The sequence below is a fragment of the Mytilus galloprovincialis genome, chromosome 6 (assembly GCF_965363235.1).
Source record: "Mytilus galloprovincialis chromosome 6, xbMytGall1.hap1.1, whole genome shotgun sequence".
Taxonomy (NCBI): domain Eukaryota; kingdom Metazoa; phylum Mollusca; class Bivalvia; order Mytilida; family Mytilidae; genus Mytilus; species Mytilus galloprovincialis.
This window is the reverse complement of record NC_134843.1, coordinates 57,961,170-58,105,348: the sequence shown is the minus strand read 5'-3', so window position 1 is coordinate 58,105,348 and position 144,179 is coordinate 57,961,170. Positions and strand designations below refer to the sequence as shown.

Below are 144,179 nucleotides of genomic sequence, written 5' to 3'. Positions count from 1 at the left end.
TTCCGAAGATTTTTTGAACTCGATATAAGTCGCTTTTGTAACCAAAAAAACCACATAATTTTCTTAAAATATAGAAGCACCTCCAACGGCCAAGATAAAACATTCTTTGATTTATATATCTGATATATTTTATGTACATGTATCCAACTTGCAAATACACATATATGATATTTGCTAGATGTTACATGTATTCATTGTTGACGGAATGTACCTATTCTGGGTAAAAGTCACAAAATAAATATATAAGCAATAGGCATCACTGGAAAGTGTTAAACTCAATAGGTAGCACACTCATCATCTTTACGTAATTTTGTATTTTTTCTTCTGATAGTAACAGTCCCAGTACATAAAGCAAATACTAGTGTAAGTCCATTGCATTGACAATGTACAAAATGGCCACAATGCAGGTCATCCCGAAGGAAAAACTTATCTTGATATTTTGATTGCTGGCTAGTTTATTGACTGCTGTATAGAACACTGCCACAGAAACGGTTAGTAATCCACCTGAAAATAAAATGAATAACTCTTTTTTTTAGTAGGCCTGTGACTCATATCTACAAATAAACAACAAGAACTGTCTGGCGGGCAAACCTCATGAAATCATCCTTAAGGATGTTATTTTATTTTGTACACTGATACATGTATTGTATAGAAGCGAGCAAAAAAATGAACTTTTGTTTATGAGTGAAGGCAGTGATAATAAGGATATGTTTATGAAATATATTTCAAAAATACCAGATATAATAACATGTTTGTTGTAATATATCTGTTGAAGCCCTTGGATATTTTTAATGTGTGTTGTCCTGCCGGGAGGGATAGATTCTATTATGCTTTTGTGACATCACTAATTATAATGGACTCACAAAGAGTAACTTTGGCTCGTCATCTGATGAAGTTATTAAGCCGCTTGTTTTGATCAAATTTGTTACGTTACACTGATTAACTAGTGAAACAATAGTTACGAATTCTCTTTGTTGAAAATTGATTTAGAATATTTAAGTTTTGTAAATCTTAAACATCAATTCATATACTTATTTTACAAAGATCAACTTTCAGGAAAATGACAGTTGTTATCCATACCTTTGATGTAGTTTGAACTTTTGGTTTTTCGGTTTATTATAAACATTGGTTATCAGGGACTTTCCTTTTGAAATTTTCCTTGGAGTGTGGTATTTCTGTAGTTTATCTTTTCTCTATGAAAGTATGCCAACTTTTAAACTGAAAATTTTAGAAACATACTTTCACCAAGTATCGATTTTAGATAATGAAAAGCAATTTTCATTTTCTTATGAACCAAATACCATTATGTACCCTAAAAAAAATCATATCAAATCACCTGTAATAAAACATCCAATCACGATAAAACCATGAGAGCAACCTCCAATCCCTGTTCGTCTGCAAAGGAACCATAGAAATAATGCAGTTACAATCACAGAAGATACAAGTCCAAGCGTGGCAAACGCTCTTGTTGCTATCCAGAAATCTTAAAGTGATGCAAAGAAAAATAAGTTACATATATTCTTATAATATCTCGGGGGAAGCTCCCGAACGAATTTATTTTGTTTTATAGTAAAAGGATATGATGATTTGGATTACATGCTGGTGTCAGCTGGTAAAATTCTGGAACGTCAACTTTGCCTATTTTGACATTATAAAAGTGGGTTTTTTTCTGACGAAATAGCAGGTCCTATCAAAGTTCTGGTTGAAAAGCAGTGTTTACCTAGTTACCTACGCTCACATTGATGACAGGGACCGTTATAAACTTGTAGTGAGATGAGTTTCATTTGCTCCGTGTTGAAGGCTCACAGTAACTTTGAGATGAATAGCAACAATAAAAGCGCTATTCCTTTGCTTGTTGTGTGTATTTCTTGTACATGTAATGAATTTTTGTCATGGATGAATATCAAATATCCTTTTCTTATCATGCATGAACATAGTATACATAGGAATAAAAAAAAAACATAGGACATTCCTAACGTCAATATTAATGACATAGCAGCGTTTAGTTTTCCTTCAAACAGAATTTTAAATTATGCATCTTGTTTTGATCTTAAATTCAATTAAGAAAATATCATACAGTAGTCTTACCTATGAGTGTATTAAGTTCATCAGGCCAGGCATGCCAATCAGTGTTGGATATTAACATGGATATCCAACCTAAATCAATACAACCGTTACCTCCGATACACCACTGCCAAAGTCCTATGTACTGATTAAAATTCACCGAAGGAACGTAAAAATCAGCTTGAAAATTTTCAGTAAACGACAATGATTTTTCTGGTATATGAACTGTTATCCAAAATGGAGTAGACACTCCCATGATAAGCGAAAATATTGCAACTATAGTTGACACTAAAAGAAATTTGTTGAGAACATTCAGTGACTTCCAACTCTCAATGCACGCCATTTTGAAGGTTTTTAGTATGGAAATCGTAATGTCCCACGTCGAATAAAGTACAAATGTTCTATATAAAAATAAAACAAATCATCAGTCTTCATTCAATACATTATTTCTCAATTTTCTATATGAAGATTGAAAATTTCCATTGAATTACGTATACTTGTCTTAATGATAAACTGTATATCATTATGTCGCCGATGTGTTTTTTCTGTACTGTTAAAATGCACGAAAAAGGATATAATTTTTAAACTACAAGTAATTTACCACAGTTACATTGTTTATCCCTTAGGCTATTACACAATATGTTGGTTTTCAAATGAAACTTATTGAACCCAAATAAATATATATTTTGTTTGAAATACCATTAACATGTTCATTTCCATTCTCAATTTTATAGCTTAATTCAATAATTCTGCTAAATAAAAGAAGTCCATCAAAGAAGAATATTTCGAGCCTTAAGTTACCTTATCGAACATTTATTCAATTAAGTTCACATAACTAGTTTGACCCATACACGGATATTAGGCACGACCATATCAAGTAGGGCATCATTCCGTTTTAGAGGAACCGAACTGGGTTAGTTTATCTACATTTATATAGAGTGACATATAAAGGATACGACCGTTGATCTGTGTAATACACTCTATATGATGATTTGAATTTAGCGAAAATTCGGATACTATTAGTAACACAGTGTTCAATTGTCCTAATACGACAATTTATCGAGTCAATAAAATTCATATCGGGTGAGGCGAAGCCAAACCCGATATGAATTTCATTGACCCGATAAATTCCGTATTAGGACAATTGAACATTGTGTAACGAATTTATCCTGATTTTGTTATATTACATATCATAATATTTTTTAAAAAAATACAATATTAGGACAATATCAACCTAACATATTTTAGATATTTAATCTAAAACTGTGAAAAATTCAAAATATTAGGACTTACATATACTTGATGCTTTTGTTGTCTATTAATCATGCTTTTCTTTGTCTAATATGGTCTCCTTTTTGTTTGTATTGTAGTCCTGTAATAGTATGTTGTCATTTCAATGTTATATTTAACTTTGTCATTAAAGTGCGAGGTTTGGCATGCCATAAAACCAGGTTCAACCCACCACTTTTATTCCCCTTTAAAAGTGTCCTGTACCAAGTCAGGAAGATGGCCATTGTTATAATATTGTTCGTTTCTGTGTGTGTTGCATTTTAACGTTGAGTCGTTTGTGTTTTCTCTTATTTTTTAGATAAGACGTGGCACGGTACTTATCTATCCCAAATTCTTGTATTTGGTTTTGATGTTATATTTGTTATTCTCGTGGTGTTTTGTCTGTTGCTTGGTCTGTTTCTGTGTGTGTTGCGTTTCGGTGTTGTGTCGTTGTTCTCCTCTTATATTTAATGCGTTTCCCTCGGTTTTAGTTTGTTACCCCGATTTTGTTTTTTGTCCATGGATTTGTGAGTTTTGAACAGCGGTATACTACTGTTGCCTTTACATGTATATAATCAACTCAAATTTTCTTTTTTTTTTATTAGGTCAATGTTATAAGGGAGATAATTCCAATTGACGTAATAAATAAGGGAGATATTTTCAATTGACGTAATAAAAAATTGTACTGAAATTTATTAGGACAATATCAGCCAATCAAATTGCGAGAAATTACTTTAAATCAGGATAATATAAAACATCTCATTAGACGTGTTAGAAAAGTCGACATTACTGCTGGCGCTCGAGTGGGATGAAAAATGAATACTATATGATGTGGGGACCATCTCAATAAGTACAAATACTAAATAATTGTGTTGCATTGTACTTGTTTGGGCGTATTTGGTACTGTTGAAATAAATCTTAAACAATTGTACTTGTTAAAGTACTCAGGAGAAGATCAAATTTATTTTTTAAGAACCAGTAAAGGTTAAATAATTACATTTTTAGATAAATTATTATAAATACGCTTGTGAATAATTTATCTTGTTTTAACATCTTGTAAAAATAAGGTTAAAGGGTGTACAGCCGTATATATATATATCAGAAAGCCATAAAGGGACACACTAAAAAAATAATCCGTGATCTCAGACTGATAATCCGTGATCTCGGATTGGTAATCCGTACCTGAATAACTATAACTACAACATTTCAATCACTTTTTCTATAAGAAAACATTGCATTTACTGAAAGCTAGCTCAGAGTCAACAACAACTAATAAATAAATGAATGTCCCCTTATACATTCGGAAACCGGCGAGTACTCTGAGTTGGTACTTTGTGTCTCTTTTATTTAGTATGTAAATCGTTATATCCCACGTCGGATGAAGTACAAATGTTCAATATTAAAATAAAACAAATTATCAGTCTTCATTCAAGACAGTATATCTCAATTTTATTTGATATCCTTGTTAACACTCTCGACTCGTCATAGTTTGACAATTTTTTTCTTAACTTGGCATAAACTTAACCCTTATGGAAATTCAGAGCTCAATTTATTTTCAAGTTCAATTGTCCACCAATGGCTACACCATATAAGAGACATCAATTAAGACGGCAAACGCCGAGGGAAAAAAGGGATTATACAAATTTTGAATACAATAAAGTGTGCGAGTGTCGATGCAATAAGACGGTAAGAGACAGTGAGAGTCGTTTGGAACTTTATAGAGACAGCAAAGGAACGAACTAAAACAAATATTTCAATTATGGGCTGGACTTTTCGGGAGACATTAAACAAATGCTACCCAGCCATATAATGGATATAGGAAGATGTGGTATGAGTTCCAATGAGACAACCCTCCATCAAAATAACAATTTAAAAAAAAGTTAACCATTATAGGTCAAAGTACGGCCTTCAACACGGAGCCTTGACTCACATCGAACAACAAGATATAAAGGGCCCAAAAATTACTAGTGTAAAACCATTCAAACGGGAAAACCAACGGTCTAATCTATGTTTAAGGAAGTAAACAATAAAATCTCAAATTTGTATTTTAAAATAAATCATCGAGCATTCATCTTATGTAAAAGGGGGTTCGTGTTTTCCAAATAGTTTTTTTTTAATTCTTATATTTTCTAAATCGTATCAGAATGAAAGCAAAACCATAGTTTGTTTCGATTGGGAGTTCATCCATTTTTCCTTTATTTTTTGCAAGAATTTGTTGAATCTGAGAATGAAATAAATTTGCTTTATTATTTTATTACATTTTGCATAATTAGAATTACATGTATGGTTATAATTATCTTCAATTTACAAATTTACAACGTAGTTGATTTTAAAATTCACATTTAATGATAAATTGTTGTTCTCTAACGATGCTCAATTGATCATGTCTTGCATACTATAAATAATGTATTCCAGTGGCCATACCTGCAGGTAATAAAAAAACGGTAGAGTATTTATAATTTTAGAGATGACCCCAACATCAAATTGTATTCATCTTCATTCCAACACGAGCGACAACAGTAGTATCGACTTTTCTAAAACGTCTATCAATACACTTTACAGGATTTTTTTTTTTTTTTTGTTTGATGGGCGAATTTTCATAATGGCTTATGCAGGGTTGGATTATGCAGGGTGCCAGCAGATGCTAACGCCACTAAAAAAACATGCGTGTAAATCGCCCGAGCGTTTACATAAAGTTTGAAGAACAAAATAACTTAATCCGAATGAAATTTAAAGAACTAATTAAAGAGCCTTGTACTTCGTCAATCACTTGTAAATAAAGAAAAAAGACAAAGTGACGATTTGCTTTTAAATCAAAAGATATCATTCTTTTTTTAGGGTATTTTTTGTCATTTAAATTCTCCCTCGCACTGCTCGCCAGAATTTAAAGTATTTAATCTCTAAATTCAATAGGATATAAACAAGACAAACACAGATATAGGATTAGTTGCTCACAGTAACATCTTATTTGCTCTTGCGAAACAATATTTTATTTTACTTTATTGTACATTTTTCTTCGATTGAAACAATATATAAATACATGACATATGACATTGCTCCTCTTTCGCATCGTTTCTTTCCCCCCGGCTAATACCTCTAACGCCTGTACGTACAATAAACACAGCAGCAACTGCATATATACCTATGTGACCAACTTCAATTCGACGTAACTGCGAACACCTTCGATACTAATACATTTAAATGCCAAACTTTATATAGAACCATTTAACCCCACCCGTAAAAACCGCCAAAACTTTCCTCGTGCCTTATGCACCTCACATCAAATGTATAAATAGTACATTCTGTTACAAAACCAGTATCTGTAATCTGTAATAATTACTACAAATAGCAAACGGGAAAATCCCTATTTCAAACGTAATAAAATACATATAGCTCCGCAAATGTTTCGAACCTTATATTATATAAATCAAAGAGCTCACTTATATTCGGTTTTGAGCGTTCCTGATGGAGTTAAATCCAGAAAAGTGCTTCTGACGCAAGAAATTAAAAACGGGTAGTTTTCATATATTATATAATATATTTGTTAAATTTAAAATTTTTTTTTTTTGCATAGTCTGAATCTACTGTGAATTTTGCTCAGTTTACTATTGTTCAAAGCAATTCCTTATCTGCTGAGATACGATGTGACTTGAATTTTACGTACCAGTTTAATGTTTATTTTTACGTTTCAATCGACCATCTATTGAAAATTTTGTCGATGCGGTCAAATAATTTTGTACTAAAAGTGTGCCTAAGGTATCAAAACTACTGAAATTTTGTTACATGTCAATATATTGAATAATATGAGGACATGCTGGGACTCTTAATGTGTGCAGAAATTTTTTTGTAGTCATGTGTTTTAATGATGCTTTTATTTTGTATAATCTATCCTGAAATTAAAATATTGCTGATTGTATCTACATAGATCAAGGACGTATAACTAATATCTAATATACGGCCTTGCATAGATATACCAAAATCGTTTTTTTTTTTAATTTATAGATTGGAAGATCACAGCAACGTTTTATGCGTACTTTATTTTCAAATATTTGTATTTAATCCTGTTTATATAACGAAAGTATTAATTCTACTTTATTTTCGATGTTTATACTACGAAACAAAGATAATTTTTCATTGTACTAATGAACTCAAAATCGTTCAAATTTTTTTTGTCGTGTTTTGAAATCCCGGACCTGCGCAGAAATGTACAATGTACTTCCTTTTTCCGGTCTCGTTTGTATGAAACTTTGAGTAAAATATATATTTATCAGTCTAGAATAAAATAGGAAGGAACGCGCAATACCAATTTCATTTTTAATAATTCCTAGATATGAAAAAACGTTACCTGATGATAGCGTTTCTTTAAAATTGAGAATGGAAATGGGGAATGTGTCAGAGAGACAACAACCCGACCAAATAAAAAACAACAGCAGAGGGTCACCAACAGGTCTTCAATGTAGCGAGAAATTCCCGCACCCGGAGGCGTCCTTCAGCTGGCCCCTAAACAAATATATACTAGTCCAGTGATAATGAACGCCATACTAATTTCCAAATTGTACACAAGAAACTAAAATTAAAATAATACAAGACTAACAAAGGCCAGAGGCTCCTGACTTGGGACAGGCGCAAAAATGCGGCGGGGTTAAACATGTTTGTGAGATCTCAACCCTCCCCCTATACCTCTAACCAATGTAGTAAAGTAAACGCATTTCTTTGTTTACATTGCATATGACGTCATAATTTAAATAACGTCACAACTAAAATCCCTAAAAACAGAACCAAAATCGGAAACGTTACGGTATTTCCGTTTCTTTCTTTGAACAAATATTTAAGTTACAAAAAAATAATTCATACAGACTTCGTCCCCATTTACAGGTATTGCCTGCCTCATATTATCTAATATATACGGCCTTGCATAGATATTCATAATAAAGTGCAAATATGGTTGAATTTGATAGGTATTGGAATATATATTCAGTGCCCTTTTATCATTGTAACCGAGATCGTTTTTTTAATTTATAGATTGGAAGATCACAGCAACGTTTTATGCGTACTTTATTTTCAAAGATATTAAAAATATTTTTTAAAAATCAATGTAGAGCGGTCCTGGTTACAAGTTAACTTAGTGTTGAGCAGACCAGTCAAAAGTTAACTTGGGAACAGGTCTGGTTTCAATCGGATTTGCCAAAGCAAAATTTAACTTATGTTAACTTTATGGCAGGACTGGTTTCGAAGTTAACTTATGTTAACTTCACGGCAGGACTAGTTTCGAAGTTAACTTCTGTTAACTTATGACAGGACTGGTTCGAAGTTAACTTATATCAACAGCGGACCTGTTTCCAAGATAACTTATTGGCAGACAAAAAAAAGTCATAGGACCAAGTCCGCTTATAAAGTTAACTAGATTTTGGTCCTAGGACTGGTCAGAGCAGTCCTAAATCCGGTCACAGGTTAACTTTGACTAGCCCAAATGACTGGTTATCAAGTTAACTTGCTGTACAGTTTAGGACTGCACCCATCTGTAGGACATGTGTTCATTAACAATATTTGAGATTATAAAAGGTGAGTAAATTAGACAAGAGAAACAAATGAATAGAACGACAACACAGAAATTGATACTTGATTTTTATAAACGTTTTTACGTCTCTATTAAGTTTGATTTTTTGTCGATTAGTTATTTACCCTACATCTTCTTTTAAACACACTTTAAGCTTCTGTTTTCGATATTTTTCTCTTACATTAACCAATGAATAAATTTTACATATAAAAAACAAATTAGACTCTTGAAGAGAAGTGAAATATACCGGAGGGATATTCAATCTTATCAGTTGATGACGTATAAGATTACATCTAATGCCTATCAATCTATAGTTACAGTAGCGAAATACAACCTTACTAGGCTAATCGAATTTATAAATGCAGCTATTTCTGAACCAACTCATAAAATGTAAATTTAGGATTGCCTTTCAATTAAATTTGCTAACAAATTCTTTGCAAAAAAGGGCATCCACTTTATATAAAAATAGTAGGAAAATATAAATGTAGGAGTTCTCAAACAAACTCCATCGATATGCTTGTATGCACAGTGGGAAGCCCAAATAAATGACAAATATTGCAAGATATTCTCGATTCAAATTGTTATATTTCCATAAAAAAAAATGTTCAAGCCAACATTTGACCCTTGATGTATACATATAGATGCTATGTTTCATTAATGGAGATAAACTTCATAGCATGCTTTCTCATATACATGTACATGTATATCAATTTCCTTAATTCCATTTTTTGGTTTCAACTTGTTCTAATCAGAAGAAAAGTGTAATTAATGATGATGAATATGAATCGGGATTTTTAATGAACTGTTCAAAATTTATAGCAACTTTTTACACACATGATCTACTGAGATTAATGTTGATATCAAAACTCTCAAAGTGTCAAGACAAGAATAGTGTGTATGTATAAATATTGCGTATCAACGTTAGGTCTATATCTGCTCACATTAAATAAAAGACAGGAAGACATATTTACAAAAATTATTATTCAGTTAAACTAGTGATATTTTTTTCAATAAGCAATTTAGGTTGTCTCAATAATTGCGCATGCTCACATCAATTGTATAAGTGGGTATTCAAATAATGGCCGTTTGAATTTTATGTTGTGAGTCGTTAAGAAAAAAAGATGAAATTTGTTGCACATCAATCAATTTTAGTGGTTTTCCTCAACTTTAACAGAATGTATCAGGAGCTGGTTGACCAATATGGAATACAAAACAAAGTCATGTATTAAAGAAAACGGCTGATATTTGCAATTATCGTTGCCCAAATCTCGTCCTCTTCTCCTCGAATGTGACCACTGAATAGACTAATTACCAAATGAGTATTTGTATTATATGCGCGTCACGACGGATGCCACTTTTTGATCATAATCTGCTCAACCTTTCAGAGTACCTAAGATCACCCTTTGTTGTGGGGTTAGTGTTGTTAAGTCTTCATTGTCCTATATATAATGTGTTTTGAAGACTTTTTTTTCTTTGGTGGTTTTTCTTTTATTTTCATTTTCCAATGGCATTGTCAGACCGTTCTACTATGGATTATTCCGCCTCTCTTTTATTTAATTCTTGTCTACAAATCAAGACTAGAATCGTTTACTTTTCTGCATTGGCTAGAGGTATAGGGGGAGGGTTGAGATCTCACAAACATGTTTAACCCCGCCGCATTTTTCGCCTGTCCCAAGTCAGGAGCCTCTGGCCTTTGTTAGTCGTGTTTTATTTTAACTTTTAGTTTCTTGTTTACAATTTGGAGTTTAGTATGGCGTTCATTATTACTGAACTAGTATATATTTGTTTAGGGGCCAGCTGAAGGACACCTCCGGGTGAGGGAATTTCTCGTTACATAGAAGCCCGTTGGTGACTTTCTGCTGTTGTCTGCTCTATGGTCGGGTTGTTGTCTCTTTGGCACATTCCCCATTTCTATTCTCAATTTTAGAAACACAGATCCTCTACTTTTGTTGAAGATTACAGTATGGAGACCTGTTTTTGTTTGCGATTTTGGTGAGGGGGCTGGTGATATAGCATTGACATAAATAATTGTACAGGATATAAGCGTTTCCCTATGACAGTGAGTCAAATAAAGAATCAATTAAGACTTGTACGCTCGAAAGATGTTTGCAATGCAACAAATATAAACCAAATGTCCGTTTTACTCATTTTTTTCAATACTAAAGGTATCGATTTAATTGTTAAGTTGATGTTCTTTTTGTATGTTATTTTAGAGGAAAATGATACAAAACAATTTGGTTTGAAAGAATAACAGGGATTTGTAAACTTAAATCAATAAATATTCACTAGAGTCAAACGCGTTTTAAATGTAAACATGTTCAACATAGATGAGTTATGATTTGAATAACTCGGATATTTTCCCACCATTTCATCTGAAGAAACCAATATTTTAGTACTATGGAAACATATTTAATAGGACCCAAACGGTATAGGTTGAACACATGGCAATGATATTAGAGTAGCAAAATCGTAAGACAATATCATATAACCATTATTATCAATATACATGTATATGTTAAATTGTATCACGCAATGTTGTGATTAACATTTATTTTCAAAATATTATTCTTAAACTACATTTATCAACTGTTCAAGATTTACCACAACTAAAGAGCAATCATGATTTTTTTCCTTATGATTTTTGGAATTGTTGTCACCAGTACTGTTAACGCACATCTTAAAGAAAACAGTGAGTATATATTTATAGAAATAAGCTAAGTATTGTTTTGCACTGCGCTGGATAATATAGATAACCTTGTACATGTGTACCGACTTATAGGCTCTAGTGCTTTATATGACAAAGGGTATGATATATTGAACATTTGAATATTATAAACTGACTTAGTTAATGCTTCCAAATATCCTGTTGTCACAAAAATAAGAAAATGTGGTATAATTGCCAATTATTAAAATTTCAACCAGAGACCAAATGACGTAGAAGTCATCGTACGGCCTTCAACAATAAGCAAATCCCATACTGTAAAACAAGCTGTAAAAGACCCTCCATGACAAATGTAAATGATTAATAAACCGTGACTGTGCATTACCTGCGTGTAAACCAAGCCGCTCATTTTGGACCTGACAAATGGCACATTAGATTCAAAGCACAAGGCCGTGTTTACATTGACCTAAACTTGGTGTTGTTTTAGTGTAACTCACACGTAAACTAAACACAGTTACGTTCCCATTGATAAAACTCGATGTTTAAATCAAGTTTTATCTACATGTAGTCGTTAGTCAATGTAGGCCTTGTGTAGGTAAAGTGTACACGAAACTAGGCATTTAGAACATTAATATTACCATGTTTATTTAAGGAAGAAACGATATTTTAATAAAACTGATATTTATAACAATTATTAATAAAGTTTTTTACAGAAATATTTGAATAAAAATTCACTTAATATAAAAAAAAAAGCTTTGCGTAGCTTTTTTAACCCCTTATCAAGACTCAATACCTTATCATTGCAAAACACATAATTCATTTGAAAAGGTTTTCTGAATCGACTGGACGTACACAGAAATATTTGCCACTGGTCTTTACTCACACAACGATTCACTCATAAAAAAGTGTTAGGTAAATGTGTTGTTTGTCTAGTATCTCAGATCCGTGAAAATACACTTTAAAATAAAAACAAATTAACACAACATTACCCCTCCCTTTGCCAAACACTCATAAGAGAAGAAATACAATTCGAAACAAACTGAAAAGATAGAAATGTAGTGATCCTTAACATCTCAATCCTTTTTCTTCGTCTGTAAGAACGCTGTTGCAGCCTACATTTTCTAATGCGTAATCGAGACATCTTTAGTACCTTTAAACTACTGCCAATCAGCAAAATGGCTTTCATAAAGGTGCAGCAACTTAACTTCAAAGTTTCATAAAGGAAAAACCACTCAACTTCAAAAAGGGGGGTGGGATATTTTTTTTGTGAGTCAGAATTTAATCGTTTTTTTTTTAATGCTGGAAATTGAATATTTTTTGTCAATATTTAACACTATAATGTATGGGGAAACTCTGGATTCAGAATATTTTTCTATCATCTATATGACCAGAATATTTCTAATTTTTTTTTATCAAATTGGGGATCAGAATATTTTTCAAGGAAAAATCCATCCCCCCTTTTTGAAGTCAAATGATCGTTTCCGAAATGCTAGAAAAGTTGTCCGAAAAAATTGCATTCGGTTCTACGTAACGAACATTTAAATGACATATAGTTTACAAGTGTGAACAAATCTTATGTACAGGTAACTAAAAAAGGTGTATAGATGTGAACAAATTTAATGTGAAACTAGTATACATTACACTAAACTAATTGCAAACATGTTTACTGTACATGGCGTTTGGTGTGAACACGGCCTTAGTCTCACAGTAATTAGGTCATATACAGTTTTAAGTTATACCTTGTTGCACACGTACGGTAAACTAAGGCCGTGTTCACACCAAACGCCGTGTATAGTAAACATGTTTACAATTAGTTTTTTGTAATGGACACTGGTTTCACATTAAATTTGTTCACATCTTTACACCTTGTTTAACTACCTGTACATATTAAGATTTGATCACACTTGTAAACTATATGTCATTTAAATGTTCATTACGTAGAACCGAATTCAAAGTTTTCAGACATCTTTTCTAGCAGTAAGGGAACGACCATTTGACTTCAAAAAGGGGGATGGAGATATTCCGATCCCTAATTGGATAAAGAGATGGATAGAGATGGTTCTGAATCAAGAGTTTCCCCATACATTATAGTGTTAAATATTGAAAGAGAAAAATTTCGCGTGAAAAAAAATCTACCTCAGATAAAAAAAAAGTACACCCCCCCCCCCCTTTTTATGAAGTTAAGTGGTTGCTCCTTTATGAAAGCCATTTTGATGATTTGCAGAAGTTCAAATATACTTAAGATGTCTCGATTTCGCATTAGAAAAGGTAGGCTGCTGCAGCGCGCTTACAGACAAAAAAAAGGATTGAGCTATTAGGGATCACTACATTTGTATCTTTTCTGTTTGTTTCAAATGCTATTTCTTCTCCAAGCTAGGAGTCTTTGGCAAAGGGAGAGGTAAATGTTTTTTTTATATTTTAAGTGTAATTTAACGGATCAAAGATACTAGAAAAACTTGCCTCACACTTTTTTTTAGTAATGCATTTATGCGTGAATCGTTGTTTGAGTAAAGACCAGTAGTGAATATTTCTGTGTACGTCAAGTCGATTCGGGAAGACCTTACCAAATGAATTAGGCAGCAACTATTTTATTTTGGGGGTGGGGCGTGGGGGGGGGGCTATGTTTTATTTAATGACAAATGTTTTGGTGACAGGTCGAAAACAATGTTTTCCTTTCAATTTTAGCATTACATATAGTGGCAGCTGAGGGTGTAACACACATTTTTTTTCAGGGTCAAAAACATTTTTTTTCCCTCCAAAAACTGGAAACAAACTTTTTTTTGACAAATACATAGCTCCTATTCCCCTCCCCCCGCCCGAAAATCTAATGATAGCTGCCTTATGGGTTCGGCAATGGTGCTGCTTTGAGTCTTGATCAGGGGTTAATAAAGGACGTTAATTTTTTTTAAACAAATAAACATATAAATGTTAGACAACAATTTCTGTAAAGAACTTTGTTAATAATTGTTAAAACTATCAATTTTATTCAAAAATAGTTTCCTCCTTAAATATAAACACAGTTAAACTAATGTCCTAAATGCCTAGTTTTGTGTACACTTAACCTACACAAGGCCTACATTGACTATCGACTGTGTGTAGACAAAACATGATTTAAACTACATGTTTTATCAATGGGGACGCAATTGTGTTTAGTGTACGTGTGAGTTACACTAACACAAAACCGAATTTAGGTCAATGTGAACACGGCCTATGATTATAACAAAACAATAATGAGTTGACGAATAGAAGTAGTCACAATAGCTAAAACCGTTAGTATAATTGACAACTTTCTTTGTTCTCGTACTGAATATGCCTGAACTAGTAGCCACTTAACGTTAAGCATGCAACATTTAATACATGCCCTTTATATTAGCCTTATAACAAGTTGTAAGTGTCCTTCATACATGGTTCACTCGTCTCTTTTATCAAAATTTCTGTTGACATTATTCAGCCAGTTTTTTTAGATACGTAATGTTTGGTAGAGTATCACTTGTACTCCCTTTTTCAAAATTCTATGTCTGAAACCGCCTTCCTTGAAAAATACTGTTATGAGGAGAGACATCATGGGAAATACAATCTTTTAATATAGTCATGTATATATTATGATAAATATATATTTTGTATTTTGCGAAGAACAAATCATTCTACCTGGAAGTAATTTTGACTCGGTTCTGTCGTCTGTATTTTAAAGTTACCTGTTCTAACTTATGAAATGAGTAAAACATGATACATGTATGTTAACAGCTGCACCCAAGAAGGCAGCTATATATTTCTAGTCAAGAAACGTCATACATGTAGGTCTATGGTTGTTGTTTTAAGATTCGTTATTCTATATAAACTATAATGTTTCATAGTTTTTGCCCTGTAAATATCTTTTTTTACATTTTTTTGTTGTCGAGTCTAATTGACGTACACCCAAATCTCATTTCATCTACTTTTACGGTTCCGAAGACAAAATACCCACTTTTCCGACGTCCTTTTCCCTAAGGGATGACTGAATAAATACCCAGCCTTGTCATGTCGGAATGTTGACATTAAATCTGATGTCTTTTGTAAAAAGCGTGCTTCGCTCTTCCCACGTGTAAAAACCCTTGCAATAACTAGCTGAATGCCCTAGCTGGGTGATATAGTGCAATGCAAATTCCCCTGTATGGTGATTATACCTGTATAGATGGATAATCCTTCTTTAGAGGGATAACATTATCCCTCTATAGAGGGGTATTTCAGTTTACACTGGATTTTAAGCAAATTAGGACAGAATGGCATTTTCTAGTTATATTGGCTATAATCTCTAGCATTATATGCATCAACATATGGACTTTTCTAAAAATTGGGATGACCAGTTTTCTGCTAAAGTGACAAAACTTGCAATTTATTGTATACCTATCTGAACACCTGAACAACAACAAAAGGAATAGTTGACCTTTAAATTTCATGTTAAATCTAACAATAGAAATTATGTTAAGGGAGGCATAAGTGAGTGAAATTTACCTGATCATCACAGCTCTCAATCATGGTGAACAATAGATTGTATATTTAGTCAGATAAGCAACAAACTGGGCATGTGCAAATTTAATTAAGTACATCAATTAGTGCATCAACTGTTGTAGGTTACTGCCATAATAAGTAGAAAATGCCATTCTGCCCTATTTTGATTTAAATCAAGTCTAAACAAAAATACCCCTCTATAAGGATTCATCTTTACAGGTATAATCATCATATAGAGGGTTTGTTCCCAACCTGTTAAAACATACCCTTATTTTCTAGTGGCAGTCCAAATTATTCAACCCTCATCACGTGCTCATTCTGAACATCAGTGAAGTATTTTGCTACTGGAATTTAAACTACAAAGCTATCAATTACACGTGTTTTGTATATTTCAAAGGATACGTAGAAAACGAAATATAGCAGTTCAAGTTTTCCATCCGTCATACTCGTTCTGAACATGCGTGAAGTATTTGCTACTGGGTTTTAATCAAACAACTATCAATCAATCAATCTGACGCATTTTTATATATTACAAAAGGGTACGTGTAAAAAAATAATCAAGTTGAACGCAAAGACATATAAAGCATAAACAATACTTTTAGAAAAAACGTGTGAATTAGTCAAGATCATATGCTACATTGGTGTAGGAATGTTACTCAAAAGCGTATTCATGATTAGTTCACTCTTACTTATCTTCATTTGGCAAAACCTTTGTCTAGCCGTTTAGACCTTTTTTTATTCGAACATCACTGATGAGTCTTTTGGAGACACCCCTTTTTTGTTCATTTTTTTTTTATCTCGGTATCTATGCTCAGTTCGTTAATACGGCTTACCTAACTAATAAATTTATATGCCTACATGTGCCTACACTTTTAAAATTATTTTCAACCATAGTTAACTAGAATATATAACTATGGTCATATAAACTTCTCTGATCCGGAAGTTAAAAAAAATGCTTAAAAGATCGGTCAACAAGATGTAATGGCGTACAAATGCCATCTTGTTGCATCTAAAAAAATTCAAAACTCTAAGAGGGGTCTTTTGATAGTAGGTTCTACTGCAAACGTCTGCAACTGCTCAACATGACTTTTTGTCCTCATTTTCCAGCTCCGTAGAAATCAAATGTCCCGAGGGTATATCTTTAAACATGCACTGTTTGGTCGTTTTGAGGATTCTTAAGTGTCTTACATAAAAAATATTGACGTTGATACTTGCGTTTTAAGGTCACCTTGCGGTCTCCAACAATTAGCAAAATCCAAACTGAAAGCGATCATACTAGATTGAATTTTGAAACCATACTATGATTTTCTGATGTACACACTTAGACTTGTAGTTGGTTATTGACAATTAAAAAGCAATTATTAAACATGATATCTATTATAATTATTTAATGATTTAGGTGAATACTTCCAAAAACATCCCAGAGATTGCACCGACATAGATGTCAAGCAAGGAAATGGTGTCTATAAAATTTACCCAGAAGGCTCAGCTGACGGATTTAACGTATATTGTGAAATGAAGACGGAAAGTGTGAATGGTGGATGGACGGTAAGCTGTAAATAATTAAGATCTTAAGTTTCCTCTATAGTCATGATAGTGGGAAATATCTTGTTTTTTTTCTAATGTTTTTTTTTCTTTTTATTCCCACATGGTCTTCCCTCGTTTCTGTTGAAGTTGTCATGACCAAGTTTTTATCATTAATAGACCTCACCATGAGGTATTACCAGATGAGGCTTCATAGGATTTCATCATTCCTTTATGAAAGAGGGTCGAAAGATACCAGAGGGAAAGTCAAACTCATAAATAGAAAATAGACTGACAAAGCCATGGCTAAAAATGAAAAGGACAAACAGACAAACAATTAATAGTACACATGACACAACATAGAAAACTAAAGAATAAACAACACGAACCCCACCAAAAACTAGGGGTGATCTCAGGTGCTCCGGGAGGTAAGCAGATCCTGCTCCACATGTGGCACCAGTCGAGTTGCTTAGGTTATAACAAATCCGGTAAATAGTCTTATTCGGTAGGTCACATTCATGAAAGGGAAGGGAATTGCAGCTACAACGTAAGGAACATATCCAATATCATTTGTGAAACGGTTATTCCATAACAGTCAACCAACTCATGATGGCGTCCGTGAAATTTACGAAGAGATGATTTCGACTTTACTATTTGGAACTGTTGATTTAATAGTTTCCTTGTGAGCAACAACCCTCTATCAAGAAAAACATGATAGGAAATGCAAGCACGGGAATATCGTAAAAATTGGGAGATGTATACACCGTATGCAGGTGCTGCTGGAATGTTGCTACTTAGAAATGAAAAGTTTACAATTGGAAAGCTGAAATCATCTCTTTTGTCGTAAAGTTTTGTTTTCAATCGACCCTCATTGTCAATTGCTAGATGTCACTCAAGATATGAGACCGATTTAACTGTATCTGTTGTATCCTTTATCTCTAGTTCAATGGGATAGATGCATTGAACATAGTCACCAAATTTTAAATTATTTAACGAAAGAGCATCCTCTATATAGCGGAAAGTAGAGTTAAAGGATATTGTTAACTTCTTATTTTTCTTCCTAAGAAGTTCCAGTTTGAAGTCAGCCTCATAATAATAAAGAAACAAGTCGACAAGAAGAGGGGCACAATTTGTTCCCATTGGAATGCCGATAGTATGTTGAAAAACACGTCCTCCGAACGTAACAAATATGTTGTCAATCAAGAAATCAAGCATCTTGATAATGTCAGTTTCAGAGAATTTTTTGTTTAAATCAGAGTGATCCTTTACAAAGTAGGATTTATCCCTTCCCAAGACAAGATACTCTCTTGTTGTTTTCTGAAGATATCATGACCTTATTTGGACAAATTTAAAGTTAAATGCCTTTGAAACAAATTTCTATTATTTGCATAAATTATATCTAATTATTTCTAATACCGCAATCCCGCACTACGATCTGTGAAAACAATGCACATTTTTATGATCGTAGTACGGTCGTGTAGATCGCAGTAAGGTCGTATCACGGTCGCGTGGAGGTCTTCAAGATCGTGATGAGCGTGGCCAACTTTTAACATCTTCAAAACAATCGTAGTGCAGTCGTAGCGAAATCAGGTCGTAGTAGAAACGTAGTGAGAGCGTACTAAGTTCGTAGTAAAATCGCAAAAGTCGCTGTACCATCGTAGAGAAAGCGTATCGAAAGCGTGATTCTATTTGGAGAAACTGATCGCACAGCGACGTTATTACGACCTCACTACGACCACAACGTTCTCACCGTGACACAACGACGCTTCCACTACGACTATACTACGTTGTTCACGACCATGGTACGATTCTAGCACGCCCTTGCCATCCTAATCACGCTCTTTTTACGACCTGACTACGTTCATACTACGACCATTATTCTCATCGTCATTTTCACATAAAATATATTAAATCTCTCGATGTTTTGTTTGTCTGTATGTAATTAGGACTTCTTGACCATTTTCTAAAGGCTCAACCATGCCTCTCGTTTTTATATAGATTATACCGTTGGATTTCTCATTTGAATGGTTTTACACTAGTAATTTTAGGGGCCCTTTATAGCTTGCTGTTCGGTGTGAGCCAAGGCTCTATGCTGAAGGCCTCACCTTGGCCTATAATGGTTTACCTTTGTAAATTGTTACTTGGATGGAGAGTTGTTTCATTGGCACTCATACAAGATCTTCCTATACTAGTATCAATTGACACATCTATATCATCTCTGCTATCATTCACTAAAATGTCGTCATTTGAGCTTATGCACCAGCAATAGTTTGTAATTTAGGTTGGATAGGTCTGACCGAAATCTCTGCTTGGTCAGAATTCGTTACTATCAGAGCTCCCTCTGCCTCTACATCGACCCCTACCACCACGCGCACGTGTTCTAGTAGATTTTGATAGCATGACTGTATTTTTTCTGAGAAATCGACGTATTACATGTAATCAGAAATAGAAGGAACGGAACTATATTTATATGGAACACGATGTTGACGGTATTGCTGATACCGTAATAAGATAGCGGTATGAACGTATTATAATCGTGGTAGGAACGTGTTGTAATCGCAGTAGAAGCGTGGTGATATCGTGTTGCAATCGGATACCTCTTGGTATGGTCATAGTGAGAACATGATGAGCGTAGACAGATCTTGATAAGCGAAGTGGGGTCGCAGAACAGGCGCGTGTGAACGTGGTACAATCGTAGCGGGATCGTTGTAGAAGCGTAATGATGACGTAGTAGCATCGTGAAAGCAACGAATATGTACATTTTCATGCTGCTCATACCGCGACCTCACCAAGATCTGAATTTATTTTAGATCGCGTTGAGCGTGATGCGATCGTGGTCTAGTGATACTAGGGCTTTAAGAATGGTTATTGATAGAAACTATCTGACAAATGACAATATATACAGAAAAAGATGGTTATATCAATAAACATTAGCCATTTGTTTTTTCTCTAATTTTTGTGCTATTTTCACATTTCCTGACCGGTGTGAGAAAAATATTTCTTCTCGCTAGTAAACAAATTCTGTTCTCGGCAAATTTAATTGTGACGTTCTTGTTTTCTTCTGACTTTTCTTATTGTGACGTCATGAGAAAAGGCGACCATGCCTGATGACGTCTTATCAAAAGAACACAACTTTCCTCAAATCTAAAACCCATTAGAGAAACATGTTCCACCACTGTAACTCGTGTATTACGATATTTCTCCACTCTTAACAGTTAAATTTTAATTATTTAAAAAGCTCGTCAAGCCTCGCGCTTTAAATATTAAAATTTCTCTGTCTCGAGTGGAGAAATATCGTAATGCACTTGTTGCAGTTGTGGACACTATATGCAATCAATCATTTCCTATGAAATAGTATAATTCACAATTTTTGAAAATTATTTTTGAGAACCAGAATCTATATCCATGATAGAGACATGCATGACATTCAACATATATCTATAATCTCTGACCATGGGTTCAAATGATAGATCGCATGAACGTAATACGACCTTTCATTTGTACCCAAGGTTAAAGGTCACGAAGTGCAAACAAATAAATGAAAATGTTCATGATGATTTGAAAATTCAATCTTCTAAGATGGTAAGGTTGTCGCATGTCAAATGAAAGTCCATACAGCGTATGATATATAATTTTCCCCTGAAAAGGGATTACTGTGTTCATTGAGTGTAATTATAGATTAAATGTTGTAGAAGATAAGGTTATGAATGAAAGGATGCAATGTGTATATTTCAAAAATCAGATTAATGAGCCCAAAAATGATTCGAATGGAGTGTTAAGTACACACAATCAAACTTCATAGATAGCGGTAATATCGCATATCAAATTATCGGTAATCAAGTCTAAACCATAAATGTCATACTTCCGATCGCAAAAGTTGAGATGGATAGGGTCATTAAGTGAGAAATGCCTTTTTTTTTAAATAAGAGTGTCACATATCAATGAAAGGTCATAAAGACTTTTCTGGGAAAGCCCTTTTAATTGATTTTACCAATTATCTCTGTATTAAATTTAATACAAACAGTCTATGTGTGAAACTGGATGAATAGTTACACATTTGTTCACATAGAGAATAAAAATTAATGTTTTCGACCTGAACACATTTATTATTCAGTTTTTTATTACATGATATTGAAAGTATATATCGATCAACTTTTATACACTAAATTGAATCGTGCTTAGTCTAGTTATCAGGAGTATCAAGTCCGAGTTGATAACTAGACAAAATAAGGAACAGTCAAGAGTTCAAAAATGTTTCATATCTCGAAAATTAATCTATATGTAACATAAATATATGGTTTTTTTTTTTGCAATTGTCTTGAATTTTTGTACTTACCGTTAATTAGAAAAACAATCAAATGGAAAAAACAAATTACTATAAGTCTAAATTAATCAAGTCTTTACAGTTTTTTCTATACTGTTTGCATGTTTTTGATTTATATATTAGGTGTTTCAAAGGAGATTATATGGTAAAGTCGATTTTTACAGAGGTTGGAAAGACTATAAAAGAGGATTTGGAAGTCTGCAGAATGAGTTTTGGCTAGGTATGAATTATTCTTTTCTTAGAAATAGAATATTTATATTTTTTATCATTACATCTATATATAACGTTGGCAAAACTGTAAGATGCTCTTGCTTTGATATGTATGTAATATTTGACACTGGATCAGATACCCTAACCACCTCAATTTCTTATACCTTACATATGTGTTTTTCTTCTCTTATAACAGCAATCAACCTAATGTTCCGTTTTTATATTTTGATATAATTGGTTTTATTTTTTACCGTAATTACAGAAAAACTTTAATAACCAGTAACTTCCATTCAAACAAGGTATTGGTAAGAGCTTGTTTTGTCTTCCTTCTATGGATCATTGTTTCAAAATTTCATCATATTTTCCAGGTTCGATATGTTGCACTTTAATTTTCGCTCAATTATTTCAAGTAAATTTTGTGTGTATGTTTGCTCTTGATTTAAAGAAATCTGTGCCTGAGCCATTGTCTTACAGTATGTCAGTTGCGTACATTTTGTAGTACATGGACACTGCTCATTTAATATCAAAATAAAGGCTAGATTTAACCTCAAACTCATTGAGTGTTACTGTTGTAGGCTTTTTTAACAGAAATTCTTAATAAAAATAAAAATGAATGCATTTATTTTACAAATTTAATCACTGAATCTGTTAAAAAAAATCTTAATTATTTCAGGGATTTTGTAAAATCTATTGTCAAAATCAGGGAATTTATAAAATCACTAATTGAAAATTCAGTGGTTTTACAAAATCCCGGATTTTACAAATTCCCTGTAACATATATATTAATAAGAATATACAACTCGTCTAAACATCAACCCAACAATGTTGGATCTGTAAATTCGCTATCGCAATTTTTTTTGTTCTTCCCTCACCGGGATTCGAATCCATGCTACTGAGATATTTTGACACCAAATCGCCTGCACTGTAGCCGTCCCGCTGGACCACACGACCACCAACTCAGCCTATAGAGGGATAGACAATCAAATCACCAACAAGACAATATTTGCAAATACTTAGAAATTTCTTAATTGACATCTTTTAGCAGTAACTACCATTAAATGACGTTTTTCTTTATTTTCTAACTTCCATTATTATTTAATCTTGAAAATAAGGGTTTTAAAAAAACACCACGTGTAAAAACTAAACGTATCACACGGTATAGCTTATAACTGACTTATATAAACCCTGAAAACAAAATTTCCGAAATCCTTATCATGCAATTTGTCTATTATATCACAGGTACTTAATCAATAAATGCAAAAACCTACATCAGAGATGAAGGTTCAGTAGAACATGCTGCATGTATCTCCCTCTTAAAAGTTAAAAAAAAAAACTCGGACAACGCATTTGAAGTTGTTTCCTCTTGATTGTCTTTTTTGCTTTGTGTCATCATGCAATTGTTGACTTTTATATTAAACATTATAGTAAATAGAGAAAGACTTAAAACAGCTAACAAATATTAGCTAGACAAGATCTTCAGTTTGTCAAACATATGAAATCGGCAGTTCAACTTGACTCAATGTCGGAGTTATTGTCCTTGCAACGTTTACCCCTTATTCAAGTGTTATCAGTGAACGCTTCAATAGATATATAAAATTTATAGGCAGTATGAGTACAATGATCGAAATGTATACTCGAATATTAAAATTAGTTATTTTAAAACTAACAAATGCGTCAATCAACGCCTTATAAATGTAATTGCTCTTAGACAGTTTTTACCTCAATCAAGTTTTGAGATTGTGGCTATTATTTTGAAAGCTGTATGAAATATAAACCGGGAACGAAAAAAAATATTCATACAAGTAAAACTATATCTACAACAAGGTATTCATAACTGAATTTGTGAATCGACTCTTTATAGGAGTTGCCGTCCATAAATTATAAGTCTGACTATTTAAGCTTTTAGGGATTTCATAGGAAAAAATACTTATGGAGAGAAACAAACTGTATACAGCAAAGACATATCAGCAAGACCTGAAAGAATTTGTTAATCAACTCCTTTATCACATAGCACAAATGCATATATTAGAGAGTTTAATGTAAAAAAAACTTTATTAATTTCGTGTGGTGAATGCTTAATATTTCGCAAAATAGCTTATTGTCAAATGTTATCATTAATATTTCAATCTTTTCTGAAACGTATTTTTGTAACATTTTATTGCATTAAATCTATTACACACTCAGCATACTTTTATCTAAATACTTTACTTTTCAGGCAATGACAGACTCAATATTCTGACGTCACATGGCAAATTCGAACTGTTGATAACCATGCAGGATTTTTCCAATCAAAACCGGTATGCTATGTATGATAACTTTAAAGTAGGCGATGAGGAATCTAAATACAAGCTGACACTTAGTAGTTATAGCGGTAATGCAGGTATGTTTAGCTTCTTACACCAATGTACTATTATGCAATACTTTTAAATTTACACAAGTAAAAACTTTGTGATTTGTTAAAGGGAAAATTCGCAAAAAAATAAAAATTTGATATTATGTTCATCCTAAATAAATAAGCATATTCTCAAAATATTAAAGCTTTATTCGTCTAGATAAGTGAGTTATTAGATTTTAAAAATCGACTCTAAATTCTCGGCAAGACGCCATCTTGAAAACTAATGACCACGGATATCTAATTACCACAAAGTTCTAGTACACGGCATGACATGTCCGTTAATCAGTGTTAATATGACTTGTCAAGCTGACGGATTTTCTACCCAACCAAGTAATGGAAGCCGAAGAAGTCTACATAGTTTCCAAGATCATCAAATCAAGTAATGTTTCACTAAGATTGATAAGAATATTTAAAAAAAAATACTTTTCAAGACATCTTATTTTTTTAAGAGGGTTAAATATTCAACGTACAATGCTGAGGTCAGGTTAAAAAGCTGTAAATGACATAAGATCGTAAAATGGTTTTAGCTCGTCATTACATTTACATTTTTGGCACCGAGATACAGTATCAAGTATTATATAGGAATTATGATATAATATTGTTAAAGTAGTCTCAATAAAGTGAAAAAAAAGTCCGGAGATACGTATTATAAACTGAGATTTATCTCTTATGTAAAAGTTTTTTTAAATGCTTTTTTCTAACGTGTATTTTTAACTTATTTTGGGTTTTTACCTAACTTGACCCACGTTCAAAAACTTGTCTTCTTGTAATCAGCATGGCTTAATACCGGTAATTACCGGGGTATTGTAAATGTGACATATTCGGGTATTCTAACGGTCGACTTCCTGGCAGGCTTGTTTAATCTAATACACAATGAACAAGGTCAATGGATCACGTGCGTGATCGCGAGTGAACCAGGTGTGCACAGGTAAAATTTATAAAATATACCATACCAATATAAAACTGTCCGTGATATACGGCCTGTGTACAAAATTTTACATAATTTAAGAGTGGTTGTTAGAATACGTATAGATTATCCCAATGTTATCTAATTTCAATTTTACTTTTATTTATATTTCAGCACCTATTCTTCCGTTTTTATATATAATTGTTGGTCCCGTTATTTCTTATAAGTAATTCGTCCTGTTTATATCTTCACATATGTGACTTCATTTTCACTCTAGAAAACAGTGCTATATTTCAAAATGAATGCCGTTTTTTAATAATTGTTCATTCATTTTACATGTGAAATAAGAATATCAATTAGTAAACTTCGGACTATACAAATGCAGAATATACTGTGCAAGTTTGCTTTCGTCTAACGAGAACTGAAAATAAACTGTCATAAAAAAAAACAAGCACGCTCACATCAAAATAAAAAAAAATATGTGAGTAAAAGTTTACTGGAACAGCAAAATTAACAACCTTTGATCGCGAGTGTATTGGTAATAAATTTATGTATTTTTATAGTATAGCTCTTCCATAATCCAAATGATATCAGATCATCTATATTTTTCATAAGATTAACCCTTCCGACCTCACTTAAATGAGACTATGTGTTATAGTAGTCTCAGCTAACATATAATGCCAAACGCTAGAAGTAAAAATGTAATAAAGGTACACCTTTCATTTGCTTATAGCTTTCAAATGTCTAAATGTAAGTGTTCCCGTACATTTTTTTGCCTATTTAAGACAATTAAAATACTTTTGTAAAACTAGTTCTATTTTCCCTTTTTAAAAAACATAAATAAATCATAATAGTGTATATCATTTTATTCCGAAAACAAATTTTTAATTTCCATACTTTAACCGGTTCATTTTTTAGTTTAGTAACTTGTTTGAATTCAAATAAAATAATAGCACCAAATATTATTAAACAATTCCACTGCGATTCACTTGTATTTGTCAACACCTTGAAAATAAATTTTAAAATGTGTGTATTAAACACGACCTCCTGTCTTATAATCCACTGATCCGAATAGACAGTCACACCTGGCACGGTGTGCCCTACAGGCCAAGCTAATTATCAATCTTCAAATAACATTTTACCTTCCCAAGTATTGTCGGAGAATAATACACACATCGCATAAACCTAGTAATAGCGTAGATAGTAAAAGGTCAATAAGCGTAAACCTATATATTGTCTTAACAGTTTAAAGTTATATACTTTAATTTATTCACTTTATCAGTATGATATGGCATATATTAAAACAAAATAATAATAATAAAAATTTCTTGTGCTGTCTACAAAAATAAATCGAAATATATACGGGAAATATAGAAAAATTATCTCATGAATGTGTACAACTGCACGTCTGTGCGTTTTATTTTCTTATTATCGGATGGTTATTAGATATAGCATTAGTCATCGGCGCGTTTACGATTACGTTAAAATATGTTGAAAAACCAAGACTTTTAATGATTGTATTTTAAATCCCGGCATGCAAAAACCAGGAGAAAACGTCACGACCTACAGGAAGTAGTTAATATTTTTTCATTAATTATTGAATTTCTTCTTTATTACTGCATATATAGCGATACAACTTTGTGAATATATATAGTATGTCATAATGAACATATTTAAACCCTAAGTAAAAAATCGCGAATTTTCCCTTTAATGCTTCTTTTGTAATATAAAGGGTTTACAGTCAAATTATCCTCAAATTAAACTAAACATTTGTTAATGTTGATGTACTTGAATGGCTATAAGTTTTTCGATGACACGTATACATAGATTTTCTTTCCTACAAATTTTCCGAAATAAACGGCTTTGGAATTTTGTTTTCCAGTATGAATTGACCTATATCCAAACACCCTTCGATAGAATTTCGACAATCACACATGACGTATTCGGGACAAAAACATGATGAAAGAAAAATAAACAAACGAGCATGGAAGTCGAATAGTTGTTACTCTTTTTTATTTCTGTTATCTATCTTTTCTTTGTCTTTGTTGATATACTTTTGTGGAGCTATTGCTGCTCATCTTGCCAGTTTGGTACAAATCAGCAGATATATTTCATTTTCTTTTTCCCTTCTAAGTTGTCGTTTGACTTTTCGAAGTTTTTCATCTTTTTACCAGATTTTGCTATTCTCTCTTATACGTATGATTTGTGATTGTCCATTTGAAATCTTTTCTGAGTTGCTTGTTTATAAATTGTTATTTGGATGGAGAGTTGTCTCATTGGCACTCACACCACATCTTTCTATGTCTATATAACACAATTTAACATATATTTTGGTTTGTCCAAACCCTACTCAAGGTTGAGATAGTGGGTAGGCAGGTGTAGGTATTTTTTTTTTTTTTTTTTTAAAGAAATTGAAGTATCGGATGTTTATTAGTCTTCATGCCTATCTGATTAAAAAAATACTTCTTCAAATCAGGACAATAAAAGAATTTGAGTAGGCAGCTTTTTTCTGGGTAGGTAGGGTTTGGGCAAACAAACCTATTCTTTTTTATGGCCTCGCATACTGCTATAAGTAGAAACTTGTATCGTTTAAAAAGCAGCAAGCAAACTGACATTTTGTGCTGGATTATTCACTTTCTAATTCACAAGGTAAAAGTCCACAGCACGACATGTCACACTCTCTGGACTCATTGTTTTGACTATGAGCCGAACATTTGCTTCAACTTCTATAAACCTCTTGCTTTTCGCAGAACCAAACAAACACTAATTCCCTAATCTGGTTTTACAAACCACGATCGTTAATTTTTTTAACTAGTTTGCTTTCTGTTGCTTTATTATAGTAGATTCTTTCACAAACCATGGAGGAAGCAAATTCACGACAAAAGACCAGGATAATGATGTCAATTCCGGAAATTGTGCCGAAACATACAAAGGAGCCTGGTGGTATGCAAATTGCCATGCCTCGAATCTGAATGGACTTTATCTATTCGGAAAACATTCTACACATGCAAATGGAGTGAATTGGTATAAGTTTAAGGGTCATTATTACTCACTGAAAACCACAGCAATGATGATAAGAAGAATGAAATAAAAATCATATTTTCGTTTTGTCTGCATAAGATTTTTAATAAAAAAAAAAATAGTCCAACAGATTCTTCTTTTATGTATTGTGTCTCGTTCTCTACATCTATTTGGCTTTTTGAACATCTTCTAAAGAAAACTTTTCACGAGATTTGAGTTTATCAGAACTTTTTTTGTTGTTGAACAGAAATATTTTATGCTGTAATTTGTTATAACAAATAATTACAAATTCATAGCAGGCACCAAAACGTATCAACTCAATCTCATAATAAGTGCATATGTACACATAGTCGCTGCCGCTTAGACCATTTGAATACTTCCAATTTATATCTATACAAAACATAATGTTATTTCCATTCTAATCTATCACATTTGAGATACTGTATCAATAATCAGTGATGATTTCGCTTTACTAAGCTTCAATGGAAATATGCGTAGATACAGGTACTCATAATACATGTATGCATCGTGTAAAATTGACATAAAAAGTAAAATCACAAAAATACTGAACTCCTAACGGAAAGTCCCTTATCAAATTAATTGGGCTATTTTTTTTTGTGTTTTTTTTGTAATACAGCTCTTTAACTGTTTTTTGGTTCTTATCTTCATTGGCTTTCAAATATTCGGCTATGAGCGTTCCTGTTGAAGGTAAATCCTGAAAATACGCTTCGAATGTATTAAATTTTTTTAACTTGTTGTTTTCATTTTTATAACAATCACAATACTTTTATCAAAGTACAACTTTTCAACAAGATTAAAAATTAAATTAAAAGAAAGAAAAGTCAAACAAATAGCTTATTGGTCGTTACCATCAGCACAGACGCTTGAAGCACATGAAAAATAAGTGAGATGATAAAGCTATGAACATTTGTTTATATGTATATTTCATGCGTTCCCTATTTTTCAAACTTTGTAATAAATGTTATTAAATTGCTTGGTGTATTAACTGTTTTCTTTCAACCTTTTGTAACTTTTTATTTGATCACAGTTTTTCTTCATATTTGCACTATTCAGTTACCAAAGTATCATAGTTAAGATCACGCTATACAGAAAAGCAGTTTGTCAATCGATTACGGGAACACAATTACTACCCGGTACATAGCGGTACATTTCTGAAATCTGGATAAAAAGATTTTGTCTTTTTCATTTTTTTAAGCCATGGCGTTGTCAGTTTATTTTCAATCTACATGTATGAGGTTGACTGTCCCTCTGGTATCATTCGTCCCTCATTTGTCTTATATTCAATGTTTTGTTTTGTGTTCTGTTGTTTGTCTTATCGTCGTTATTCGGGGGGGGGGGGGTGGTTACGGCATTTTCATTTTTTTCATTTGACTGATGAGTTTGAATGACCCTTTGATATATTTCGCCTCTCTATTTCAAAACCGTAGAAAGATGTTTGTATAATCTAATTTTTGTTTTAAAAAATGCATATTGTGTACTCCGAAGAACTATAGGCGAACACTACAATATCATAAACAATATGCAAAATGCAAACATTATCAAACATTATTAAGAATAAAAACTTTATTTTTTTTATTTTTTGTTAGTATTTTTTCACATTTTTGTCATGTCAGGGCTTTATACTGCTGCTTATAACATATGGGATTTGCTCATTGATGCTGGCCTCTGCTGAATACATGTAGATGTCACATTGACAATCAAAGCACACCTTTTTATTTTGCACACAAACCTGTCATGAACTATAATTATTAATTATGTTTCCGGTTTTCTTGACATACATTGTGACTTGTTGTCGTACTTACTTTACAAGTGAAAACTGTCTCAGTTATATAAGAAAAGTAATGCATTCATAAATTTTTCATATTCAAAACACATTGATATTATATTCGAAAAATATCGCATTCATAAATTATTATAAAATATAGCAGTATCATTGAATTATTGGTGATTTTGTTTAGAAAACAAGTGTATAATGAAAATTGTATTCCATTACTTTTGCTACGTGATATTAATTGCATGTGAACATCTACAAATGATAAATCGTGCATTTTTCTTTCTTTTAATCAACATATCGGTTTTGTCGTAATACTACAACATACTAATACTTGCTACTATATTACACAATTTATGAAAGTTATACAGGCAGACGTTTGTCATGTTCAATATTAACCTGTTTTATGAAGAATAGTCTACAATTAACCAGAGATCTTCCCTTCTTCATGAAAATATAAATAAAGGTGTATTTACTGTCTTCTGATTCGTTAAAAGTATTAATTTTATTTTCAATGTTGTCTATTTTTATGGCGACATGCCCACTTTTACCGGAACCAATTTTTTATTGATTCGACAATTCTTTCACTTGATACAATGGTGGCAATTTTTGATAAAAAAAATATTTATAATAATTGACAAGAAGTTGGTTCACTCACTCATAATGCTGGCCCGTAAACTATATTCAAATATCCAATTGTTTCAGTTTAAATATATTTACACCAATTGTGTCATTAGAGATATACTTTTGACGTCATAAATGTATGTGAATTTCATTTGAACCTGGGTATTTTTGGGTCAATTTTGGCATCATTTTTGACAGTTTTCCCAAAAATAAAAAGTGTCGCCACATCTCACGCACAAATAGGCTTGCTATTCATATGAAATCATAGAAAATGGCCATAAGGATGACAAATTTCTGGAAAATTTAATATAAACTAATATAAAATCTATTCCTATTTCAGGCTAGTACATTTATAAATATGAAGCAGTTCTACAATTACTTTAAAAAAAATAACACAATTATTAATTTTACATACATATTTTATCAATTTTACATACACATAAGATTTACTCAAACAGTTGAAGTTTAAAATAAACACCTTTCCAGTGCCGTTTATTTGAGGTTAATGGCGCTACTCCTTTAAAAGGGACGGAAAAATTGGTCCGAGAAAAAGACCAACAAAGAAGTTGTTGCCATCAAGTTAATACATGATGGAAACAATCAATTTTAAGTTCAATGAAAAACGATAAATGAACAATAAAAATCATACTAGTTGATTCTTTCAAAAGCATCAAAAGGAATACGTATTGTTGTGGATTTGTTGAAATTTAAGTTGACTTTAGATGGATTTGGCTATTTTTAGGTGCTTTTTGGTAATAAAGCACTTCAAAAGTTTCGGGTCTTATAAATCCTTGGCTTTTAAATATTCGGCTTTGAGAGTTCCTGATGAAGGTAAATCCAGAAAAGCGCTTCGGAAACGTGAAATTTGTAACGTCCTTTTTCAATTTTTGAAGAAAGTTAGAGCCGTAACGATTTAAATAGGATTGCAGATTCTTCAATATCAGAATAATCATCTGTGACAGAGAATATGAGTCGAACGACATAGGTCTACATAAAGAGGATGATTAGAAAATTAACCAGAAGGAGTGCCTAGCCATACACGCGATGAAAATAAATCGACGTATTGGTGCTAAACGTGCAGTTAACACAAACATTCAATACGTAAGTCCTGTGATCGAGTCCATCCGGGATGAAGGTCTTAGAAATTCTGGACTACTACTGAAAACTTAGGATACATGGGATAGAGACACACATTTTTTCCATGCATCATGCCACCTACGAACCCCTCAAACAGTTATTGCAAGGGTTATTAACGTGCAGAAAGCGCGGCACTTCTTAACACGAGGCATTGGATTTAACGTCTAAACTCTTACCGACGTGGGTCCGTATTTGTGCATCACACACAACCAAACGGACGTCCCACTTCGGCGGGGTTTTACTGCCGATCGGGGAAGTCTGAAGTGACCATATTTATACTGCCTTGTCAACCCTGGGTTAGGAAAGTCGAAAGGCCGTCATGCTCCGTATTCCAGCAAACAAAGATTGCCATAAGTCGAGACTTAACTTTGATTATCCAACTTACAATCAACCGTTTCAGAGGCAGTCATTTCGCATCAGCGTCAAACAGGCTGAGCCGTGTCATTTGGACATGTATTCTCATGGTAAACAGTTGGGCATTTGTAGAAAAAATACCTCATCAAATCAGGATCCGTTCTTGTAGGATCGTCATGAATCCCGATCAGAAGTACGAAATCCTTAGATACCTCGAGATATGTTAGGAATGAGTACATTTTGACTGATTTTCATAGAAACTGTTATGAAAGGGAAAATAGATCTCAATCTGAATAATATATTTTCTAAGCTCGAATTAATGTTTTATATATAGTTCATAGTGACACGCCATGTATACATTGTATGTGTACAAGGAAGTTGAAAGATCTATGTAACATTTTTGGAATACATTTTAATTGGCACAAGTTCCTTTGTTATAGGCGTACTTAATAGTAGATGTTTTACTGTACTGTCAGGAAATGCTAATAATCCAAATAGTGTTCGGTCTATTTCATGAATAGTGTATGTTCGTGTAAGAGACGACTAGGAACATATTGATAAAAGTGAAAGAAATTAAAATTGTAAATTACATCATTGTTCCAAAACACGAAACATTAATTACTATGAATAGTAATTGAAAAACAAAAATATTTATTATATATTTATATAAAATTTAGATAAAAAATATTTAAAAAAAAAGATTATTAATAAATTAATGTTAGTCTTCAAGGGTGAATACGCCAGAATATTTACAAGTAGTTAGATAGTTAGACTATAGGATGGACACTTTTAGTGATAAGATTATAAAAAAAATATAAGTTTGTTCAAAATCAAATTCGATTTTCATCTCGCATCGTGTCGAATTTGCTAAACATAGCATGTATGCAATAGAATCATTCGTGTAAGTCATCACAGATTGTCATTGAATACTGCATTTTTTACCTGTAAAAAAAGCAGAGCATGTAGTTAAATATTTAAAGAAAAGTATTCTGAATTCGTATACTAAATTCCACATGTGGAGCAGGATCTGCCGAGCACCTGAGATCACCTGAGATCACCTGAGATCCTTTTTGGTGTGGTTCGTGTTGCTCAGTCTTTGGTTTTCTATGCTGTGTCATGTTTACTATTATTTGTCTGTTTGGTTTTTGTTTCATTTTTAGACATGGCTTTGCCAGTTTGTTTTCGTTCTATGAATTTCTGGTATCTTTTGCCCCTCTTTTCCAAAATACAAATTTACAAGAAGAGAGAGAGAGAGAGAGAGAGAGAGAGAGAGAGAGAGAGAGAGAGAGATAAAAAGAAACAATCAGTTGTCTCTCCAAAAGAGTTAAATGTCAGTGGTCTACAGCAGGTACATCGTAAAAAAAAACAACCCAGTATAACAAACCAAAATGCCTATTTCACTATATCAAATTAATAATAACTTGCAGAGTCTATAATTTCTTTGTACCAAGCGGCATATAAATGTCACAACAAATATAAAAAATAAAATACGTATAGCTTTTGATAAAGAAGTATATAAATGATCTAGCAATAATAAACTATAAATTGTCAATTCTCTTCGTGAACACATCTGTAGGCTGTACCTAGTGTATGAATATTCAATATCGTTTTAATAACTAAAATCAGATATTTGAATTAAATAAATGGTTAATAGTTATGAAAGGTACCAGAATTATAATTAAATACGTCAGACACGTGTTTCTTGTACATAAAGGCAACAGAAGTATACCGCTGTTCAAAACTCATAAATCCATGGACAAAAAACAAAATCGGGGTAAACAAACTAAAACCGAGGGAAACGCATTAAATATAAGAGGAGAATTACATGCGACTCGTCAGTAATGCTCAGATAAAAATAGTTATTTAGCCAACAAGAACATAGTTGAAAAGCACTGAGGACCCAAATTTCCATAAAAGTTGTATCAAATACGGCTTAAGTAATTTATGCCTTGAATAAGAAAATCCTTAGTATTTGGAAAAAAAAAATTTTTGTAAAATTTTGTCTAATGTTTAGTTTATGCGGAAAAAAAATAAATGGTTTAAACTAGTTTTTCAAGGACAATAACTCCTGTGGGGATCATTTGTCTATTTCCTTGATGTTTGACTTGACTGATTTATATAAAAAAAAATCTGATGATTGTTACTATTGGTAAAGAGATTCTATATGTTTTTTTCCCTAAAATAATACAAACATGAATAATAGTCATCAAAGGTACCAGGCTTATAATTTAAAACGCCAGATGCGCGTTTCGTCTACATAAGACTCATCAGTGACGCTCAGGTTAAAAAAAGTTATAAGGCTAAACAAAAACAAAGTTTGATAGCATTGAGGACCAAAAGTTCCAAAACTTTTTGCCAGATACGGCTAATGTAATATATGCCTGGGATAAGAAAATCATTAATATTTCGAAAATTTCATATTGTAGTAAAAAGAGTTTTAAAATGGCTATACATTGATATTCATGTCAACACCAATGTGCTGAGTACTGGGCTGGTGATACCCTCGGGGACTTGAGATATCAGCCAAGAACCGTAGTTCACTTCTTTGTTTTATGTTAGCAACAACGACCATGTCCGTTGATGGATCTCAATCCTGGGTAAAATTTAAAACTAGTTTCAGGTTTAATATTGGTCAAGTAAGCTAAAATTACTACGGACTGGAGTATATTTTCCCTTTAAAAAAATAAAGGCATATTAAGGTAACAATATGAAACAAATAAGAGTTAACTTGATTAAACAAATGGTCAAATAACTTGTCATTAGAACATAAAAAAAAATTCTGAAGGCATTGAAGTAAAACAATAAACTCATATTTCCCTAAATCAAAATACATAGACGCAATGGAACTGATACCGTATTCATAGCATATCAAACATATTTCTTCATTCGAACATTATTGTTTCTATTATCAATAATTCAATTGTTTTTATGTATCATAAGTATATTACGTCGTGAAACGACAGAACATGGCTGAATACACGTGCCTACGTCCTAAGTTATTTTAGAACACATAGATTTTCATGGCTTTTACAGCACACACTTTATATTCTTACAATATCTGAGATGTTATCAAGGACGTCACAATAAATGATGAAAAGTTATTAAGTCTACTTTTTTTTTAAAAGAGGGACAATCAAACTCATAAATCGACAAAAACTGACAACGCCATGGCTAAAAATGAAGAAGACTAACAGACAAACAAACGTTCACATGACACAAAATAGAAAAACTAAATAATAAATAACACGAACCCCATCAAAACAAGGGGTGATCTCAAGTGCGCCTGAAGGGAAAGCAAATCCTGCTCTACATGTGGCACCCGTCATTATATAACATATCCGGTAAATAGTCTAATTCGGTAGGTCACATTAATGAAAGGGAAGGGGATTGTAGTTACGACGTAAGGAACATATCCGAAATCATTTGTGAAACGGTTATTCCATAACGGTCAACCAACTCTTTATGGCGTCCGTAAAATTTACGAAAGGATGATTTCAACTTCACCATTTGGAACTCTTTAATAGCTTCCCTGTGAGCATCAACCCTCTATCAAGAAAATCATGATAAGAAATGCAAGCACGGGAATATCGTATCAATTGGGAGATATGTACCCTGTATGCAGGTGCTGCTGGAATGTTGCTACTTAGAAGTGGAAAGTTCACAACTGGAAAGCTGAAATCATCTCTTTTGGCGTTAAGTTTTGTTTTAAACCGACCCTGATTGTCAATATCTAGATGTAAGTCAAGATATGAGGCCGACTTAACTGTATCTGTTGTATCCTTTATCTCTAGTTCGATGGGATAGATGCGTTCAAAATAGTCAACAAATTTTATAGCGAAAAGTAGAGTTAAAGGATATTGGCAAGCGTGAAACTGTTTATTAGAGACGGAAAGGACCAGTAATAGAACGACAAACAGACCGAAAAATGTTCACATTGTGGCTGCGGCTGATATTTTTTACGATATCAATGTGTAGAAACCAGAATCTTCCTTATAATATATAACCAACAGCAAAGGAAAACGTTTACTTTAGATTAATGTATTTAGCGTTGCCAGTATCAATATTGTACTGTATTCTTATTTGTGTATTGGCAGAAGCAAAAGAAATCCTACACGTATCAAGAAATCAGACATTTATGCCTCATTTAAACTGAATTTAACTCTGGTATATATGATGAGTCTATTATCAATAAACATGATGATATACAATCAAATTCAACTTACTTGATTTCTTTGTTTTTCTTGACCAGCTGAACTCTTCTACATCTATTGGCATAGGTTTTATTTCTACAAAGATAAAAAATTCAAATACCACGAGTTAGAATTTTATAAATATTTAATAAAAACAAAGAGTCAAAACGCATACGTTAAGATAAAAAGAATATAGACATGATGACGTGTTGGGAAATGTCAAAAATATAAGAAAAAAGAACAAAAAAGCAATCTACAGCCTCAAATTAGTAGAAATATATCCTATTTTGTTACAACGATAAGTTCGTCCGTAATATGACAGTTGTTGTCCATTTGTTGATGTGTTTATTCATTTGATTTTAACATTTGATTAGAAACTTTCTGTTTTGAATTTTCCTCGAAGTTCAGTATTTTTCTGATTTTACTTTCTAGTACATAAAATAGTCACTCAGAAATAAATCTTTGGTTACTTTTCTTTTGTAATCGAGAACCCAATGCGGTCATTAAATCTTAACGGGTTAGACGTGTCTGCATAGGTCGCGAAACAATCAGATCAAGTAATGGTTTTAATTTGGAGTAACAAGGTGAAATATTAAAAATATTCTTTTTGTCATAAAATCCGTCACATTTCTACATTGAAATAACACATTTAGTATATTTGATGCGTTTTCTGTATGAATATAACTTAATAAGCCTATACAGAAAGTGGTTCCATTCTATCTATCTGACTGCAGAATATAGCATGTTCACATATTTGATTCACTTGCTATGTGTTCATGAAGTAAAAGATAAAATAATTATATTCAAATTTTCCACTCGACAACAAATTATAATCATTGAATAAAGACTTATGTAAAAACGAGTCATACATATTCAGTTGTGTAATCAAAGGTACGAATTGTCACATTTCGTCAATGCAGAAATATTGGGTAAAATCGGAAATAAGCTATTGTGGTATTTTCCCGTTTCATTTTATGTCTTTTTATTTAATATGAAACCATATTAAAACGGTGGTACACCTTCGTATTCTGTGCGGTTTTGATGTTTTGTGCAGAACACAGGTAAAAAGAAGGTCGATGAAAATAAAAGTTGTCCGTTGACACAATTGTTATCCGTTGGGAGTCCGTTGATATACTGACCAAATGAAACGGACGTGTAAATAATGTATAACGGACACACACCGAATATGCAACGTACGAGAAACGAAAACGTACCGGACAAAACGGATGTCGAACGAACATTCAACCGACGAGTATCGCATAAAATGGACACCTAACGGAAGCGTACCGGATAAAACGGATGAACAAGATATACGGAAAAATTAAAGGCGACAATAATAATACATGTAAATCGCATAAAAATTCAAAATGTTTCTTTGTAACTGGTTTTGGTTTGTTCTTCAAAATGCCGCCAAAGGACAGTGTCTGGCCTGAATAAAATCTGTTTGATAGTGAAAACGTTCCCTTACTCTAAGACCAATGATGAATAATTAAGAATTAATGAACCTCAAGAAATCTGACATACCAATAATTGGCATCCCGACGCGAAATTTTCACATTCACATTCGTTCAACATCCGTTTTATCCGTTTTACGTCCAGTAGAAGTCTGTTGTTGAATTTGTCTACCAGACCTCCAACGGATGTATAACGGACAAGTAACGGATACAAAACGGACACGAAACGAGTACAAACGGACGCCTACCGGAAGTTCAACGGCCAATTCATCCGTTGGACGTCCGTTCAAAGTTTTGAACATGCTTAAACTTTTCTACCGGACAGAACGGACGTTGACGGATGAAACGTACGTTAAACGGACATGAAACGGATATGAACGGACGTCTAACGGACATGAACGGATTGAAAAAAAAAATCCGTTAGGCATTAGTTCGAGCTATCCGTAAAGGTGTGACCGAGGCTTGACAATCAAAGGCAGTCTATGAAAACCTTGGTTGATTATGTTTCCAACTTACCGAGCTTTTTTCTTCTACTTCACTCAATAATTATTATCCAGAAATAAATTGAAAATTTTGCGGTTTCAAGCACTATTATATCTGGTTAGATAAGACACTTTAGTGCGAATAAATTAATCAAAAGTTCTAGAAATGGCAAAATTGGTGAACAATTTACATACGCATGTAGTATCATTTTCAATATATGTTTTGTTTTAAGGAAACAAACAAACTGAATCTCTGGTGATGTTAATCAAGAACTTGAATGAAACACTTCTGACAAATGGTCCAGATTACGACAAGACACGAATTGATTGCAACATAATACGGGTCAAGATTGTGATCTTTTTTGCTCAAATAATCCTCCACCACGCATGTAAAAACTCAAATTTAATGCTGCTCTGCAATCGATAATTCTAATAAATAATTCCATCATAAATTGCCAATATTAGTAACTTGGAAATATCTAAAAGCAATTTGAAAAGTCGTTACAAGTTTAGTAAATCAATCCATGTGTGATTTCGATCATACTGCTCACATTTAACTTGTGAAGATGAATGTAACTCAGCGTATCGGTCTGTATTCCAAAGCAATTTTTGAAGGTTCATATTTCGCATTTATACCGACCTGACATGTGGAAGTTACTATAAGACACATTTTCATCCTAATTATTGATTTTCTGAGTATTTTTTCTTGTCAGTTATCTCTTTTAGTGAAATCCATGCCTTACTCATTACTGATTTTTTAATGATATCATGTTATTGACATTGATATTTGCAAGCTTATAGATAAACTTTTGTAATCAAAAATGAGAATGAAGTTTCATATTCATTTCGGAAATTCCTTGCTTAAACTTTTATCTTCTTGTAGCAAGGAACATAATTATATAAAATTTCGTTTTGTAACATTTTGACAGAATCTTGTTTTTTAATTATTATAAAGCTTTTTTGTACGAACTGTAATGTTTTCAACTTTAATCATTTTTTAATGAAAATTTATTACTAAAATTTAGATAATTAAATATTTTTTCAGGAAATTCAACTCATAATAAAAAAATCAAATTCAATATTTCCTGGTTTCAACATTTTAAACAAACTGCAAATTTCTTGTTTAGTTATAATCATAACCACATGAAAGAAAAAGACACTAAAGGTCACACGCTACCATTTGATACATGTAAGTACAGTCACATGTCAAATACCAGGAATGGATATGTGGTAAAATGTATGTTTTGAGTTATCAAGAACACAGTACTCTAAGACATAAACCTCAATCCTATTTTCAATTTTGCAGATATACGAAAACTTTGAATTATTCTTCCTACGCTTATTATTTTATAATGCCTTTATTACTTGTTGTCTCTCATTATTTCATGAAACGGTTACTTAGAAAAGAATCTCTCTGTTGCCAACAACAATCACACTAAAGACGAAATTTTTCGTTGACAGCATATTTGTTGAGTTTGTTGGATTAATATTTCTACAAATAGTAGGTATTCAATGTGTACCATATTTATATTCCTATGTGCGAACTTGTTTTTTGTACTCTTGTGGAGCTGCATACAACAATCACATGTCTATAACTTCATACAGGAACTTCTAAGGAAGAAAGATAAGAAGCAATATCCTTTAACTCTACTTTCCGCTATATAGAGGATGTTCTTTCACTAAATATTTCAAAATTTGGTGACTTTGTCGAATGCATCTATCCCATTGAACTATAGATAAAGGATACAACAGATACAGTTAAGTCGGTTTCATATCTTGACTTACATCTAGAATTGACAATGAGGATCGATTGAAAACAAAACTTTACGACAAAAGAGATGATTTCAGCTTTCCAATTGTGAACTAAGTAGCAGCATTCCATCAGCACCTGCATACGGCGTATATATCTCCGATTTCATACGATATTCCCGTGCTTGCATTTCCCATCAATGATCTATCCAATTAGTAGACATTTAATTAAAAATTTTGGTTTCTTGGACATTTGTATCCATTATACATATATACTTATTTTTTTTTTTGTTGCAAACGTGACACACTGGTGGAAAAGATGTTCATCGGAAATAATTCATTTTTATTCAGTTTAAACATATTTTTTTGTTCGAAAGGACAAATGGATCACACACAAGTTTTACAACTTAGTAACATCTTCCCCAAATTAAGTTTTCATGATCTAAAATAAACGGCAAGTGTATTCATTTAATTTTAAAAACAAATCATTGGTTATCGCTTCATAAAAATTTGAACAAAATCACAAGCAAAATGTCCATTAAAAAAGAAGTTAGTTGGTGTACTAGTTCTCAGGCTAAAATCACTCGAAAGTTCGCTATTTGACATAGTGAAATATAAAACATCATGTTAACAACGTCATTACCTCCTCTAAAACGCACACTTTATTTTTTGTAAAAAATTGATTTGAAAATGTATCGCTGAAATAACTGAAGATAATTAGAGTTAAATGACAGTATGCAACAAGAATGTGTCCATAGTACACGGATGTCCCGCTCGCACTATCATTTGCAATATTCAGTGGACCGTGAAATTGAGGTCAAAACTTTAATTTGGCATTAAAATTAGAAAGATCATATCATATGGATCATGTTTGCTAAGTTTCAAGTTGATTGGACTCCGAGATTGGTTGGACAATCCTTTCAATGTAATTGATTAAATTACAATTACTTTGTCATTTGTACGATTAAATTAAATTAATGATTACATTGGCAAAGTAATCATGATTACATCTGATTACAATGAATTTAAAAAAAAATAATAAAAAATTGAATGATGTGAATGAATTAACATTTAATATAACTATAATAGTTCTTTTTAGAAAGAATAAATTCAATTTTGTTTTATATATTTTAAAATGATATCTTCAAACTTCGTAATAGTAAAAGTTCAATGATAAGTTAATATTGATATTAAAAGACCTCCGAACAAAAAGGGGTGTTCAGATCCCCGAGCCCGAAGGGCGAGGGGATTTGAAGAGCCCTTTTTGTGAGGAGGTCTTTTAATGTCAATATTAACTTAATCATTGAACTTTTACTGACTTACAAACCGTCAAAAATTTAAGAAAAGTACATAAAAAGCACTTGCAGAAACCTAATTCCCCTGAACTGGACGAGTCTAAATATGTTAAACTGAAATGATAGTTAAACAGTACTCAGACTGATATGTACAATTAACAGTTACCAAATTGACATGAAAACGGACCGATTTAATGGAATTACATCATGTAATAATTTATTTATGCTAAAAAAAAATTAGCATCGAAATAACACCAAATGATAGTTTTACAAAATTAGGAGTTAAATTTATATTTGTTTAGCCAACTTTCAAAATAACGATTTCTTATTTAATAAATCAGGCAATCAAACCCCTCATACAGACCTCATTTATAACTGACCAATGAATATTATGCCCAACAACTTCATGCTATATATACTTGATGTTTTTGATCTGTCAGTAATCATGAAATAGAATCGTAAAGATCAGAACTTAGAAAACAGTAAGTAAACTCTTCCAACCATTAGCTTTTTAAACAGCTTGTTAAAGAACTTCTAATCGGACAGTCCTAGATGCATAAGGTCCTTCACAATATTGTTTCTGATTTGGTAGTTTTCCTACATTAAGATAGATGCGAATGCAAAATAAATAGTTTTTTCTATTCAGTCCAATTAATTAATAGATCTTGCTTTATTTGTGTTTTTTTTTAAATAAGAACTATGCATGCAAACTTCAATGAATAAAACCGTATTAAACTAGGTTTCACTGTTCCGATCAAAACGTTTTGGGTGAGATATATTCGCAAGTTCAATATATTATATGAAAACAAACACTTTCATTTAGTCGTCCATTATTCCCTTTTCATGTCTAAATGAAGAAAAAACACCTGAAAAAACTTTTATCTTTCTTAGTTTTATCCTTGCCTGAAAAAAAAAATCATGTTATAAATCGTCTTTAAACATTAGATAAGAACAATAGTAAAAAAAATATTTAAAACTTTTGAATAAGCAGTCAGTTATGTGATAAACTGAAGACACCCCCCCCCCCCCCCCCCAAAAAAAAAAAAAAACAAAACAAAACAAAACAACATAAAAATTTAAATGGAAATTGTAATTATAGCATTTTACAAGATCGGTCTTTGTGTGCTAAGTACTGTAACAGGGAAATTAATTAAATTGATTGATTGTTGTTTGCTTTACGTCCAGTAGCAAATATTTCATGCCTGTTAATGACTACAACACATAAATTTTAAATACAATAGGTAGGTCGTACAAAAGGAGGTCGAAAGTGAGGTTGGACGTGAAACTTTAAAATACCACTAGAAAATGAGGGTATATTGAATAAGGACAGAAATTAAGACTTGAAACAGCAGGCAATATTTGGACCACTCAAATAATAGGTGCAAGAATTTTTAATTTGATCCATAAAATCTACCCTGAAGTCGATCATCCATGTTTACGTGTAGTTTACAATATCATTTCACGCATCCAATGTAGGTTAGATACTTTTAGCTCGGTTTAGTAACTGTGAGAATTCTATGAAACTGTATTGTGTATTGTACTTTAGTTTTTTGGTATGATATTCTGTACTACCGATCAATACCGCTCTCCTGGTTGGTCTCGTGTAGGGGCGTTCGCCTCGAGAGCGGGAGGTCATTAAATTTGTTCGAATCCCGAACTGGTCAAAAAAAGACGTTTAACACGTGGCATCATAGAGTAAGAGCACAGACTGGCCGGCTCAAGAGTCGGAAATGTGTCCGGGTCGGTTGACTTTTCTTCCTGCGAACTAATATCTTGTGAACTTACACGATAAAAAAAAAACCGACTCAGCTTGTCAGTCTAGTAAAAAACGGGGTTAATACTCTTATCATATTTACACGTAATCGTCCTGAATATTAATTTTATTCGCCGCTGGTCGTCATCCATTATCATTATTTATTTTACCGTTTTATTATACAGTGAAGTGTTTTTATTTTACTCGTATAACGTGCTATATTAAAACTTCTTAAATTTCCACCAATCAAAATTAAAAAATGGCAAACACTTGTGATTGTTGGGATTATTATCTTTGACGGTAAATATTATTAAATCAAATGTGCCTTTTCGGATATAATATTTGACGGAAAATATTATTGAATTAACACCGTATAACTATTATTTAGTCATGGGTCGGTTTTGAGCCTATTATTCTGTATACGGAATGTTCTTAGTAACTATAAAAAAACGACCGAATGTTGACTCTGTGTCTTTGGGTTGCTGTCGCATTAATGTATAACTTTATTTCCTTTTATTCAAAACCAAGATTCGCTTGGGTATAGAAATATTGACATCTCTAGACCTCTCCGTCCCACAGTATACCCTTGCTAAATGGGTGCGTTCGTTTGGCTTATTGGTTATATAAATACGCAGTTTGTCCGATCAAAATATAATAGGAATATATATCAGATGCCTGGTGCAGTGAGAATTCCTCGCTATCTTTACCTTAAAAAAACATTAGAGGGAAAGTCGATCTACGCACGAGTTGAATGATTGAAATGTGTAAACAATAAGAAAGGTCAGCTTAATCTTTTCAAATAAGTCGCATGGCTGATTTTCACAACATTTGTTTGTGACTTTTGCTAGAACAATAGAAGATGAAAATTTTTTATAACAAAACCGATCAGCAAGACAATATAAAAAAAAAATAAAACGCTCAAAATAAGTTGAATCGTTTTTATAAATTGTTGTCATTCTTTTTTCATCATCCTTTTTTTTTTGTTGTTGCTTTTATGACAACTATCATGATACCAGAAATAAATAAACTTGAAACAGTAAATGTTGTCACCTAGACGAGAGAGCCGTCATTGTACGCTTCAATATATGAGTTATTGCCACTCAATGAAGATTGTTTTTCTGTTCTAGTCCCTCCACTATTAGTTTTGCTGGACATAATACAATGTAACCCCTGATGTGTACTACGACAACGTTTTTTTTTAATATTAAAAAAAAAGATTAAATGCAAAGAGAAAAATGATGGAAGAAATGCTAAGATTTACGCATAAAATTTCAAATGTAAATAAAAATGAAATATATAAAAATTGGAAAACTTTGAAACTATAATCAACTGAGGACAAATGATTATAAATCACTAAATGAAGCTGATTAATTTATTGCTCCATTGTGTCCAGTGGCAAATATGTCATGCATATTCACGACTAGATTCAAAGTTGATCAATTTGAAGCAAATGTTTTCAAATTTAGAGTGGCACTTTTTACAATAAGGCAGAGCGTTCGCTAGAGGTAACACGAATGCCGTAATAGAATAGATTTGAACCATAATGATCGAACTCGTAAGTTGAGCCCTCCTTCCCTCTTTTTTCTCCACGATAGACGAATGCCATATACAAAACGTCATGAATTTACAATCAATAACCGCCACTATAAGTAAATGAGATATGGACTTTTTATAAATTAATTCCTACCGAGCCAACATCTCCCGGTTCGGGACAGGTTATTTATTTCCACAAAATACCGCCTGATTATTGATCGGAGATATTTAAAGCTTCGGTCACACCTTACCGGATAGCACGAACGGACGCCAAACGGATGAAAATAAAAGTTGTCCGTTGACAAGTTAGCCGTTGGGAGTCCGTTGATGTACTGACCGAATAAAAAGGACGTGTAACGAATACATAACGGACACACACCGGATATGCAACGTACGAGAAACGGACACGTACCGTACAGAACGGATGTCGAACGTACATCCAACGGACGAGTAGCGCATAAAACGGACACCTAACGGAAGCGTACCGGATAAAACGGATGAACAAGATATACGGAAAAATCAAAAGCGACAATAACAATATATGTAAATCGCGCAAATATTCAAAATGTTTATCCGTTGGACGTCCGTTCAAAGTTTTGAACATGCTCAAAATTTTCCACCGGACAGAACGGACGTTGACGGATAAAACGTACGCTTAACGGACATGCAACGGATATGGACGGAAGTCTAACGGATAAGAACGGACGTCTAACGGACATGAACGGATTGAAAAAAAGTCATCCGTTAGGCGTCCGTTCGAGCTATCCGGTAAGGTGTGACCGAGGCTAAAGCAAACAAAAGCACTTTGAATCAAACAAATTCTTGAAATTGTAAATTAAGGTATTTTACTGGGTGTTTTTTTTCCCAATCCTATTTCGGACCCCCTGATTTTAAGAGGGCGTATCTAATTAGTCATGCCCGATTAACTTTAATTGAATTGAACCTCAACTTAAAGACCTACATCGGGTAAATAAGTTCGAGGTACAATAAGTAGACAATAGAAATCCTTTGTGAAATAAGATCGTCCCAGGTATCTTAGAAAATAAATGTGCGTTGAATAACAATGAAAAATGCACGACCAGGTTTGTAAATCTATTTAATAAACCACAAAAGTTCACTATAGACATACACATACATGAACATTGTGTCACCCATTACACTTTATCATCATTGATCTCTGAATTATTTTGATTTCAATTAGGCTTTATAAAGAGTTTGCTGTTTGTCTTCTGACCTCTTCTAGACTTTATATGTATTTCAAGGTGCAGTTTTCAATAGTAAAAATATGGATATATCAGATAAGAATTATGTAAAAATTTAATAGAATTCTTTAAACAAATTGTAAACAAAATACAAGTACTATAAGTCAATGCATTTTACATGTCCGGTCCAAGTACATGTACATACATAAATTTGCTTATTTTAAACAAGATATTTGTCCAACTTTTAATTTAGTTAATTTAGTTTGTGCTAATTAGATAAATGCTCACATGTCTGATTAATCTTTTATTATATATATTGTCCTACAGCTATACTCAATTGGAAATTGCAATAAAAACAAACCTTAATTGGTTCTTACCTGTTATTAATTCAAAGTTGACAATAATCACAATATTAACAAAAGATTACAATTCAGTGTTAAAGAAAAATATAATATTGCTTAATTACAATGTATTACAGTTTGTTTTTTTTTTTTATCAAAAATATATATGTACATCTTTAAATTGTGAATATATGTACAATTATTTTAAAAATAAGAATAACAAAAAGGTTCATTTATTGACATTAAACACAGTTCAAGGTATTTTCATTGTAATCAGAATGTGATCAAAATGTAATCAGGATTACAGGGCATTTTGAAAAGTAATTGATTAAATTAAATTACATGTAATCAGATTTTTGGCTGATTAATGATTACATTGATTACTTGAAAAATTGTAATCAATTACAGCTGATTAGCGATTACAATTACAATTACCCCAAGTCTGATTGGACTTCAACTTCATCAAATATTACCTGACTAAAAACGTTAACCTGAACTATCATTTGCTATGTTCAGTGGACCGTGAAATTGGGATCAAAACTTTAATTTAGCATTAAAATTAGAAAGATCATATCATGGGGAACATATGTACTAAGTTAAAGTTGATTGGACTTCAATTTAATCAAAAACTACCTTAAGCAAAAACTTTAACCTGAAGCGGGACGAACGGACGAACGAACAAACGAACGGACGGACGGACGGACGGACGGACACACAGACAAGAAAAAATAATGCCCCTGTACTATCGTAGGTGGGGCATAATACAATTAAGAATAGAAATAGGGAATGTGTCGAAGAAACAACAACCCGACCAATCAGCTGAAAACGGCCGACAGCCACCAATGGGTTTCCAACACAGCGGGAAAATCCCGCACCCAAAGGCGGTCTTCAGCTGGTCCCTAAACAAAATCTGTATTAGTTCAATGCAAATAGACATCACACTTAACTCAAAAAGATTACATGAACTAAAATCAAATAAAAAACACGAAATAAGGCCAGACCTGACTTGGGACTGACGCACAATTGCGACGGGATTAAGCATGTTTTTTTTAGATCTCAACCCTCCCTTTATACCTCTAGCCAATGTAGAATAAACAAATACACAGTAATACGCACAGTTTATAAGATGTCCGAAAAGGTAAATTAAGAAACTAAGCAAAATAACAATGATACATAAATTACCATGGGACTACTAGCAGGTGCTGACAGGCCAACTCCAGGCCTCGATTTAATTGATTGAAAGATAATGTCTTCAAAATCAAGCACAACCCCTCCCTTTAGGAGTTTAGAATCATACCATAATAAAATGTACGAGAAGAACATATTGTTCATGATTTGTCCACATTTAGGGAAACACCTTGTAGGTTAAATTTGAAAGTTAAATAACTTTTAATTTACCTGTTGTCTTAAGTTTTCGGCCAAATTCTTTTACAAACATGATGATTTTAACCTTCCCGTTTCATAAAATGTAAAATTTCAAGCCTTTTCCCTTTAGAATTACACAATGTTTTGGTAAATATCTGCTAAAGAAAGTTTTGAAAGACACATTTGTTTTAGATCCATAACGAAAAGAGGCTGGATTATTGTATATTTTCAATTTTGAACTAAGATAAGTTATTTAATCAAAAGGCCCAAAGTCACGTGGTGGAAATTTTATAAATAAAATACTCTTGATTTTGTCATATGCGGTGGTCCGTTTTTCGTGTTCTCTTTGTGTCAGTTCTTTATTTTAAAATTTATATATATACCATTTAGACTTTCAAATGACCAACTATTTTTATATTTAATTGGAGAGAAACAGAGCAATTAAATAGAAAAAGGTTTGATAGATACATATTATTATATCTTAATTTTCAAGTTTTGAAGGAAAACATGAGTTATCAGAAAAAAAAAGAGAAAATGGAATCCACATCTTTATTGAATGCTTGCATCTCATGTGTCTCAGTGTCTCAGCACGGAATTTACCAAAACTTTGATATCTCCTTCATATTTTGATTGTTCCCTTAATTCTTATGACGATTTCAACTATCATATTGTGATGCATGTGGTGCATACATTAAAGGAGACATTACCCATGTGGACGTACTCGCTTTTGAAGATCCTACATTTCACTCCGTTTTATACCTTGAATTGTATCTTCTTAATGAACATCAGTTTAATACTTTTGCCTCTCTTTTTTTCAAATTGTAGGTTTTTTTCCTGTCGCACTTTTATTGATTAATGAACCCTCAACTTCTTTTTGAAATCGTTTACCCCCCCCCCCTTTTTTTTTATTATTGCGACATTTTTTTTATCACATTTTACGAGTACGAGGAATATTATCCAATAACACAATGTAATTTCGCAAAATTTCATAGTTTCGTTGTATTTACTAACAGCTGGAAGGAAGTTATTGTAATGTCAGTTTTTAATATGATTCAAATAAATTATGATTTCTTTCTTTCTTGAAACATATCATAAATCGATGGAAAAAAGATTCCATCATTTTTTGGAGACGTTGACGAATTGTCACTAAAATCCGGTCATCTGTCTTATCACCCTCATAAATCTGAAATAAGTGTAAACTTCCTTACCACATAAAAGTAGAGATTGTTTCATTTGGTGTAAAATCTATACATTCTATCCAAAGTCTGAGACACACTTTTGTAGATAATGGCTCTAGAAACAACATATTATAAAATCAACTCTCCCGGGGTATTCATGAAGAAGCTTATTTCAATTGAAAGGGAGAATTTTTTGTAAAATTTTGCAGACACAGTTAAAATTATGATTGATTACATAATTGTTATACAATAATAACATTGCATTTACTTGAAAGAGTAATCTGTTTTATTACATCTTCTGACATCAGACTCGGACTTCTCTTGAACTGAATTTTGATGTGCGTATTGTTATGCGTTTACTTTTCTACATTAGCTAGAGGTATAGGGGGAGGGTTGAGATCTCACAAACATGTTTAACCCCGCCGCATTTTTGCGCCTGTCCCAAGTCAGGAGCCTCTGGCCTTTGTTAGTCTTGTATTATTTTAATTTTAGTTTCTTGTGTACAATTTGGAAATAAGTATGACGTTCATTATCACTGAACTAGTATATATATATTTGTCTAGGGGCCAGTTGAAGGACGCCTCCGGGTGCGGGAATTTCTCGCTACATTGAAGACCTGTTGGTGACCTTCTGCTGTTGTTTTTTTCTATGGTCGGGTTGTTGTCTCTTTGGCACATTCCCCATTTCCATTCTCAATTTTATGTTAACTATCCATAAATACCATTTTTTTAAATTTTCAAGCATTATGAAGAAAGTTACAGCATTTTAAAACTAGGGAATTGGAGGTATAAAATATTTAATTGTGCTACCTTAACCTAGCACCTTTTTAAGTGATAATAATGATCAAGCAGCCATCTTTTTGGTGAAGATTCGTCATGTAGTATAGTACATTAAACATGTATATATATATAAAAAAAACTTTATTGCACTTTCAAAATTTATTCGATTGCGAAGACTAGTTTACAATATAGATCGTAAATTTAAACATAAAATGTATTTGTAATTAAACATTTAGACCTCCAGTTGAACAGTTATTTCTTTTGTTTTGATTGATCAACCAATTGGTGTAGTATGTCCATATATAGGAAGATTTTCTTTCCTGTTTTATATGAGACTAGACTAGACATCTGCATATCTGTAAGTGGAACCTCAACCTCATAATGATTATAGTAAATAGTTATCAAGGGTACCAGGTTTATAATTTAATACATAATTGATCATTTCAGAGCTTGAAAAAAACAACTTATCAAACATCAGTATAAGCATATTTTGACGCTAACAAAAAATGTTTTGATTTAAAGGAGCTTAAAACTAATTATGCAAAACTGAGCTCAAAAAGAGACACTGTATTCATTAATGATTTAGTCTTGTAAGATTTATTTAGAGACAAAAAAAAAGTCATACACAAGGAAGGCCTGTATTGACTTCCACTGGCTTGGTCATAATCTTAAATTAACTGTTTACAAACTATGATATTTTTGTAAAACTAATCTCTACTCCTGAAATAGATTACCATAGCTGTATTTGGCAAAATTTTCAAAAATTGGGTTGTACATGTAAACGCTATTCCTCACTGTACTTTATTTTGTAATTTTAAATCTTTCGATTTGAGCGTTACTAATGAGTCTTTTGAAAACTTTACGCATTTATGGCGTACAAACTTTTAAACTTTTAGCTATGATGAATTGATAAAAACCAATCAAAACGATATAGTTGTGTGACATGAATTCAATCCTTAAGCTAACATTTTCATTTTAATGATTCGGAAATATTTTGCTTTCATTACTTTTGAAATATGTCCTAAGCTTAAAAATCGCATTGAACATAACCGCCTGAAAAGATTCGGAATTTTAAAGTACTCATAATCATCTGCAGTTTAGTGTTCCATTAAACATCTATATTAAAGAAAGATACTGACTTTTTTTTATAAATGAGACCTTTAAAATAAGGATTATAATTTTACCAAGATTCAACTGTTTTTACGATTCAAAACTGCTTTTTGTTATGAAATTGGCTGACAACAAATAATACCCATTTAAAAGGTATACACTAGACATTTTTTTTAACTCTTTTAGATTAAACTACTTTTTTTTAATTCTTCATTTTGACTCTTTTGTATGTCTTTAAATATTGAGTCAGTAAACATTTTACATCATTGTTAAAATTTTAATTCAACCCTCTACCGTTCAACTGCTTTTTCATTGTTTTTTTGTGTAACGTTACGTTATTTTAAAACAGAATAAACAGTTAACATGTATGTACTAAGGTTATATGATTTCAGTTATCGTGGGTTTTATTACAGCTGCAAAATTCATCTGATTAGATGCCAACCCCTTTTTTAGTCGGCATATTTATAAATTGATTTTACTTTTAAAATTAATGATATTGAATGCGGAATTAAAATTTCAGTACAATTCTGCCACGTGAAATATGTATTAAATATATTTGTCAGTGACCGTTGACAATGTCTGTTATTAGGAAACAAAAATGCAAACACGCAAAAAATCTAATTATTTCTAACCAGATTGCTAAGGCATGACACATGTCTAACAGTGGTTTCCTCTCAAATTACTTAAAACGGGGAAACATCTCACTTGAATTCACGGGCATCAGTGGACGAATATTCTAAATAATTAATCTACCTCAATTACCTACCTGCATACATTGAGGTCGTGAGTTAAAACCGTGCTCGGTGTAGGTGCGTTTGACTTCAATATCTTATTTGACTAAATTGATAGTTACCCAGTCGACGGTCTTTTGTTCGCTACGAAGACTCCAGCTATCTCTTATAAATTTATCAAAATCATATATTAATTGTACCCCACATATGGAGTTTTATCTAAATGGCTGAATCGCTGAACTGGGAAAGCTAAGGCAGTTTTATATTGATTTTTATTATTCAATCGTCTTTGTTTGCTTATTTTAACTGCTTCTTATTTTTGCCCTGTGTATTATAGTTTGATAGTAAATTGCCAAAAAATAAACTTATGAAGTAAATAGACGTTTTCAATTCAGGGCAATATAAGTATTCGATTGACAGTTATTGAATTAATATGTATATCATCATTGTTGTTGTTTGTTTTTTTATAATGGTCAAACTAGCGTAAAACATAATTAGTTAAAGGCTAAAACCTTTTTTTTTTAAATTGACGATTTTGATAATGTTGAAATTTGCTGATAATTTTGCTCTTCATATTAAGGTTTCCTTTTTTCTGTCCATTAATGTTTTCAAGAAAATAGTGAAAAACGTGTGGATTTCGAAAATTTAGCAATTCAATGGTAACAAAACATTGAAAACAACACGCTTAATCATTTCTTGCGTCCGAAGCCCTTTTCTGGATTTACCTTCATCAGGAACGCTCAAAGCCAAACATTTGAAATCCGAAGATGTATAAGTACCGCAACCGTTGAAGAGCTATATGTCAAAAATACCTAAAATAAATAGCCGTATTACCTCTACTCCATGACTAAATATAACTAAAACATAACTATAAATTTGCCGACAGCCCGTCGAACGTGAAAGACGTCGTATTTAATTTGTATCTCAAATAATTTCCAGCAGTCCACATTTTACAAATATTAAAACATATATACGATATTTCAAATATCAGTGTATCCATAGTGTATTCGCTTAAATTTTTGAATGTTACCCTTCATAGATAGTCAAGGCCGTCCAGGAAAAACCAACAATCGTTCACATGATATATGAATATGAATGGAAACCTGCACCCGTGCCAATGCTCGAGCCTATCTCAGGATAAAAGTGGCGGACCCCACTTTTAATTCGCAAATACATATACAAATAGAATTTTAGAAAAAAACAACTTTAATTGCAATCAGCAATTAAAAAAAAAGGTGCTTACTATGGCTAGAAAGTGAAGCGCTTGAAAAACACCAATATATCGTAACACAAAATGCGACTTCTGATTGGTCAATTTTGTCATGCCTTATGAATATTTATGAAAACGTAACGACAATACAGTATTTTCCCGCTTTACTATACGAACCGCGGGAAAATACAAATATTCATAAGCAACTTTGGTTGAGAGAGTTGAAACCTTAGTTTCTTAATAATTTCAAAATTTATAAACGGACAATTTTAGTAAAGATTGTTATAAAATCATGTCAGTACCGAGGTACTGACTACTGAGCTGATGCTACCCTCGGCGACTGATAGTTCACCAGCAGAGGTATCGACCCGCGGGAAAATACAAATATTCATAATCAACTTTGGTTGAGAGAGTTGAAATTTTAGTTTCTTAATAATATCAAAATTTATAAACGGACAATTTTAGTAAAGATTGTTATAAAATCATGTCAGTACCGAGGTACTGACTACTGAGCTGATGCTACCCTCGGCGACTGATAGTTAACCAGCAGAGGTATCGACCCAGTGATGTAAAAAATTGAAAACAACACGTTTGATAATTTTTTGCGTCAGAAGTGATTAACAAGTGCTTTTAGAATTTCATTGACAGTTTCGGTGATGTTGACTTTTTTTAAGACAATAGAACTACTGCAATTTATCTCTATACATTAAAATTTTCTTATAAAAGCCACAAATATCGCTATAAAAGCAAAAACTAGAAGTGGAAAAGCAATAACTCAATTCAAAGGTTTATCGACAGCTTCGGGAATATTGAGATATTTGCTTATATTTAGTTACTGATTACTTTTTCTTGCAGGAAATAGAGTAAAGTTATTTGTAAAATTGTTAAAAGACAAACGAGCTGTAAGTCAGAAAATAGAAACTGTCGAAAAGCAGACCTTTCTGTATGTCTAGCTTATCACTGGTCATAAGCAGGCTTTTCAGTGGACTGGAACAGTAATAAAAAGTAACATAGGTATGATCTGCCACAGAAACAGCATAACTTGTTTGTCTGCTAATAAATATATTAAGTTAACTTTAAAAGCACGTAAATGTCTAATCAAAGTCATTTTTGTAGCGGCCATAAAAGATTTCATCTTTAAATAAAAAGTGTGTAACCTTGCTCATTAGATTTGCCGCAATTATTAGTATCTATAATTAGAAAATCAAATGCTACTGTTTAGACGACGTTGTCACATCAAATTATGTGTTCTTGTATTCCAACAGCTTCAGAAAAAAACATATCGAGGACATTCGAATTGCATTTATCAATTGATAAGTTTAGACACGATTTTTTAACGTTTGAAAAATCCAACTTACGTTCGTCCAACAAGCTTCAAACAATAAGTGGGTTTATTGTTTATAAAGCAATATATATATAATTATTATAATTGTTGTGTTTAAGAAATTAGAATAAGACATGTAGATGATTTATAATGTGATCTTCATACATACAATTTTAATTATAGATTTGAACTCATAAACAAATACAAAAACAAATAAAGATATTAATGGAGTACAAAAAATCTTCCGTATTGGTGTTTGTTTACTGTTTTTTTTTTTAACTTTAATAATAAGAATAGTTATTCGTTTAGAAGACATTTAGATATATAGAAGTAAAAAGATGAGATTTTGTTTAACAATTTCTTGAAGGAATAAGTTAACTATGAGAATAGAAATATTTATACATTTAGATTTTTGTTAATTGATACTTTATCTATACATTAATTATAAATTATTTATTTTAATCTCGTATCATAATAAAATTAACGGTATCAATTTTCTTGCACCAGATGCGCATTTCGACAATACATGTCTCTTCAGTGATGCTCGTGGCCAAAATATTTGAAATCCAAAGCTTATATAAAAGATGAAGAGCTATAATCCAAAAGGTTCAAAAAGTATAGCCAAATCCGTGAAAGGAATCAGAGCTTTGCATGAGGGAGATACATTCCTTAATTTATAATAATTTCTATCATTTTGTAACAGCAAATTTTAATAACACAAAAAAAATCCGTATTTTCATGCCAGTACCAAAGTACTGGCTACTGGGCTGGTGATACCCTCGGGGACTAATAGTCCACCAGCAGAGGCATCGACCCAGTGATAGTAATAAAATTAACGGTATCAATTTTCTTGCACCAGATGCGCATTGTTGTTGCAGAGCCTCGCCAAACTAACTGAACATTTCTCTACATTAAAGCAAGATTACTATATCAAATATAGTAAAGGATTGGTAATCAGTTCGATTTTGTTCATGTATGTGTTTAATTAGCAGTAATCTTTCATTTGTTCATATTTGTAAATAGAGAAAACCGTCCAGAACTACGCTAACTGAGCAACCTTCCTTCTCCTAATTCGATAGTAGTGTGAAGTACAATGTATTGACTATTTATCAATGAACTCTATGCATTTGTTCAATGTTTGCATAATACTTTCTGTTTTATGATTTGTTCACCTTGCTAAAAAAAAAGCATTTCCCTGAGTAAATCTATATTTTAATTTCACTGTTTGATTTAAAAAGCTATTGTGCGTAATTTCTTGTATTTAACTATAAATTTTCCCTCTGGTATGTGTGTGCTATAAATGTTTTTAGATGCAATGGCTATACATACTTTTCTAATGTTTGTTTTTTTTTATTTCGTACTATTACTTTATTATTCAACAGTTTACTGGAACAGGATTTTCTTAAGGTCAAACTACAGGTAAGCTCCATTTACAGTATCCCTTACGTAAAAAAAAATCTTTTTTTGTATACAAAACAACTAAACGTTTGAGAAACGTGAACATTAATCGTGTGATAACACAAAGTGGTGTTTGTGTAGTGTGGTCTTATTACCTTCTACTGACTCTTTATTTTCTGGTTCTTTCCATTTTCGTGGTAAGTATTGGGAAGCAGATGAAAGCGTTGTTGGTTCTAAAAAAAAATCAAATTGAAATTACCTAGATCATAGAAAAAAATCCGAACATGGATCGGAGTCACAATATTTCCGTTGACACTTTCAACAATATCAATTGATTACAAGTACAATGCTTGTAATAGAAATTTACTGTCGACAAAAGATGAAAGATATATGGAATTTTGAAATAACCCAACTCAGATCATTCATACAAACTCTAATATAAGCAAAATGTATATATAACCTTGAAACTATAATAACAGTCTGCATTGCTGTCTTCATATCAATGTATTGGAATTATAGGACCAATTGTCTTTTTCTTTACCGTTAATCCTCACTTCCTCTTGTGAAGTTTTCTTTTGTCAATTGATTGCATCGATTTCATTACATAAATGGCATTTCATCAACTAATCATTACATAAATGACATTTCTTAAACTAATCATTACATAAATGACATTTCTTAAACTAATCATTACATAAATGACATTACTTAAACTCATCATTGCATAAGTGACGTTCCATTAACTGATCAAACTATTCAATGATTCCTCCCCAAGTATACAGATTTTTTGTGGAATAAAGAGGCTTCCAAATTGCTGAATCGTTTAACTGGCAAAACTAGCGCAGTTTATATTTGTTTTAAACTTCAATTTAATCGGATATGTTAACTCATTTTAACTCTTGTTTATATTTTGATTTATGTATTATAGTTTACTGGAAAATTGTCAAATTCGTTTGAATAGATATAGGAAGAAGTGGTGTGAGTGCCAATGAGACAACTCTCCATCTAAATAACAAATTAAAAAAAAGGAAGCTTATATACATTGTCAATTAAAACTATATCAGGATTCGGTTTACAGTTTTCTTTACTGAATCGGTATGGATATCATCTCATTTTAAAAATACATTTTTTTTAGATATTTACACTCCATGATATAATTGTTAAAACAACAATATAGCCAAAAAATGATGAAACATCATTTAAGAGCTTTAACTCATTCAGAAGTCAATTGACAATTTTGATGATGTTGAAATATGCAGATAATTTTTATCTTCATATAAAGGTTTCATTTTTTTCTGTCTGTTGATGTTTCAAGAAATCTTTAAAATACGTATGAATTTAGAAAATTATGTTATCTAATGGTAACAAGTCCTTTTAGAATTCCATTGACCGTTTCTGTCATATAAAAAAGAAGATGTGGAATGATTGCAAATAATGCAACCTTCAACAAGGGGACAACTTTTACAAAAATTAACAACCATATGTCAATAACGAGAAAACTTATTAGAAGACTTTGAGGTATTGACAATAGTAACTATTGCAATTGCTCTATACATATAAATTGTTTCCTACTATAGCCCAAAATACCGATATGAAAGGCAAAACCAGAAGTGGAAAACAATAACTCCATTCATATGTTTATTGACAACTTCGGGCATATTGAGTTATTACTAAGTATAAAGTTAATTTTCGCTTATCTTTTTCACAGTTTTTCTCTTTTTTTGTATGGTTTTCAAGTAGCAATTGTTAAAATATTAACATAACCTGTCTTAGGTTTTGGTTTCACTGCTGTTAAAGCAGAACAATAGAAAAAAGCTATTAGTTAAATAGGGACACGATACATTCAATTTCATACAACGAAATTAATCTGACAATGGAATTGCTAATTTAAAAAGGAAAATGATTTGTAACATTGATCAAATACAAACGAGTTTTTAAACACAACAGTTCTAGTTACTGGTCAAAGCATGTTCACATTCTAGTGTAAAGCAGACTTGTCCAAAGCACTCGCCAAACGCAGACTTTTCAACAGGACTGGAGAAGTACTAAACAAGTTGAAAACTTATGTGACCCCACACAAACATAATATATTGTTTGTCTGCTATAAACATATACGGAAATTTTGAAAGTAGTCTTAAAGTGTGATAAAATGTGTCTTTTGTAAATGGCAAAATGGGTAAGAAATACTTGCCCTTGCTTATTCATATTTGCCTCCGATATACATTTGAAGTATTTAAATAATAATGTTTTATGAAGTTGCCTGACACAATCTGTAATGTGTTTTCGTATTTTCGACACCTTAAAAACACTTGTCGAGGATTGAATATTCGAAATACAAAGTTAATCAATAAATAATGTAATACATGTCGTGTTTGTGTAATGTCGTCTATATTACCTCTTAATAACCGTTCGAAATTTGGTGTATCTGTCCATGTTTTTGTGTGTGTATGTGGTGAACTATCCTTAGATGAATCGTCCTCGATTTCTCCTAAAAGTAATTGAAAATAAAATGAGCTAGGTCAGAGAAATACAGACAAGTCACATATAAAATACCAAATGTTATACGATTGACAATGTAAAGCAGTATAATTAATTTATTATTGTTTTTTATAGTGTAGGAGAACCGATAATATGGAGCTAATAGAAAGAAGCAGACTTATAGAAAATAAATTGTAAGTTTTGTTCTGATCACACCTCATTTTTTTATATCTATAGATATTGGATTCTGAACAATTTTCCGATATTCATGATAATTAAAACAAAATATTGGAGGGGACATGGGTCAAATTTTGAATACGATCACAGATTTGGGAAAGACATGAAGACGTTATTCAATAAATTACTTGACTTTAGAGGTCTAGGGTCAGAGGTCATGTTCTAAGGTACATAACAATGTACTAAATAGCAAAACCCTAGGTCAACGTGTTTAACCCGTATGTCAAACGTCAAGGTCAAATTGAGAAATTTATGTTTTCTTTACATGACTTGATGTATTTCAAAATATGTTTTGTGTGACTGATTTAAAGTTTATTGTGTGTAATTTGTTGTATTATACGATCAACATTTGTTTGTATTGTTTTCTAATTTTGACTTTGACTTGTTTTCTAATATTGACTTTTTGATTTGGTACTATTATCATATTATTCAACATTCCATTTGAAGAGGATTTTCCTTAACTCAAATTACAGGTAATTCCATTTACAGTATTCCTAATGTAAAAAGATAACGTTCCTCCAAATGAAATATTCTTTACCTCTATACAAAAATATCAAATGTATTAAAACATGAACACGCCAATTAATTATGTGATAAATTAAAGTGGTGTTTGTGTAGTCTGGTTCTATTACCTTCTAAGGGATTGAGTTCTGGTGTAGATCCTTTCCATTGTCTTGGTAGATATAGGGAAGCAGATGAAGACGTTGCTTGTTCTAAAAATGATTAAAAATAAATTAAGCTAGATATCAGAAAAAATCAGAATATCACTGGGGTAAATGTGATATCCGTAACTTACATGTGTGTATGTTTCTTCGGTATATAATTTAAGTATTACTTAATTTTAAACTGAAATACTTAACAAATACATTTATGATATGCCTGATATACGTAATAGGAAATATTGATATCCGTAACTGATTTTTATTTACACTATTCATTCATGTTTGAAATGAAATAAATGTCTCCAGTTATCAATATTGTAATAAATCTGAATCTAAATTTTTCTTGGTAGTCTTTATAAATATTATGTGAACATATAATGATCAGACTACCAGTTCTGTATACCTACATATGGTCAGCAGCATGCATGCATCGTGACCTATAGGAAGGAAATTGGGTAGCTTATTGCAGATAGAATACAGTTGGCAATCAAGACACGCATATAGCTTATAACGAAAAAAAGCAGGTTCTATTGACTTAGTTCTTCTGTTGGTTTGTTGTTGTTACTAAAAGGAGGTGCAAAATTACTGCATGTTAGTCAGTACAAAATTTTAAAAAAATCACTTTTAATTCTTGATTTTCGATTTTGATTTGTCAAAACGAAAAACCAATCAACGCAAATATACAAGGACAGAGCAAACTCAAAAAATTAACCCCTTAAACGGTTGCGCTTCATAACATGGAATGCCGAAATATCTGGGCAAAATAGTCAATTTTTCATTTACGGTAATCACAAGCCTGTTCTATTAACTGATCTAAAAACAGACCCGTACACATGTACAGATAAACTGACATATGTATGGTCTTCCACAGATAAAATTCAATTAATTGTCTGCTCCAATAATACTAAGGTTTTTTTTAAGTCAAAATGTCTGCTGAAATTAAGCTTTTTTACATGCTATGAACGTATGTCGTATTTAACCTTATTATGTATAAGATACAATACAAAGGTAACAAAGAAACAAACCGGTAACAACCGCTGCCGGATAGTTTTTCTGCACGAGTAGTCAGGTCAAGGTCCAAGTCGCTAGCCGAGGACCTTGACCTGGCTACAAGTGCAGAATAACTATACAGCAGGTTGTTTCCGACCTGTTTTTTTTTTTTTTTTTTTTTTTTGTTACTTTTGTTTTGTTTCTGACTTGTACGACGTTCCATGGAAGAAGTATTACATTTGACAAGACTGAACATTTGAGAAACTTAAATGGCCTCAAATTAATAAATGTAAGTTATAGTATAAACACATTTTTTTTTCATTTCCCTTCAACGGAGTTGTTTTTCTAGAAAAAAAATCAGGAATCTAATAATTTGATAAAAACAAAAGAACCATTTCAAGTATAAGATGAATGTTATCACGTTTGAGACTTTTTTAAAATGCAACTTCGTTAAAAAGTAATTTATTAAAGAAATATTTTAGTGGTAAGTAAGATAACGTTTAATTGTTATGGGTGATACGGAAAGCGGGAGGGGGCCTAAATTGATTTGAAATAAACAGGCTGTGATCTTCATCTTGATGAAAAAATGCAGGATGTCCCATTTTATTTCCCCATTCCCCCTTTAAACATTTCGTGAAAATCGCACGTTTGCTGCCAAATACATGAATTTAATATTCAGTGGTGCCGGGGGTTGGGATCCCATCGTTTGGACGATCAATGCATTTGAATGTGGACAAATAGTTGGAACCCTCTTTTTTGCTGGGTTGGGTAACCTCTTTCTTGAGATGACTGGATCTACCCCTGATAGATTTGAATTCAACTTATAATTAAATTTAATAACAATATAAATGTATCAAAAGAATGAATTTTCTACTTCATTAGTGAGTGAAATGTTATAAAAAAAAAAGGATTTTGTTCTGCTTAATATTGTATATATTAAGAAAAAAATAAAAACTTAAACAAATAAAATCATGCTCGGTCTCTGCAAGTGTTGATCGCGATTAATTAAACACGTGTTACTATATGACCAATCGCAACCAACCGTCCAAGATTGAGGACATAACTGTTGAATGATTTTCTTCAAGAGTTGCTGCTTATTTAAGAATGGAATGGTCGTTACATTAAAAGTCATCGAAAACAAAGACTGTGTAAAACATGCAAAGTCATCGAAGATGAATTTCATTTTATTCTCAATTGCAAGGTAAACGAAAATATAAGATAAAATCTATATACTGATATACAATTAAAATATGCACACTTTATTCATTTCCCTAGCTGATGAACAAACATTTAAGAATTGAATGCTTCTTTTTGTAACTTTATTGAGGTGTAAAAGCGTTGACCAAGGTACATTTTGTGTGAAGCGCGGAAGCGCTTCATTCTAAAAATGTGCGCACGGTCAACGATTTTACAACCCTATGAAGTTACAAAAAGAAGCATTCAATACTTATAATTACTTTTTTTAGCTATGATCATGAAAACACGACTTTTTATAAATGTTTTATTTAATTCACCTGTGCACTTTATTGTGGGACCACGTGTTATCATAAACGAAAAGTTTTATTGAGTAATGCAATTGCTTAAGAAATAACACGTGATGTGCAGTTAGCCAATCAGAATAAAGTATTATAATGAAACATACATCTAATGTAATTATTTGGACATGTCTTGCACGAACACTTTTTATTCATAGGATCAATCGTGCATTGATGAGTTGATAGGGATTTTATCTTTTGATGAGATTTGATTTTTATTTACATATTTCCTGTCTTTTTAATTGAAATATAAACGTCACATTTTTTCACTTCCAGCATTATCCAAAATTACTATTTATGTCCATGCTCCATAAAAAGGGGAGGGGTATGTACTTTTCTGAATATATTAACTATTTCCCGTTACAACACCATCACTCCACTATATATATATATATATATATATATATATATTTTAGATTAGCACTATTGTATATACGGTATTCGAAATATCAGGAATCATGCAGATCATTATTTTGTTATCTGCTTGTCCATAGTAATTTTTTCTCATAAAATTTGGGATCAAAATATCTTTTTCTATTAGGAGAAAAACATACCCCCCCCCCCCCCCCCTCCTCCCCTTTTGAAGTTAAATGTACGAATCTCTTAGTATATTCATAGGAATAGTATTTAACTGGAAATGTTTTTAAAAAAAATATTGATGATAACGTAAATATTTTATTAAAAAAAATAAACAGGAAATATGTCGATGACCCAAAAAGTTCAAATCTAATTGAAGGTTAAAGTGTCCGTGTACTCATTGTTCATGCACGAAATTCTATTCATAAAAGTGTCCGTGTAACAACTAAAATGAGTCCGTGTATCGTCTAAAAAGAGTCCGTGTAACACCCGTTAATGTACTGTTTTTCTATAGCTCTGCGGGGGGCAAAGTCGTACAAATATTAACTGACTATAATCAGGATAATATACATTTCAAGCCAGTAGATACAATCTAACTGTAGCCCGTCTTAAATCTTGTTTTTGTCTTGTACTCCAACAGTTTCTTTTTACACATGTCAAGAAATTTGAAGTTCGAATTGTAAATCATTATTATGTATTAAAGCGATGCGTGAGTGTTATTGTATATTTTACCTTGTAATGACTTTTTGATTTCAGGCCATTTTTCTATTAAATAAGAAAAAGAACTAGACTTGTTAATGGTATCTGCTGTAGCTTTAGATGATGTGATGAGTTCATATGGAACATTCCATCCTCCTAGTAAATAAGATGAAACATACAATGTACGTGAATTTCAAATTATATCAGCAGACAGATGAATGTTATGGTCTCATTTACCTTCTGGTGACTTTCTGAGTTCTGGTGTTTGTTCATTCCATTATTGGTCAATACGAATACTTTATTCAACCAGTGATCGGCACATAAAAGGCATTGTACATAGAATGATTACAAAACGACATAGGTTAAAAGAAAATAGGCTTCAAACACATAGCAACAGATCAGGCTAATATTTTTCACAAATAATAGAACAATAATTGAACATAAGTTGTGATAGAAAAAACTCCTTAGTTGGTTTCGAAGTCATAATCTGGTCGTTGAAACTTAAAAAATAACACTACAATATCAAAACCAGAGCAATTTCAAGTCTAAAGAAGAGATTAAATATTAAGTAAAATATTAAAGTTATGAAATCAAAGTTCATATATAGCAAATCTTATGAATATATATTTATATAATAATAATTTTTCTTGTAAAATTGTCCATTGTTATCTCTAGATAAATTATTTGATTGATGGAACAGTTTCCATTTTCTTTATGGTTGATTTGTTTACTTCCTCTTGCTAACTTTTTTTTTAAATTGTTATTTGGATGGAGAGTTGTCTCATTGGCACTCACACCTCATCTTCCTATATCTATAACATTTGACAGTGGATTTCAGTTCATGTGTTTCAGTGAATATAATGTCAGCATTACATAAAAAATTATTAGAGGCATGTCAAAAATTTCTAACTCCCGCTACTTAAACAAGTTAAATGGATCCAAAATATGGAGAATTCTTTTATAGAAGAAATATTCTACCGTCAAAAAATGTATGAATAAGAAATCTCTAAATCGGTCACCTTCTGAAACTATTAAACATATTTTTCGCATCATTTTTTGTAATCGAATTTTTTCACGGTAGGTATAGTGTCCGGCTAGGATCGTGGTTTTTAGAGTGATTTGATCGGTCTTTTTCGAGTGTGACCACTTTTTTTTCGAGTGAACATGATCAAAAATGTAAACAAACAGACTTCCTTTCTAACAAAACGTGATATAGAAGCTTGAGTTTGATATACAAGGTTATACATGGTATGATAGCATTTGAGATATAAAGATAGTATCATTCAGACATTGATTTTCGTTTAAAAAGTTAAATTTAGCCTTAAAATGCTTTTATTCCAAAATACCGAATAAAGCCATTTTCTTACACATACCAATGCAAATGTCGACGGAAATGCAAACATGGAATCTATATATCCTTAGATATACATACACTTTACAAAAACTATTGTTATTGCATTGAAAACGACATTTTGACCCCAATTCAGTTGTTCATGTCCGGGTTTTTTCGAGAGCAGTCCGGGCTTTTTCGAGTGTGTCCATTTTTTATCGAGTGATTATACACATTTCTTATAGCTAAAAATGGTATGTGTTTACGTTTAAAAACTATAAAATAAAGGTTCAAATTAATTACTTTCAAGGCACATGGTGTGTCAACACTTGCATGTTATCATGAAACAAGTATCGTTCACTTTTCGTGGAAAGACCTTTTGTTTTTCTTCTGATTATTGTTTTTTCTTCTGCCGTCTGAGATGCTTTTTTGTCTTACAACATATGGAATGGATTTTTGGCCAATGATGTTGTACAGCAATGGGGGTTTCAAAACTCACCCTGTGTGACTGAACACTTATTCTGATAGAAATTATTCCCCTGCATCCCCTTTTTCTTGTTATCGCTATATCTCTAAAACCGTAAAAGATTTTAACAAACTGTTTTCACCAAATTATTTGTCTACTCTTAAGAATAATTTGGTGAATTTTGACTGGAGTGATCGGAGGACATCTTATGGGAGTTATTTCCCTTTGAACATTTAAGATAGACGATATGTTTGATCAATTCATACGTTATAAGTCGGATAGGTCTACAGTCTTTTGATATGAAATCCTTTGTCATTTTGAAGGAAATTGAGGTCAAGGTCAAAGGTTAAGGTCATTTTATCAATTTCAAATTTTGCTTGTTATCGTTATTCAAAAGAAACTGTTACAGAAATGATATAATGTGTTTTTCAAATAACTGTTTACAATAAGGCGCTACTTCAACCTATTTAAGTCGAAGATTTTTGGTTAACCCTTATAGAAGTTTTCTCCCCTTATGTATTTGAAATCAGTATTTCTCCACAACCGTATTGAGGTCAAGGTCAAAGGTCAATTTGACGTTCTAGATTTTTACCGTTGCTAAAAATTCTTTCTAGTTCATTATAAAAGAATTAAGTCTACTGCATAAACTTATTAACCTTATTTTTTTTTATATCAGTTTGATTTACCACATTACATCAACACGGAGCGACTTTTTCTAACATCGTTTTTTTTTAAATTTCATTCTTATTATCGAGGTGGAAAGACCTTCAATTGTCTGAAGAATTGGTTTTTAATTTGTATATATTCTTTTTCTCACATCTTATAAATTGCATGTACAGTATATATCCGTGATGTCAAAAATCTAATGTGAGTGTTCCGGACCATTTAAGTATTTGGACCTCATGGGATAACTATTACTGAACAGCAAAATGTCGACTTGGAAGATAACTTCCAAAAATGTCTTCATAAACTGTTAAACAAGAGTTCAACTGTTTTACTAACTGACAAAAAAAGTCGATATGATAAAGAGTCTAATAATTGGTACTAGAGACGGGCAGAAAACAGATACCCTAAACTGAAGACAATTAATTGAAAGACAATGTATTTCAACTTATAACTTGTGCTGTTTAGGGTTGCCTTTGAACTATAAAATTAATACATTTCATGTTATAGATATGTTTATTGTATTATAGTGTTATTTCTAATGTATGCCTATATGGTTCCAAATTAGGTTTCACCTTGGACAGTTATTTTTTTCGCCACCTCTTTTGCCAAAACAATATATTTTTTGTAAATTTGTTACTTTTTTCGCCACCTCTTTCGCCAAAACAATATATCTTTCGTAACTTTATTACTTTTTCGCCAAGTAACATAAATATATCTTTCTTTTAAAATTATCTTTTTTTTTCTACCCCAACCAACCCCTAAACAGTTAGTTTTCCCGTTTGAATGGTATTGAACGATTTATTTTGGAGGCCCTTCATAGTTTGCTGTTCGGTGTGAGCCAAGGCCCCGTGTTGAAAATCGTACCTTGGCCTATAATGGTTTACTTTTATAAATTGTTATTTTGATGGAGAGTTGTCTAATCGGCACAAATACCATATCTTCTTATATCTATCATATGGTCCGACCATACACGTACAGTTTGACCATATGTGTATACGCCTATGGTCGTGACCATATGCGTATGGTCCTAATACTCATATGGTCCGGAACATAAGCATAGACAATTCGAATTGAGACGTACATACATATATTGTATAAGATGAGATGTATGCTCTTAAAAGAGTATACATCTTAGATATTTCATTATCTATTTGTCTTGTATCTTGTATTATTTAATATTTCATTTTTTAAGAAATGGAAATCGAAAATTACTATATGCTACAACTGTGAGGAGGGTTCTGATTATGTAAATATAATAATTGGTCATACAACAACTAAACACCATGATAACTTCCTTTCAATAATAGAAAAGTGTCTAAAAAGTGGAAAATATGAATATTAATCAAGACATTACAATGTTGTTCCTGGTGTCGTTCGAAGCACTGGACAATCTATCTGGTTATAGCATATAATATACATATTTTGTATTTGTCTATCATTGCTAAAATATCATATTTAGACTAATGAACTATTCATTTCATTGTTGATTTTATCTGAAATTTTATTCAAATTTTGTGTTCAATGGCAATACAAATAGGGTGGATTAAGTGTGTGGTTTTTTTATATGTTTTTTTTTATTAATAGGTTTCTTTTATTAATCTCCGGAGTTCACCACAAGAAATGTTATTAACTGTAAAATCAAAAGTAGCATGAAATGAAGTTAAAATGAGTATGAGTTCACTGCATAATGTTCTAGACACCGTTTTGTTAAGGATCAAGTTATTTCTAAATGAACACTGGAAAGTAGTTGTGTAACGCTCTCCAAACAGAATATTTGCATTAAATTGAAAAAAGATTCATTTTGATATGTAATTTTATGACTTATTGGGAATATATGATATTGTCCTTCACGTAATTACATTTATAAACACCAAAAAAGTGTATAATACCTTCAAATTTTCTATAAACAACCCGGACCATTTGTCTAAACACCTTGACGAATTCACAGTTGCTCTCGAAAAAAAAACCTTACAATAATAAACACTGATTTGTTTTACTTAAAAACAAGGAAATTGAGCTTCTTTATTGATCGAAACATATATAGTATTCAATATCAGATGGGTAGTAATTTTAAAAACTGTTATAATTACAAAATATCCGTTAATTGAACTCATCGCATGTTTTATCACTCGAAAGAGCCCGAACAACACTCGAAAAAAATGGACCAAATCACTCGAAAAACGATCCTAGCCTATCCTTGCTGAAAACAGGATCGAAGATGAACAATCAGTAGCCAAAATCTGTTACAATGTATGTTACGATGATAAAATGAAATTAATACGCATTAAACACGCATAGGTATTTGAAATTCAATAAATTGTGAGTTGATAGTTAAATACAAATACGTTTGTGGACATTGGAATCTTAATTGATAAATGATGATTTATCTTCCCTTCAATTTTTTTTTCTATTTAACAGCAACAGTTGAGAATGTATAATTTTGTACCAAAAATTGACAAGTTGATGAAATAACCTAAGACTCTTAACAAGAGTGGCGAAGTATATTGAAAGAAAATTCAAACCCAAAATGGAAAAAAAAGACGAAGCCATTACATTTACTAAAATATACCAAAAGACAAACACAGTTATACAAAAAACAACATTAAAACTGTACTGATATTCTCAGGCATAGAATACATTGGATTACAATTGTCCGAATGTGGATTTGATGCAATATCATTGATGCCGTTTATGATAGAATACACATGGTAAGATATACCACTGTTTCACAAACTATTGCTGGGAAAACAGTTAAGGTTTTTTATTGCTCCTCGTTCTACTTATCAGTTAAAAGACAATGATTCCGAGTAGTACAAGAAGTAAGATACAGAATTTAGTTCATTTTATATTGAAAAATACTTGCAATACCTAAACTTATACAACTTGCAGCAATACTGGCCGTACTCCCACATGACGAATCAACAGATCGTAAGCTGCGAGTACTGTTGGCCCTAGTTACTGATCTTGTTCCCAATGCTGAAAAAAAATATTAGAATATTTTCATTTTTATATTATAAAGGAATAGTTAATATGAAATACATATATCATAAATGGCAGTAAACAGTAGTGTAGTAGAAAATCAGCACTTATGATCGTAGTAAAAATAGAAGTATTAAGAAGTGCTGTATTTTGAATAATACTTAGCAAAATTGGAAGAAGTGGGAAAAGCTGTTGTAGTTGTAGCAGTGATAGTAGTTGTAGTAGAAGAAGTGGTAATATTATTTGTAAATTAAAACAAGCCATCAGGTTTATAGAAAGATAGTTCATTCAATAGCTTGTTATTGTTTTATAAAATATCCGGTGAAAAACTGAGAAAAAAATAAGAAATAAAATGGCGTGAAAATTTTATTTAATAAAACTTAAATTGTCTTCTATAAAAAGTTTCGGGTTTTAGCATGTTGCTGGTGTCATTCTTAACGCTCTTTTCGGTGGTGATTAAGATAATTGAGCACATTGAAAACAAAACCTGGTGTATTAAAAATGCATGTAGTACTGTATTTGTCCAAAAAGTTCTAAAAAAGTCAATCCTCAAAGTTTATCGATTCGATTCCCACAATGAAATAAATTGCATTGTTAGATTCAAAAGTATTTACTATCTCTGATAGCTGTAAATCTACATATGAAACTTATATACGGTTGGGAGCCAATTTTCTCGACATGTTCGACATGTTCGACATGAACAGCTCTGATAACTAGATACATCTTTATATAGGTATGTAAACAGAATCGCCCAATATTTGCCGTAAGCGTTTTCACAACTTTATAACAAGAATGGCCGTTCGGAATGGTCCTCTTGCAAATAAGACATGATACAGTACATCATTGACCGTAATGCGTTAATTTATTCATGTACCAGGGATAGTTGCTGTCTCGTCAAACAAGAATATTTCGCAGTGATTTGGATTTTCGTCTCCAAGTCAAGGTCAGAAGTTTAATGGCTGGTGGTTAATGCTGACATATCTTTAGCAAATCAAGGTTTAAGTCATCATGTTGCATAAACTAGGGTAATTTTTTCACAGGAAATCTATATAGAAATAAGAATATATGGTATGAGTGACATTGCGACAACTGTCCATCCAAGTCACAATGTGTAAAAAGTTAAAAATTATAGACGAAAGAACGACTTTCAACACGGAGTCTTGGCTCTAACTAAACAGCAAGCTATTAAGGGCCTCAAAATGACTAGTGTAAAACAATTCAAAAAGGCACACATAGTCTATTTATAATTTTATTTCTTTTCGTACTTAAGTATACGGGTTTTACTTCTGCAGCTGCAGTTTCTTTGCACATGTAGAAGGCTGAAGTTGGTCGTAAGCGCGGTGTTTACCGTACTGCACGAAGTGTCCTTTTAAATAGGGCGCACATCTCCGATTAAGTGGAAGTTGTGTTTATTACAAGTTTTCTAGGTCATCAAACGGTTATTTTTCTTTTTCTGATTTTCTGCATACAGTCTATGGTTCATATTATTATTAAGCTTTTATACGATAGAACTGTGTTCCATCGTTGACCTGAAACGGGAAGTCTACGGTCAATCATTGTATGTTACTACAGGCAGTCTACGTTCAAACATGTATACAGAACGTTTAGGCTCAATCGTTGTGTCTTTATACTCCGTAAGTTTTTGGGTTTTTTACCGTTGTTTCTCGCTTTAAGGATCAGGGCATGTTATTTAAATATTTATTTTCTTTGGTATCTTCTACCTTAGCATGCATCATTTGTTCGGAAGACTTTCGAGAGTCTGCTAACTTATGCATGTTATGTTTATTTGTTCTCTGGTAACTTAAGTTTAGATGACATAGCTTGTGTCAGAGTAAGAATATAGTTGCTAATATTTTTAGATAAAGAATTTCGCTTCGGTCAGACTAATGGGAATCGGAATTACGGGTGCATATGACTTTATACTGTTCATCCTAATTATCTTCAGAAAACTGAATTACTCATCTGTCAAACAGCACAGATATATAATATGCATGTTTCATAAGCAGTATCTGGAGCATGTTGGGAGATACATGTTTCTAGACCTAGAATTTCCAAGTATTCATAAGTTTCTAGATCGTGAAACTCTTTGAAATTTTGTTCATTCGTTCCCCAGGTTTAATGTTGTATTCGAGGATTTTTTCTCCGTTCTAGTCTTGTGATATAACATGATGTTGATATACTTACTGATAATATTTTACATGGTTATACACATTGGTTTGCGTCTATTTCACCAGTATTTGTGTTCAAATATGCTTTTGTTTTCAATCGTGGCAAGGTCGATTTACGAAAGACAAACTAGAAAGGCTATAGTTACTAGAAAAAAAACATTGTTAATTGATATCCAGATTCAGTTGCGGAATTTATAAAAACAATCATGAATATGCAAACAAAATCAATAAATTATATTAAAAAAATGGTAGTAGAAGTTTTCTATTACTTTTCAGACTCCGAATAAGGATACGATTACATATTCAGAATTTTACAAGAAAATATATCATTTATTTTTTAATAATCCTGAAATTGAGGTAAAACATACGTACATGTATCATATATATTTATGAATTTTGTAAATATATATGAATTGAAATGGGATCGGATGATATTGTACACTTCTGTTCAACCATAAAATCTCTATCAAATGGTTGAGCGAAAAAACAGATTACTGGCATTCGGTGAGTGTTTGTCAAAATGAAATTGAGTTAATCATTACGTAACGTATTTATTAGTATATATAACTGTTAATCTTCGTTAATGTTAATAACAGGTTGTGTTTTCTAATTTATATGTCCCATATTTATGGACATTATGTTTTCTGGAATGTGCGTCTGTTCATCCGTTTATCTGTTCGTCGTCCGTTATTCCGTCCGTCTGTCCCGCTTCAGGTTAAAGTTTTTTGTCAAGGTAGTTTTTGATGGAGTTCTATCCACTACAAAATTAGTGCATATGATATGATAATGGAAGATCTTTCAAATCTTAATTTTGATTTTAATGCCAAATAAGAGTGTTTACCCTTAATTCATGGTCCACTGAACATAGAAAATGATAGTGCGATTGAGTTATCCGTGTACTATGAACACATTCTTGTTTTTAAGTTATATAACTTTATTTAGCTGAATATGTAATACAGTATGCCAGGTTGAGATTGTCTTGAATTGGTTGTGATATTCTGGAACAATGTTGAGATTTTTTGTTGAATAACATTTCCAACTAGCTTGTGGTCAATCGGCAAAAAAAACCGTCAACATTTGTGGATCTTTTGTATAGTTGTTGTTTTGTCATTAGTTTTGAATGATCGAGTCTTTTTGCTCTATTATTACAGATGATAGAATGCAGTTGTTTTTAATGCATAGAAAGCGTGATGGAAAGTTTAGAGCTGAAGAACTGAAGTTGTTAAGTAAGAGCTATAGAAATAAAGGTATGACATGTATAACGTTGTGGGTATTAAATACACCTGCAGAGTTATTAAAAAGTTTTGTTTCGCAATTCGCACCGGTAAATTTTTCAACATGATAAGAAAGTTGGTGTGCAATTAAATTTAATCTTAGATAGATGAAGAGTAACTTCTAAAAGGGATTAATATGAATGCTTTTCGAATGTTTTATACTGATTTTTCTGTTTGACAGTTCTTGTATAAAAGTATAAAATCTGTAATGATATTAGGTCAAGAAATTAAAACTATTGAAGAGTGTTTATTAAGTTAACACAAATTTCTAATCGCTCAAACTTTTCAATTCAATTTTGTTAACATTTTTATAAAATGCCTGTGGCTTTTTTTTTACTCATAGAAAGATACATGTAACTGCCAATGCTTTTAAAACGATGTCACTCAAATTTATTAAATTCACTTCAATGTTTACACCAAAAACAGATTGTATTTTACAATCTCACTTATTGTAGATTAAATCTATAGAAGATGATGTTTCTTTTCGTATACATATGCATACATGACACAACCGTAAACCTTATTTGTAAGTAAACAAGGCAGAACTTCGAATTCATCTTTGAAAATTAAGACTCACAGCGCTGGACCAATTTGTAAACGCATAGCGCTTGACTTAACATCTTCAACACTAGAATTTTATCCGGTCAAAAAGACTTTTGAACACTCTTTACAGGCACGCAGCTCCTTATTTGATAACACGCAGTTGCAAGCACATCGGTATGCTGAGAATATTTTGCCTTCAAAGACCACATGATAAAGAAACTGGTGTCGCGTTTGTTATCATCTGAAAATCGTTGTTTTCCTTTCTCGTGTTGTATGAGATATAACAAACGAACAAATGCGGCAGGACTGTTTGAGATATATGAGAGTGACATGGCATGTGACTTGCTTGACTTAATCCACTTCGTCCCAAGGAGAGGGAGGGCATAGGGCGACTACAGTTTCTCTCCATTTCTTCCTGTCCATGGCTATTCGTTTTGCTTCTTTCTATGTCTTTCCAATTTTACTCAGCTCGGTTGTTAATCCCCTGCGCCAGGTGTTTTGGTTTTTTTTTGCCTCCCCTTTTTCGATGTCCTTGGGGGTTTCAACTAGGGCTTGCTAGGTGATGTTTGTGTATTTTTTTCTGACAATATGCCCGATCCACTTCCACTTTCTTGTTCTTTTTGTCTGAGTTGTTTGCTTTTATTTAGTTCTTTTTTATAACTCGTTGTTGGATATTTTGTCTGGCTATCTGATGTTGACGATGTTTCTCAAACACTTATTGACAAAAGTTTGTATTGATTTTGTTGATGCAACTGTTTCTCTCGAGGTTTCTGATCCGTATAAGAGTACAAATTTGACGTTGGTGGTAAATATCCTTAACGTTGTGCTAGTTCTTAAAACATTACTCCTCCAAACAGGTTTGATAATGGAAAATACCTGTTGTGCTTTCTTTTTTCTTGCGAATATGTCTTCGTCTGTGCCTCCTGATGTACTAACAATACTCCCAAGGTAGGTGAATTGTTGTACATCTTCAACAGTAAAGTCGTCATTCTTAAGACAGTCTTGCTGGTTTGTATTTAGCCTCATTGATTTTATAGTTTTCTGTGCGTTGATGTAGAAGTCTGTTTGTTTTGCTACTGTTTCAAGACTTTGGGTCTGATGTTGTGCATTTTGAAAACGATGGAATAGAGTACAAATGTCATCGGCAAATTCAAGGTCTTCAAGACGTGTTGTGAGAGACCATCCAATTTCTTTCGGATCTTTGTAGGCTGATTTACCAACCCCGTCAACTACTATTGGGAAAAGGAGAGAAGAGAGAATACAGCCTTGACGTATCCCAGTTGTAACAGGGAATGATTCGGTCATAGTTCCACCATGTATAACTTGGCAAGAAAATTTGTTGTATAGCAGTTTTATCATTCTGATGATCTTTTGTGGAATTCCATAGCCTAGTCATGTAATTTAGACGAATTCATTTAGGATGTCGTTCGATGTCGATAAAGCTGGTGTGTTACACCTCCCGATCAGATGCCTACTTCGATATGTGTGAAACACTTAATGCTTTGAGCCCAGTGCTGATGTTCTGTAGATACTATTTGAGTATCATGTTGATAGTACTGGTAACAAGTGCTACGGCGGAGAAATCGTTCCGTGTACTATGTCGGTTGAAAACATATGCACGATAACCGCACAAAACGTCATAGGAGAAAAAACACAAATATTTGTTTTTTTAAATTGTTTGATTCAAGAGGAAGATCTAAAAATTATTTCTTGTTGTAACATTTTTTTTTTATTTACCTTTATAAAATGAATTCTGTGAATATTTTTACATTAATTGTCTATGTAGCACCTTTTTGTTACAAATAAAAATGAATGAATGTATCTCGTGCAAAACGCTATGATTCATTGTTCAGCTCTGGGTATACTTTTTCTTTTTTTTAATAGGTCTTCATATTCTAATAAGCTTTGGATTTTAAAACATTTTAGCCTAAATCATTACTTAATAGACATTGCTTGTCGAAATAAAAATGCGCATTTGTGCAGAAAAATCAGTGCAGTTGATGTATTAACCCTCTGCTTCTTTTGTTCAGACATCTTTGTCAATATCATGGAATTTTATGCGAATGTCATACAAGTGAGAGGTTGAGCTAGCTTGAAAATAGGTTTAATCCACAATTTTCTACATTAGAAAATACCTGTATAAAGTCAGAAATATGACAGTTGTTATCCATTCGTTTGATGTGTCTGAACGTTTGAATATGCTATTAGATTACTGACTTTCCGTTTCGAATTTCCTCGAAGATCGGTATTTTGGGTTTTTAATAGACCTAGTAAATTTACATGTCTTCTCCTAATTTTCATTCTTAACCATTTATTTTATTGTCTGTCATTTAGAACATATGTACATTCACAGGTTATAATTTTAACATCTGGAATTAAAAAGTTTACCTGACGCTTTGTCATTTAATGATGTATGTGGTCTTGAATTAGAGTATAAGACATCATCTACAGGTAAACTTGAATTAGAACCTGACCTTCTTGAAGGACTGAGATAAGAAGTTTCATCGTCGGAATGCTGATGCTGAAAAAAATATTGATTAATACATGTTGATAATCAAATAAACTTAATATTTATTTGATAATAATCTTTAGCATTCTTCAAAAATGCCTTTAAAGAGGCTCGAGGGTACAAAAATTTCAATTTTTTTTTCTCATTATAAATTGGATTTTTTACACTATCAATTGGTACTTTATGGTTTACAACTCGATTCTTTTTGACCCAAGATGACTTTTAAAATGTTTAATATTATTGGAAAAGCTCTAAATTATCTCCGTGAGAGCAAAAATGCCACTTTTTTGCATCAAGATTGAAACATCTTTTTGAACTCATTTTATTATTTTCAAATAAGCTCTACTAAAACTAAACAATTGGAAATGTAGACGTTTTCTGTAAAAGAAAAATTTATTTCGATATTACCCTTATTTCTCCTGTTGGTTCAACAGAAAAAAAAGTACCTTCACAAAAATGAATGCTTGTTTCAGAGGCAGAATGGGCATAACTCTCTTTAAAATTATTGTTTGGCACTGATTTTTTAATTCTTCAAGTACATTGTACGTTGATAATATTAAACTGTGACATAAATTACATTAAACCAATCTGGCAAGTATTATACACATTATAGCGTTCATAAGGCAATTTTCCATATAAATTGATATAACTGATATTTCCAAGGGGAATAAAATCCTTTTAAAAAATATTGAACGGCATTGATTATTGATTTCTTCACGGACATTGATAATATTAACCATAATATAAATTTGATAAAAATCTTGCAAGTATGTTCACATGAGGGCGTTCATACGACAATTTGACATATAACTTATACGTCTAGGGGACATAACTCTTTTAAAATTAATTGATTGGTACTGGGGACAGAAGGGGGAAAATCCTTTTAAAAGTATTGATCGGCATTAATTATTGATTTCTTCACGGACATTGATGATATTAACCATAATATAAATTTTATAAAAACCTTGCAAGTATTGTACAAATAAGGGCGTTCATAAAACTTATATGTCTAAAGAATATTACTATTTAAAAGTAATTGATCGGCAATGATTTTCAGATTCGTCCAAATCGTTGCAAATATTATTAATAATACATGTTTTCCAAATGATTAACAGGGGCGATAAACTCACAAAAAAAGTCCGAAAATATTTGTGAGTAAGAGCCCTAGTCTACACATCAATAACTTCTAGAAAAAAAATGTGTTAAACCATTATAATTCTTTGGCCAAACATTCAGGATTTTTGTTTGTTTGATGGCTACTATATTAACCATCAAGAGCACGACATGCCGTAATAAAAGAATAAGCCGCTATCTTGACTTTCAAAAAATCATAAATATCCGATAAATGCAATAGAATATAATCTTAAATAACACCTACCTTTAAAAACTTCATTTAATTAGATATTCTTCGAATTTGAAGCGTACAAGTAACTGAATAAGTTTTCGCTTGAAAGTGTTCATTCGTATGACGTCGTGTTTGACAATGACGTAAATGCGCCATATCATTCATGAAATTTCCAAGAATTTTAAAGATTTAAATTTTTATACATTTTCATAGCTTAAATGCATAATTTCTTTCCTTTCATATACATGATATATGCATTAAAATATAAACAACTGTTATGTGTTTTGTTCTTCAATCTCAATTTGCTGAAAATCCCGAGATCCATGCATGCATGTGTAATGCCCATGAATTGATCAAGGTGAAGGTTATGAAAGAAATTTCGGAAACATAGTTTATCGAAGTGTAAACCAAGGGGGAAAATTATAGTTGACCAAAAATTATAATTGACCAATCCGTTTCAAGTATTTATCGATATGCAAATCATATAAGAATTATAAACTTATGATTTCAGTTTCATAAAATCCTGACAAGAAGTGTACATATGAGAGCGCTTACAATGCACTTCTCCATATCATAAAATAAAATTGAGAAAGGAAATGGGGAATGTGTCTAAGCGACAACAACCGAAGGCCACCAATGAGTCTTCAATGTAGCGAGAAACTCCCGCACCCGTAGGCGTCCTTCAGCTGTCCATGCATGTTTTCAAGGGGCAAAACTCTATATGAAATAAATGATCGGCGGATTTGCCAACTCGTCCAAGATATTGCTTACTAGTATATACTCTATGATTTACGTTATATACAAATCTGGCAACTATTGTACAAGTAAGAGCTCTAATGATGCAATCATAAATATTGTTAATAGTTTCAAAGCCATAACTCTTTAAAAAATAAATTGTTCGATACTGATGTTTGAACTTGTTCAAAACATATAATATTAGTTTCATTAAAATCTGGCAAAACTTGTACTTGTGAGAGCGCTAACAAGAACGAACGGAGAGACGCAAAGACGTTAAAATGGATGGACGGACTATATACCTGTGTGTACATGTCCCCGTAACACGTGATGCGGGGAGAAATGAATGGTACATACTACGCGATATTTAGTAGGATATTATTGAAGCCTCGATTACACATAAAGTTTTTTTTTCCCCGTTCTTGAAAGAACTGTTCCCGATTACACTTCCCGCATTCAGTGGGATGAAGATCCTGTGATTCAAAGCAGGAAAATTGTTAAAGCATTCATTTTATCAGGACAACTATCAAGTATTGCTTAAGTATCTACCAAATTATCCTGTTTTCGGTCCCTTTCTAATCCGATTTGTCTTTTACATGATGAAAAAAGTATATACCAGTAACAAACTGACAATAGCTGTTAAATGTGTAACAGCTACTACATTTAAATAGCTGTCATGACAGCGACCTGATTTTCGATAATTAGATTGAATAGAAAGCAGACAATGACAGTACAGTAAACCGACTAAGGACATTGATTGTTTCTATATTGACTGATACAGAACAATATGTCACAACATAGTCACCTATGAAATCAGACTAGACAAGACAGGCTTTCGGTTTGTCATGACAGTACGTGCGTTGTGAACAAAGGCTCCGTCTTGAAGGCCGTACTTGGACCTATAGTTGTCTACTTTTTCTTTTCACACGTGGTGACTTTGATGGAGAGTTGTCTCATTAGCCCTCATAACACATCTTCTTCTTTCTATCTATGACTCATGTCAGCGTTGTAGACTGTAAATTACAGCTAAATACACATTATCACCACTGTAGTAAAATTGTAATTTATTGTGAACACATTCAAAGGTAACTTGTAGTATATAGTTATCAAAGGTACCAGGATTATAATTTAGTACGCCAGACGCGCGTTTCGTCTACATAAGACTCATCAGTGACGCTCATATCAAAATATATGTAAAGCCAAACAAGTACAAAGTTGAAGAGTATTAAGGATTCAAAATTCCAAAAATTTGTGCCAAATCCGGCTAAGGTAATCTATGCCTGGGATAAGAAAATCCTTAGTTTTTCGAAAAATTCAAAGTTTTGTAAACAGGAGATTTATAAAAAAAAATACCACATTATTGATATTTATGTCAACACCGAAGTATAAAAATATTCAAGAATACATGAATTGAATATGAACTTTGAAGAATATTAAAAATTGTGTTTTCAGCCGATATTAAATCGCTGACAAAAACATATAACATCTTTAGGTTAAGAAAACTAGCCATGCATTTTTACATGTATGTATAAATGTTACAATAAACGTACTAGGAGACATGAAAAACATAGATGTCCTAACAAACAACTTATGTACATGTAGCAGGATCTTCCAATTGCTATTCAAAACTTTTTTTTCTACAATTATAATAACATCAATTTGATAAGCAATCACAGCTGGGCTTCAAAGTTGCAGTGGACTACATATTCAAGAGGTGTCATATCATGAATAAAAAAAACCCAGACCTTTTAGAGTACATATGATTTAAGACTCTCTCATCCTGTATTAAAACATTTAACTTTTCTACACTTACAAACAGTATTAACCATTCAAAATTAAAAAGACGAAATGAAAGATATTGTTAAGCTATTTTTCATCAATATGAATGGCTAACATAGAAACAAGTATCTTGAATGAGGAAGGGATAATTAGTACTTTTTAAAAAATCACTCTGATTCAAACAAAAATTCTATTAATCTGACATCATCAAGTTACTAGATTTCTTAATTGACAACAAATATTCTACGCTTGGAGCAGCAACAGATTGTCGGCATTCCAATGAGAACCAATTGTGCCCCTCTTCTGACGACTAGTTTCTTTATTATTATGAGGCTGGCTTCATACAAGAACTTCTTAGGAAGAAAGTCAAAAACTAAGCAATATCCTTTAACTTTACTTTCCGCTATATAGATGATGTCCTTTTACTATATATATATATAGCTAGATAATTCAACATTTGGTGACTATGTTGAACACATCTATCCCATCGAACTAGAGATAAAGGATACAACAGATACAGTTACAGTGGAGATCACTTCTAACCTCTCATTAAATCTATCAGAATCTGTCAGGAGAACTATTTTAGGACAGTACGTAGAACTGTCAGCCTGACACCTTTTAGTCAGTTCTAGCTAGAACAGTTCTAACCTAGAACCGATTTGGTCAGTTCTACCTAGAACTGATTTGGACAGTTTTACCTAGAACTGATTTGGTCAGTTCTACCCAGAACTGATTTGGACAGTTCTACCTAGAACTGTTTCTGACAGTTCTACCCTAGAACAGTTTTAGACAGTTCTACCTAGAACTGACCAAATCTTTTGTCAGTTCTACTTCTACAGTTCTGCGGTTAGAATTGATTACAAATTCTACGGCTAGAATTGATTTATAAATCCTACGGCCAAAATTGATTTATAAATTCTACGGCTAGAATTGATTTATAAGTTTTAAGAACTCTTTGTCTAAATATAAAGTCTTCGGCAAAATAGCGATTAATATTATAAAGAGTTTTGCTATTTTGCCGGTTTTATTTCAGATTTTTCGTCGGCAAGAGAACATGTTTAACCCCACCATATTCTGCTTATATGTGACTGTTCCAAGTCAGGAGCCTGTTATTCAGTGATTTTCTTTTGTTAATGTGTTACATAAATTATTTGTTTTTCTTTCATTTTTTGAACCAAATTAGGCCGTTAGTATTGGAGGGGGGGGGATTATTATTTCAATTGTTTTACATTTGTCATTACGGGAGTCAGGATGGCTCGTTTTACATAACAAAATTATCTGACCCCAATGTAATACCTTGTTTCCCAATCCACCAGAGGCGGATCCAGCAATTTTAAAAAGGGGGGTTCCCAACCCAGGAAAAAGGAGGGGTCCAACTATATGTCCTCATTCAAATGCATTGATCGTCCAAAAAAGGGGTGTCCAACCCCGATCCCCCCTCTGAATCCGCCAATGATCCACTATTATAGATAAATATGTTTTTAAATTAAACTTAAACTGACCATATTTGATTTCATCATATAAATCTATATACATTTAGCTGCACACTGCAGGAATCCAGTTATATTTTTAGGCAAGGATACCAATTATATTGGAAAACATTAATGATTTCAAATTTTTTTTTGCACTCAATTTAGTACTAGCATGTCCTCCTTTTATTCAAAATATTGAATCGTAAACAAATGTGATATCTGTTTACATGTAGTTTTCATACCTCGGACGGACCTGTTAAACAAAAATCTTTTGACCGCATCAATCTTAACTGACCTTATTTGCTCTTTCTTTCTGCAAATCTATATAGCTGCACAGTAATTCAGTTATAGTTTTAGGTCAAGAGGGACTGTAATATACAAGTTACAGCAATATTGGAAAACAATGACCTTAAAATTTTGTTCGCATCAATTTATAGTGCCAGCATGTCCTCTTTTTATTCAAAGTATTGAATCGTAAACAATCTTTTGACCGCATCAACCAAAACTGACCATAATTGCTTTTTTTTTATGCAAGTCTATATAGCTGCACAGTACTTCAGTTATAATTTTAGGTCAAGAGGGACTGTAGTATATAAATAAATGCAATATTGGAAATCAAGAACCACAAAAAAAAATCGCATCGATTAAGAGTGCCAGCATTTCCTATTTTTATTCAAAATATTGCATCAGAAACAAATATCAGTAGTTTTCATACCTCAGACTGACTCATGTAACAAAATTATTTGTCTGCATCAATCAAAACTGACCATATTTGACAGCATCAACCAAAACTGACCATATATGACTGCATGCATCAGCCAAAACTGACCATATTTGCTCTTTTTTATGTAACTCTTATAGTCGCATAGTAAATCTGTAATATTTTTATGTAAGGATGGATTGTATAATACAAATGATAGAAATATTGGAACACAATGCTACCTAATTTCATTTGCATCAATTTAGAGTGTCAGCGTGTCCTCTTTTTATTCAAAATATTGCATCATAAACAAACATCAGTAGTTTTCATACCTAAAGACTGACTGGTATAACAAAATTATTTGTCCGCATCAACCAAAACTGATCATATGTGACAGCATTAACCAAAACTGACCATATTTACACTTTATTATGTAAATCTTAATATATTATAGATACTTATATAGATGCATAGTAAATCACTTATAAAATTGAGAAAGGAAATGGGGAATGTGTCAAAGCGACTACAACCGATTATGATGGATTGTATAATTCATATGACAGCATGTCCTCTTTTTATTCAAAATATTGAATTGTTGACAAATTTCAGTAGTTTGGATATATCAGACTGAGTCGTTTTAATAACAAAATTATTTGAACTCATCAACCAAAACTGAACATATATACACTTTATCATGTAAATATACATGTATATGGCCTCATTGTAAACCAATAATATTTCTATGTCAGGACAGATATTGTATGATAAAGATGACACCACATTTTGTCCACATCAATTCAGAGCACCATTATTTCCTCTCTGTATCGATAATTATTATTATTTTAAAAGGAATTACTGTAATATTTTTTTCTGTCTATGAAGAAATAACATAAAAAATTTGGTGCACACTGAAAAACGCGTGTAGCAGTTTTTTTAACAGTGTGCACCACATTTTTTATGTTATTTCGAATAGACAGAAAAAAATATTACAGTCATTTCATATAATTTTCAATGCTCTTCAACTTCATACTTTATTTGGACTTTTTAACTTTTTTGGATTCGAGCGTGACTGATGAGTCTTTTTCTTACGAAACATGCGTCTGGCGTATATACTAAATTTAGTCCTGGTATCTATGAGTTTATTTAATTCTAAATTCCATTTTAAACCGTAGCAAGCCATGAAAAAATGTTGATGACGTCACGGTCACATGCCTAACTTATGTATATGGGCTGATAACAAAATAACGTCAGCCAATCAGAAGACGTGTTACATCCAAAATTAAATTATTAAATAATTAACCAATACAAAAGTGACTTTTTAAGTCAGTAGTTCATGATGTTGTTTTTTTTTAAACAAAACTATTTAACGGCATCATCCAACACTCACATGACTGATAAATATACTTTATTTTAAAATGGAAAGTCCATGTATGAGAAGTTCTCTTCTTTGAATAGTATACTGTTAATATAATTTGAAGAAGAAAATGATAGGTTTTGTTTGTAGCCTAACGTCCAGTGGCAAATGTTTCATTCATGTTCAGATCGAGTATATTTTTCTGACGTTCCAGACTCCCAGATATTATTTATAATCGTTATGGATAAGTTTGGCTACGAGATAATGCAAATGTATATAGTTTGTTTACGTTTAACAACACTTTTTTCATTAATATCCCATAATTCATCCACTGTACAATTTTCGTTTGAACATTTGTCAAAACCGAATCTTGAATCATGAATGTAAATCCAAGGCATACAACATAAATTAAAATTAAAATTCCATGAATTAAATGCAGAGTTATATTTAGGAAGAGACTGTTAAAAACGGGGAACGAAATAACGTAAACAATGATGTTTCATATGCAATCTTATAAAAATATTTCTCCAACGAGTTGGATAACCTTCTATCCACTTCGATATTTGTACATGTAACATTTGATCAGTAATAAGTATTGAAAAATCTACTATTATATATAGTTAAGTAATTGGAACTGATTTTTTTCTTCTAAATTCTAAAGTTCCCTTACTGCAGTGACGTCATTTAGAACTATTCTACAGTCCTGACTGATTTAGTCAGTTCTGCTGACAGTTCTACAGTTAGAACTGATTTGGACAGTTCTACCTAGAACAGTTTTAGACAGTTTTACCCTAGAACTGATCCTCACAGTTCTACCTAGAACTGATTTAGTCAGTTCTACCTAGAACTGATTCTGACAGTTCTACTTAGAACAGTTCTAGGGTAGAACTGTTCTAGGTAGAACTGTTCTAGGTAGAACTGTTCTATGACAGGTTAGAAAAGTTCTATGAAAGATTATTCTGACAGTTCTAATGAGAGGTTAGAAGTGATCTCCACTGTAAGTCGGTCTAATATCTTGACTTACATCTAGAAATTGACAATGAGAGTTGGTTGAAAACAAAATTTGACGACAAAAGCGATGATTTCAGCTTCCCAATTGTGAATTTTCCATTTCTAAGTAGCATCATTCGAGCAGCACTTGCATACGGGGTACAATGTATATGTTTCCCAATAAATACGACATTCCCGTGCTTGTAAGTCTTATCATGATTTTTTCTTGATAGAGGGTTGCTGCTCACAAGGAAGCTATTAAACCAAGAGTTCAAAATGGTGAAGTTAAAATCATCCCGTCGTAAGTTTCGTTCGTTGACTGTTATGGAATAACCGTTCACAGATTATATTTTTTTTCATTTTTAGACATAGCGTTGTTAGTTTTTTTTTTCGATTTATGAGTTTGACTGTCCCTCTGGTGTCTTTTGTCTCTCTGTCACTGTTAAGTATTCCTCATATCTTGACTAACATCTCAAAATTGACTAAGAAAACGACAAAAGAGGTGATTGAAGCCTCCGTATTGTAAATAAAACTTTCTATTTATTAAGATGCCAGAAGCGCCTTGATATGGGGTATTTATCTATCAGTAGTCGATATTTTAGGGCTTAAATTACCTATTTTGATTTCATTAATAGAGAATGGCTCCTCACAAGAAAGTTATTTAACAAAAATTAAAAATCATCCAATACCATGTTCCCAATGTTGTCTTCACATAAAAGAGATTGATTTATATAATATGGTCTACTTTTCGTATTTTAATTTATGATGGTAGTGTGTGTGTGCATTTTTTTTTTTTTTTTTTTTTTTTTAAATATTGTTTAAACTAAATCGCATCTTATCTCTAATAGTTTGAATAACCAGTGACAAATTTTAGGATATAATATTAGTATGCAGATCAAAGAGGCGAAGAATATGGATTTAAAAATTATGTAAATGTTTGGTCGCTTTTATACATCTGCTGTTGGACTATTCGTCTCATCACCTGAGTAGTCCGTACTTTGGTAGCAACATGATTGATACCATATCATTTTTAAATTGACTTTAAGTAAATTGAAAAATTATAAGAAACTTAACTCCCTCAGGCCAAAATATTCTACGTTGGATTAGTTTTTATCTAAGTCCTGTTTCTGTCATATATCGACGTAATGTTTAAGTTACCTAGTACCATACATCCTTGGCTTTTAGATATTCGAATATGATTTTTTATGATTAAGATGATGCAAGAAGAGTGATTCGGCGCATCAAATTTTAAATTATTGTTTTTTATATCCTTGTCTATTTTTACGCATTAATATTCACAAACGTCATCTAGGTCTTCTTAATTCAACGCTTGATTTTTCAAACCTAATTTTTCTATGTGTACTTCAATCCTATTAATTACATCAATGCAGTAGTATATACAGATCCTACGAGACACTAAACATTCTTTACAAAAAGGCCAGATACGATAAAATGGGTACATTGCCGGTAGTACTATGTTAATATCTGCAGTTACCACAATGTACTAATAGCGGATTTTCTTTCTATCGGTAAAATCAAATGTTGTTTAAAAAATGTATGTGCTGTCTATCTATGTTGTAAAGTTACACTACTGTTTCAGGTTAGAGCAAAGGTTGGCGCCTGTTAAAAACTTAAACCAACTGCATTTACTTGCACCAGTCCTAAGTCAGGATTCTGTTGTTTAATGGTTGTGTGTTCATACGTGTTACTCGTTTTTCATATATATAAGACCGTTGGTTTTCTTGTTCGAATTGTTTAACACAAGTCATTCAAGCTGCAATGCAATGCTCGACTGATACCAATGTTTTAGTAGGGATTTAGTATGTCTAGTATATAATATATCTAGCGGACGCGTATTTGTTCGTCACAAAGTTCTATGGGGTTCATGAACCGGCCATTTGATGGACTTGTCTATATAGTTCTATCGTTATCATTCATTAGTCCAGTCAAACTAATTTCTAACCTAAAGCATTAAGCCCGAAATATACATAGAAAAAAGTCCTAGAAAATCTTGCAACAGGAAAAATCAAATTTTGCATTTTTAATTTATTATGGAAATTAACATTGGAAAGGGAGATAACTCCGCAAAAATGTGTTGGTTTTTTTTTGTTGAATTATACATCTAAAATATGATACTTTAAAGGGTTTATAAGTTCATATTTGACTTTATTATATAATCCCCTGTGTATGTAATGTACAAAACCAAAGTGTTGTTGGTATTTTCTCAATTTTTTTTGGCATATTTTTCATTAAAGGAATTGCAAATTTACGGCTTTGTGACCATTTTGAATAAATACTGTGAATATTTGGTATTGTTTATCTCAGTAAATTATATTTTTCAGCATCTATCTTGTTTAAAGAAACTATAAACCACGAAAAGATGAATATATGCTTAATTAGTTTTACTTAATTTGAGATTCTTTACCTTGACATGCTGAAAAATATAATAAATGGCCATCTAATGAATTATGAAATATAGGATGTAGCTTGATAAAAGATGTGAAATCAACTTGATAATTAAAAAGTCTTTCATCTGATAATTTTATTTAAAACCAACTAAACTGTGCATATAAAATATTGAAGACGTCAAAACATATTAACAGTTCAACTGTTTGCTGCCTCAAATATTATTCATACTAGAATACACCCACGGGGTCGTAACTAATTCCAAGTACCTACGCCTTATTTTTAGCCAGGAATTTATATTTCCATTTTGTCGTCTGATAATAACATGCTAATTATAAGGTGCACATTTTTGTCTGCCTTCAAAAAATCTTTCTATTTGAACCTGTCAAATATTGGAAATATCAATAATGAGGAAAACAAACGGGTCTTAAATTGTGTATTTGTTATACCGGCGTCTTACATCAGCTTATAGCACCGACATACGCCGTGCGTTGTTAAAACCATATACACTGCCAATACGCTTGTAGATTTTGACGCATTAGCAATCATATCTGTATCATGTGCTCAACGAGCTTTATACGTGTTTAGGGCGCACGAGAAGCGTACATAAGCTCATATAGTTAATCGGTTGTTAAAGTATCGTATTGTGGCGTATGTCTGACGTGAAGCGTACACAAGTGCATAGCGTTTATCGGGTGTTCAGGTTACGTATGTTGGCGAATGTCTCGCGTTCATCTAATGTAGATAAAATGCAAACTACGAAGAAAAAACGTCCCTTGAACGTGTTTGGGATGCGTCCGGTCGTACCCTGGACGATTATCCATGCTTAAGGCGTGGCTGGGACATGTAATTATGGGGTGTTTCATTGAATTACAATGTAGTACAAACTTTTATTGAGGAGCTATCTGAAGCCCATCTCCGGGTATGGTATGTTCTTGTAAATTTACGGGCATATATGCCACTATGTAAACATCTTTTTGAATGTAAGAATACGTTTTTGATACGCCACGGGTGCGTTTTATACGTTAACGGAGCGCTAAAACTACACCAAGCGTATGTTACGACCACGCCCCGCATATGCCAAACTAATCTGCAGCGTTTTCAAACGCGCTTGTTATGTATGTACAACATGCGTGTAGCAAAAAGGTATACGCTTGAAAACGCTAGAGCTAGATGAAATGTTTTATGATGCATACAAATTTTTTGAAGTTTAAGCGTTCACCAAGCGTCTACCTTTGCATATTAACGTACCTTAAACTTATGCAACCTGCGTCTTACGATTGCGTAGCGTACCTCTTGCGTGCACATAACGTATACGGACTAAGTCTATTTTCTCTGTACGTCTAGTGCACGTCAGTCTATACCCCAATGTGTGACTCCGGTATTTTTCGACATTCACCATTGTCCTATATTAGTTATATATTAAGTTAAATTCTTTAATTTGTCGTATTAAAGTCATGTCTTTTTTTTTAAACTGGATTTGTAATACTCTTATTGTCATCAGAATAGGTCATTATGATCATACGGTGTACAGTTCTTGTCTGCTTTTAAAATCTGGCTGTTAAAATCCGTCCTGTTTGGTATTTAAAAGTGTCAATCTCTGTATATTGACAAAGGTCGGGTGTGATTATGACCCGTGTATAGAGCAAATCCCAAATACACCGTGTAATGGTGTACCTGATAGAGGCAAAACAAACAAATAAGGTAGCAGGTAACATATACAATCGGTAGTGTATTCGATCCGGAACTTATTAATTATTGGTACTATTAATAATGTAGAAAACAAAAGATCCTATAATGGTGTAATTCTTAATCAACACTATTGTCAATTATTACATGTAATTATATAATACATTGTCTACAGTTGAATTATTTGATTTGTCGTTTTTACGTCATGACGGTTAACAAAATAGCCTTCGTATTTTAGTATTATACATGTTAATTTTCTATAAATTTACTTCGAAACACTTAGGTTTTTCTAAACATTTTACCCCAGGCCTGGATTTTCCTTGTAGTATATTAATAATTGATTATTAACTCATCATAGATACCAGGACTAAATTTTGTATATACGCCAGACGCGCGTTTCGTAAACAAAAGACTCATCGGTGACGCTCGAATCCAAAAAAAGTTAAAAAGGCCAAATAAAGTACGAAGTTGTATTTTGCGTCCATTCTAACTTTTAAGTTTTTAATGTTTTTTTAACTTCGTTTTTGAATTCGTTCCGATTGACTTGAGTGCCACTTATGTGTTTGGTGTAGACCAAAAGCGCATTTTACGTATAAATTATATGCATGATATCTATGATAGAGGTTATAATGAAAAATACCGCTTTAAGAATAAATCACTATAACTTACAGGTTGAAATCTATTGTCATCGTCAATGCTTTCGTCAAATTTGAAAACTGTAAATGAAAATTAAAAATTAAAAGAGGTTTGATATCATAAATAAACTTTTGGAGAAAAAATACATAAAAGATGATTTCATGACATAACATGAACAAATAATAACTGATAAAATAGTAATGCTTGAGTCTCTCTTTCCTTTCTTATTCATTACAAGTTTATACCTTTCACATCTGTTTTGTCGGTTATTTATATTTCACTGAATATTACTGTTATTGATAAGTGTTTTTCTGTTGTTACAGCACAGTTACCTTCATTTGTATAGTTGAATGATGCGAAAACAATCAACTATAAACGTTCAATCGGTAAATGTTTGCAAATTGAAAGAAATCTGACCAAAATGTTGGTATACCAATGAATTAAAGATAGTTATCGAGCTTCCAAATCCATCAAAATAATTTCGGAACCCAGTTTAAAATTCATTGTGGGGAGGGGGATTTCTTCTGCAAATTTATCAATGAACACTTTTAAACATCGCTTTACCTCTGTGAAAGGATTTGAATTGCAGTTATAATTACACCTTATGTAAGAATCCTGGGTTTTGATTGGTTGATAGCCAGTGTATTTTTCACCAATTCACTGTTATCAAACGAATATCGTTCATTTTTTTAACCCTGCCGGGGTATTTGCCAAAATGATTTGCCTTTTTTACCCTCTCTGCCGTGGTATTTGCCAAAAATACTCTATCCGACTGGACGCTTGTAACGTCACGATCATCAATGCGTTTTAGAACATTAATATTCGGTGTAATTAACCAGATATATTATGTTCTTGAGGGGTATTTGCGAAAAATACCACCAGTCTTGAGAATGAATTTCCCTCGCCTTACGGCTCGTGAAATTTAACATTCTCTCGACTGGTATTTTTCGCAAATACCCCTCCTTAACATGATATATCTGTTTAAAATTCATAACGAGAGATGTAACTTATTATCAAATTGAAAGTCGTATATCAATGTTGCGGAAAATTGACAAATTCCCAAACAGGATCATTTTATGAATAATATTAATCTTAAAAAATAAATTATTCGACAGGACTGTGGTAACGACAAATATTTTAAAATTTACAAATGTATGATATCAATTTCACTCTTCGTTTAATAGATTCGTTATGAACAGCAATCCGTTATCTAGACAATCATGTTAGGGAATACAATTTCTGGAACTTCGTATCAACTGTAAGATATAGTTACTCCGTTTACAGATGTTGCTGGCATGTTGCTGCTTAGAACAATGTTCAAAATTGGGAGATTTTAATCATTTCTGTTGTAATAAAATTCTATGTTCAACTGATCCTCATTGTCAATCTCTATATGTAAGTCAAGATATGAGACAGTGAGATATATGCGTTCAACACAGTCTTTGTTATTTGTTAAGACCACATCCTCTACTAGTATACAGCGTTTATTTGAATCTTTAATCAATGGAAAGAAAAAACCTTTCTTTTTTATTAAAAAAGAGCTACAATATCGAACAACAGTATGAAGCTTTAAGTATTTGATGGTAGCACAATAAAGCTTTTATGTGACATCGGAAAAAATGTCTTTATTCTAACTACTAAAGAACCATAAATATGGAATGATAAATAATTAAAAGTCGTCTGCTCTTACCGAAGATGTATTTCGCGATTCTGCTTAGGATATTTTTGGTTAAAGGTGGCACGGTAGTATTTCCTGGCCCATAAGGGATAATGATAGCCTTTTTAGAATTTTCACCACTTTCTAACACTGCAAAAAATTCTACATTCACAGTTAACTGAAGTACTTTCATTTTACTATTCAGAAATGAATTTGAATATGTATCATGACCGTTTACTTTTTTTTGCTATTTTTAAAAACCTAAGGCCACTAGTACGTTTAGGTATTTTATGGTGCAGTGAATACAAAATTCTCAAAAATTCTCAAAAATTCATTTTCATCTGTATGTAAAATTATTTCATATTTTTCTACACCTGATTCATCCCTCAGTTTGGAAAAGTATGTTCAGTTGATACTGTATTTTTTGTCCAATCACACTGTTTAGATACATTTACCTAAGTAGGGTACACAAAAGAGCAACCTAAATTCTGGAATGCAAATACTACCGTGCCACCTAAATGACTCCTAATGTTGACGCCTCTGTACGAATTCATGACTTTAAAGTCTTTGTATGTCATGTTTACCAATCCCACGACTAGTTATAGGTTTTTATCGTGTATACTAGAACTCCTAGCGATGTATTTAGCCTGCGTTTTTCGGTCTGGCGCACTTGAAACAATTGAGCCCATTTTAAACTTTTTTGAAATAATATGCCAGGCATAAATATTGCTGTTAGTGTCGAAAATTTAAGAAATCCAACTGATATGTGTAAAGTATAGCTCGAAGCTTATGATCTGAAGGTTTAGTCACTGAGGGTTTGCATTTAGGTCAAAATATTAAACGAACAAATTGATTAACGTATCAACATAAATGACATACTACGTTTGCGCTCTAATCCCTCTGGTCCCATCTGTTCATCACACTCGTAACTATTGATTTGAAAACCTTTATCTGCTTGTGGTATACTTATCTGAGTCCCCTTGTCCTCACATAAAACAAAGGAATGTTTTATATCGACTGAAATAAATAAAATAAACATCAAAAGATCGTTCGTGTACAACAAAGTTTTTGACCTAACCTAAATATGAATAAAAGAAGAATTAAATGCATGGTTAACACATATATGCGCTCCTGTGATAGGACATTATATTATTTTCTTTTTACAACATGTTATACATGTAGTTATAAATATGCTCGAAACTGGATGCATTTTTTAAGCAAAACAAATTGTACGTTGATTTATATAGTTGCTGCCTCTCGAAGCAAAACCTATTTTGGAACAGCCATACTTAATGACATGTTTCAATTTTGATATAATTCAATATTCACATTTTATACATACATGTAATGTTAAATTATTAGGAAGGTTTCTATGGTCATAAGCCTGGATGATTTCAAGTGGTTCACGTAATAAAATAGCAACTTACCTTCATCATGTTCTAGTATGTGTAAAGTAGCTTTCAGTTGGCATTCTCTTTCCGTATCGATATTGCAAACGTCCATCATTCTTGTCATGAACATTTTTATTGCATTTTCATATTTAACCTTGTCATGAAGAATTCCATACGGAACAGCTGTTAGTATAATCAGAGATCCCTGACGGACGAACTTTGTCTTAATGTCTTGTTTATTTGACATCCTTTCATAGTCCTTTATTCTTTGAGCCACATCTTTATCATTCCAATCTCTTGGTGTTTTAATATTCATCAACACTGCTGACTCCTTAGCTGTAACATGTTCAATAAAACACAAAGGTAACATAAAGTTATATATGTATACATGTATATATTTATATGAATAAATAACACATACACGTTGTATAAACTTGGGGGTTATCATATTTTAGATAATACTCTATCTCTTTCTTATTATTAAGAAGTTACGCAATAATTCTATTGTTTTAAATACTTCCAAAATGGGTAAAGTCTTGTTTATACATACAGTATAATAGCAGCATTTAGTACAATGTATATGTAAATTTGAAATAACTGTATATATGAATTGTAAGATAATCACTACGTTCTTGCGTTAAAAGGAGTAGGTCCGGTAAGGGCTGGTTTTGGCCTCAAATATCAGGTTCATCTAACGAAAGATTTTGAAGATTTTTTAAACACTTAAACTTCAATATAATGAATGAACATGAATGCGGCCACTTAATGTAAGACGGAAACCGTCTGAAATTTAACTAAAATGCTAAAATTGTGAAAATTTCAGTTATTTAGCATGACTTAATGATGCTAGTACCCGATATATGTGCATTGTATTGTCAAAAACAGCCCATATTTATGTAGCATAAGCATTCTACTTTCCAGTAAATAGCTAAAAGATTACATTTTCACAATTTTGTAAAACTGCTATATTGTTGGGCTAAAAAGGGGTCTTACTGAACCTTCTCCTTTGAATATCCATAGCTGCAAATGTTCGGATTAGTATTTCAAATCAATGTTTTATAAATTAGGTTCCGATATACTGTGAGGTCTACTCACACGAGATCAATTTCTATTAATAAAAAAAAGGAAATATGGTCAACGTTCCCTTCCCTCCCAGGGAAAGCTGCAACATTTTGTTCGATCAAAACATGCGAATGTAACCTGTTGTCTGATTTTGATACCATTGGACATATTACGTTCGTGTCAGAGGAGTGAGCATTAAAAGAAAATCCATAGATGATGAAAGATTAAACATTTTTTTCCGACAACGTTAAACCGTTGCCTTTTCTCAATTGATCATATTTTGACAAAACATATTGTTTGTAACAGGAACACTTTAACTATATGATATAATTACCCATTTTGTCTGATGGATCCTTTTGACCAGGATCGTCGTATTTCACATCAACTTGTACATTATTAATGAAAAATTGCAGTATTACCTCTGAAACCCATAAAAATGCAAATATTTTAGAAAATTCAAATGTTTTAAAATAATTGTTCAAATATTGGAATTGTTTTGTATGAAAACAGTCACACCATAGAATTTGAATTTTCATGATACATGTATTTCAAATATCCTCATATGCAATTTCTGCATATTTTTTTCTTTTTAATGTCAATCATACAGGTATGTAGAGCATCTTTGTCGCTTCCGGGGTGAATGAAGGCTTTTAAAATTTTTAAATAACAGCTTTTGTGTATAAAGGGATTTATTTAGCAAACTTAACATTCGGTTTATAAAATCTCAAATTATAAGTGTTAAATTTGTCATTTTTTTTTTTAATTTTGGCGTCAGCACATTTTTCAAATTTAACATCATGCATGTACCACTATGACATCTCATGCGTGTGTGTAAATATCAGATTTGTGCATGCCATTTTTCATATCATATGTATTATCGGTCCAAGGTTCAATATCAGACCGAGGGCAGAAGGCTGGTAATATATGTGATATGAAAATAAAATCTTGTCATTTGTTATCATATGCTTCAATTATGGATATAACTAACAGTTTTATATATTGATCGATGAAGTGGTTCTCAAGCAGAAGTTCCAAAAGTCCACATTTTACGGACGTCAGACGCCAAATGTAGAACATCTGATATAAAATATTTCTATCAACTAAGGAGAAAAACAGCAGAATGATATATTTTCATATTAACGAGAAAAAAATAAAAAAAACATAATAAACACTGTTTGGAAAAGTAAATAATTTTCAAAGTAACTTTCTAAATTATTCTGGAAACATTTAAACACGCATTTATTGTACATATCATTTGATTTTTGTTTTGTTTTTGTTTGTGGGGAATTATCATAAGAATTCTTCCTGGATCCAAAATATTTGTTTTGAACCTGCTTTATAATGAACTTTTACTGAAAACTTACCATTGCGGTTTTTTTCTCCGAAATAAGTGGAGTATCGCCGTAATACCATGCTAAACGTTAAGAAATGTGATAATTTTTTCATGTCAGCGCGCTAAACACCGATTTTTTAGAAATAAAGAAATCACGTAAATTTAATGCTTTTCTCATACTGCAAAAATACAAGTTCTTTATTCTAAGTATATGATAATGTAAATATAGTATCAATAAATAAAACATTTGAGAGCTATATTCACAGGCACTTGTCGCAGAATTTGTTTTCCTGCCCCCATTATATAACACAAGGTACATAACTTGCATTTTTGAAATTCACCCGGTTGCGAAATTCCTTAAATGCCGATTTCTCGGATGTCAACCTCAGTAATACTCGTTTTTCCGTAACATTAAATTGATGTGTATAACACTCCTCCCTATGTTGTCGGAATCATCCGTAGCTAGCCTACCCAAATATGTCAACCGTAATTATTTCGTCTATTTAGTGATATTTATCATTTTTTGTATCATTCAACTGCTTGAGTGCAGATGATATTAATATTCGATCATTTATTGGACCACACTACATTCTATATATATATCTTGATGAAGCTTGATTTGGGATTTTTGGAAGAAATTTTGCTCGACTCGCTGTAGATGTCGTCTGACATTATACTAGATTTTTCTCAAACTATCGAACTGATAATATCAAAACTTGAGTTATGCTTGTAAAAGCAATTATTACAAATAAAAAAAAAGTCAGATTCAGTTTATTCAATAAAAAAGCGTTCTTCATATAATGAACGTACTTCAGTTAAATGTAAGTATGTTCTAAGTCAGTACTAGAAAGTAATGAAATATTTTTAAAAAGGCTACCAGTATCCATATGGCTCAGGAAATACTTACGTTCTACCTTCAAGATATATGACAACTTTGCATACAAATAATAAGATAACAATAATACCGAAATCAGATGAAAATTCATAGCGGAAAGTTCCTTAGCAAATGACAAAATCAAAAGCTCAAACACATCAAACAAATAACAACTGTCATATTCCTGACTGTGTCTTAAAGTCCTGAATTTAATCTTAGATGCATGATTTTTTATTAGTTGTTAGTGGCTTTGAATTTGATGTCAGTAACTGCGAGTACTCTCTGATCTGTTCTTTGTGTCGTTTTGTTGTTGGAACGTACAAGTACCCATATTTGCATTTTCATCCAACTGATGAGTGGTGCCTTTTTCAACTGAATTTTATATTTCGTTCCTATATCGTACTGTTATACTACTATTCTTCTGATCGCATTAGGTTGCACGGCTATGAGATACAAAATGTCAAAGAGAAAAATATTTTTTATAGGAAGAAGGACAAAGTTACCCTTGACAACAAAAAAGTAGACATAATATATACGGTAAGAGTTTTAATAATTATTCATGGACACCTTTTTTGCAATTTTTGGCTGTTGTTTATATCAATTATAGGGTACGATTTGTTACTCATTTCGACATCTATTGAATACTTTTGGGGATCTTCTCTTACAGACATGTTGCTTAAGAAAATTATAACGGGAAAGAACAACCAACAGCTAGAGTTAGGGACTTCAGAAATAAATAGTGTTCGAATAAAATATTATTATTTTAATATAATTTCAAGTATTTATGATTATATAATATGTCGTTTGCTGTTTTTGCTGTACACACCTTTTTTAGAACAAATCTTTAGTATTTGCTATACTTATAGAAAGTTCATATATATATATATATATATTCGTGTACTATAACTGTAAATTAGACCAATTTTTCAAATTTTCTGTTCTTTTTCTCTGTATCAGATTTATTTTGGTACATGTAAACATTTAGTTACAAAATCAATTATCAGACATAAAACACGAAACCCTCTCAACAATTGGAAATCGTTAGAAACAACTTTCCAAAACTTACCATAAGATTCCCTCATCTTGATAAATTCTTCGTTTGTTTTTTCCTGTTGAACTTCCATTTTTTCTTTAAAAAAAAAAGACAACCAAGTAATAAAACAATCAAAATAAAATAATTGTAAGTATTTTAAAAAGTTTTGGAAGAATACTTACCTTGTATTTCTCTCATCTTGATCATTTCTGCATGTTGGTTTTCCAATCTTTCTGAAAAAAACTTATGGTTTTCTTCTTGTCTCTGTTGCATCTGGAGATTTCCATACACCATTTTTTTTTCAAATTCTTTAACTTGCTCTGTAACATTTTTATGATTATTGTTCAAATGACAGTTGATGTCATCAACAACCTGCAAATATATTTTTCTGCTTAAAATTTCAAATCACCAAAAAGTCGTGTTGTAACAAACATCGCGATTTAAAATTTGAAACTGATATTTCATACACGCACTTCATAATTTCAGGTTGATAAAAAAATTACAAAAGAGATGTAGATCAATGTTGATCAAATGGTCATTTCTATAAATTTCCTGTTACAAAACTTTGAATTTTTCGAAAAACTAAGGATGTTCTTATTCCATGAATAGATTACCTTAACCGTATTTGCACAACTTTTTTTAATTTAAGGTCCTCAATGCTCGTTAACTTTGTACTTGTTTGGCTTGATAACTATTTTTATCTGAGCGTCATTGGTGAGTCTTATGCAGACAGAACGCGCGTCTTGCGTACTAAATTATAATCCTGGTACCTTTGATAACTATCAAATTTTTCATTTCAGAGAGATTCTACGTGTTAGAGTTCAATCAAACGTTTTTTAACGAATCCATAATTTTTGCGGTAATATCTGTATTACTAGCAGCCAACAAACTTATGATTTTTTTCATTGAAATGTGTCTTCTTTGCCTAACCGGTTTACTGAGTTTTCTTTGAGTTATTTAATTGTATTTTTGTCAAAAAATTCTAGGGTTTTTTTCATAGTCAGGTTCTTTTTAATTTTATGTTGTTTTATGTACGTTTGTTTACCAAACGGTTAAGACAACAATAACAGGCTTAAGATCTCAAAAACATAGTTCACACTATCATGTTTTATGTCATTGCATGTTTGTCAGGAACAGCAACAGTACTTGTCATATGTTATATCTTAATGTTTTTTTTATGATTTGAAATATTATATGTTAAGGGATAAATTCAGTAAATAAATATACGTCATCAGGGACCGCCCATTTAGGGGAGAGCTTTCTGTCTAAAAGTGAAGTCATGTGCTCTTCTGATTGGTAGATAATGTTTGTAATAAATATTTTTTGTTAGATGGATCAAAACTAGAGTTGAAAAAAAATAAAAAATAAATGCCGAATGTATTAATTTTTTCCACTACAGGGTTGAAAAGTAATGGGGGTCAGCATAGGAATTCAGTGCGAATCTACATTGTTTGTAAACAAGGCCATGTGAATGCCCAAAAATGCCGCATGACCCTATGTTTTTATTGTTGCAAAAGATAGGGCTACATTTGTACTTTCATGAATGATACATGAAAGTTTTTAATTTCTAAAGGTAAATCAGGTATAAATTTATTTCCACACATAGATTAGCATTAAAGCCAATGGGAGATTTTTTACTGAATTTACCCCTATAGGAAAATATGCACTTTTTCACTGTACTTGTCCAAGGCCACACAATAATCACAAAACTCATTTCCTGTAAATGTTAATGTAATGGGAGGATTTTGGAACCATTTAAAGCTGTTTTTTACACAAATTTCTATCTTTAACTGCGGCTATCCAGGATGCACTCCGTGTACTGTGAGAGAAGCATGAAGTATATGGTAAAAATCAGATTTTGTGTCCAGATTGAAAGAAACAATAGAAATTACACTTGAGAGTTATGATATAAATGAAAGGCATGAATATTCTCCCCATTTACATCACATTTTGCACATATTTCTCCTCATAATGTATAAAATCATATGAAAAAAATGGATTACCTCCCTTTGACATAGTGTTGTTTTTTAGCTGTGTTCCCCGTGTTAAGTTGTAGAACAAGTGGTAAACATGCAGTATTTTAACACTCGAATAATCTGACCGCATGGAGGTATTCATTTATTTTTACATTACGCATTGCGTTTCTTTATTTAAAGAATATACTAGACTACTTTTCATGATTACATGTCCTTCATCTATGAAACAAGTGTTGAAATGTTTGTAATTGGATTTTTATGTTAAATAATTGCTTTTAAATATCCTAAATTGTTACTTCAATCTCCCAAATGTAAAGTTTGGTCATATCTAATCTTATTTTTTCATATTTGGCACTTTTTTCTACTTCAGTTCTGGCTGTCTAGTTTTGGCGAAGAACCCATCCTGATGTTGGGGTAACCGGAATTTCTGCAGAGTGATTGTCAATGACATTTTGTGAAATTTACAAGTAATTAAAACACAGATTTAGTAAAATGAAACATAATTGTTGTTTTATTTGGTATGAAACTGCTTAAAAAAGCCTTTGAAAAGTCTTTTTGTGGTCTTTTCATGGTATTTAAACAAAAACTTCCATATAAGGAAGCAACTAACTAAGAGTACACCAAAACTTTAGTTTCTAGATGTACTTGCAATACTGGTCAAAGCAAACACAGAAAACAATTCATATTTATTAAAAATAGTATTTTACACCATTCTTTTAAAAACAGTCAATGCGCAACTTTATATACCAAATATACATTGGCCGCAGTATGGGCTGTAGTATAAATTTTGCTCTATCTTTACAAATTCAGCATTTATGGAGGTTGTATTGAAACTGGAACTTGAAAATTGGATACATTACATGTTTATTACAAAAAAAGTTGGAAAAGAAGTAAAAAAGTCCCTTATAGGGGTAAATTCAGTAAATAAATATACGTCATCAGGGACCGCCCATTTAGGGGAGAGCTTTCTGTCTAAAAGTGAAGTCATGTGCTCTTCTGATTGGTAGATAATGTTTGTAATAAATATTTTTTGTTAGATGGATCAAAACTAGAGTTGAAAAAAAAATAAAAAATAAATGCCGAATGTACTAATTTTTTCCACTACAGGGTTGAAAAGTAATGGGGGTCAGTATAGGAATTCAGTGCGAATCTACATTGTTTGTAAACAAGGCCATGTGAATGCCCAAAAATGCCGCATGACCCTATGTTTTTATTGTTGCAAAAGATAGGGCTACATTTGTACTTTCATGAATGATACATGAAAGTTTTTAATTTCTAAAGGTAAATCAGGTATAAATTTATTTCCACACATAGATTAGCATTAAAGTCAATGGGAGATTTTTTACTGAATTTACCCCTTAAAGGCAGAACTATGATCGTCTATGAATATTTATTGCAGACAAGGAAAGATTAACATTTATGTTTATATTGGTGAGCTGACTTATTAACCGTTGACGTATACTTTACATTTCTAGATACGCATAAAGTTAACATGGGACGTATTTTACCCAATATACTTTTAAAAAATGTAAGGTCGTCTACGCAAATGCAAACAAACAGCAGAAATTAATTTTATTTCTATTATACAGTATATGCATCGGACGTTTAGACAATTATTTACCCTCAATGTGAAACTGTGAAACATCAAAATTGAGATTTGATATCTACGACAACATCGCACAAGACAGACAGTGATATAATTTTCTTAAAAAATCTCAGAGAATATTAATTGGACAGTAAGTAAGCTTTTTATTTAAGAAATAATTCATGGAAGCCATAGCGTCAGTGTATATAAAGTGCAAATCCAGCTTGTTTATTTTCACTATCATATGCAAGTATTGTAGAATAAAGGATCATGGGAAAACTGTATTTGTTTACATTTCAAAATACCAAAATAATTTATTTGCAGGGAAGTTTCAACATATTTTCATTGTAATATGTCTTTTTAATGTACAAAAACAGTATTGAAGTTCAAATACAGTATGTGTTATAAACGCAACAAAATATTGCATATCGATTAATGAAAGCGACCCATTTTAGCTATAGATGCGATGAATTATCACTATTAGTGCAATCATTTCTGATGTAGAATTTTCGAAGATGCGAGGAATTTTTATTGTAGATTTATGTGAAAATGGACTTGCAAAAAATGAAAAACTTAATTGATGACTTTAGTATTTATGATATTTTCAAATTGAAATACAAACTCCTCATTCATTCTTCATCAAATATATAGCTATTCAAACTCGTAACAAAAAACGATTCTTAAAATGTCATATTGTATTCTTAAAATTACGTTTTTCCTTAATTAAAACAAAAATTTAAAAGACACCTTTTTTTACATTTTTTTTGCAGTTAAAGATTGACGGAGTTAAAGTGCAGTCTGTGTAAATTTTTAACAGGAACAAATTTTGGCTCGGCCTGAAGTAAACATGAATAGAAATGTTTCTTCAAATAGTAACTTTAAGTCAGTAATCCGATGAAGTAATAGTTATCCTATGAGGACGCAGTGTGTCATTGTAAGATCGCCTCGATGGCCGGAGGCCAGAGGGTGATCTAACATTGACACACCAAGTCCGAATGGGATAACTATTTTACATCCCAGTTGTTTTAGATTAGACGAAAAACCATTTACAATTCATTAAATTTTGTTTAGAACGCCACACAACCATTATAATATACTTTATATATTATTATATCACATCTGAATGTGCAAGGCTTTGTCATACTTTAAACGAAATGTCAACTCAAAAAATTGTACTAAAATCAAGGTGAATGTAATTAATGTATAATTGATGCAACTGACTTAATAATTTCAAATAAAAACACCCCACATCAAGAGAAAGAGAAAGAATCATTTTAATTCGACGAGATCAAGAAGTTTTTTTATTTTTTCAATATGAAGATATTACAAACGCCATAGTATATACGGTGGTATTGGATTATTAAAAGTCACACTTCGCCAGCATTCCTCACAGACTGTCCTTATAACATGTATAATGCAAAAGGACACACATCATTGAAGACTCGTTGGTGGACTTCGGCTGTTATCTGCTCTTTTGTTGGGTTGTTGTCTCTTTGACATATTCCCTTTTTCCATTCTCTTTTTTTTTTAATTCATCGTATCATGAAAACGAATAATATTTGAAGTGTACTTCAGGTAAGGCTCTCAAACATAAACTTAAACTACCGGTTAACCGGTTAATCGGTCGAACGACTATCCGAGTAACGGTTAGGCAAATTTGTACGATTTGACAACTCATACTAAGCCCATTATAAATATATTTGAAAAGTAGTGTGGTTTTTTATCCCTTTTTATCCTATCCCGTTTCAGTTTGAGCCAAAGATAGATATAAGAAGATGTCATTTGTGACAATGAGACAACTCTCCATCCGAGCCACAACTTAATAAAGTAGACCATAACGGGCGTTATAGGTCAAACTACGGTCTTCAACATGGAGTCTTGGCTCACGCCGAACAGCAAGTTATAAAGAGCCCCAGTTTAAAACCTTTTAAACGGGAAAACCAACGGTTTAATCTATATCAAGATGTACGTAATTAGTGATGTGTCATGGAAATGGATAAAAAAAAACCAAGGATAAAGATCCCTACGATTTATAAGAAATTAAATGGAATTCATTTGAAATCAATGTTATTTGTATTGAATGTATTAGAGTGTTAAATCAAACTTTTCTCCGCAAGTTTAACTTTATCAAATCCTTCTCTTACTTTATCTTTTTGTTTAGCAAGTTGGCTAAATTAAGACTTTAATAGATAAAAAAAAAATTCATATAGTGAAAATGGACCGCATATACAATACTAATGAATCGCTCTACAGTGAAAATGAAAGTATAGTATCATTATTCGACAGTAATTATGACTCGCATAAAGAAAGCATCCTAGTTGAATTTAGTTCAATATGAAGAAACTGAATGACAAAACCTATTCTACGTTAAACATCTTTAATAATTGTGTTGAAATGAATATTTTTCTGAAACAACATCTTACCTGCTAGTTTTAAATCACCTGCACGATCTGTTCGTGAAATGTCCTAAATATTCACCTATTTCGGTATATATTTCACAGCTGGGTGGCTTTAGGCGCGATAAAACCCCGTTTGCATCTCTAACATTGTCTTACTTGTATTATTTATTTCTAAACACATACATTTTAACTAATTTTCTTTATTTTCTTCAAATAAGTCTGTTTATTTATCATTCTACATCAGAAATTTATGGCATATACAGTGAAAATGATATTTTAGGATCCGCATTTTACATACACTGAGAGTTGTTAGAAATTTACACATGGCCTGGGGCATGATATTCGAATTTTATCCTGAGCGTTGACTACATCGCGCCAAAAGCATTAACAGACTCTCGTGGAATTTTATATTGTTTTGATTTTGTTGATTTCTCCGGGCTCTGGTGCATTTATTCTTTTTATTATGCATCCGAATAGGAATAATTGTTCGTTTGTCCTTTTTTAATTACAATTGTTTTAAACAATAAAATCGGCAAAGCGATTGCAAATAGGTTCCAATACATAAGGATTTACGTGGGAGGTGAATTGTAACATCCGTCATTATGTATATCTCTGAATCTGCGCTTATAAGTATAGATATATCGAGAGTTTTATCACGATGTTGATTACAAAGCGAATGAAGCACGTCATAATATAATAAATTGTGAACAATTGGATCAAAGTTGGGTTTCATATTCTGACAGTTCTACCTAGAACCGAAATAAGTAGTTCGTGCCAAGAACTGATTTAAAGACATAGCCTAGATCTGATCATTACATTTCTTCGTTAGAATAATTTTGGACTGTTGTAGGGTAGAACCGTTTTAAACAGTTCTATGTCACAATGTTCTGATACTTCTGAAGAGAAATGAAAACTTATCCAAATCATATATTTAAGTATATAAGTTTGAAATATGGAATAAAAGCAGTTAAGACTTCAAGTAAATACTTCTGTCTATTAGAAAGACAACATCCAACTTATACAATAACGTGCATACAGGAGAAAATCTTTTAATCTGCAATTGGGTCTCCTACTATACAGATAAAGCCCTACAGATATCGATATGCTGGATTTGTATACTATACAGATATCTTTTTTGAGCTCCACCCACTGCCGGACTAGTGTTGAATGAACCTGCATGACCTCAGAATGTGTATTGCAGTTGCATTCCAATGCGAACTAACGATTACTTTAATACATTCTATAGATATAGGAAGATGTGGTGTGAGTGCCAATGAGACAACTCTCCATACAAATAACAATTTAAAAAGTAAACCATTATAGGTTAAAGTACGGCCTTCAACACGGAGCCTTAGCTCACACCGAACAACAAGCTATAAAGGGCCCCAAAATTACTAGTGTAAAACCATTCAAACGGGAAAACCAACGGTCTAATCTATATAAACAAAACGAGAAACGAGAAACACGTATATATTACATAAACAAACGACAACTACTGTACATCAGATTCCTGACTTAGGACAGGTGCAAACATTTGCAGCGGGATTAAACGTTTTAATGGATCCAAACCTTCTCCCTTTTTCTGAAACAATAGCATAACATCACAACAAAGAAAAACATACGATAAAATATCAATTGGCAGACTTAACTCAATCAAAAAACGTATGATTAAACAATGAACGAATAAATTTGATCTGCGATATCTGTTTGTTTTCAAATATTTCTTTAGAGCAATAATAACTTAACCAATTTTCTGATAACAAACTAACATGAAGTAGCATATTTACCTGACGATTTCGGGATATAGCTATTTAATCGGATCTTAACATGTACTTGTAACTTGTTAACAAACCGGTATTGATAAAAAGAAACAAACAAATGTCGAAATGTTCAGGACTTATTTAAGGTTCATGTTGACCCTTTGGCTAAAATGGCCGTATTTTCACCACACAATTTACTCTGAGTACAGACAAACCTGTGCATCTGGAAAAGTTTTAAGGTATAGCATGCCCTAGATAAATAGAATTCAAATGCATTGTATGATTTGGAAAATTCGTAACTTAACTTGATTTTGCCGTGCACTATTTCGTCCCTGCAGAAGATGATAAAATGAACAAACAGTAAGTTTCCTTTGATATTGTCCACTCACGTGCACTGTTTAAATCACCAATAATTTTCCGGTATCTATTGTGCATCTATTATCCATGTCAATCAATACCGCTCACTTTAATTATAACAATGTACCTGTGGGGAAGTTCTCAAATCTTTTTCCCAACTTTGTTTTTTTTTTTGGAACCTTCTGGAGGAATAAAAAAAAGTGCACTGCAAAATCCTGGTAAGTTTTTATTTTTCTAAAATATAAAACATATTTGAAATTCATTTATCTAGGGCATGATATGCCTGAATTTTTTTACAGATCTGCAGGTTTGTCTGTTTCCAGAGTAAATTCTGAGATGAAAATACGGCCATTTTAGCCAAAGGGTCCAAATGAACCTTAAATCTGTATTTGGGTAAGATGATGCAAGCATACGATTTTTATTGCGTCTTACACTTTGAGAAGCAAATAATCTATAACTACTTTATTAAGATATTGTGTAAAAACGTTAATTATGAGCTATGAAAGTCAAGTGGATCCAGCATTTTTCTGAGGAAGTTTAAAAAATTTCAAAGAAATGTTTTTTACAGTGGGTAAGCTTTCATTAGTCTTCACTATCCTATAGATTAACAACTTTTGATTATATTTATAATTAAGAATCTTCATTGAAGATGGAGCACGAATGCACAGTTCATTAATTATATTGATGTGCCATTTGTATGCAAGAGTGACATTCCTTTGTATTATGTGCCGATTCGACAAAAAGTTATCCGAGTACTGTCTCCCTTTAACAGGTTCATTATTTTATAATTAAGTATAAGTTTCTGATATAATTTTAAATAATAACAAAATGTATCAATTCAATATATTTCAGTTTATTGGTTTATCAAAAACATTAATGTACGAATATAATTTCATAATATAATTTTAAAATGTTGAAAATGATTACATACCAATATAGAGAACCGTTCATCATTTTTTAAAAGACTATACATGAGAGTCAGTCCAGGTCGTAAAAACTTCCATTTGTTGTCGAATTAATTATCTCCCCTTCATGATAGAATGATTGGTAAATTAACCAGAGTTATCTAATATTAATCACAGAGAGGGACTATCAAGAAATTTTTAATTGTAGCTCATTTAACGGTAAAACAATTTTTCACTATAAACGAATGTTACTTTATACAAATATAAGGACTTTGTTAGCTAAATCTACAAATTTTACTAGATATTATGAATTTTTATTACAATAGATTAATATGCTACATGAAGAGCAGTATTTTTTTCGACGACAATCATCGATTTCCAAAAGTTAAATGTTAACATGTGTAACAAAATCAATCATGTCGATTTCAGCATGCATGTTAAGTATATGTCAAATCTAGCTAATAAAATCTGAAGCGTAGGACAAATCGTCACTTCTGTTTCAAATTAGACAATGTTTTCTTAATTTGTTTTTACTGTTGAAATTAGATGTTATGTCAAAATAGATAATTATTCACCTTGAGCGATGTATTGCGAACCCGTCTTCAGCTGAATGTGTGATTTTAATGTTACTACGCGGACCTTAAGGGATTCTAAATCGAAAATAAATGCAAAAAATGTGAGTTCTTGTGTCTTTCTAAACACAAAACATATACAGAATTAATTGCAGGATAAAGACAATAACTGTTTAATTAATAACAAAATAATGTACGAATATAATTTCATAAATTTGAAACGTTGAAAAGGATTACATACCAATATAAAGAAGCGTTCATCATTTCATCATCGGCTCGAAACAGGAGTAATATCTCGCTAAAGTTCGCATTACACCTGTTTCTTAGCCTCGTACGAATGCAACTGATATTTAAAGACACTATATACAGTTATTGTCTATTTAATGTGACTGTCACTCTTGCACATTATGATTTTTCTTACAAGCACTCAACATAGAATTATTTGTTATTAAATTTAGGTTCTAATATGACGTGCTTCTTTCGCTTTGTGAATAAACCCATGCTCTTTATCTTTATATGGAACAATATAAATGTACTGTTTTCGAGTTTTATTGCCTGAAAACTTATCTTTTAATTTAAAACCGTAAGAAAAGTGATTTGCATAACATTATTGAACTATCCGACAAAGTGACGTGTAGTATGCATGAGTATTTAAAATGAAATACAAAATCATGCATGTAAGATAAACTGATAAACGAAATATTAAGAAATTATTATTTAGAATTACTGAATGCATGTACTAGAAGGGACTTACCTTTTTATCAATACATTTAATGAATAAACATGCTTTTAAAAACTGATTGTTTTCTATGTAACTATTTTAATATTTACAATACATAATCTACGTTTGTTTTTAAACCTAGAATAGCGAAACAGTTAAGTATAAAATTCATTAAGTATATCGCTGCATGGAGTTTATAATGTACATTTGCTTCCACTGTATCATGGTTTATCATCTTCATTTTTCTCTTAGCAAAGTATGGTGGGTTGCATGTTTTAAATTTACCTAGAATTTTGAGATTTTTTCTAAAAATTAAGTAAACAGAATTACAAAAAAATCACACTATTCTTAGTCGAATAGCTAAAACTTGCGAAATATATTAAAAGGCGGGATTGGCAACTTGGCAAAAAGGCCGGATGGCGATTTATGTAAAAAATAAAATCCGGACAAACTTTATAAAAACTGAAAAGGCAGGACCCAATTTAAAGAGATTACAACTTAAAAAAAAGAAAAAGTATTTCATCAAAGTCCCCCTTCCATTAAAACGAAATGGTTGATCTCTTTATCCAGAAACAACTGAGAGGTGACAGTTGAATTAAATAATTTGATGTGAAACCCTAAGATGTCATGATTTTAAAGTTCCATTTTTTCTATTGCACAATTATGAATTCAATGAATTTTACATGCACATATATGTAGCATTAAAAAGCTAGAATTGCTATGGGATAATCAAGAACACCATCATGTAAGTGAATTCGACGAAGCAGGTTACATGCATAACAACCTTGACCGGCTACGTGAATACGGATCAGTCCATTCAACTTATAGTACGCGCGTTCTATTTTCGCAGGTGTGAGGTCGAAGGTTGGAATTAACCATTGAAAACGATTAGTGTACTGATTCATTTATTATGGTCACTGTTATTTGTTGCAATTCAAAATTGACATATTTGACCTAGATTTAGCAACCGTTCATACTGACTGTTCAAAACTTCTTCCACTGAAAAATCGCATCGTTAATCGTTTGCTGTTTACAAACAAAAGCGGGAGGTTCATGAAACAGCCTAAACAAACGCTTTACATTTATACATATTGGACTTATAAATTACCTTTAGTAAATTGTCCAAATCAGAATCGAAATAATTGATGCAAGCTATACTTTATTGCAGTTTTAACATGGGTAGCTATTATATTCGTGTTATTTAAGCCCTCACTATCGCTAGGGCAAACAAAATCAAAAATATAATGCCTACCTATGTTTAGACTACGATAAAGTATAGATTGCGTCAATTATTTCTTGAATAAAGAGGCGAAGCATATTTTAAGCATCATTCAAAATCATAAGTCTCAAGTTAATTGAATACGTCATGGAGAAAAGGGGAAGACAAATAGACAAACCACTGTACACCGAACAACATAGAAACCAAAGACTGAGCATCACGAACCGAACCAAAAAACGGTAAATGACCTCAGGTGCTTTAAAAGGGTAAACAAGTTCTGTTCCTGATGTTTTAATGGCAAAAATGCAAATTCTGATTCTCATTGTCCTTATGGTTTGAAAATACCTCTTTTTGCGTTTTGTTTTCGATTGAGATCCCGCTAACATGTTTAACCCTGACAAATTCTTAATATGTGTGCCTGTCCCAACTCAGATGCCTGTAATTAGGTGGTTGTCGTTTGTTGCTGTATCACACATTTGTTTTTCCTTCATTTTTTGTACATGCACTAGGCCGTTAGTTTTCTTGTTTGAATTGTTTAAAATTTGTCATTCCGGTGCATTTTATATAACTGACTATGCTTTATTGGCTTTGCCTTTTGTTAAAGGCGTGTGGTGATTTATAGTTGTTATTTACTGTGTCGTGTCACTTGGTGTCTAGTGAAGAGTATTCTCGTTGGCAATCATATTACCTCTTTTTTATATAAAATTAGCACTGCAATCACATACAATGAAAACAAGATGACACATGAATCTTTCAGTTTTGTTACACAGCAGATACTTGAATGGCTCATTCAATTTCTTCATGGTTTTTTCATAGTTCCTTGATTTTAACATCAATAAAGTGTTATCTCTTTAGTTTGTCAAATTGTAAAATCTCAAGACAGTAGAGTTGAAGTACAACTGATATTTAGATTACAATCAAAACACGGCCTTGTATGATAGAAACCAAGATATAAAAAAAGAATATGCACTGATGTGTCTGATGTATTAATTTGTTTTCTTTCTCAATAATTCTTATGACCTGGTATAAGGAGAGTATTATGCTCTTTTCACGTTAGGACACTTTCAACTTTCCACCGGTGGCCTGATAAATACAATATTTTCGGTCTAAAATATAATATTTCAATGACTGATATTTATCCCGGTCTATCAATTGCACAACATATCTATCTAATATCGTCGTACATCATTTACATATACAATAACTATTTTTTGATTAACTAAATAAAATTGAGAATGGAAATTGGGATGTGCCAAAGAGACAACAACCCGACTATAGAGCAGACGACAACAGAAGGTCACCAATAGGTCTTCAATGCAGCGAGAGAAACTCCCGCACCAGGAGCATCCTTCAGCTGGCCCCTAAACAAATATATACTAGTTAAGTGATAATGAACGCCACACTAAACTCCAAATTGTACACAAGAAACTAAAAGTTAAAATAATACAAGACTAACAAAGGCCAATGACTTCTGACTTTGGACAGGCGCAAAAATGCGGCGGGGTTAATCATGTTTGTGAGATCACCTCTAGCCAATGCAAAAAAGTAAACGCATAATACGCACATTAAAATTCAGTAAAGCATACAACAACCAGTCAATCAAAACGTGTCCTTCTATTTTCCGACTTTATATTTTTAATCTGAATTTTCTATGTAAGGTATTTTGTTTTTGGTCATATGTATCTCAATGATAACTCATTTTTGCAAATAACCAGAAACTAAATAATATAAAAAAGAAGATGTGGTATGATTGCCAATGAGACAACTATCCACAAAAGACTAAAATGACACAGACATTAACAACTATAGGTCACCGTACGGCCTTCAACAATGAGCAAAGCCCATACCGCATAGTCAGCTATAATAGGCCGGATAAATCAATGTAAAACAATTCAAACGAGAAAACTTACGGCCTTATTTATGTGAAAAAACAATGAACGAAAAACAAATATGTAACACATAAACAAACGACAACCACTGAATTACAGGCTCCTGACTTGGGACAGGCACATACATAAATAATGTGGCGTGGTTAAACATGTTAGCGGGATCCCAACCCTCCCCCTAACCTGGACTTATTTTGATTTGATCTTACAAAATGAAAGGTTAGACATTTTGCTTCAAAATTAATTCATTTTACAAAATATCTTAATGACTTTAACATATATTTATTATTATTTGAAGGAACTAACTGGTGTATAAATTTGGCGAGGTCACTCACAATCATATCATAAAAATTCATTCTTTGTGAGTAAATTGATCGAGTTTATACACCAATAAATTACTTTAAATTAAAATTCAGTAAAGTGTAAAGAACTCAACCTAACAAAGTTGGGATAAATATATTGCTTTAACTTCCTTCCAACCGTACGTACCGGACCCTGTTTTATTTATTTCTCATACATGAAGTATATATAATATCTATAAATATTGCAATAGCAGTGAAACCGTTAAAAGAAAATGATGGACTGAATAAAGATTGAGTTGTACATTTAATTAATCATTGCTATATTGGATTGACAGAAATAGAGTTTAATGCATTTTTAATGTACTTTTTGTAATATTGTGACTAGGGTGGATTTTTTGTTTAAGTATAAATAAGCAAAACACATTTTAATGCAAAACATCAAAAGTATAAATTAAAAAAGGAATAATTTCTTACCTGCTTCACGTCAGTGATCTGCTTTGAAAGCTCAGCAATCTCTTCCGTTTCTATTTTAAGTTTACGAGACATCTGTACTTGTAATTTAACAAATCCTTGATAACGTACTTCAGAAAGATTTATGAGATTTGTTTCTAAGTCTATCCACATGTTATTAAGTTCTGTCAACTGAAAACATTTTGTAGACCATGCATGACAAATATTGTTTCTACATAGACATAATGAATCAAGTGATGATTTTTCACTAACAGTCATACATTTATCCGCCATGACACGAAGCAAGAAAGAAAAGACACTGATGTCCAACTCTCGGATGTCAATTGTTTTTGCCTCATATTTGTGCAAACATACCTGTTGTATGCATCCACCATGCTTAATCACATGTGTTTTGTCTTCTATCCCAGAAGTATCATAAAACTTTTGGAAAATCCAAGGCTCCATTTTACTTTTTCGTTTGATAGAGCATCCCGTGGTCAAACATGCACAGCACATGGTTTTCTTTGGCTCCCATTGATGATATAAAAAATGTTTTTCAAGTTTGAGGAGCTTGTTAAAGTTTCTTCCATATTGCGGTTTTGATAAAACTTTCAAGTCGAACAAGGCAAATAAGACTTGGGTTCCGGTATCTATAACGCATTTGAAAAGCTGTAAAAGTTCCCTTTGCTCACATGTATAACTACCCATTGCAACCTGGTTGTTCTGTCCATGTATCAACCTGATTTGTTTTGATACCAACAGATTGTAATTTCATACTGTAGAAAAACTAGATGCAGTGTTATATCCGGGCATCTTTTTTGGATAGATCTGGAACGTAATTGATATGTGTTAATTAATTATCAACGGATATAAGACTTGACTATTCCTTGGTTAGTACAAATACACATTCGTTTATTGCGCCCCACTAACGTTTTTTATTTGATGAACACGTTCAGTCGTAGAAGACACGTTTTAGAGTAAATTAATGGATATGAAAGAAAATAACAAAGATATGATGAAAGTTATACCCTATGTTCATTTTAATTTCGAGATAACAACTCTTTCTAAAAACTACGTTTATTGCAGAGAAAGAGCGAATCAAAAACAAAAATCTGGAAGATCAACGACGTCAACTGAAAATTTTAATAACTGTTGTAGTTTGTGATGTAAGTTTCACACTTTGTACTAGGGTGAGGTTAAGTTTGACATTATAATGTCTATACAGTTCACAACTCACCTTATGAGCCGAGTAGAGTAAGCAAGTAAGTAAATAGTTTATTATAGTGTCAAGATCCAAAATACATCATCATATACAATATAAAAATCTATAAAACCATTTTGATCCCTGCCTTTAAGACATATGAGACACTTTCATCCTTTTCAAACTAAAAAATATATACTATAATGTAAACGAAATATTTGAATAACAAAACTTTTCATGATACTAAAAATTCTAAAGATAGATATCAGACTAAGTTACATAAACAAAAGGGTCAGTTTAGTTCAGAGTGACATGATTTGGGAAACCAAGGTGACGGATTAGCAATTAGGGGTGAGGGATGTTTAAACTTAGATTACCGATTGGGGGCCCGATATCACTGATTAGAAAAAACGATATCACAGATTACTAGTCTATTCCATAGAGTCAATGTTACAAAATATGACTATCTGGCTTCGAAACTTCTAACTGTTCTAACAGGGGTAATCTAAGTCGTATCACCCATTCCAGGTCATTCTTCTTTGAGTTTCTTACATCTGCATTTTGTCTTTCATTTTGGCGTGATTGATGTCATATATATGCGGAATGAAGAACTTTTTTCAAAATTTATATAGAAAATATCCACTTAAGGTGGTACCAAACACTTTCACTAAAATTAATTTAGCTCGTTTAATTTTCATAAAAATTTGACAAAGTATTTACTTCGACCCTTTAACAAAAATATAAAAATTTCAAAAAATTTGAACCAACCATTTTATCAGAAAAATTACACTGGTTATATAGCAGTTTGACAAACACAAATTTTGATCATTGAGAAGCTTAATATTCCCTTTACAACACAACGTAATTAAAACGTTTAGTTGATTTTACAGAGTTATCTCCCTGTAGTGTTAGGTACCACCTTAATTTCCAATGTCTTATTCTATGCCAGGAATTGATTTCTAGACCGTAGACATATGAAGTCACGATTGAATACTACGTGCATTATTAATGAAATTGTTTACGGTGGTTTTATATAATACAAAATTTGAGCAAAGTAAACATATTAAGGCTTATCATATTCTTAGAACAAATAAATTATAATTTGTACAGACTGATAAAAGCATTAAATTTACATGAGTTCCATATAGTACCTAAATTGTTTTAAGCGGCTAAAATGAAAACAAATAATCAGATAAAGTCGTGAGGATCAGTTTTAAATCGGATTTAATTACAATATCAACGAACTAAACAAGATGAGATTATTAAAAGATTTTTATTTTATTTTGCAATGTATATATTGTGAACCATAATAACTAACGTATCTACATTTGGCTTGTGAAATCCATACTTTAATTGCATTTTAGAAAAATCAGTCTCCATAGAGTATATACATGTACATATATTCTTCGTAAACCATGCTTACATTAAAATCTCACATTACATTTAAGAAGATTAAGTGTCAGTAGAAACACACAGTTATCACAAAAGTTATCATTTATGTGCATTTAAGCTCTTTAAATTATGAATGAGATTTAAATTTATCACATTCTTTTTACCTGATTTATAACTAGCCCTTTAAATGTTGAGAAGCAGACTGACTGTTATCATTTAAATGGAAATGGAACGGGTCATTTTTTATTTTATTTTTTTCAATCAGCTGAAAATTTCATTTATGTCAAAAACAAATCTTCATTTAATCATCAGCTGCAGAAAAAAAATAGTACTGATTTTTTTGACATTATCTAAGGAAGACCGGTAATAGCTGGAAAAACAGAACATTTATGAATAAGAAACATTAATCAGCCTAAATATACAAATGAAAGGTTATAAATGATAATGTTTACACTCATATTTCCATTGTTTAGCTTCTGTGTTGTACTACTAGGTACTTTTACTGACCCCATTCAAGTTTTTTTGAAGTTAAAAACAAAAGAATCACTAAAGTGCAACAAAAAAAAACACATTGCAACACAGACAGAAACAAACTATCAGATGATAACAGCCATTTTCCTGTCTCGGTGTAGGATATTGTGAGATAAAAATGGAAGGTTAAACCTGGTTTTGAGGCAAGCCAAACCTCGCGCTTTTATGGAAATGTTGAATATTACACCAAAATGACAACATCGCTTGATAGGACTACAGAACACTTTCAAGAAAAATTAGGACAGAGGAATACACAAATAAACATTACAATAGGACATTCCGACATGCTTATGATTATCAAAGGTACAATGCTTATAATTTGATACATCCTACGTGCGTTTCGTCTACATAAGACGCATCAGTGACGCTTAGATCAGAAAACAGCACAAATGAACCATCAATTGTCTGTCTGACTTGAAAACGCTACAAAATTGACGACACAGGTAAATTTGTAAAATTCTGATATAGTTCAAATCAGGGGTGGTGTCCTAGAAAGTATCGTATGACTCGTCCTGAGTCACATCTTGAGACCAATTTTAGGATGAACATATCATCATTTTAGTACACTCGTAAATTGTATATCGAAGCTTTCTTAGACGCATTTTATGCTTCTAAGACGTCCTAAACATATCATAATGGCGAAATTTCAAATCGTTAAAGTAATTTTTATAAAAAAAAAATGTATTAACGACGAAACAAATTAATAAAACTCTTTACGAATTCTATGATTATGCGTATATGCATTAATTCAAATTATGAAGAAAAAAAAATCTAATTATAAAATAATATTAAAAAGGATTATAAATTTAAACTGTGAAACATTTTGTTTTGAAATGATAATTGAATTGGCTGTGTCATCGTATCGTGAAACTCGAAGTTTAAAACCATGAACAATTCATTCATATACTAGTTAAAAACCGATAGTACGGTTCTATTCAGGATTATCTTCACGTATTATAATGAGTAAAATAGAAATTCAAACTTTGTTAAGATGAAGATAGAAAGGTCTTAAGACACATAATTAGGTTAAAACTATCAATGCGATAAATTCTAAGTTAAGAGAGTCTCGAGGAAACGGCTTACGACAAAAACTTGTCATAAAATAGGGACGAAAGATTCAAACTCATAGATTGAAAAATAAAATGATAACGTCATGGCTAAAAACAAAAGGACAAACAGACAAATTATAGTACAGATGACACATCATAGAAAACTAAAGACTAAGCAACACGAACCCCAACAATAATCTCAGGTGCTCCGGAAGGGTAAACAAATCCTACTCTACAGTTAGTCTCAGGACACGTCTTAATCCTAAGATATCTTCGAGAACACAACCCCAGTTTTGTAATAATGGTATTTGATGTATTTTTTAACAATTACAATGTTATTCACATAGAATTATGTTTATAATAAGTTAATTGATTGTATTATCTAGCTATGTTGTGTTTCATTTAAATCCAACTGTAAAACGAATAAATCGTGTACGTTGAATTTCCCTAAACTATTCATTCCATTTTAACTATAAACAAAGCTGATAAACTAAAACTGGGAAGAAAATGTCATATTTTCATTGTTCAACATATAAAAGATTATTACAAGAAAATTGTTAGTTCTTATTTTATTTACAAAGTTTCAAAATGTTGACAATAGCAGCACATTTGTCAGAAAATTATGAAAATTTGAAGTTGTATAAAACGAACGTTTACGGAAGAGACCCTTCTGTCATCACAGATTTGGTTCACACAATCAACGTTAGGTCAAATTATTACCAATGTGATTTCAACTGATCGGGCGATGCTTGTGTTTTAATTTGCATAAGCACTGTCAATTTGAAGATGTGTGTGATAAGGATGATTTCTGTTATTGGAATAATTGAATTCTTATCATCTATCAGTGTCACCATACGCATATACAAAAGAATTTGGTGTATGATATGGAACGAATAACTGTACACTTCATTAAAGAGTCAATCCCAACACTTCTGTCTATAGATGGACTGGTCTTAAATGAGTGAACTATTAAACCCTGATCATTCAAGTGAAATAAGTCTAGCAATGTAAGCAATATATAATACCATTTAATCGAGATAAAAACAAACAACTTTTCTAATACATTAACAAATCTAGTTATGCATTACAGGTGACACTGAAGTATTTCCTAGCCCATAACGATAATGATAGCCATTTTTTAGCATTTTTACCACTATTAAACACTGCTAAGAATTCTACATACACGTAACTGAAGTACTTTCATTATAACATTTAGAAATGATGAATCATGTCCGTTTACTTTTTTTGTTATCTTTAATACTTAGGCTGCCTGTGCTTTTAGGTCTTTTACCATGCAGTTAATACAAATTTTTTAAAAATTCGCAAAAAATATTTTTCACCTGTATGTAAAATTATGTCATTTCTGCACTTGATTCACACTTGAGTTTGGGAAAGTATTTTCAGTTGATTCAGTAATTTTTGTCTAATCACACTGTTCATAGACATTGAATTTAAGTAGGTTACACTTAAAAGAACGTTAATTCCCGAATGCAACTACTATCGTGCCATCTTACAAAGACATTATAAATTTTAAACCAGTCATGATTCCTATGATGCATAGACTTCTCACTATGAAATATATAACATTAAAGAAAACTTTCTCATTGTTGAAGGCCGTACGTTGACCTATAGTTGTTAATGTCTGTGTCATTTTGGTCTTTTGCGGATAGTTGTCTCATTGGCAATCATACCACATCTTCTTTTTAATAAGCTGCACTTATTTTTTTCCAAAAAAATATTAAAGATCATACCCTTCCCAAGCTGGCAGATTTTCACCATTTTCAACTTACCATTTTTACTTAAGGACTGAACAAAACCCAATTATAAGATGTTTTATATAAACACAGAAGTGAAAACATGTTAATTCAGGTGGAATTATTGGATATTAAACTTTATTTCTGACAAGTTAATCTGACTATAAGAAACTTTATAAGCATGCCTTATATTCCTTTAGGAATTTTAAAATAATGAAGGCAACATTACAAGAATCTTAAACGTGTTGTTTTCAATTTATTTTTTTTATTCTAAAGATAAGATTTAATTATTATTCTGAAATCTATTTGACAATACATATACTTGCATATATCTCAAAGTTGACTGTATGTCTATTTCTCGTGTATTCATTTAGTAAAATTTTGTCCCCATACATAATCAGTTGACCGATATTGTTCAGGGTCAGAAAATCAAACAATTAATGACATTTGCATGTAAAATAAATAAACTATTAAGGACACCTTAACCACTTGTTGGTTCTAAACATTGTTTATACTGGTGTCATGTTATCACGGAACTACAAATTAAACCTGAAGAAAACTAGTATAGCTGTACTTATGTGGAAAAATAAAGTAATCATGTAAAATATGTCGTGTCTCAAATTCCATTACTTCAAGTTACATAAAAATAATAAAAAAATTACTTTCTGTGTAATATTATCAGCAATTTCCACTCCCAGGGGTTAAAGAGGATACACACAAGAGCAACTTAATTCCGGAATGCAAATAATAATCACCACCTATAATATACGAATTTATGGTAGCACGGTAGTATTTACATCCCTGAATTTAGGTTTCTCTGTTGTGTACTACTTAAGTCAATGCATCTGAACAGTGAGATTGGACAAAGAATACAATACCAACTGAACGTCTTCTTTTCATAAACTGATAGATGCATCAGGTTTGGAAAAATATGAAATATTTGTACATTCAGGTGAAAAGGATTTTTTGAGGATTTGTTTATTTTTTTTATGCAATTCATAAAAAAAAAAATAATGGAACTAGTGCCCTTAGATTTTAAATGAAAGCAAAAAAGTAAACGGTCATGATTCGTTGTCAATTCATTTAAATGTGATAATGATTTTTTTGTCAGATAGATTAATTAGTTTATTTATTTTCTTTGCAAATATCTTGAATTGTTTTAATTTTTTGACCCTAAAAGACACAAAAAGGTCATAATTAATTATGTAAAGGGTCATAATCTAACTAAATGCATACATGAGAAAAAGAAAAATATCCAACTTAGAGATCCATTCAGGTACATGTATTGTTAAAAAGATTTTAAAATAATAGTTTACTGTAATCTAAAGAATCTTGATGCATAGCCTACATAATTTGGAAATACTCAAATAAATGAAATTAAATATGGAATGGACTTTACTGTATTTTTTATGAGTTGGTACCATGACTGTTTCTTTCAGTCAGATTAACTAAAAATAAAGTTGAAAATCTAATAATTCCTTCTAAATTGTGGTGTTTTACTCCATTGCTGATTTTAAATCTTGTATTTTGGTTTTTTTTTTTGTTTACTCCTTAGGTAAAAATCGAAAGATGAACAAAAAAATGAAAATCTGTTTTCTTTGGTAAGAAATACGTGTATACTAACTAGTAATCTTTATTGCAATATATTTCCAAGTAAGTAGTCTATGCATCATAAAACTAAAGTTTCAAATTGGTGATGTGTTTTTAGGGTAGCACGGAAGTATTCGAATTTTGAATTGAAATTACTCTTTTGTGTACCCTTCTTCATAGATAAATGTATCTAAAAACTGTGATTGGACAAAACTTACAGTAGTAACATAACATACTTCTCCGAACTGAAGGATGAATTAGGTAAAGAAAATATGAAATGATTTTACATATAAGTGAAAATGATTTTTTTACATTATCAATGTTGTATTCATTGCATGATAAAAGACGTAAACACTAGTGGCCTTAGGTTTAAAAAATAGCAAAAAAAGTGAACATTCTTACTAAATATTGAAATTCATATCTGATTAGTATAATGATAGTAGTTCAGTTAAATGGTATTTAAAATTTTGTGTTAGAGGCTGCAATACTGTAAAGATAGACAATGTTATTTCTCATAAGAACTCCCTTTGCGGCTAAAACTGTGCCACATTTTTGAAACTTTTAAAACATTTTGAAAACAAGACTTTAATTAATGTCCATGTTTCTGACATGAAATGTCTAGAACCTGTTTGAAACTATTTTGATAAAAAATTCAAGTCATTTCTTAATACTTTTTAAAAATATAAAATCTTGTATTTAATCATTTCAACATTCAAAATAATATTTGGTCGTTGACAGAACAAAAACACTCCTTAAATAATATTCATGAAAGATTGCTGAGTTTCAATGGCTGCAAAGAGTAAATATAAGCACTTCTGAAAAATTCAAACTACAAATAGATTTTGGGACATTTTATTTGTTTTCTTTTTTCACCTTGAAGAGTTAGCCATTCTGTTAATATAGACAATGTCATTTTCCATAAGACCCTCCCCTTCCTCCCTTTTGCGGCAAAAACTGTGCCATTTCTACTATGAAGTTTCGTGAACAAATATGTTCCATAACGGAAAGTTAATATACACTTCTATTTTATCCAAAGGTCAAATAAAGGGCTGTATGATATATTTTTAACATATTGATGCCCTGAACTTCTGAGAGTTTTAACTTATACTAAAATTCTATACTACCCCTACCTCCAGTATTGGTTTCCTAAGAATTATTTTTTTCTATACTAGTAACATTCACATGTTATGTCTCTTTGAGATGAACCACAAAGATCATATCGGGGAACCAGAACGTTGACATATCTATGAGTATTATACCTTTCCCCAAAAAGACGTGGCTTGTTAAACAGCTGTATTTACAAGTGCAACCTAGAAATGAATCACAACTATAAAAAGGAGATCATTATCCTTTATGGGCTAGGAAACACTACCGTACAATCTTAAACAATGTACGTATCCTCTCAAATTACTTTATGGTATTTCTTGAATCTTTGTATCACATATTAGATTACTATGTTTTCAGTTTTTTCATGATATTTTCCATGGTAATAATACTAAACCTTTTTTTATTGTAAGATCGAGGTTGAACGTGATTCATAGAATAATATTGTTTATGAGTTTGTTATGTTTGCAACTAATCGGAGTTTTTGTTTCTATTCTTTGTGGATTTCCTTGCATCTTTGTAAACTTTCCAGCTTGGAAGTTTTTTAATTTACTTAATTAGTTCCAATGATTTCTACATTTTTTAAGTACTTGTCCATTTGAAATCTGAATATGGTTCAAATTGAATATATAATATTTGAAATGATATGGAAGAGTAAAATAGATCTCTTATATACTTGTTTTAGTTTGAAACAAAAATATCTAATTAAAAAGTCTTAATCATTACCATTCTCAAAATATCTCCTTTTTTACTAAAGGTAATAAGAATATTTAAATTTTTTTATCTATTTAAAATTGATATTAATTTTAATTCTAATATTCACTATTTTGTGTTATCAAATAGTGACAAAATTTTATTAAGTTCACTTATTATTAACAGTTAAATATTTGTAAAAACACTTATTTTTATTATTTTAACATCATTTTGAAATATTTGTGTTGGCATTCAAGGAAAAGGTAACATACACAATCTTTGCATTCGAGGAAGACACTACACGTTTATTCTAGATACTTTTGAACTGTTCATAAGTTATGAGTCTTCTAGTCGTCACGTCATTATATATCTATATTTTTTTTATGTAGCCTTTGCATTATAAAATAATACAGTTCTATTCAACCGTCATTGTTTTTTAAGATAAAGTTTATTGTATTATTAAACGTCTCAAATGCAAATTTGAAAAAACCTTTATGGTCTATTAAAATACTCATATGGTCCGGTCCGTTTATAACCAACATGAGTATGTACTCATCATAGTCTGACCATACCCGCATGATCGGACCAAATGATAGGGTCTGGAACATATAAATACATTTCCATATGTAATACAATGTAATCAAAATCGTTATTATTGTTCAAACAAAAGAATTTTACAAACTTTGTCAATTACCGACATCGAAAAGTGATTTAATTAAACTATGACATTGTAATCATTTGAAAAAAAGTGTGATTATATTTACAATACCATACTTTTCATAGTGATTTATCACTAGACAGTCCGGTGACAATTATCGTTGATTAGTAATGCGTGACATAATTAGACCAAATCTTGTAAGGAATGTATATGATCAACCATCTAATTTTATCATAACAAGAAACTGTAAAACTACTGTGTCTTTACTTGTGGTCTAACATGTATTATTTTTGCAATAAAGTTATAATTTCGTTTAGAATATTTCAATGTCTTACCTGACCGCTTTCTTAATAATTTCAATAAACAAGGAAGAAGAAGACAATAGGTTCTATTCACGTTTTAATTCACCATAAAGGGGTGGGCGTGATCATTTTTACAGCGGATGACTTTAAGTTATTTTGGTGTGATATTGCCACAGATATTTCTACCCATGTGACTTGCGTTTTTGACTGATAACACAACGTATTTCGTATAATTACATGGATGTTATCGAGTGCAAAATAACATTCCTTATCGCTTGATGTATATTATTTTCATTAATGAATATTCATGAAAATAGATAAATGATATGACAATGTTCTTCTGTGAAAACTATATATATATATAGATATTTATATAATATATAACAAGTAGTACACTCATAAGAAAACGTTTACTTAATTTTTATCATCAGTACAAGGAAATCATTTCTAAATATAAATCAATATGTAGATATCTTATACGTTAAGGTATTACACATCCCATCCTTTATAGTAATATTCTTTTCAAAGCACAAAAATAGCGAAATTTTTAGCAAAAGCTAACCACACCTTTAAAGAGTCTTTTTCTGTAGGGAAATAGTAACGATACTATTGTCAAATAATTCAGGTTTGCATATTTTGGTTTTGATATGTTTTCACTTATAAGGTCTTTGTATCGGAAATAATACATGTATTCTTAAATTAGTTGTTGGCATGAAAGTGTTATGTTTTTCTCATATATTTTTAAGATGTTATGATACTGAACTCCTAACGGAAGTTTTTCTTAATGTTCAAATGATTAAGACAATGTTTTCAATCAGTTTAACTTTAGGTCTTGAGCTAGCATACCAGTAGCTGTTTGTAGTCCTTTGTTAATGTATGTATCATTGTAATTTTGCTTAATCTCTATTGTTACCTATTATGACATCGAAGTCGGTCTGCTTTTAAACTGAGCTTTACTGTGCGTATTGCTATTGTTTTTTTTTCTATATTGGCTAGAGTTGTCGGAAGAGGGTTGAGAAAATATGTTTAACCTCGCAGCTTTTTTTTGCGGCTGTCGCAAATCAGAAGCCTCTAGCCTTTTTTTTTGTATGTTTTTTTAAATATTAGTTCATTTTTTTGGGGGGGGTTTAGTATGACGTCCATTTTCCCTGAACTAGTACACATGTTTATTTCGGGGCCAGCTGAGGACCCTCTCCGAGTGCGGGAATTATTGGTTGCGTTTAAATTCCCATTTGTGGCCTTTGACTGTTCGGCTACTCAGTCGGGTTGTTGTCTCTTTGACATATCTCGTTTTCGATTCTAAATGTTACATAAATCAATTACACATCAAGCAAACCAAAATTTAGCAGAAGAATATCTAGAGAACATTTAGCAACAAAATATAAATTAGTACTAAAATCCAATGTTTTACAAAAACGAATTATTACAGAAGAGTATCCATCGTGTACTTGCATTGCACTATCAGATAACTAGTAGAATAAAATGATATTATACAAATGGATTTAGATATGTCTATTGAGTTATAAGGATGATCTGCTATATATCACAACTGATATACAGATATCTATATAATATATAACAACAAACTAGAGTACAATCATAATATATTTTTCTATTAACCAACTAAGTACATTATTGCCAAAAATGACTATTTATTAAAAATTACATATTTTCTGTAATGGCCCTGTTTTTTTCTGTAATGGCCCTGTTTTTCTGTAATGGCCCTGTTTTTTCTGTAATGGCCCTGTTTTTTTGTAATGGCCCTGTATTAATGCCAAGTTTGTCTGTATTAAGGGCATACGATACAGTTACAGGGGAGGTAATGACGTTGCTAACGTAAAATGTTATTTTCTCGACGTCAAACTGTGACATATCGGGAAAAGATGCATTTTTCGACTGATTTTTATCATTCAAACTGATTTAATTTGAAAACGAGTTCATGGACCCCTATTTTTCAAAACAGCAATTTGTTTCATTTTGCAGGGAGATTATGTGACCCAAATTTTATAAAACTGTAAATAGAGGATTTTTTTTAATTTTGATAAACATGCAGCAAAAAATGATGTATTTTCTTCAATTCATGAACATTTGATTAATATGAGTTATTTCTGAATAAAAAATGCACAATGTTTTAGAATACTTATAAAATACAAAAATTACCGATTATTTAACAAAAAACAATTTGTTTTTATCTTTTATAACAAAAAAGTTATGTCTTTCTTTCGAAAAAGAAATTATGGCCACAAATCTGAATTTTGAGCAAATATACAAAATTTCGACCTCATTTTACTCAAAAAGTAGCACATGAAGGTATATTTTTTATTACATATTTGATTTAATCAGGTAAAAAATAGCCTATATCCAAATTTTCACGAACTTGTAAATACAGGATCAAAACTGTATCGTATGCCCTTAAGCCCAGTTTGGGTTTTTTAATAAAATTAATAAAATTAAGTTGTAAAGAGTATAATACCTTTTCGTATTTTATTTTATCTAGTAACCAGCAACTAACAAAGTTTCATTAAAGAACCATATAAAGGGATCACTGTTCATCCATTTCTGTTCTTCAACACATAACTTCTTTCATCTTTATTTGGATATTTGGTATATTTAAAACTATATCATGAAAAAGTACAAATTATTTTTTTCAAACTAAACTGTCATTAAAAGAGTAAGAGAGTACATCAAGTTGGTAGCAACACATATACTTTTGTTCAGTTGGTTAATAAATGTATTAAGAAATGGGTGTTTTTATAATGGCCCTGTTATATGTCCTCGGTCAGTAATAATGGCCTTGGATGTCTGTAATGGCCCTCGGCGTTGCCTCGGGCCATTACAGACTTCCTCAACCATTATTACAGACCTTGGACATATAACAGGACCATTATAAAACACCCATTCATTAATACTATAATATCACTACGATATAAAAGTCAATACGGTGAGGTTAAATTCCCAGTCTTTTATTCATCTTCTACACGGGAACTTGTCTCAGAAAAAAATAGATCTATGTACCTTAACTTAGAGATATGATTTTTTTTCTGTGGGGCTTGTTGTGGTCATCCGATATTCAGTTTGTCAGTACTTTGATTAAGATAAACAGGAAAGAAGAACAGCCCGCGCAAAATAATGCAGCGTTTAAGAAAAATATTGTCTAATCACTGATTTTAATGTGCGTATTGTTATGCGTTTACTTTTCTACATTGGCTAGAGGTATAGGGAGATGGTTGCTATTTTATAAACATGTTTAACCCCGCCGCATTATTTGCGTCCGTCCCAAGTCAGGAGCCTCTGGCCTTTGTTAGTCTTATATTATTTTATCTTTTAGTTTCTTGTGTATAATTTGGAGTTTAGTATGGCGTTCATTATCACTGAACTAGTATATGTATTTGTTTAGGGGCCAGCTGAAGGACGCCTTCAGGTGCGGAAATTTCTCGCTGCATTGAAGACCTTTTGGTGACCTTCTGCTGTTGTCTGTTCTATGGTCGGGTTGTTGTCTCTTTGACATACTCCCCATTCCTATTCTCAATTTTATTGTCACCGGGTGTGTACTCACATGACCGACAAGACGAAAACTAGTAAGAAGCAAGTTCTGTGCACTCTGCAAGCACCTGATATCATCCACGTTTTTTATGGTGTCGGATTGCTAAATCTTTAGCTTTCTGTATTTGTCTTTTTTGTTGTTTGTCGGTATTTGTTTTACAGTGTATGGGATTTAAAGTATAGAATACTAAGATGCTAAAGACTTTTTCTTGTTATTGAAGATCATAAGTCAACGGTTTTTTTCGGTTGTAGGTGTGAGGGGGTGGTTGCTGCATAATATATTACATCATATATCAAATTCCTTGTGAAACTTACAAACTAACAGATGATAAATAGGGTGTATGGATGCTTTAAAATTCAAAGTTATAACCAATTGAACGTAGTGTCATATAACCTGCTGTTGTCTTCGTTTATTTATTTCAGATAGAAAAGATAGCTTTTCAAATGGTATGAATGACTAAAAGTATAATATAGTGGATTGATAAACTTTCATAATATAGATATAATATTTATGATCAGAGTGAAAGTGACGTTATTGTCATATCTTTGGTGACTTCAACTCACGAATTGTTACACTAAATGACTTTTCTGATTTCGATTTAATACGAAGCAGGACCGCGATCGACAAAACAGTCAATCAACATGGAAAATCATTCTTAGAGCTCTTGAATGAATCAAAAACGTGTGTTTTAAACGGTAGATACGACTCGAATAAAGACAATTTCACTTGTATATCAGGTAGAGGGAAATCCGTGGTTGATTATATGTGTGTTCCTCATGACGTTCTCGAACTGTGTTCCTCATTCCAAGTTATTACTACCCGATCTGTAATCGAGCAAAACAATCTTTTCCAATTTTTAGGTGAAAGGAGTAAAATCCCAGATCATTCTATTCTATTGGCAGAATTTAAAACATTAACTAACATATCCGAATATAGGAGTTCGAAAATAGAAAAGTCCAAACGCTTCAGGCTTAAATCGATTCCTAATGACTTTTTTGGATCTGATCTACAGAAAGCAGCTCTTCAAACTTTAATTCAACGTATTGAGACCACAAGGGAGACTCAAAGTCATGTGGATAATATCTATTCGGATCTTTGTGCTTTGATAGCCGATGAAATGAACTGCAAAATTCCAATATATGATGCAAGTAGAAAGACAAGAAAACGACATAAAAGTTCTAAACCTTTCTGGAATGAAGAACTCGGACAACTATGGAACGCAATGCGTCTTAAGGAAAAACAATTTCTCAGTTTTAAGGGACGATCATCTACCAGACGGAGATTTCGGGAGGAATTTCAACATGCGCAAAAGTCATTTGATAGAAAATTAAGACAATGTGAACGTCATTACCGACAATCTTTTTGTTTGGAAATCGATATTATGGTTACATCGAATCCTAATGATTTCTGGGACAAAATCAAAAAACTAGGACCCCGAAAAGTACAAAACATTCCCATGGAAGTATACGGTCCAAACGGCGAAATACTAACAGATGATGATTCAGTGCTTAACAGATGGAAAACAGATTTTCATAATATTTACAACATGGACAATAGTACGGCGGAGTTTAATGACAATTTTCATAGCCAGGTATTATCACATAAGTCTTCTTTAGAAGACTGTATGATTGACCCGTTATATGATGAAAACCCGGAACTGAATACAAATAAAACTATTGATGAAATCAGGCGTTTAATACTTCGGGCAAAAAATGGCAATGCTTGTGGAATCGATAGCATACCGTATGAAGTCTTGAAATATGAATCTGTGATGAGCGTTCTTCATTCTCTGTTTCAACTTATATTTGAAACTAGTATTATTCCATCAATCTGGCGACAGGCAATAATTTGTCCAATTCTTAAAGACAAAACATCCGATGAACGAATGTCGCTTAACTATCGTGGAATAAGATTGCTCTCTTGTATCTCAAAATTATATAGTGCGTTTATAAACAGCCGACTATCTGCTTATTTAGAAACAAACGACATGTTAGCAGACGAACAGAATCGGTTCCGTGCGCATCGTTCATGTGAAGACCATATTTTCACACTAAATGCAATTGTGAGGAACTGTCCGAAAACGTTTGCAACATTTATAGATTTAAAAAAGGCATTTGACTTTGTTGATAGAGATATGCTACTGTACAAGCTTCTTTTAAATAAAATCGATGGGAAAATTTATAACTCTATCAAAAGCATAAACGTTAATACTAACGCTTGTATTCGTTTGAATGATACTTTGACGGATTGGTTAAGTTGTAATTCCGGTGTTCGACAAGGCGATAATCTTTCGCCGACACTTTTCTCCATTTTCATTAATGATTTAGTGCAGGAATTTAAAGACCTTGACCTTGGTGTTAGCATAGGAAACTTAAATGTATCGATACTGTTGTATGCTGACGATATAGTGTTAATTTCACTAACTAAAAATGACATGCAAGCGATGTTGAACAAAGTACATGACTGGTGTAAGCGATGGCGAGTACTTATCAACACTGAGAAATCGAAAGTAGTTTATTTCCGCCAATCTCGTATAAAACGATCAGAAAACAAGTTTAAAATTGGAGGAAATTCATTACAGACTGTCGACAAGTACAAATATCTGGGTGTTATGTTCCATGAATTTAAAGACTATAAAGTGAATGCAGAGAGACTGTCGGAAGCTGGAGGGCGAGCACTCGGTGGAATTATTTCAAAAATTCATAATCTTAAGAATTTTGGAATAAAGACATTTGAAAAGCTGTTTACCTCATGTGTCGTACCGATTTTAGACTATAACTCATCTGTCTGGGGTTTTAAAGACTATGCATGTGTTAACTTGGTACAAAACAAAGCCATTCGTTATTTCTTAGGTGTTCATAAATTCGCCCCAAAAGTTGCTACAAATGGTGATGTTGGATGGCTGCCATGTAAAGAAAGACACTGGTACAATATAATTAGACTATGGAACAAGCTTATTCGAATGGACGATTCACGCGTATGTAAACAGGTTTTCAACTGGGACCTTGAACGGTGTTTGAACAATTGGTCATCAGATATTAAACTTATTTTGTCACACATTGACTTGGAAGATTATTTCCACCAAAAACAAACTTGTGATATTTCTCTTGTAAAAGACAGACTTTTCATGTTGTGTTCCACTGAATGGGAAAACTATATTACAAACTTTCCGAAATTGCGGACATATAAAACATTCAAATCAGAATATAAATGTGAAACATATGTTGGACTGAACCTCTCTCGTTCTGAACGTTCTATACTGGCACAATTTAGATGCGGCATACTTCCTTTGAGGATCGAAACAGGACGGTTCGTCGGAGAAGCAGAAGCTGACCGCATTTGCAAAATGTGTGACTCGCGTGATGTTGAAAATGAACGCCACTTCCTGATGGACTTTGTCTTTTACCGAGATTTAAGAAATCAACTTGTATTGCATATAGAACACTCTTTTGAAGACCTTTCTAAAGATGAACAATTTAAACTTCTTATCTGCAAATATCCTAGAAAAACTGCTAAATTTTTGAACAATGCATTTAATAAAAGAAAAAACTTGTTGTATAGGAACAATCAAACTTAAATTCTAACTTTGTCCGCTGTTAAATGATTATTGTTTTTTTTATGTATAAATGTTTAAAGTGACTTATAGGTCCAAAGGGCCGGGTGTTGATACATGTAATTACAACTGCTTATTGAAATATTGTATATTGTTATAAAACACATGTCACTATAATAAATAATTTGGTATTGGTATTGGTATTATAGATTTAAAAAGACGTGGTATGAGTGCCAATGAGACAACTTTTCCTCCATGTCAAAATATGAAAAAGTAAATCATTATATGCCAAAGTACGGTCTTCAACACGGAGTATTGGCTCACATCGAACAGCAAGCTTTTAAGGGCTCCAAAATGACTAGTGTAAAAATATTCAAACGGGAAAATAAACGGGAAAATTTAAAAACAAGAAACGAAAAACTCTTGTGAACCACATCAACACGCGACATCCACTGAAGATCTGGTTCAAACACTTAGGACAGGTGCAAACAAATGCAGCGGCTTTAAAAGTTTAAATTGATACCAACATTCACACTTACCTGAAACAATAGTGTAACATCACCGTTATAGAAATACAAACTAAAAATATAATTTAAAATATCTTAACTCAAACAAAATTCATATGAACACAAACAATATATTTTACCACTGCTAGTATATGTTAAACTCATGGCAATGATATTTGAATAACAAAATTGTAATGCAATACCTTCACATATGGATAGTGTTATATAAATAATCAATGTACATGTTTCATTTCCAATTTAAGCACGCATTAATGGTGTAATTAATATATTGCTTTGAACTACTTTTTTTATTTAATACATATATATCCAATGTTCAAGATTTACCACTGACACCTAAACAGCAAACATGAAAACAGTTGAGATTTTTTTTTATTTGTGGGGTTTTTGTTACCAGCGTTAACGCACAGTTGAGACGTAGAGTAAGTATAATAGAAAAAGAGCATACAACTTAAATAGCAATTTTTGTTTTCATTGTTTGCAGACAGCTAGAAATGGGTGCCGATATAATCTGGTGGCGGCGTAAAATCATCAACTGATGGTGCACTAACGCACACTAAGGCTGGCGTAGTGAATACATATCATGAAGAGTGTAATTTATCAAATGATAACTTATATATTACTTTCGAACTCCTTATTGGATGTCATATGTCCGGTATCCTTTTCTTAATTTATTCTTAATTCTGCCACTTACGACCAGACAATAGACCACTTTCGAGTTTGTCCGTCACTGGAAAAAAACTCGTGAATTATGTTCGCCTTTATGACGTCACTTACCAGATATAGGGGATCGCCTGTAACCCTGCACTATTAACGTTCATCAATCGTCTAAGTGATTGGCATTGTGCAGGATAAACTAGAAATAATAATTGTTCTGTAGGTACTTAATCACAATTCACCATTGACATCAGTTATGATTATTAAATATGAGAATTCAATTTGCCGAATAAATGATATCGTGCAATGTAGCATCATAGTTTCCCCAACTACTCGCTCAACATTGGAATGGATGTGACGTTCACTAAAACCAACAATTTTGACTGAACTGCATCGACCTTTAATGTTGTCGACACACCAAATTCATAAATAAGATCAATGTATTACTTTAATCATGTTTCATAAAGTAGCCTCAAAATTAAGACAATTATAGTTATCAAAGGTACCAGGCTTATACTTTAATACGCTAGACGCGTGTTTTGTCTACATAAGACTCATCACTGTGCCGCTCAGGTCAAAATAGTAATAAAGCCAAACAAGTACAAAGTTTAAGAGCATTGAGGATCCAAAATTCCAATAAATTGTGCCAACAACGGATAAGGTATTCTATGCCATCTATTCATCCTTAGTATTTCGTAAAATTCATACTTTTATAAACAGGAAATTTATAAAAATTACCATATAATTGATATTCATGTCAACACCGAAGTGCCGACAACTGGACTAGTGACACCCTCCGGAACGAAACGTCCACCAGCAGCGGCATCGACCCATTGGTGAAAATAGTTATTAACGGTACCAGGATCATAATAAGTTTTACTATAAGTACTAGGCATATTAACTGTATACATCTCTTCGGTGCATTTTTGATTTTGTGTTTTATACTGTTTTGATGTGCAGAAGAAGTCAGAATTTTCGTTTAGAATTTTAATTGCTGAAAATCTTGTGTTTTATTAAAATCTCATGTTTAAAAGATAACAGTGCTATGAATTGACATTGCAACTGTGATATGCTTATGTGAACAATTAAGCTATTTACGAATATTTAGGTTTGAGTTGTCCCCTTAGTTTCAGCAGTTTAAACTATTATTGGATAACGTTTGATTATTTTTAGCTGTGTTAAGTTTCTCTTTTTTGTATCATAGTTTTTAAGATATAACTAAAGGCAATATTGAAAAACAAATCATTTAAAAGTCGTCATGCCAGTGCAACTCCTGGCTCAATCAAATTAGTTGATATAACTTTTAAGTTTCACAGTGTATACATTTTCAGTCTTCTAACTACATGAACTAACAATCATTATGCATCAATTAGCAAATGGTTAACTATTAAGATTTGATTGAATGGTAAACAAAATATTTATATAAAAAAAGTGCCATTCGCTATATTTTTTTAACTTTCTGTGTCCCAAATTAAAGAAGATAACTGTTTATACATTTTAACAATGACATACCCTGCTATTAAAAATTATTTGTTTTCTTCTATCGTAAAAATATGACAAATTACTATCATTTAAATAGTAACTTAATTTCCTTGATCAGAGTACAATTCAATCTTATCATTGTGGTCACCCATCATCTAAGCACATACTTCATACAAAAAAGAGGAAGTACTATGCAACCGTGTGTAGGAGGAACTTGATTAGGTGATGATTTGCAATCAATCTACATTTGAGAGAGAAAAAATAAAGTCACACAAACTAATAACAGCTATTTACACGTTCTTATGATTCACTCATCATGAATGAGACAACATGGTTTGAAACATCTTTTCAATAAATCCATCGGATGGATATTTTAGTCTTAGATTCATGATTTATTTCATTAGTTGTTATTGGCTTTGAACTAGCTGTTTAATATGTGCTTAGTGGGTCTTTAGTTTTTTTTTAAAGTATAAGTACCCGCCACGTCCTTTCTGTGTTTTGGTTGGATAAATTGAGAATGGAAATGTGGAATGTGTCAAAGAGGCAACCACAGACCAAAGAGCAGAAAACAGCTGAAGGCCACCAGATGTATTTCAATTTTTATCTATCTGATGAGTTAAGCCTTTTTCACTGATTTGTATAGTTTGCTTATATTATAATGCTACACCACTTTCTAAGGAGAGGGAGGGTTGAGCGCTCACAAACATGTTTAACCTCGCAACATTCTTTATGTCCCTGTCCCAAGTCAAGATACTGTGGTTCAGTATGGTTGTTGGTTCATGTCTGTCATAATTGTATTTCGTATATTGTTTTGTTATAAACTATGCTGTAAGTATCCTCAATTCAATTGTTTTATATTTTTAATGTGGGTGGTTTTTTTTAGTCGAACGTTACAGTACGGTTATTTGCTCTTTTGTTATGGTTGTACAGTTGCCTATAATTGCTTACATCTACTTAGTATTTCATTTTAACTTTGGTGGATAGTTGTCTCATTGTCAATCATACCACATCTCCTTATTTTTATTATGATTCTGATCCCCTTATCATGAATTAAGTCATGGTTTGAAAAGTCCGACTAAATAGTTGTTTATCGTATAATTGTATTTCAATGGTTGTACTTGTATTTTTTTTTTCTTCCAACGCTTTGCAGAATTTGTACTATTAATCCGCCAAGTTACCCCGATTGTCATTTTGAAAAAAAAAGAAATCTTTAACAAAACGATATAGTAAACTCAGGAAGTTTGGGGAAGGGCGTATGGACTGTTAACTAGATACAAATCTGGTAAACATACAATTACATGACATATATAATATTGTTAATATTTTTTTTAAATATTGTACTCGATAATGTACATATTTTTATTTAGATACTGCTTGTCAGTTTTGTTTTTTGGTAATTGATATAACAGAGATATATAAAAAAACATACATATTAAAATGAAATGATGTACATCAAGTTAGATGTATGTACCCAGTTACAATAAAGTGTGTTAATGTAAATCTTAAAGATATTCCAAAGAAATCCCCTTCTCTAACTGTAGTCGATAAAATCAGCTTAAGTTTCGAGAGATGTTACCTTCTCGTAGGAATTAAACAAGGACATCTAGACGCAATACACAAAGTATTTTTGAGTGTACAGTTTAATTACAGAATGTATAATATATTAAGTCCAAAACATGCAACATCAAGCAACAAAACATCAATCAGTATTCATCATTTTTGGAGTCAACAGTGTATGCTAAATATTTTTTGCTTGAAACTTACCTTGATATTTAAATCAATAAATGATTCTTGGAATTGAAAGTATCACGTGTTGTTTGGGGGAAAAAATCCTATAAATAACGATCCTGAAACGGAGAAAAAAAGAAATCCGTAAAGTTATTTAAAATGCCAAACAATAATATTCGTTATCTTAGGGCAATCATCGGTGCATTATTTTGTTTTTGTTACCAGGGTGTATGGAAATTTTGGCAAAAAAGGGGGGGATATCACATATCCCCCAAAAATGTGGATCAAACTATAATTTCAATGCCTTTGAGTGATACCTTTTCAGAAACTGTTGACATTAATCTGCCTAATGACCAAACAAAAAATTGGTGTCTTTCGCATCATTTTTTTCGTAAAATTTAATCACAAAGTTCCTGCGACAAAAAGTTGTAAAAAAACAATACAATAATTGCCGGACTAATGAATGGCACGGATATGCAAACACGGATTGTCATACATCAAACAGCCTATATTACATACATTACATAATCTTGATGTTCATATAAACCCACCTAGAATGCTACTTTAATCTTCAGCTATCCAAAAATGAATGTTATTGCACACTAGCGCTCATATTTGAAAACTCCACAGTGGCCAAAATGCGAAACTACACACCTAACTGTGGAGTGCTACCTAATCATACAATGACAATGAGTGTGTGTCTTGTACAACTTTTTTTTTCTCGTTTTTATACCAGTGTAAAATTGAAATTTCTTTTGAAAAACTTCCACTAAATTTTACAACACCGATGTTGCTCCGAGTTGTTAAAATTCAATAACAATTTATTTTCATTTTTGGGAATTTTGCCTACATGGAACTCTTTCGATAACTTACAACCTTTTTGGGGTAGGGATGAGATTTGGAATTGTAGCAAAGTCTTATACCCGGTAGCAAATTGTTAGGATGTTCTGGGGTTTAAGTTACAATCGGGTTATTAACAAATCAGATTGTTGAATTATTGCGTCTTAAAAAAATTAAACAATGTACTGATTTAACAAAAAAAAAACACACACATTCTTCAGATGCATCCCAAGGTTCATTTTGCGACTAAGACACAAGTAAATCTATATAGAATAGTTGAAGTATAGAGGACAACAATTAGATACATGTAGTGCATTTAAAAAATGTTGGTTTTCCGCGTCAGAACTAAACTCCCTTTTATCGATCTTTGCCATAATGTACCTACCTATCTGCTCTGTTTGCTCCTGGCGAAACATAAGGTCGCCACATTATTTTGCCATTCAACTCTGTCTTTAGCCTTTGTTTCGACTTCTCTTCAAGTCATGTCAAGCTCCTTCAGTTCTGCTTCAATGGTTCGACGACAGGTGTTTTTTGGTCTTCCTCTTGGTCTCTCCCCATGGGGCGTCAATGTAAGAGCTATCCTGGTGATATTGGAAACAGGCATTTTGAGAACATGCCCCAGCCATCAGAAGCACCTCTGTCGAATTTCTTTTAGAATACATGAGTACTCAGTCATTTCAAGGAGATGTTAATTTGAAAGACGGTTGCCAAGAAGAATTTGCAATTTGGCCTCAGACAATTGTGGTGGAAACTTGAGAGCGATCACATATCTGTTTTTGTAACTCTCAGCATTTACTTCTATACAGAAGGACAGATTTAACAGTACTGTTATATAGCCTTATCTTTGTTGAAATAGTGGTATTAAATCGCTGAAAATGGGTTTACTTGAAACATTCTGCGATTTGCTGATCCGCATTCGGACGCATTTGTCGTTGGTGGGGCAGCAATGGTTAATTCCAGGTCACAAAGTTGGGCAAAAATATTTGATGATTATGCTAATGATGTCATACTGCCTTATATTAGATCTTGCATCGATAAGTATTCAAAAGTAGACATTGTATTTGATGTTTACTTTATGAATAATTTAAAGGCTGTGACAAGACAAAGGCAAGGTTCTTGTGCCAGATGGTGTTGGTTCTGGTAGAACACCAAGGGTGTGGAGTAGATTTCTCTGTGAAGATGACAACAAAACAAAATTGTTCAAGTTTCTCGCTGACAAAATGGCTTCATACGAGACTAATAAAACTGTGCATGTTACTCATGGTGAAAATATTCTTTGCAATTTCAATAAAGATACTTGCTATCTATCCCCTTGTAATAATGAAGAAGCAAATACACGATTGTTTGTCCATGTTCGGCATGATTATGAAAAGTGTTGTAAAATGTAATTTTAGGTAGTACTGACACAGATGTAATAGTATCAAGAATTGCATCAATGGCAAAATTAGGTAGAACATATTGTGGATAGGTTATGGAAGAAATAACGACTTTTGATGGCTTCCTGCACGTGACATATCAAAATCGTTTGGTCCTTGTGTAGCTGCTCCTTCCTTTCGTCCATGCATTTAGTGGATGTGGTACTTTGTCGAATTTTCATGAGAAAGGCAAAAGGTCAGCTTGGCTAACAATGGAAGGTTTTCCTAATGTAAAGGATGTTTTTTTAGGCTTAATTATAAGCGAGGCAAGACGTGAATTGTTTGCCAGGAAGCAGCGGTATTGTGATGCCATTCCGCCTACAAGAGGTTCTTTTCCAGAGCACATCAAAAGAGAAGTATATCAAGGAGGAGTTGTTTGGGCTCAGCCTGATTCATGTATTCGACAGATACGTGTTTCAAGTCATGAACACTAGGTTGGATAAAAGAAAGAATCAATGACCAAAATGGACTTCTTTGACTACCCTGGCATCTTCGTGTCAGAAAATTTTGAAAATGCGGAGGCGAAAACCGAGCTGTGTTGGTAACTGTAGATGCTACCGTTCTGTCCTTCCTAGTACGGGTTGTACGGGTTGTTGTATAGGCAACTATGAGATAATTATAAAATAAGCACATGTCTTTCTAACCAAACTAGGCATTTAAACTTAACACCAAGTGTTAACACTTGGTCAGTTGATGGAAATAATAAAAATATTTTCTACGTATTTGCCGCCATTTTGAAACCGGAAGTCACTATTTTTCTTCATTTATGTGTTGTTTTGTCGTACTTAGGAACTTTTTTAACTTTTTTTCATAACTTACATTGTGAAGTTGCTTGAAAGTATAAAAATTAAAATTTGTGACTTCTTTGTCGGCATTTTGAAACCAGAAGTCACCTTTAGATTCATTAATGTATGTCTAGTCTTAATTGAGGAACTGTCATTTACTTTTTATCAAATCTAACATTGGATTTTACATATAACACATCTTTTAAAGGATTAACGTTTATTGTCAATTTGTAATGACGCCATTTCCGAAATGTGTGGTGGTCATCTTGAAAAAATGATTTTTTTTTACTGACCAGCAGCGGATTTTTTTTAAGTATCATTTAGTCAACCTTTATACCAAATTTCATGCTTGTATCACGATTTGCACAATTATGTCCATAATATTTCCCACTATAAATACTAGATGTATTTGCACCGTTGTAAATTATCATGTCATAATAATGACATTTTTTCATGATTAAAAGAGTGCAGTTTATAATTAAGAATTGTGACTATCTCACTATATGAGATAATATTTAACTATATGAGATATCATCTCAGTAATATGAGTTACTATCTTATGATTAATAAATTATTAATTTTTGTTATGATGTCATAAATATGGATTTGTACTTTACAGACCTTAATTATGAAAGATAGAGATTTAACAATATATCCAAGCCCTTAATCATCTTGAATAAAGTAGGTTAACCAATCTATGCAACAAGCCTAATAAATGACCACGACAAAAAAATCTAGTTGATCATAAAAATAAAACACAATTAAAACTTTATCTAAATATTCAACATGGTTGTGTGAGTACCGATTTCGATGTGAGCAAATGCCGTTTTGAAGGCCATATATAGAGCCTATAATTGTTAACTTTATTTACATTATGTCTTGGATGGAGAGTTGTCTGATTGGCACTTATACCACATTTTCTTATTCATATTAAAGAGACAACCACATGCCTGTAACTAATGGCTGTAACTTGACTGGGACAAACTAAAATAAGAAGGAATTGGTTAGACAAGTTTGGTTAAGTTCAAAATATCCTTCTAAGTGTCGACATATAAATAGCTGGTACGAACATGCAGTCACTTTGCTATAAAAATACATCATTAAAGATATGTAATGAACAACCTACGATATTCACCCATCATCTGTTTTATGAGTATTGTTTTGTTATATCAATTACAGAATCACATATTTGATTCACCGGAAAGGACAAAAAGATCCTATGGAAAGCGGAAAAGGGGAGAAATAAGTGACCCGTCCATGTCAAATAGAGGTGCAAGACCGATAAGACAGCATCATCGTTGTGATGTGTCCAAAATGTAACCTCATTTAAGAATGGGATTGGACATAACTGAAAATGAAATCACAAATTAAAGCATTATCAAATGCATATATAACTTCTTAGACGATTGAAAGTAAAGCGAAGCGCATAATAATCATGTGAATTACAATGTATATCTTTGGTTTTTTTTTTTTTGGTTTTTTTTTATTGTGTTGTTTATGGTGGCATTTATCTACCCCTACTTGTCACTTAGTTGGGTCGTCTTAATTATCTAATTAAGTCGTTTTGTCAGTAAATTAAGCTATTTGTCAGATAATAAAATGAAGCTATTTTGTAGAAAATAAAATCTTAAAGCGTTTTTGCCCATTTTATGACGACTTTTATATATCTGACAAGTGCACTTAACTAAATGGCAAGTGCACTTAACTAAGTGGCAAGTGCACTTAACTAAGTGGCAAGTAGACCTAATTAAGCGACAAATAGACTTAATTAAGTGTCAAGTAGACTTAATTAAGTGTCAAGTAGACTTAATTAAGTGACAAGAAGACTAGTGTTACCTGACAAGTCGATTTGTTTATCTACAAGTTTACTTGTCACTTAACTAAGTCTGCTTGTAACTTTATAAGGTCTTCTTGTTACTTAGTTAAGTCTACTTGTCACTGAATAATTAGGTCTACTTATCACTTAGTTAAGTGTACTTGTTAGATATATTAGTATGTTTTTACATGTCATTACGACGACTTAACTAAGTGAAAAGTAGGGGCAGATATATGCCACCATCATGACCATAGTTGTTAAAGCAATATTTACAGAATAAATCTATTTCATAGAATTTCGAAATATTAACTTGTTTGGAAATATGCCAGTGAAAATAATTTGTATTATTAGAACATATTTTGTTCCCCCCTCCCTTTCAACCAGGTGTGATCATCATAATGTTGGATGAACTCTTAATAACACATTATTTTTCCAGTTGAACAGAAGCGCTAAACTTCTAGTCAAAGAAATAATCAAATATCATTCGGTGGTCAATTTATTTTCGCGAGTGTAAAGAAACACTAGCGTTCTTATTCCAAAATTGTATTCCAAAACATCAAACACAACAAATGTAGACAAGTTAAAATGCTGCCATATAATGTGTACAATTGTAAATAAAACATAACAAATACCCATGGTCAGGAAACGGACCTCAACATGATAATTAAACAATAACAAAGTGTAAAAAATCAATCTAACAATGCACATACTCTATGTGGTATCTTAAACTTGATCTCCACTTATACGATTTTCCACATAAATCACACGCGATTACTCTCCCACCATGTACTGCAAGGCAATGTTCCTTTAAAGACTGTGAATTGCATGAAGCTCCGCATCCTTCTTTGCTACATATGATAATACTTATCTCACTAGTATGAACTGATGTGATGTGTTGTTTTAAAGTTTCTTTGTAAGCAAAAGTCTTATCACACACATCACATCGGTGTCTAAGAACTGGTTTGTGTGTTGTAATATGCCTCTATAGTTCCAAAGTGTGTTAAAGCCTCTGTCACACACTTTACACTTAAATCTAACCTCTTGTGTATGATTGCCCTTATAATGTATATTTAGTCCACGTGACCAGCTGTTTTAAAAACCCTGCCACATTGATCACATAAGTACATTGTAAAATGTTTAGGTTTCACTTTGTAACTACAGCGGTTTCTCAAACCACGCCTATTTTGGGGTGATTTAGAATATTCATAAAACATTAATTTTGTTTACATACTGGTTCCCAGTTATGCTCTCTGTGTTCTATCTCATAGAGACATAAATTGGGAATGTTGCCAGTAAATATACATGTGCATATTGTTTACATTAAAATCTTGGGTAACCCTTCATTCGAGGTAGAGGTTGTTAAGAAAATTTGTGTTAGTTTAAACTCTGAAAAATTCAAGGCATATAAACGTTGAAAATATGCCAAACAGCCCTATACTTTGAAATAAATTGTAGGGCATATGAACTTTCAATTCTAGGATAAGATTTTTTTTCAAAACTTTATAGTAAAAGTGGTACAGTTTTAGCCGTAAAAGGAGTTCCTATGGGAAATTGCATTGTCAATATTTACAGAAATGCAACCTATATATGGTGAAAAAAGATAACATTCAGAATTTAACCAAATTTGCTTTATCACACAGATTTTAAAGAAATTAACTCAAAAATGAAGTTTTATAAATATTTCATGAAGATTGATAGAATCCTTGGCCTTAGATATGATGACTCAGCATACATTCACAGTTTACTGTATGCATCATTTACTTAAAGTCCTGACTACAAAATAAATTCATAATATTTGCATATATGCAAGTTAAATTGTTACAAAATGCTTATATTTACTCTTCGCAGTCATTGAAACTCATCGATCCTTCCTGAATATTATTTATGGAGTAGTTGTGTCCTGTAGATAACCCAAAAGTAAGCCGTAATATCTAAATCTCCTTTTTTGTCACCACGGCATAAAATATACCAGCTAGAAATACAAAAATGTCTCAACAAAACTTACAATAGTGTGTTCTATCCTGAATATGTACTAAATATTCCAAATTGCTAGAAACAGCAGAATAATTTAGGAAATTTGAGGCCCCAGGGGCAAAAAACATAGAAAATTGCCTACCCCCTGGGTCATAAAACAAATAATTTAACTTGTCAATGCTATGATTTTATTACTTGTAATGTCTTGATACAGAAAACAATAACTATGCTTAGAAAAAATGAGATGTTAGCAGTCATCTCTATAACATTTTAAGTGAATTTATATCTCAGACTGGTATCTGCATACATACAACTATTGCAAATATGACTTTGTTTGAATACTTCTAGTATATTTATTCTGTAAATTGTGTCAGATATATGGTTACAGATGGTACTGTTGTGACAAGAACTCTAAAATGACCAACTGAGGTAGAAAATGTGAATTTTAATTGACAAATAGTCATACAGTAAGATGTGGACTGGAGACAGAGGCATTGGATTATGACTTTATAATCTTGAATGTTGTAATGATTGACTGCTAACATTACATTTATAGTATTCTGATATGCTCTCAATATGTTATCAAAACAGTTTTAAACAGGTTCTAGGCATTTTATATCAGAAAATATGCAAATAGGGTAAGCTGGCAATAATTAAAGTCTTGTTTTCAAATTCTTTTAAAAATTGAAATAGGGGAGGGTATATAAAATGCTCAGTAAAAAACAACTTAGAGTATACACAGTGATTTCTTTCAGGCTATACTTCTAATAAATGAGCATTATTGTGAGAAAAACTGATTTTAAGAGAGTTTTCTATTTGAATAAATGTTTGTTTAGTTTCTGCATTATTTGGAGCATGCGATTGGGCATTTTGTGTGTGTCTTTTCACATTTTGTGTATATTTGCTGGAATAACTACAAAAAGTGCAACAATACATGGAAGATGGTTCTGTTTCCACTTTTTCCTCTACTTCATAGCTTTCATCTAATGCATTAACAATGAAAGAGTCAACCATTTTCCTACAAGAAAGAAAGTTTTGATTAAAAAAGAGAACACAAGTCATCCATTTAATTGGTTCGCATACACTTAAAACATTTTCTGTAATCAATTTTTTTCTATACTTTGGATATGCTTATGAACCGGCATGTACATGCGGACTTTGTAGATTTACGTCGAATGCGCAAGCAGATGTGACATTTAGGGATCACTATCCGTCGTATGTCTCGTCGTCTGCATCATAACTTTGATATTTGGCTCAAAGCTTTATCCCATTGTGTAGCAATTTTATAGTCGGGCTCATTAATTTATTGTTGAAAATTGTAGTTTCGTGGCGACCTATTTCTCGACGATTTCGATGGAAGACATCTAAGTTACTGTTTTTCATTTCAAATATTTCAAATTATTTATAATTAAAAGTGCATGTGTCTCATCTAGAGGTTTGTCTCCCGTTATGTATTTTGCTATGAGTTCTATTACTGCTTAACACATGACATGGGCAAAATTTCTTTGTTCTTACTGTACTATAATCTGGATAATGCACAGCAAATGTGTGCATTAACTACCTCAGATATACTGCACAGTTCAAATCTGTTTTTACCTTTAGGGGCGGTTCCTAGATTTTGACAGGGGCATTATTCTATCAAATTAAAAAAATATATCACCGAGTATAGCGAGACTAAAACAATATTGACGATTTTAATGCAAAACACAATACTTTGTCCAATCCTAGGGTGAACGACATGTTCGTCCCCACCCCCGAATCCGACATCTGCCTTGAAATTACGACAAAGTTTAACTTTGTACAAACATCGTAGTTTCAAAATAGGAAAAAAGAAAGGTTTCTCATTCCTTTTTTTCATCTTAGCTTGAACATAAAAAAAATTATTATATTTTGCGTACAACATAAATCTTAAATCAGTGTTTTAAAGTCAGAAAGATAGTTAAAACAATTTTTGGTCATTTCCGCCAAAAAAGAAATGTATCTAAGAACATCCGAATAAAAGAAATCTGATTTGGATTAGCTTTAGACTCAATGGAATTGATAACGACTTTTTCAATATCTATTCCCCATATTTTTGGATCGAATTTAAAGGGGTCATATTTAAGTTTGTTTTAAAACAAGGAGATTATCAGACTTTATTTAGATGGACGTGTCTTCAAAATTAATACAGTAGATACAAAGAAATTTGGGGGAGGGGAGAGTAAAAGATTGGAAAGAGAAACGTATTTTCTGTTTATTCAACATTTAAAATTTAGGTAATATAACATCTTCCTCGGTTTATCTTTCTCTATTAAAGCATTTCATTGATTGAAAGAAATTCAAAAGTAATTAATCTAAAGTCAATAACCCTTTCAGTTATGATTTTTTTTTCATACAACGATTTGAAAGTAATAAATTTGTCAAAGTCTTAATCGTCACTTATTAAATAAAAAAAATGGGAATATATTAAACAGAAACATTAAGAAAATATTTACCATTAAATCGCAATTTTACAAAAAGTCTAAACCCCGAAAAAGTTGTCAATTTAAAACTTACCAATGAAAGTCGTATTTCCCCCTTTCTTAGGATCCGTGGATTGCGGAAAATCGTCCACATCTTAAACGTTCACGTAAGTTAATGGCGTCATGTGTTAAAACAGTTATTGGCCAATCAAATCGGTATATAGAATTTAATCTGCACGCGCTCAGGATGACCCTTTAACCCGAACTCCTACGTCGTTCGGGTTAATAAGGGTCACCTGAGCTGTGCAGATTAAATTCTATATACCGACTTGCTTGGTCAATAACTTACTATAACTTAACTGCGTTGATTGGTGTCCCCATATCATGCAAAGTCCATATCTTATATAAAGAAACCCCATAAAAGATTTTTACTAAAATCCGAAATAAACAGTGCACAATACAGTCATTATCATTTATGATAAGGGATCCGAGAAAGATTAATTACTAGTTATATCAGTGACGGATCAAAAAAAGGGGAGCCGGCAGTTTGAAACACTTTTTTAGCTATCAATGCATTTGTATGGGAACATATATTTGGAATCCCCTTTTCTCCTGGATTGAACCCTCTCTCCATTTAAAAATGGCTGGAAACCCCATTGTTTATTAAGTCGTTTATGGGGAGATGCGATTACAAAACCGGCGAAACATATTGTACCGGTCCAACAAACGAACGGAAAGATGGACTTCATTATCACTATAAACCCCTTCTTTACAAATGAAAGTGGTGTACAATTGAGTGTCAAAGAGACGGCTCTACTTCCAAAATAAAGTGAAGGAACTGTGATCAATTATAGGCTACAGTACGGCCTCAAATGTGTGTAAATACATGCTTTTTTAAATAACAATTAAATTTGTGTGTTTGTACAATTTTAAGTATAACGGAGGACAGTTCTGAAACTTATATATACAACAAATCTTCCTCTTATTTTAACAACATTTAAACATACTTATACTTAAGTGCCAGTCTTTGTAAGAATCAGGCAATTTAGGTAAAAATTAAAACATGATTAGAAAAAACCCACCGAGCTAATCATGCTATTTAATACTAACCATCATCCTGAGTTAAAAATAATTGGTCTTTTGTTTGTGTTTGTCTGGTAATATCAAATAACTTGGTTAGAAAATTGGTTAGAATGATAGCAAATTACAGAGTTATCTCGCCTTTTTTGTTAATTTCTAGTGCATTTCAAGTTTTCAACCAAATTATATCTTCTATTACCAGAACAGAAAATAGAAATGAATGTTATTTTTGTGCATAACTATACTGTTTGTGGCTAGCACATTCGGATTGAACCTGATACTGGCTTACAAACAAACACCATTGAAGGTACATCATTTATTATCTAACCGGAAACTCAGCATCATATATACACAACAGCACAAAGGGAGACAAGCAGTTCACATACATTGTTCCAACACATAACAGAGTTATCTCTCTTACTATACTGATATAAAACATACATAGGAAACACTACATCTCTTCCTTCTTTTTAGATTTGAAAACATCTTGACATTTTTGTTTTACAAATAAAAATTGAACTACCCTATGTCAATTTTGTTTAAACATAAAAATTCAAATAAACAATATTGTCAATAATATGTCAACAACAACAAAAACATTTGTTATTAATACCTTTATAACATAAATCATGTAACTTGTAATTGTTCATAATAGTACACATATTATTTCAAAACAAAATCGTCAAACTTTGACGGTAACCTTTTTAATCTGACTGGTCTATCTTTCATACTACAAGTTTCATCTTGACTAGAACTTAAACACTTATTTTCATCAAAATTGCTAGATTCATTTAAATTCTCAAAATCATCTTTGTGACTAGTAATAATTTCAGACTCTGTATTAACTACATTTTTGTTTGCATCAGATTGTGAGCAAGATAAATCATTATTTTCTCTCTCAATAAATTTCTTTAAATGTGTCACATTTCTCCTGTATTGAACACCTTGGTCAGATTCAACCAATACACTATTACCAATTTTCTCAACCACTTTAAAAGGGGATGGAACAAAAGGTGTAGACATTTTATTTCCACGGTCTTGCCTGACTAGAACTTGATCGGAGACACGAATATCACTCTCGCACGCACCACGACGCTTATCCGCATATATTTTTCCTTTTTCCTTTTGTTCGGCGTCTCGGTCGCGTACTTCAAAATCATTAATATTATAATCAATTAACTCCGGTAACTTTGTTCTGATTTTTCGACCAAAAAGTAATTCGGACGGACTTACTCCGGTTGTAGAATGAGCAGTACTACGGTACATAATTAAAAATTTATTCAATTCTAATTTCCAGTCGCGACCTTCGGCTTGAGCAATTTTGACACGCTTCATTATCGAACGATTTTGGCGCTCTACTTCGCCGTTAGCCTGTGGCCATAACGGAGTTGTTCTATGATGGACTATACCATGTTCGGACATAAAGTTCTTAAAATGTTGACTAACAAACTGGGGTCCATTATCGGTGTGAATTGATAACGGCAATCCATGAGTCAAGCAAAATTTTGAAATCAACGACGTAATATTTTCCGACGAAATATTCTTAGTAACAGCGACTTCAAAATAGCGGCTATAATAATCAACTAATACAAACATATAATGATTGCTCGGTAACGGTCCTAATAGATCAGCAGCTAAATGTTGCCACGGGGCAGAGGGCAACTCTGTACGCTTTAACGGTTCGGGTTTACTAGGTTGACTAACCAATTGACAACCGTAACAGCTTCGACAAAACTTCTCAATACTTTTGTCTATCCCTGGCCACCAGACTTTACTTCGTAAACGCGTTTTCATGACAACAATGCCAGGGTGACCTTCATGAGCAAGCTGAAGTACCTGTTCCCGTAAACTAATAGGTATCACGATACGAGTACCCCGAAGTACTAATTGACCAATAGCACATAGTTCACTTCGAATCGGTAGATATTCTTTGAACTCGATGCGGTGCCACTGACTGTGAACAAGACATTCTCGGACAGCCTTTAATTCAGGATCATTCTCGGAAGCTCTTTCGATTTCGCGTGTTGTCATCGCAACCGGTGTTGATTCTTGAGCTACAAATTTAACGTATTCCTCAGTTATATTTTCCCGATTGTCACGAGTTGTTCCTTCTTTGATCAAACGTGATAGCGAGTCGGCTATATTTTTCGGTCCGGGAATATACCGTACAGTATATGTATATGGTTGCATACGAAGAACCCAGCGCTCAATTCGAGCACATACTTTCGACTTTGTAGAGTAAATACACTCAAGCGGTTTATGATCCGTTAAGAGCTCGAACTGGCTTCCATAGATATAAACATGAAACCTTTCACACGCCCATACCAAGGCTAGAGCCTCCTTTTCGGTCTGCGAATATCTGCGTTCCGTATCGCTTAAACTCCTACTCGCGTAAGAAATAATGCGCATCTCACCGTTTTGTTCTTGTATGAGCACAGCTCCGAGTCCAACTGGACTAGCATCTGCGATTACCTTAGTCAGTGCCGACTTGTCATAATAACCTAAAGTTTCCGCATTGGCAAGACGACGTTTTAGCTCATCGAACGACCTTTGTTCATCTTTACCCCATGTGAACGTTGCATCTTTACGAGTAAGTGCACGCAGCGGAGCTGAAATAGTAGCTAAGTCAGAAATAAATCTAGCACTATAATTAACAAGACCTAAGAAACTACGAACTTCTGCTGAAGTTCTTGGCTCACGTGCTTCAACGACAGCTTTGACTTTAACATCTGCTGGCCCAATACCCCGACCAGACAAAACATGACCCATGAACACTACTTTGGACATATTAAATTCACATTTATCATTGTTCAAAGTAATACCTTTGTCTCGCAGTACCCTAACACCATTTTCAAGACATTTATCATGTTCAACCTGGTTACTAGCATGTACAATAATATCATCCATAATGTTATGAACACCCTCACAGCCCTGAAGGACTTGTTGCATGATATTTTGATATAATTCAGGGGCACAACTAATACCAAACATAAGGCGCTTATACCTAAACAACCCTTTATGAGTTACAAAAGTAGTTATTTCCCTAGACTCTGGTTTTAACTCAATTTGGTGATAGGCCCAAGTTACATCAAGCTTACTAAACACTTTACTAGAGTTCATATCTTGCAATAGTTCATCTATTGTTGGAATCGGATGTCGTACT

The 144,179-nt window shown here is 32.1% G+C and overlaps 2 protein-coding genes and 4 long non-coding RNA genes across 6 annotated transcripts in view; 1 reads left to right on the top strand and 5 right to left on the bottom strand.

Moving 5' to 3' along the window:
* The window catches only part of LOC143079968 (uncharacterized), a 2,256-nt gene extending 48 nt beyond the window's left edge, over positions 1-2,208 (bottom strand). The window contains exons 1-3 of the long non-coding RNA XR_012979567.1: positions 2,089-2,208; positions 1,337-1,483; positions 1-504 (exon numbers count right to left, since the gene is read on the bottom strand). The exon at positions 1-504 is cut by the window's left edge and continues 48 nt beyond it. This is a non-coding gene — a long non-coding RNA (uncharacterized LOC143079968). The remainder of the gene's footprint in view (positions 505-1,336; positions 1,484-2,088) is intronic.
* A 9,272-nt stretch (positions 2,209-11,480) lies between these two features.
* Positions 11,481-28,574, top strand: LOC143079964 (ficolin-1-like). The gene is made up of 5 exons (XM_076255595.1): positions 11,481-11,579; positions 17,440-17,588; positions 22,012-22,108; positions 24,314-24,478; positions 28,241-28,574. The coding sequence occupies exons 1-5, from the start codon at positions 11,510-11,512 to the stop codon at positions 28,489-28,491; spliced, it is 732 nt and encodes a 243-aa protein (XP_076111710.1). The 5' UTR covers positions 11,481-11,509; the 3' UTR covers positions 28,492-28,574.
* A 4,146-nt stretch (positions 28,575-32,720) lies between these two features.
* Positions 32,721-36,622, bottom strand: LOC143079962 (uncharacterized). Its single transcript, XR_012979563.1, has 2 exons — positions 36,552-36,622; positions 32,721-33,270 (listed from the first exon to the last, which is right to left on the bottom strand). It is a non-coding gene; the product is annotated as an uncharacterized LOC143079962 (long non-coding RNA).
* Positions 36,623-55,577: 18,955 nt separating this feature from the next.
* Positions 55,578-62,539, bottom strand: LOC143078225 (uncharacterized). The gene is made up of 4 exons (XR_012979112.1): positions 62,414-62,539; positions 58,770-58,850; positions 57,818-57,910; positions 55,578-55,655 (listed from the first exon to the last, which is right to left on the bottom strand). It is a non-coding gene; the product is annotated as an uncharacterized LOC143078225 (long non-coding RNA).
* A 3,577-nt stretch (positions 62,540-66,116) lies between these two features.
* Positions 66,117-91,973, bottom strand: LOC143078630 (uncharacterized). The gene is made up of 7 exons (XM_076253480.1): positions 91,866-91,973; positions 90,506-90,805; positions 89,958-90,095; positions 87,455-87,501; positions 74,195-74,327; positions 67,711-67,818; positions 66,117-66,157 (listed from the first exon to the last, which is right to left on the bottom strand). Exons 1-7 carry the CDS (start codon positions 91,867-91,869, stop codon positions 66,117-66,119), a joined length of 771 nt encoding a protein of 256 aa, XP_076109595.1. The 5' UTR covers positions 91,870-91,973.
* Positions 91,974-94,953: 2,980 nt separating this feature from the next.
* LOC143079963 (uncharacterized) lies at positions 94,954-109,726 on the bottom strand. Its single transcript, XR_012979564.1, has 2 exons — positions 108,928-109,726; positions 94,954-95,143 (listed from the first exon to the last, which is right to left on the bottom strand). It is a non-coding gene; the product is annotated as an uncharacterized LOC143079963 (long non-coding RNA).
* Positions 109,727-144,179: the final 34,453 nt, after the last annotated feature.

What these genes read in the sequence shown, in the direction of transcription:
- LOC143079964 (XM_076255595.1), top strand. Translation starts at nt 11,510, where the DNA reads ATGATTTTTTTCCTTATGATTTTTGGAATTGTTGTCACCAGTACTGTT. An exon ending in GCAGAATGAGTTTTGGCTAG is followed by an intron (nt 22,109 to 24,313) that starts GTATGAATTATT and finishes TTTACTTTTCAG; the next exon opens with GCAATGACAGACTCAATATT. An exon ending in TAGTTATAGCGGTAATGCAG is followed by an intron (nt 24,479 to 28,240) that starts GTATGTTTAGCT and finishes GCTTTATTATAG; the next exon opens with TAGATTCTTTCACAAACCAT.
- LOC143078630 (XM_076253480.1), bottom strand. An exon ending in ATGACAATAGATTTCAACCT is followed by an intron (nt 74,328 to 87,454) that starts GTAAGTTATAGT and finishes TATTTTTTTCAG; the next exon opens with CATCAGCATTCCGACGATGA. An exon ending in TGCAAGTTGTATAAGTTTAG is followed by an intron (nt 66,158 to 67,710) that starts GTATTGCAAGTA and finishes TCCACTTTTTAG; the next exon opens with ACACTTTTCTATTATTGAAA.